Source organism: Calonectris borealis, chromosome 1 (genome assembly GCF_964195595.1).
Source record: "Calonectris borealis chromosome 1, bCalBor7.hap1.2, whole genome shotgun sequence".
Classification (NCBI taxonomy): domain Eukaryota; kingdom Metazoa; phylum Chordata; class Aves; order Procellariiformes; family Procellariidae; genus Calonectris; species Calonectris borealis.
The window spans coordinates 109,030,234-109,174,412 of NC_134312.1; the positions used below are offsets into that span (position 1 = coordinate 109,030,234).

A 144,179-nucleotide genomic window follows, 5' to 3' on the forward strand; every position below is an offset into this window, starting at 1 on the left:
TATAAAAGCACAGCCCTACTGACATTACATGTTACTTAGAGCAAGAAATGCTATAGTGTCCATTTGGCTCTTTCCCCTCTCTACTTTTTAATACAGATTATTGTCACAACAAAAACCTGGTGCACCCAAGCAATCACCAGTTAGGCAGCCTCAGCATGCATTCAGTATGCAGTACGCATTCATATACAAGTTAAAGCATGGAAAGCTCAACACCACTAAAAATGAACTGGCAATAGCCCTAGTAAAACATCTGCCAGACTTATCCAAGAGCCAATCACCTGATCTTAGAAGAAAATCTTACATATGTACCTTTGCATATACCTAATGACACTACTTGTGAATAAATAAATACTTGTTCTTTTACACACGAGTGCGGAAAAGAAAGGAAATTTTAAGTTCCCTCTTGAACTGAAAACAAATAAGCCCAGCTCACGTGTAAGTAAAGTACTGTGCTACCCATGTCAATATAACGACCCATGAAACAGTTTTAAAGCCCTCTGAAATCGGTCTCAGGAAAGGACTTCTTTACTAAATCAACGCCCAGAAAGTTTTGCGGTATGCATCACGATGTTGAACTAGTGCTTGTGAGACTCACCTCTCTGTCATAAGACAAGGGGACTTTGTTCACCAACAGTGGCACTTATGCCACTTAGAAATTCATAAATCTTAACTACGGTTACTGTTTACACTGTTGTTTCTACTGACATCCCACTGCCGGGTAAATCCTTCAAGGCGACTCTGAGTTTCAGGTACACGGTCACAAACAGATGCGAGACCCTCGAAGTTCAGGCACTGCCCATCCCGCTTCCCTGTGTATTGTTATGTCCACTGCTTTTCTCACAAGGATACATCACTTCTCGCACTGAAATTCAGTTACCCGCTCCGAAAGTGCCTTATGCAAACCAGTGGAGGATGCCTGCACTGCCTCTTCAGGACTTCGGCTGTCCCCCCCAGTGCTCAGGAGCATAACAGTAGTACCTCCTGAACGAACCCTGAGGCTTTTGGGGGAGCCCACAGTCCGCCACTATTAAAAACCCCTCAAGACTGGCCAAGTATTCAAGTTGAAAAAAAAATATATATAAAAACTTCATTTTATTACAGTACAAGACTACTATGATTTACAGGTAACAGAATGTCACTTTTACAATTCAGTTTACCCCCAAAAGTTTCTGATAAAACAACAGCTAAAAACACTACAGCATGGTTTTCAAGATTAAGATAAAATTCTTACGCAAGGCTTGGTATCTTGATCTGTGGTCACATGTAAATGTATTTCCTCTTCTAATCTTCTCTCTACCCCCAAGGGTTTTGTCATCTTGGGAAATCCCATTCTCATAATTCTCATTTTTCTTACGAATCAAGCCACTTCTCCAGAAAAACTCCTCTCTAACCGCTAGCTTAAGAGCACTCCTCCCTTTCAGGCAAGAGGAAATCACACCTGGCTTTTGCACTGCACTATGTTTAACTATGAAAAAAAGCTGTCTAAAGATTACAAAGGGAAAAACCCTGACTGGCTGGAAGAAATTTAAGACTCATTATGTATTCTACACTGAGGCTTGTAATTCCTGTAAATTGATAATCCCTTTCTAAATAGACTTGACAAGCCAGTAACTAAGCCTCCATTTGCAAATAATGGGCCTTGAGGCAAAGCACACCGTCTATGCTTGGGGGAAAAAAAAATATTTTTCACATTGCTGTCATCAGGATGACTTCTGAAAATGTGCTCCTTTGTAAAATAACACTTTAAAAACATATACTGTGTGGAGGAATCAATGTCTGAGAGTACAAGCAGTATCATAGCGTTGGTAAACAAGAAGCCATGGGAAGATGGGAGGTGAAAGAAGCCATGGGAAAAAGGGAGATAAGAGGTGGCAGTTCACGGTTCTGAGGGCGTGACAAAGATAAGGAAATTAGCGGAAGAGTGTCGAGGTGACCTTTGCTTAGGGGATGTACTAGGGAATTCTTTGAGGTGCACACGTGGCATAATGTGAGGTATAAAAAGGCGCTTGTGCTGTATAATAAAGGGATTTTTCATCTTCATCTTCATGCCCTCTCAGACGGAGTCCGTGTCCTTACTCGCCACAAATGGTGCCTGAACAGGGACCCTCTGTCTGAAGGGCCATAAAGTCGGCAATTGCCGATCCGGTGGCAAGCCCCGCTGAACTGCAAAACCGTTGAAAGGAAACGGTATAAAAGCCGTTGAAAGGAAACGGGATAAAAGCTGTTGAAAGGAAACAGGATAGCGACGTTGCCTAATCGTCTCTGCAGGACAGAGGTGAGCAGTGGGGGGCGGTAGTCATGAGTTCAAACATGACAAAGGAGGAAAAAACTGTTTGCAGGACCATGGAATTGATCCTGAAGAAATATCAAGTAACCATGGATAATGAGGACTTGAGTCGACTCCTGAAGTGAGTGGCAACCACCGTTAAGGGAGTCGATTCTACTAACATTTATGACCTAAAAATTTGGGATGAAGCAGGCACCCAGCTTTGGGATGCTGCCACTCGTTCGGACTCGGTGGCTGCGGGGCTGCTAGCGCCCTGGAGGACTCTGTATGAGACCCTAAAAAAGCATGTCAGTGCTAAAGACAAGCTGAGAGGTGAAAACTCAGGAGGGAGCGCATCTGTGGCTGAAGAGCCTTCTGCGCCCCCGGCCACTGAGGCTGGAGCGGTGGCTGCCTGGGAGGAGCAGGGTAGCGGCAGTGATGATCCCAACCCACTTGATCCGGGGCCGGTCAACCCAGAGAAAGAGCCGGACTTATATCCCCCGGATCCGCATGATGTGTGGAAGGGGATTCAAAGGGAGGCAGAGTAAGAAAGGGACTCTGACCTCGCGGTTAAGCTCCGTGAGGTCCAGGCGTTCCCGGTGATTTATGAAGCTCATCAAAGGTGCCAGTGGGAGGTTCTGAATTTCCAAGTAGTGAAGGAGTTGAGAAGGGGAGTGATTGAATTTGGCCTCAGTGCCCCCTACTCTGCGAACATGCTAGGGTCAGTCATGAGGAGTTATACGTTATATCCGCTCGATTGTAAAATGCTGGCGCAGTTGTTGCTCTCCTCTGCTCAGTTTATGCTCTGGAATGGGGAGTGGCGGCGACTCTGTGAGGCCAAAGCCCTGGACTATTTGGGGTGGCCCACGGCAGATCCACTGAGATTCTTGGGAGTTGAGGCGTTGGTAGGAGAGGGTCGATATGCCACTGCCCATGCCCAGGTACTACTCCCGATGGAAGCCCTAAATGATTCAAAGAATCTTGCCTACCTAGCATTTATGAAGGTCCCTGATGTAGGGAAGCCCCAACGCTCGTTTACTAATATTAGGCAGGGACCGCAGGAACCGTATATGAAATTTATCAAGACATTAAAAGATGCTTTGGACAAACAAGTAGAGAACGAGGAAGCGCGGAAAATATTATTACAAAAATTGGCAATTGAAAACGCTAACACGGATTGCCAGAAGGTGCTCCGTCCGTTAAAAAACCCTACAGTAGTTGAAATGATAGAGGAATGCAACCGTGTGGAGCACCAGGCTGTGGCGATGGCTACTGCTTTTGCAAACTTTAAGTTTAGCCAAAAGACGTGCTTCACCTGTGGCCGTCCTGGTCACTTTAAGAGAGAGTGCCCGCAGGCAGGCAGGCGGAGGCGGGAACCGGCTGACTCACAACTGGGAACGTGTCCAAAATGTAGGAAGGGCCGGCACGTTGCGAATCAGTGCCGGTCGCGGTATGATAAAGACGGTCAGCCTACCCAGGGAAACGGTTGCAGGAGCGCGGGGAGGGGCCCCGCGATGATACAAGTAGCCCCCCATGCGATGATGCAAACTGCCCCCAGCCCCCCCACTGGCATCCGTGCCTCCGAATTATCCGCCCGGACATGGGGACGTGCCGGCGTGGACTTGGCCCCATCCCACCCAGTGAACCTGACTTCTAGGGCTGTTCAAGCGGTGCCCGCCGGAGTGTGGGGGCCGCTAGGCGGCAGTTACAGCGCACTCTTACTGGGACCCCAATAAGAGGTTCATCCGCCGCGTTACAGGGCTTGTTCGCTCTCCCGGGGGTTATCGATGCAGGCTATATGGGAGAAATCAAAATCATGTTGTGGACGCCTACTCCGCCCTGTTACGTGCCGGCAGGAGCACGAATAGCACAGCTCGTCTCCTTTCGAGCTGCCCCTCCTGCGGCGGAGCCTCAGGAACGGGGGAGTGGAGGTTTTGGTTCCACCGGCACGCCACAACTGCGGTGGGCGCAGCCTGTCGCTGCGGGGCGACCGCAGCTGACTTGCTGCCTGTCAGGCGGTGGCCCTCAGCAGTCTGTGCGCATCAGCGGCCTTATTGATACCGGAGCTGACGTGACAGTCATTGCGCAGTCACACCGGCCAGCTCAATGGCCGACGAAACAGGTCCCGATTGCCCTTACAGGTATCGGAGGGCAAACAGCACCACTGCAGAGTGTTCAATTAATTCAAATCGAGGGACCGGAGGGTCGGTGGGCCAATGTCCGACCCTTTGTTCTTCCGGCCCCTCCCATGCTGTGGGGACGAGACTGTTTGTCACAATGGGGAATCATCCTGGGGACAAATTTATCCTAGGGGCTACTGATCGGCAGCACACCCTGAAGTTGCAATGGTCCTGTGAAAAGCCTATATGGGTGGATCAGCGGCCTCTCCCCACGGACAAGCTGCGTCACTTGCAGGACCTAGTTGCTGAGCAGCTGCATGCTGAGCACATTGTGCCATCCACGAGCCCATGGAACTCACCAGTTTTTGTCATCCAGAAGAAATCAGGAAAGTGGAGGCTCCTTCATGATCTAAGACATATAAATGAGGCTATAGAGGACATGGGAGCTCTACAGCCAGGTCTCCCTTCACCAACCATGATACCTATGAACGGGCACATCACTATAATAGACCTTAAGGACTGTTTTTTTACCATTCCGCTATACCCAGATGATGCGCCGCGGTTTGCTTTTACTGTACCCGTGACCAATGTAGCCCAGCCAAGTCAACGGTACCATTGGACGGTGCTCCCGCAAGGCATGAAAAATAGTCCCACCATATGTCAGTGGTTTGTGGCACGGGCCCTTAGTCCAGCCCGCGCCCAATTGCCTGAAGTCGTAATTTATCATTATATGGATGATATCCTTGTAGCAACCCCCTCTGAGGCCACGATACAAGGGGCCATGGAGGTTGTTGTAACGAGCCTCCAGCGTAACGGCTTGATAGCTGCCCCAGAAAAGGTGCAGCAGACCGCTCCCTGGAAATATCTAGGGTGGCGCATTACTGAGCAAACTGTGATACCGCAAGGGCTCAAGATCAGTAGTCAGGTCCATACCCTGACTGATTTGCAGAAATTATTGGGCACCACCAATTGGGTAAGGCCTCTGTTGGGAATCAACAATGAGCTGTTGAGACCTCTGTTTAATTTGCTAAAAGGTGATCCTGCGTTGGGGTCTCAACGAACGTTAACCCCCGAGACTCAGCAAGCGTTGCAGTGGATTGCTACAATGATATCGGCTCGGCAAGCACAGCGCTGTGATCCAGAGCTTCCTTTTCAGTTAGCAATGGTGAACACTGACTTCCAACCATATGGTTTGTTGTTTCAATGGAAGCCAACACCCAGCGGCGAACAGTTGTTGGTCATAGAATGGGTGTTTCTTCCCCATCAATTTGGAAAAACCACCACCACTAGAGCAGAAATGTTTGCATCCCTGGTCATGAGAGGAAGGCAACGGTTGATAGCGCTGTGCGGAAAAGAGCCACATACCATCTACATTCCTGTTGTGATGCCTATGTTAACTTGGTTGATGCAAACATCTGTACCTTTTCAAATGGCTATGGAAGGTTTTACAGGAGCGATTTCTATTCACCCTCCCAGTCATAAATGGCTGCAGTCCCCGCTACCACTGCAGCAATTGCCGAAATGTAGCGTGACCCCTTTGGATGCTCTAACGGTCCTCACGGATAGGTCTGGGCACACGGGTAAGTCTGTCCTTGTCTGGAAGGACGACCATGATCAATGGCAATCTGATATTCGGAAACAAGACGGTTCACCACAAATCGTGGAGTTGGCGGCAGTGGTACGAGTGTTTGAAAAATGGCAATGCCCCCTCAACATCGTGACTGATTCTGCATATGTTGCAGGGGTAGTGTCCTGCATGGAGTTTGCTTATTTGAAAGATGTAAATAATGCCCAGCTTTTTGCTCTGTTTAAAACCCTCAGAGAACGCATTCATCAAAGGATCCACTCTTTTTTTATATTGCATATCAGATCTCATACTGCATTGCCGGGGCCCCTGGTTGAGGGAAACCGGTTGGCTGATTCGCTTGCAGGGGCTGTTGTCCCGGGGAAATTTGAGCAAGCGAGGCATTCACATAACTTTTATCATCAGAACGCTAAGGCCTTGGCTAGAATGTTTCATTTACCACTTACGCAAGCACGCCAAATTGTCACTGCATGCCCTGAGTGCCAGTGTGCAGGCCCTCCACAGCCGGGGGGAGTCAACCCTCGTGGCTTGCAGGCACTCGAACTTTGGCAGACTGATGTTACACATCTTCCCGACTTTGGTCGACTCAAATGTGTCCACGTCTCAGTGGATACATTTTTGGGAGCAATTGCAGCCACAGCCCACACTGGGGAAAAGTCCCGGGATGTCCGAAAACATTTTCTTCTTGCTTTTTCCATTCTCGGAGTAAAATAAAAACAGATAACGGCCCTGGGTACGTTGCCCAAGCCACACGGACCTTCCTGCAAACGTGGGGAATCACTCATATCACGGGAATTCCACACAGCCCCACAGGGCAAGCCATTGTTGAGCACGCGCACCGTTAGCTCAAAGACATGTTAACAAAACAAAAAGGGGGAGTACGGGATTTAACCTCACAGGAAAGATTGGCAAAAGCCGTTTATGTTCTTAATTTTCTCAATCGGTGGGCTGAGGAAGGTGGACCCCCGATTTGCAGACATTTTGATTCTGTTGAAGGTCATGAGGCAATCATAAGGGACAAGGCGTGGGTAAAGGTGAGAAACCTGGAATCTCATGAGTGGGAAGGCCCGTTTTCATTGATAACCTGGGGTTGAGGGTATGCTTGTGTCTCCACAGATTGAGGACCAAGATGGGTACCAGCGCGGTTCATCAAGCCGTCTTTTTCGCCGTTGTCGCAGGCGTTTTGGGCCCCACCGCAGCCCAAAGAGAACGTCTGGATCGCCCTTGCGAATCAGACAGGCCAGGAGACCATTTGCCTTTCGCTCTCGTCACCTGGAGATCCTTTTTCCACCTGCTTAGTGGGACTCCCGTGGAACAACTGGACCCTAGGTCTCACAGAGCCGCATGCAACACTTTGTAGTGGCGGCCGCAATGTGACTGACAATTGGGACGGATGTTTGGTGTACCGTCCGCCCCCGAGTGTAGAGCCACAAGGGATAGAATTATTGGGGCTTGGCAAAATGGATGATGAGTTTGACTGAACTGGGAATTACACGTTTGATTGTATTCGTATGTATTCTTGTGTGTGTACTATGTTTATTGCAATGTGAGGAACGAATTGTAGAAAAGTCAGTTAGCTTAGTGTTTGTTGTAAAAGAAAAAGGGGGAGATGTGGAGGAATCAGTGTCTGAGAGTACAAGCAGTATCATAGCGTTGGTAAACAAGAAGCCATGGGAAGATGGTAAGTGAAAGAAGCCATGGGAAAAAGGGAGATAAGAGGTGGCAGTTCACGGTTCTGAGGGCGTGACAAAGATAAGGAAATTAGCGGAAGAGTGTCGAGATGACCTTTGCTTAGGGGATGTACTAGGGAATTCTTTGAAGTGCATACGTGGCATGATGTGAGGTATAAAAAGGCGCTTGTGCTGTATAATAAAGGGATTTTTCATCTTCGTCTTCATGCCCTCTCAGACGGAGTCCGTGTCCTTACTCGCCACAATACTGAATGTTAAATGTGTGTACATGCTTGAAACCTGTTTATAGCAACCATGCAACAGTGGGTTATAACGTGGGTATAACTTCAGCTATAAAGACAGCAATCATATTCCAGTTCTTTTTAAATCCTGAAAAATGTGCAACATCCAACACTTTACATGTGTATTTTATTAGTAACTATCACAACGCTTTATCATACCAATGGCTAAACCACTTGAGGGCTCTAAAGGCTTTTGAAGTGTTTGTCACCCGGCCCTACCCCAGCAGCTGCAGCATGCACCTGCTCCGCAGGGTGTGGAGGGGAGAAGGGCGCGTCCCAGGCCTGCTCTCCCATGGCTAGGCGGTCTTCTTCCTGCTCTCCACTGCTCACTTGCGGTTTCACACTGACGAGGAGGGGAAGATTATGGAGTGGTTCATCCTGAGGGCGCTCACGAGGCATGTGCAGGACAACCAGGGGATCAGGCCCAGCCAGCACGGGTTCATGGAAGTCAGGTCCTGCTTGACCAACCTGATCTCCTCCTACAACAAGGTGACCCGCCTCATGGATGAGGGAAAGGCTGTGGATGTGGTCTACCTGGACTTCAGTAAAGCCTTTGACACTGCCTCCCATGGCATTCTCCTAGAGAAGCTGGCAGCTCATGGCTTAGACAGGTGCACTCTTCGCTGGGTAAAAAACCGGCTGGACGGCCGAGCCCAGAGAGTTGTGGTGAATGGAGTTAAATCCAGTTGGCGGCCGGTCACAAGTGGTGTTCCCCAGGGCTCGGTATTGGGGCCAGTTCTGTTTACTACTTTTATCAGTGATCTGGATGAGGGGATCGAGTGCTCCCTCAGTAAGTTTGCAGACGACACCAAGCTGCTGGAGGGTAGGAAGGCTCTGCAGAGGGACCTGGACAGGCTGGATCGATGGGCTGAGGCCAACTGTATGAGGTTCAACAAGGCCAAGTGCCAGGTCCTGCACTTCGGTCACAACAACCCCAGGCAACGCTACAGGCTTGGGGAAGAGTGGCTGGAAAGCTGCCCAGAGGAAAAGGACCTGGGGGTGCTGGTTGACAGCCGGCTGAACATGAGCCGGCAGTGTGCCCAGGTAGCCAAGGCGGCCAATGGCATCCTGGCCTGTAACAGAAATAGTGTGGCCAGCAGGAGCAGGGAGGTGATCGTGCCCCTGCACTCGGCACTGGTGAGGCCGCACCTCGAATACTGTGTTCGGTTTTGGGCCCCTCACTACAAGAAGGACATGGAGGTGCTGGAGCGTGTCCAGAGAAGGGCAACGAAGCTGGTGAAGGGCCTGGAGCACAAGTCTTATGAGGAGCGGCTGAGGGAGCTGGGACTGTTTAGTCTGGAGAAGAGGAGGAGGGGAGGCTGAGGGCAGACCTCATCGCGCTCTACAACTACCTGAAAGGAGGTTGTAGCGAGGTGGGTGTTGGTCTCTTCTGCCAAGTAACTAGCGATAGGACGAGAGGAAATGGCCTCAAGTTGCACCAAGGGAGGTTTAGATTGGACATTAGGAGAAATTTCTTTACTGAAAGAGTGGTCAGGCCTTGGACCAGGCTGCCCAGGGAAGTGGTTGGGTGACCATCCCTGGAAGTATTTAAAGGACATGTAGATGAGGCGCTTAGGGACTTAGTGGGCATGGTGGTGTTGGGTTGACAGTTGGACTGGATGATCTTAGAGGTCTTTTCCAACCTTAATGATTCTATGATTCTATGATTCCAGGGGCACGCACACGCACTTCTTCCCCAGGCCATGTTTCTGTACAATACACGCTGCCACTGCTAGGTCTGACAGTAATAATCTTTTCCTCCAGCCAGCAGGGAAAACCCAGAAAAGCGAAAATGAAGTAAGCGTCTTAACGCATTGAAGTTCGCCACAGAATAATGGCACTAGCGAGCGTCTGCCCCGCCTGACACCAGCTTGCTGCACGCTTAGCGCGCTCAAAAACGCTATTACATAAAACGCCAGCCCGGCCCGGCCCCCTCACAGCTCACCCGCACGACGCCCCCTTTCTGCGCGACGCTCCTCCCCTCACACGCAGCGCTCCGGCAGCCCGCCCGCCCGCGCTCCCGCGTTGCTAGGACACCGAGCCCGCTCCCTAGCAACGCGCCCCGTCGCGCGGCGCTTTACGGCAGCGGGGGCGCTTCTCCCCTCCGCTCCCTCGGCGGTACCTGGCGGCGGCGGCGCCGCCATGTCTTCGCCGGGGCGGTCTGAGGAGGCGGACCGGACACTGTTCGTGGGGAACCTGGAGACCCGCGTGCGGGAGGAGATCCTCTACGAGCTCTTCCTGCAGGTGGAGGGCGGGCCCTCAGGGGTGGGACGGGGCCGCAGGGCGGAGGCCTCGGCGGGCCCCAGCCGGGCGCGGCGGCCGTGTTGTCCCCGGGGCCGGGCAGGGGTGAGGCGAGGCCCCGGGCTGCGGCTCACTGGGGAGCGCCCGCGGCAGCCTCCGCCGCAGGAGCGAAGCGCTGCCAGCGGGCGCAAAGCGCGAAGCCGCCGGCCGGGCAGGGCCGGGGCCTGCCGACAGCGCGCTGTGGGATGCGGCGGCCGGGGCCAGCCCTCCGCGGGCCAGCGCGCACGGCGGTCGGCGGGGGCAGGAGCCCTTATTTTCGCCTGTAGGCGACCGCCGCTGCGGCTGGGAGCCGTCCCGGTCCCGCCCGTCTGCCCCTTCTCGGTTTTGTCTCCTCCCGGCTATGAGGAAGTTCAATAATGTAAAGATGTTTTTAAAATCCCCAAGGAAAAAAATCTTGTTTACACATTTTTTAATATAGTCTGAGCAAGAAAATTTTGATCAAGAATTTGATGAAGAAAAATCAGTGTGAAACCTGAAAATGTGTTGAGCAAGGTTGAAACTATTAAGAGTGCGAAAAGCAATGGGAATGGTCTGCAGGTGGGAGTCGGGACTTCCACCTATAAATGACCTTTATATCAAAATGTTTTAAGTTTTAATGCTTGAGAAAATACTAAAAATGCCATTGGTGGGATTTTCAGGGAGGTGGTGGGAAAATACTAAGTAGCTGGACCTGTATCAAACCTGAGCTTAATTCTCTTTCTTTGGAAATAAGGTGTGCCAAGGAGGAAAGAAAACGGCAAAGAGAAAATGTTAAGACACTGACTTGGCTTCAGTTTTGATCTCACGCTGACAGCACCTCTGGCCAGGCTTATTAACCTGAAAGTAGTAAGGAAAAGAGGGGGGGATGATATGGAGAGAAGGGAGCATTACATCACTAATGCAAGCATTAAACTTCAAGACGGATTGACAATAGTTGCTGATTATGGGCTTTTCCTGAGTTTGTTTATGGTGTGTTTGGTTAGTGGTTTTTTTTTTTTTCCTCCTGGCGTGATCCAGTCAGCCTCTGTCAAGCTAAAAGGTCCCAGACTCTGACTGGACAGTTTAGCTGACAGCATGGTGATAAACTTGGTTCTACCAGTCCACTAATTTCCCCCAGTCTCAGCATGAACCTTGCTTCCTTCTGGTGAGTTTGCAAAATAAAGAGTGCAAAAAAAGATGTGGGCAGAATCATCTGTTCTCTTGCTATTTCATTTGCTAAACAGAACTATTTCTACTCACCAGTTTTATTCCATTGATTAATCTGATATTTGTCGTGTTAACTAGGCAAGACCTCAGCATGCTACCCCGTTTGCATTGAAAAGCCTTTTAGTTTGTTATATTCCAGACAGCGGTTCCCATCTCTTCCTAACTTTCAGTTTTCAGCTTTTCCCTAAAATTAGCTAAGAAACAGTTGGTTGTTTTTTTTTTCCCCCCTCCTTATTTTCTATGCAGTATTCCTACCTGTTTCCAATACTGAACAGTAGTCTGCTGTTTAACTGTAAATGTTAGGTTAAGAAAGGTTATCTTAACAGGGGACATGAGTAATACCATACAAATTCTGGTACAAAAGTGATAAGTGGATGCTCTCAGGATGCAGTTTTGCATGACTCCTCTGCATAATCTGCAGCAGTCATCCAACTGCTGACTTTTATCTAGGTCTTTAGGTCATCCCAATAACACCTACTTATCTTTTTCCTTCTCTTCATCTTGTTCTCACTCAGGTTTCTCTGTCTTTTGCTGCAACAGCATATGCTTCTCATTGCAGTATTGTCCTTTCTTGGAAAGCGTACAGTTCAATATTCCTGCTATGGCATAGTCTTAAAGATGCACTCCTGACCTGTTGCTTTTCCCCCATCAAATTATAAGCAAGTATCTATTATTACTTCTAAACTATTAATATTTTTATTTATGAACAGGAAGACTACATATTTAAAAGACTGATCTGCAAAGGACTTGAGTTTGTTGCTTCTAGTTCTTGAAGAACCAGATCCTCCTCGTTAGGCAAATAATAATCAGAAGACTGGATATATATAATTTTTTTTAAAAAAAACTGCAATGTAGTGCTGAACAACAACAAAAATGCCTTAAGGAGCCAAATCAAGCAAAAATAAGCATGTTCAGAATCTTCCTGAAATCCCTTCTTTAAAAACAAACAAACAAAACCCCCAAAAAACCAAAACAAAAACAAAAAAACAACCAACCAACCAAAAAAAAAAACACCAAACAAAAAAACCCAGCAAACTTCAAGATATTTGGAAAGACGAGATCAACATTTTGAAGATTCCCTGCACAGGACAACCTAGGTAGTATGCGTTGCTGTATAGCCTGATCACCCTCTGCACCAATAATAAAAAATGGTACATTATTTTTCATCCTTTGTGTTTGTCTACATGACTTCCCTACTTTCACCAGGGTTGGGGGGTGGGGGTGTTTCATTTTTCAGCAAAAGCATGTTATTTAATTGAGGATAGTTTATATACAGCTGGCAAGAGCATACAGCAATCAGACATTATTATCACAGATGACAATCCTTAACATCTTCAGTCTGACAACATGGAGGGTATAATAAGGGAGATGGCTCCACATCATCACTCTAAATGCTCACAGCAGACAAATTGCAGATTTGTTGTTTGACAGTAATCATTGAAAATGCAGAATAATAAAGTAGATTACTTTCTATGGCTTAGTTTCTTCATCTGAGCATATGCTGTGTGTTTATTTTCAATGTTTAACTGTTTATGCAGTTTAATTGCTGTAAAGCTGTTATGAGTTAACTTGTGTTTGCCTGTAGCTATAGATGACTTCCGAGCGACTTTTACTGAAAAGTACATGTATCATCAGTAGTAGTGGAAGCCAGTTCTACCGATGAGTGCTATTTTTTGATTCAGAGCAATGACTTCTCCGTCTACTACAGTAATTTAGACATTCAGTAATTTTTTTTACTGATGGATTTTTTTGTGACTTATGGTCACATCATTGCTCATCTGAGTATTATATCCTCCTAAACTTAAGCTGTTGCATCCTTAACGCTCCTGAGCTGTGGCAGGAGACTGCTGTTGGCCACTTTTTACTCTGCTAAATCAGCCGTACAGACGCATAGTTTGTTTTGATGAGAAACTGTTAATTTGGTGACCAATACACTGATTCATCTTGTGTAGAGAAAATTCATCATCTTTGATATCTGTTATGAAAATGATAGTTTCTTTGAAAATGGAGCCAGCATTTATGGAATATCACTCCTTTATTTTGGTTCTAGAAGTACTATGCAAGGATTAAAATGGTATGTGTAGGCAGAGATGGAACTATTCAATGAAGATATTTCAGCCAAAGGGTGTGGTTTGGGGTTTTGTTTTGTTGGTGGGGTTTTGGGGTTTTTTTGCGGGGGCAGAAACAGTATGTTATCTCTGATGAGATGACAGGGTCTCTTGATTCCTTGCCATGCAGTTGTGATGAGGGTTAAGCAGTACAGAAAAGTCTGTTTTGTGGTGGTTCCAGAAGCACTACTCTCTATTCAGGTTTGCTTTCCCACAATGTTGATGCTGCCCATTTTAGGAAATGTAAGCAAGAGCAAAATAGAAGCATATTAATGGAGTAGGTCACTTTTACATAGCTGATATTATTAATTTGCTTAGTTATGTTAGCTGTGCAAAAAACCTCTGTAATAATTGTACTAGCAACTGTACATGCATAAGAAAACTTTTGCTATGGAGTCAGTAAATTAGTCTTTCCTCTTGCAGCAGCTATCATCATTGTATTTTAAAAATAATCAAAAAATCTGACTATTAAAGACTAAACATGGACTGATGCTTGGTTCCCTTTTAACGTTTGTGGAGCTGATTTTTGTTTGTAGAAGGCTCAGAATTTGAGCTTGGGGAATGGGGAGAGACATTTTCAAAATTAAGTAGAGATTCTTATACTGAGAAACTTAGACTTTTTCTGACTATGGCAAAATATACATCATTATGAAATATTCAAAACAGAATGAAATGTCAATCTGTTAATTTCTGTGAGAAAATAATACAAATTTCTTTCAGGCTGGACCATTAACCAAAGTGACGATTTGTAAGGACAAAGAAGGAAAACCTAAGTCTTTTGGATTTGTCTGCTTTAAGCACAAAGAATCGGTGCCTTACGCAATAGCTTTGCTGAATGGAATCCGTTTGTACGGAAGACCAATTAAAGTGCAGTATCGGTTTGGTATGTTTAGTGGTCTCAATGATTAAGTCTTTGTAATTTATTTTTTATGACTATTTTTGAATCTTGAATCTTTTACAAAGATGATCATTTATAGTTGGAACAAATTACAGTCTGTTTTTTTTAAGAAACAAAACTTCTCGTGGCAATTGCATAGGGAAGGATTCAGTACTTGCCTATATGTAAGAGAATACAATAGGTTGGTTCAGCACAGCATAACTTGCAAGCCAGCTCAGATCACACTGTATAGAAAACATAGCAACACAGGTTTTCATGCCAGATTACATTTAGGAATCAGGGTGTGACTTTTATTTGCAGTCTGGCAGGTAAAGTTCATTCAGTAACTGCAGCAACTATAAGCTGTCTGATAGTTTTAATACTGAAGCCACAGAGTTATCAGAGCTGTTCTTTTAAGTGGAAGGGATTGTAGTTTGAAGAATATAGTCAAATCAGAGTCACACTCTTCATTTTATGTTTATGAAAATAAACCTTCTAGGAAGCTAATGATCAGGCAGCATTTGCAACCCAAACATTAAGGACTCACGTTCCCAGTATGCACTGTGCTACTCCTTACTTCAAGGGCTGTACAGAGCAGTTGCTAGGTTTAAGTAGAATGGCTGAGGTTCCTAAAATCAGAAGCAGCTCCTGTGTCTGTAACTGGATGGGAATTATTCTGTTCTTGATTACTTCAACAGCCCTGATTTATGCTTCTGTAAGTGAATAAATGATAAATGAACATTTTCAAGCAGTAAAATGATGCTATAGATTATCTGCCATAAAATGGCACCTTACCGTTATATACAGCATTAGATATATTAGCACACTACAGATGACACAGAACACTTTCTGTATTTTTAACTTCCTAATTGAATAGTTGTAACTGAATAGTCATTATGCTCTTGTCTTATTTACAGGGAGTTCTCACTCATCAGAACTAAACAGCCCTACACATGGTTTTGAGAACTATATTGACTTACATTCACCTTCATATAGGTAACAAAGATCATTTGTGAATGAACCGTATGATTATAATTTAAAAAAAACTTATTAAGAAAATCAGTTGATGTGGTAGAGCAATCTTTAGGCTTTTCATTAGAACAGCTGTTGCAGGCTTTAATTGCATCCTTAGTGATGACTTGCAATGGGCTGTAGTTAATTTTAACATTTGGTTGTTTAGCTTGCCAGAGGTTCAGTTAACTTGAATTTTCCATTCTTTATTTGTTTCTGCAAGATGCAGGACCATGAGAAAATATTGAAATATGATGCTTGTACTAACAATGTTTGCAGTTGTTAGGGGGAAAAAATCTGACAATGGAGATAATCTTTTTAAACCCCACTGAGTTTATATCTTTATTTTTTGTGTGTATGTACAAGCAGCTGTCATGCACATATGAATGCACAGGTATAAACCTGTTATAATGGAAGTCTGAACACCCCAGATTCAGTATTTTTCAATGTTTCAACATTTTTATTTATGAATGTGACAGAACTCTCTGTGGAAGCTAAACTCCCGTGGTGAAATCCAGAACACTCTTGCATCTGCACTTAAGTACCTGTGAGGATTACTCATTAATTGAGTCTTTGCGTGTATTTTCCTTGTTTTATCAGCTTTTTCATGGAAGTCCAGTTGTTAGTATCTCAATTCTCCTCTTGGATATTCTCATTATAGCCCAAGAGTTAAGTCTCAGCACTCTGGTAAGCTGTACGTGGTGGATGTCTAGTCTTTGTACGTTTGCTTGTTTTTCCTAGGTATCAAGAGCCTTATGGAAATCCTCCATTTCCTGTTACTCCTTTTCCAATGAACAATAGTTTACCTCATGAATACTCAGGCTTTCAAAAGATGGTGAGTTTGTGTTAAAAGTTAAAAATTTGGGAGATTTTTTATGAAGTTTAATGTATCCTGCATTTCTGCAAAGAACGGTGCTTATTTAATGTCTCAAAATGTGGTTTAGGCTGCTAACTTTGACAGTATTAGGTCTATTTATTTTAGCACTTAAGGGTACTATAATAACAGGGGACCTACCAAACCAAATTATTTTCTTACTGCAGGAATGTCTTAAAGGTATATAGCTTAGAGAGGCTAAAAACGTAGAAGTCTACAGACGGAGCTTTCCTGTACTGTGTTCCAAATCAAATCCCCTTGGTGAGACAAGCTAATCTAGTAAAATTACAACCATGCAAGCAATAGCTTTTTCATATACAGCTAATTCAGTCAGGGAACCTCGTAGCTCTTTTACTCAATTCAGAAATGCCCAGCGGAAGTTTGAAATGTCCTAAAACCAAACCTAAAACTTGCCCAACAAATGACCACTGCCCAAGTTAGGGCAATAACAGTTTGAGGGTTTCTGGCCTGAATCTTTACATGCCCCTGCAGTTCTCACATTCATGATTTATTTTCATAGCAGTAGATAGTGAGAACTTGTATTGCACTTCCCCTCTAACGGACTGTGGTGCGCAGGGCCATTCTTGTCCTCATCTCTTGTCTGAGATATTCCACAAGGCAAGGGAACTGGTTTCTTCAGATGGCAACCTGTGGGCCAAACCCTACTCAGCAAACACATCATGGAGCTTCTGGATCTGATGAGTATGGATCGGTAGGACTGAAGAAACCCAACATTTAATGTGAGGTCCACCAACTGTGGACAGTACTGCTGCCAGCCAGTTTCACTGGGGAATGCCCAGCCCTTTGTAACTGTAGAAGGAGTGAAGTCTGGATAGATTACTCTTGCTAGCTGCAATCTGAGCAGGAAAATGGAGAGAGTCTGTTCCTTGTTGCACAGATGGGATGGTGGCCTGACTCCCCTCTTCCCAGGCTGCACCCTCAGAAGAGCTGGTGCTTTCCCATCCCCTCCACTGTGGTTGGAAGGCTCGGGAGTGTACCATCTCCCCCGCTGTGCTTGCCAACGTAACAACGCAGCGTGAGTGTCCTCAGTAACAATGCAGTACGTAAACACCGAGAGACCAAACTCGGCAGACCAGCACACCCAACTGACTTCATCCCATTTTCTGCTTGCTAGAAAGGATGCTATCACAGTATGTCTCCAATGATAGTTCGTTGCAGCTTCAGTAGGAAGCCATCTCCTCACATATATGCCTTCACACATTTCTGGGTGGGCCAGGCAGGTTACTGACTTGGGGTCTGCCTGCACATACAACATACTCAGACAGGCTCCCCATCATTTTTCTGGTTACTGTCAGTCAGTAGAAAGCCGCTTTTTTCCTGACCTTTGTAATTCTGTTTCTGTATTTGGGCAGAGCGTTTTGTATGAGAGGGACTCTTGGGATACTTTAGGGACTGTAGCAATAAGCTGAGCACTTACGCGTGTTGTTCCAAGTGCTTTGATCTATGGATTCACTATACCTTGTTGGAACACCTTGTTCCACATTAACTTTAAAATTAGTTAAACCAGATTAAAAAAAATTGCAGATGTGCATGTCTTTACGTTAACAATAGACACTGCAAATACAAATGTTTATAAAGTACATAGATGAAGAAATGAAAGGAATGCCATGTTTGATTACCTTACACAAGGACTAACTGGCAGTTTAATCTTAAATCAGATTACATCTCTGTTCTAACTTTGCCATGAAAAAATTGTCTACTTTTTCCAACTATACTAGTTGATATAATAAAGTATGTAAGCTTTATTCTCAAACGTTCTGTGTTACGTTATTGTATAATTTATCAGTATTTTCATTGTATAAGCCATAATGCATGCAAAATTAAACTCTTCAGAACTTGCTCTTTACAGCATTAACAACTCAAGTTTCTATTTCTCTAGATGAACCATTTTTTAGCACAGCAGTACACAGTACAGAGTCCAACGGGTCAACAATTTCCTTTCTATCAGATGACTCCACCACTGCCTTCTAATTTATCCTTTTCGCCCTATCGGAATCAAGCTGCAAATTTTAAATCTGCACAGAGTTCTTCTGAATTGGCCCTGCCACATTCAAGTGACTCTGAAGTGCACCAGGTGGATGAAAGCACCTCTAAAAGAAAGAGAGGACAGCAAAGTTGTGACAGCGACACTAGTATTGAGGATGACAAAATGAGACAAAGAGAGCGTTACCAAAAATACAAGAAACGCAAAGGCAAGAAAAAGACGCATTAATACTGTGTAACAGGATTCATCTTTTTTTTAATTATATTTGCTATTTTTATTTGAGAGAAATTTAATTTTTCATCTTTGCACTTTATTAAAAAAGGAATGTTCAAGATTCATATTATTTTTGAAATGTGTTATGCATAAAATATACCGATACTTTATTTAATCTCAACCTTTTTAAAGAGGAAAGTTCTATTTAAGGTATAGGAAACATTTAAGAAGATAAAGTTTTCCTAATAAAGGAAAAAAACTTAGTTTGTTCTTCCCCCCACCCCCAAGAATCATGGAAGGCTACTATTTCACTAGTATAGAAACTTTATGAATATACATAATTTCAGCTACTCGTGAAGCATATGGATCACTTCCATCACTTATGGAATGTATTTTTGTGAATGGTATAAGAATTTTCTGGAGCCACTGAATTTTCTGGGCTAGAAATTCTAAGCGTCACATCAGAGATAAGCTCATCAGTGAAGTATCAACACCTATAACATTTTCTCCTTTCTGATTTAGCTCTGTTGTTACTTTCAGTTAGGATCACCTTGTATGGTTATTGGAACTGGTTTTTTGCAGTAGTAAATTTGAGGTAAAATATGGACGCTTGCACTAACTACAAGACTTACATATGTATCAATACTTGAATGTATGTACTTTATGGCTGTAGTTATGTACTGAGTAGAGCTACATGCATATATATGCATCTTTCTATAAAGTTACTTTCTAGTGTTTTATTTGCTTATTTGAGAATCTAAATGTTCATTGTAACAAATGGATGAAAAATTTTGAGTATCTTATCTAATTGATAGCACAAAAGCATGAGTCAGTGGAGTTAGTACTACCTCTAAAGAAGCAAAGTTTTTCCCTTGTTTAACAGAGGAAGAATAAACTATCTCATATCGTGATGAACCAAAGTAGTCAAATGACCTATTTTCAGTCTTTCACAACTGCCACCAACAACCTATAAACAGATACAGAGGTATTGTCTTATACAATACCAAGTACAGGTGAAATACTTTTAAGATCCTATTACATAAGAAAGCAAAACACTTAATTTACAGCTATTTAATATGGCTTAAAGTTAAGTCTTCTGTTCAGACTAGATGTAGGCTTCAAATTGAACCCAGCAGTAAAGAAGGATTTTGGTTTTATTAAACTCAGTTGTCTTGGTTGTAATGTTGGATTGCTTGAAAGGAATACTTTTCATCCTTACACCTGTATTGAGAAAGAATATCGACGTTTACTGGTTTAAAGGTGATGAGTTTCAGAAATGGAAGAATGTTTAGCTTGCAACGGTTCTCTTTTGTCTGATAAGATAAAACACAGCTAATAAAATCACTTGCTCAAGACACTGCTTTTAACTTCCCAAAGGGATTACTTCTTTAGCCTAAGAGACATTCCTATAAAGCCATAGCATGGTACCCTTGAAATGTCATTAGCAACTGAATTCAACCTTCTCTAGAAAGAACTTATGTAATGAAGGTTTGTACCTTAAATAAGATTTATGCTTTATGTTTTAAGAAATTTGCTAAGTTTGCCCAATCCCTTTCCCTTTTTCCCTCAACCCTTCCACACAAACATTTGCCCCTTTATCTTTTTGGTGGTCGTTTCCCCCCCCCCCCCCCACTAGTATCTTTAGGACTTTATCTTATCTTAGTAGATGTAATCTAATTTCTGTTGGAAGACACCGCTGACATTATACCAGTGAGTCACTGATCACAAAAGTTGCCACAATAATGGAAAAAGTTAACAAGTAAAATACACTGGATTTCTTTAAACTTGTTCCCTATGTTAAAGAAATTTAAACATAATCAAGTAGAGGAAGAATATGTTAACATTAGCTTAAGTTAGAAGTGAAGTTCATCAAACAAAAGAGAAGACAGATGGGTGCCCAAACCACAGTTAGCCTACAGAAAGAGCAGCTTAGTCAGGTCTATGCTAATGTGTCCTTATCAGACTTCCCCAGTGGATAGAGAAGATAATCTGTTCAATGCAATTATATGCTACAAAAGGAATGTCAAGGAGGATCACATTGCATATGGCTGATAAAATATCAATATAGTTCTAAAGAAATAATTTTTCTTGCCCTCTTTCTTCCCAGTCTTTTTTTTCCTGAGGGAGGTACAGATTTTAACACCTCCCAGTATCTGCTTACCTAAAACTCGTCAGTGTGTTAAAAGAAAAGCTGGGCATGTGGGAATGTGCTAAAATTACTTTGGCCATAACTAAATTTCTTCTGTACATCTGTTAGCTTAAGACATCACTTTAGTCAGGGCCCTGCTGATATTTTAATTACATTGTCACCATGTTTAGGAAATAAAATACTGGAAACAAAAAAAACACTTGAGTTTGGCCTTGACCAAATATTTCTTCAAACCCCTATCTGTTTCAGTCACTTTTTGAAATTCTTTATGAATATGAAATGAATGTTTTCCATGTTAGTTCTGATTCTAAATTATTGTTATTTTGTCCTGGTCTTTCACTTCCCATGCTACTGGCTGGCCACAAGACCTTGCTTTCCCTGCTGTCACATAAATCTTGCATTTAGACTTGTTTCTCTCTATTTTATTATATGGAATGCAGTGCATAGTTATTTCCATTACAATCTCCCAAACTTCGGACAAATCAGTATCGCTGCAGCCAGTGATGCATTCTCATTTAAGGTGGCAATGTGCCAGGTCAACAAGAGTCAAAGGGAAGGTGCCATATTAACTATAGAGTAAAATCAAGATACTGATTTTTATTAACTTTTGGAAGAACTTTATTTTCAGGAAAAAAACACAGCAATGGAAATTGCTATTATAGCTTCCTTCCTACCTACCTTTATATTTAAATACTAGTGAGCAAGCTGTATGAAGCAAAACTAGAAAGCATTGAGAAGTAACAAAGGTCAAAACGTGCTTCTCTGGTATGCAATGTGCCAGAGTTCCCAGTGCTGCAGCAGCCCGGTTCTAAAGACAGGCCGGAGTTCCAGTTGCCAGTCCCAGGTGGAGTCGTTCTGTCAAGAGCGAGCACGTGCTTTTGAAGTTTTACCCGCAAGTGCTTTAATTTGGATCTGTTCAGCAGCAACGGCACTGCGCTGCCCTGCTCTCCGCGGGAGACTGAGCTGGTGTCACCAAGCAGCTCGCGCTGCAGGCCCAACTCTAAGACGAAAAGTACCGTCGCCGTTTGTCGTTTTCTCATGCGCTAAAAATCTTCCAGCACACATCCATCTAAGAGCTAGTAAAAAAAAAAAAAGTTGTTGTTCTATAGGTTTAGTCACCATTACAAGACAGGTCGGACACTGTGTGCGCCCACCACCGCATGCCCTTCCCTCTCCTGCCCTCTCAATTTCACTTGAATGCTGCCCACTCGTACAGCACACATCGGCCTGCCATTAAATGACACCAACGAGACAAAAACCACAGGCAGACCGTGCCCTCGGCGGCTGCCGGTCGCGTTTTAGAGCACAAAGCGCACTTCACCACAACCTCTGCGGCCGTGGGGCTACCGCCCGGCCGGGGCCTGCCCTCGGGCCCAGCGGGGCGGCGGAACTGGCCGGGCCGCGCTGGATCCAAGCTGCGGGGAAGGCTGAGGCAGCACCGCCCTCGCGGCGCCTCGCCCCAGCCCGCGCCTCCTCCTCCGACGGCCGCCTCCCACGCCTCGGCCGTTAAGGGTCTCCGCCGGCTGCTCGGGGGGGAGCCATGGCCGCCTCCCGCAGGAAGCAGGGCGGCTTCTACGAGCGCCCGAGTCCCACCGGCAAGAAGGTGACAGAGCGCGGGGGGGGCCGAGCGGGGAGGAGGCGTTATAGACGGGGCCGAGGGCGGGGCACCTCCCCGCCAGGGCCTGCCGGCTGCCCCGGGAAGGGAGCCGGCGGCTGCTTTCCCGGGGCAGCCACGGGTGGCTGCCTTCAACCTGATCGGATTTCATGTAGGTTTCGTGCTAGGACTGTGTCAAAAAAGATGGAGTTAATGACCGCTGATACGTCCTGGGATGTCTCCTTTGAATTTCTAAGGAGGGGAATAATCTTTAAGCCGGGGTTGCACTCAATATTTCTTACCATTCTTTTCTTAAGGACATAGAAGCTGTGCCACGGATAGGAGCAGGATTTGAGCAGGGAACATTCGTGCCCAAGAATTCTACCGTGTTCTTCAACAGTAAAAGACAATAGTTCAAACAAACAATGCTCTTTGGATGTAAAATTCAGAAATCGTAATGGACCCTGACAAACGTTTACATCTGATAGTGAAGGGCAAGTTAGATGCACAAGAAGATGTGTTTGTTACAGAAGTTTGTTATATATGTATTTGTTTCTTGGATTATCATTTAATCATTTGGCTTTTCACTGAAAATACAAGAAAAATTGTTGTGGAAAATATACAGGATCTCAGAGCACCCGCAGCATACATTTTTCATAGGTAGGTTTTTTACACCACCTACCGAAAATAACTGTAACTGCATCTTTTGTTAGAAATGCTTTTAATACAGTAATTGCTGAGGAACAGAATTTACCACTTACGTGTGCTGAAGTCGTTCTTGGGTGTGGATACACATACCTCAAGAAGAATGGGAGAGTTCATATTCGTTTGCCTCTATTACACTTCTCTCCAGTGGCACTTGAAATTGGCAGCAGTGCACAAGCCTCATACTGTTCCCTTCCTTTATGTGTACAGTACACGTTAATAGTACTTCATTTCTTAAGGTCTGAAAGGAGATTGCTCGTCTTTAGGTATTAGCAGTTGATAACTTCCAATAGCTAGGTTTTCAAATGGGGGAAAAAAAACCTGCAGGATTTTAATTGTCAAAGGCTTAAGGAAGGTTTGCTTGTATTGGACATAGAATCATAATCTCAAGTTGGAAGGGACCCATGAGGATCATTGAGTCCAACTCCTATGTTTTACGGTTGGTGTGAGCATACTCTAGGGTATGTGTAAACAGTGTAAAATGAAGCTAAGGTGGTGGTTAATATCTTACAGCAAGTTAAGTTGTTCTAGTAAGTCACGAGACTGTAGATCTCTTTCATTCTTCATACCTTGTGTTAGAGTGTATTGATGGGAGAAGGTAACAGACAAAGAAGTGTAAGAATAGACCTTGTTATAGCTCAGAATTAAATAGCTCCTAAGAACTACATGTTTGGTAAAAGAAAAAAAAAACTTTTTCTTCAGCCTTTCAAGTAACATTGCTACTTTTCCTTTTTTCTCTTTTTAAACAGAAATGCAGCCCTGAAGAAAAAGTTTTTTTCTTCAATAAACAAATATATTCCTGGTTTAGCAGGTGAGAATTTAATAAACTGCTCGTTGATGCTCATTGATGCTCACAGAGTTACAGAGCGTGCACTTACATTCCACACCGTCATTCTAGCTCGACCCAGAGCCTCAACCCAAGATTGCTGTTAGCTTTTTTACACGAAAATCAAAGTTTACAACTTTTAGAGATTATATTCAAATATTTTGTGGAGTATTGTTTATACATAGTAACAGTCATTTTATATGTTATGTAATGGCATTATTTAAAACTAATATTTTGATAACTAAGCACAATGTTCTTGTCACAATAGAAAATAATTTCAGACAACAGGATATAAAAAGCCAAATTAGGTTATCCATTTTTTATTTATTATCTGTCTGTGTAAAGTTTGGCAGTAGACAAAATAAGGTTTCCTTTATACTCCCTATAGTGATACAACAAATATTCAGTAGTACATTTAAGGTATTTTCCAAGTAGCCAATTTATGGCAGGCTGCATGTTATTACTGTAGATCACCTGCTCATAAGCACCATTTCCCACTTCTTGGGAAATTTTCTACTCAAAAATTGGAACTGAAAGCTCAACTATAGCAAGTCATGCAGCTTCCTGTCACTTAGTATTTTGGATCTTATTTCAAACAATTTCATATGTTATGTCTTGTGACTATTACTCATTTTTAACATTTTTCTTTTTTCTTCTTTAAAAATCATTTGAGTCAGACATATAGACCTCAAAAATCTAAAAGTGAGAAAAAACATTTTAAGACTATTAAAACTGTTTCTTGCTTTATTCAATATTATTAATTTTAAGGAAAAACTGAAAATGGCATTTGCTATTAATAAGCTGAGACAAAACAATCAGGTTGTTTCAACGATTCAGAGTATTAGGTTAAACTCTGGCCCTGTTGAAGTTAGGAATTCACCATCAGTTTCAGAGTAGCTGTGGTTTTTACCAGTCCTTACATTCTACACCATAAATAGAAATTTTCAGGTTTTCTAGGAAGTTATGCAGTATACTGAGTGCAGTGCTTCTATATGACATTTATTTGTTCATTACGTCACAATGTTTACCCTAATGTTCAAGCTAGGCTATCCTTTGTATTTTTTAACCAATTCCACAACGTTTAACGAAAGAAGAGGGGAAAAAAAAGAAGGATTTCAGTTCTACTCAGTGAGAGCTGTTCACCTATGAAATAACTAACTAGATGCGATTAAGCTAATATTCTGAACATTAGATGCGTTCCCTCTTTCCAATCACAAGCAAACACAATAAATTATGGCTAATATATACTTGCCTTAATGCCTGCAATCTAAATGAGGAAGTCTCCAATTAATTGTTACATAATAAACCCATAATGCTATATTATGTTTCTTCAGAATTCCGGCAATCTGGAGATTACAGTGTGAAGGGCATTTGGTAAATCTGTTTATCCTCTGGCAGCGGTGAGTTTTAGCACTGAGATGAGTTATGCACAATTCTTAAACAACAGTTCCCACTCAAGTACCAATTGGTCTGCTTTCCTCATCTGTCTCAAAAGCTGGCTTTCTTAGTGAGACGCCGTGTTATTTTTGCCTTAACTTATCAAGCATAAGGCAAATTCACTTTGTATTAATGTTACAGCTTCAGTAGATGTTCGGGTGGCCCTTGGGGATAGTGAGGTCCACTCCCACCGGAATTTTACAACCTCCAAAAAAGTGTTTCTGAGACTTATTTTCTGTCCTGTGATAAGCACAACGGCACACACGTGAGGCCTAAGCCCAGCGCTGGCACTGACCGGCACGGGAGTGATGCACGGGAAGTGCTCACTTAGAGAAGACCGACACTGCGCTTGTGCTGCAGCCCTCAGGGAGGGAAATCCCCACCAGCTTGAAAGCATTAGAGCTGCCGCTGACAGGACGCACGCTCCAGTGTCTACACATGTGTCTCTGATTGATTCCTAGATGTTTGGGACTCCCTTTAAGTTAGAGAACATTGTCAACGTTAATCCTTTTGCATTTTCCCCACCTCAGAAATAGTATGGCATGGTTTGCTTTGAGTTGTCATAAATCTGACATGCTCATCAAAAATTCCAAATCATCTATTGTTCTTTCAGACAGACTTCCTGTAGGTTCAGTGTAATCATCAGCCCTATTTTGCCATTTTAAGACCAATTTTTGTTTTTGTTGACACTTAAGTGGGTAAAAGCACTTTGTTAAAACCAAATTTTAACAGCTGAAGATCAACTGTAAGGGAACTTCTATTGTACTTGTGCTGAAACCCAGTAGTTTAAGGTTGTTACTTTGGTTAAAGATGAGTTGCAACATAATGCAGTCCTGTGATAGAAAAGGTATTTCATTCTGGATCGCAAGAGTAAGTGGGTAATGATGCTACACATATTTGTTTATGAAATAGTGTATTTTCCTATAAAGAAATATGGGATCAGAAATGAAGACAGATTCTGAGGTACAAAGGTTCCTCAGAATTTGCTATTCAGATGTGACAGTCTGCTTGGGCTCTTCTTACTTCAGGTGAATTTCAGTGTATTTAAGGTGACTGTAAGTATGTTCCACTATTTAGTCTGCAGCCTTTATAGGATTACATACCTTATTTTGATTATAGAGTTTATTTATATATACTAAATTATATCATTAACTTTTTGAGTTGCTTGTTTTGTCTGCTGTATTTCATGCTGTCTAAACTCATTGCTTTCTTTCAGACTAGTATCTATAGGCTATAAGAAGCCATTGGAGAGGGATGTTTGAACTGAATGAAGGTGATTCACCGTACAGTGTGTGTCCTAACTTTGAAAAGCAATGGAGAAAAGAAAATGGCAAGTAACTATTGTTGATTTATAGCAGGCTTACAGCAACTTTATATTTAAGGTTGAATAACCCTTCTATTTTTTCAGAATATTTTCAGTTGTCAAGTAACTATTTTTCTCAGTTTGAGAAATTTCTCAGTTTGAATTTTCCTCTCGATTTTTTTTCTCTCTCACTTTCATCGTTGGTAGTTGCAACCTTTCTAAGTACAAATATATAATTTTTTTTTTCTTGCATGCCATTCTTCATTTGTACTCCATTGTCAGTGAAGTCAGCAATAGCACATTCATGCCTAGAATAGTATTTGAGAACTGTTTCTAAGCTAACAAATTGGAAAGCACAGATAAGGCCTGCCTTTTTTTAATATCGTATTTCTTTGTGACCTTCCACCATATCTGGATCCAAAATGGACTTATTTAAACAAGATGCTAGTATGTCAGTTTATTGAACTTTTTATTGTTGGTTGTTGACTTAATGCACAGAATTTAAAATTTATTTTCCTTCATTTTCAGAGCAATGATAATGGTCAGTGAAAATCATCCTAGTTCATATGGGTGTGGATATGGCTATGCTCTTGCCCTGGTTTTTGTACTTCTCTCACAAACTCTTCTCCGTCAGTTATACCAGTGTAACAACATGCTTACTGCAGTCAAAATCAAGACTGCAGTTATTGGCCTGATACACAAAAAGGTAATAATGTATTTTTATATTTTTCGTTCAAAACAAAAACTAAAGTAAACACTCAGTGTTAAAAGATAATACACTTACCAGCATGATCAAAACCCAGGATGTTATACACTGGTGACAGGCTAACAGATTGACTTTATATTTTTATGGTTACTAATTTATAATAATTTGGAATTTCAGCAGCATTTCTATTATAAGGCTCTAATCCTGAAATTACATACTTTTGTCAGCCACCTGTACAGACATAATATTGGAGATATATGTAGAAACTGAACTCTTCCTATTTTGATTATGGGTTAATTTCCCAAATTTACTGAATGAACTGGGAATACTTTTTAGGTTGGATGCCTAGGAAAAAGTAATGGTATACGTGATCAGTGTTTTTACTATATAGTAGTAGTGAATATGAGAAGCTGAAATTTGCCACATATTGTCTCCTTTGGAAGTTGAAATTTCCCCCCTGATTTTAATGAAACTGATTTTCTGTTGAGTTGAATATCCAGTAGGTTCATTGTTTTTCAGATGTTTAAAAGATGGCTAACTGCTGTGGAAATCTATCTATAACTTATCCCACCTTTAATAAGATATACTGAGGTGGCAGCATTATTAGCTACAAGAGATGGAAGTGCTAATAATGTAAAAATAGAAGTACCTGTCTGACCTGCAAAACATAAAAATGTTTACTATGCTGTTAATATGTAGCATATGAGATGAAGGTGGTTTCTCAGTGCTGCACCTTTAGTTTACTTTGTTATGAACATGACACATTAGTATTTTTACTGCAGTATTTAACTATTAAGCACAAGTTAAGGAACACAAAAAATAATCCAAATCTGAAATAAATTACTGTCTTTGTTAATTTAAAATACAGTCTCTTTTCTCAAGAGAGTCAAACTGATCTTTTGACATAGACTTCTCAGGTGTTTTCTGAACCAGTACACAAAATTTTACTTGTAAGTTGCAAATCAGTTAAATGAAGGAATTGATTCTCTCAAGTCGCATATCAAGGTGTGTCAGTACATCAGATCATGAGGAGAATAGAGGCTCCAGCTGGGGTGGGCATGGCTTCTGGCACGTTTCCACAGCTAGAGGGTAGAGGTACAGCTTCTTCCTCTCTCTGAGTAGAGTCGATGAGTGAATGCTGGGTCAGGTTGTGCTTTGCTCATGGGATGGGTTGTGGGGTGAGTTGCTGCAGCACTGCCCCGTTACATGCAGGAGTTGCAGGTGACACAGTAGAAAAATGTGAGGCACTAACGGAGGGTGGGGGGAAGAGGGAGAGAGAATGTATGTATGTGTTTGTCTGGGTGTCAGTCCCGAGACACCTGGGACTGGTGGTATCTGCCTGCCATGCTGATATTACACATGTGCTTGCTGTGAAGCCTGCTGTTGCTGGTTCCTGCACGGGGAGGTTCTAAGCTAGGCCAAAGCTGAGGCTTTCTGAGCCCTCTTTGCGTCATGTTGTCCTGTTCATTTACTATAAAGAGTTGCAAGTCTATTTCACTAAGTTCAGCTTTGCTCTAATCATTGTCCTTTTAGCTTCTCCTGGGCAGTTAAACCCATCAAAATCGTTGATTTTTGTGACCTCTGTATTTTCTGGTTGCAGGCCTTAACTTGAGCAAATTCCTCACGATGAAACTATACAACTGGGGAAGTTGTTAACCTGATGTCAGCAGATGCTCAGCAACTCATGGACCTAACTGTAAACATCAACCTGTTGTGGTCAGCACCTTTTCAGATCATCATGGCTGTCATCTTTCTCTGGAAAGAACCTGGCCCCTCAGTCCTAGCAGGTGTTGCAGTGCTTCTTTTGGTTATTCCTATAAATGTGCTCATTGCAGCCAAAGTAAAAAGACTGAAGGTGAGATATTTAAATAAGCATAGTAAGGAGGGGTTAAGTTGCCAAAATATGGGAATGGGGGGGGGGGGTAAATTATGCATGTATAAGAATGCTAACGGTACATCTAAATTAAACCCAAAACAAATAAACAACGCCAAGCCACAGCTCTTTTCCGTTGAGGGAGGAAGCATAACTTCAGGAAGAAAGCCATATGTTTGATAGCTAAACTAGTATTTAGGTTGGATACCTAAATTTTCATAATACTTTTGTATTAGTAAAAATTACTGTATGACTTAATTTAGGAAACAGCTATGTTTTTGCATATTACATGAGTTAATTCCGTTAAATAAGGGATTTTGTAGGATTATGGCCCTCTTCCACTTTTATTATTCAGGCTAAGCTGCTCACTCAAATTTAGCACATTCTCCTGAGACTATGGGAATTCCCATAGAGGTACTGCATGTGTTCTGTCTTCTTCTCTGCTTCTCTGATGGTACAGTTCTCTTGGCACTGTATTGCCTGTTACTATGAAAATTTCTGTGAGCTCCACTGAAAAAAAAATACTACAACCCTAAGTTTTGCATTGCTATCAAGGCAATTATTTGTCTCTGTCTTATTCTGCCTTTGATGGTGCAACATGCAGTGAAGGCTGTGGGTCTCCATTGATTCTTTTGTCAGGCTGTGACAGTTTAGAGACATTGAAAAAAAAAACAAGAAACCCTCTCACCTCTTTTGCAGGTGAGATGCAGCAGCTACATCCTACTGTGATATGAGAGATAGAGAAGAAATACAAAGGACAATAAAACAATTCTGTCTAAAAGTTTGCAACTTCTTGTTGTATTTGAATAAGACTCAAAACATTAAAGAGGCTGTTAATTAGTATTTTAGAAATGTAAGATGCAGAAGAGCCTGAGTATAGCGTAGGAGTGAGAAGAAATTCTGTGTTTCTTCGATTGGTTCTTTCAATAACAGTGTTAATCAGTAACAGAGGAAACTTTCTTCCTAAGTCCTGTATATATACATATATATACAGTGGTTTATATCCATATAATGTTACGTATATATTCACGTATGTGTGTATATAGTGTTATACTATATTGTTATTGAGTCTGTTGAGTCTGTATTTACCTGCTTAGTGATTTTGAAGATTAAAACCATATTATCATTCCTGAACACCCTGGGAACTAGAAGCCTGTTAAGATTTTAATTCAATGTGAAGAAAAATAGAAAGGACAAAAATTGAAATGCACTCTTCAGGATATTTTAGGGGAAAAAATTTTATTTTAATGTATTTAATCCTTTATCCTATCTAATGATTTTTTTTACTACATATATATCTGAAAATGGTATAACTGCAGTGCTAGTGTGTTTTTCAGCAAGGTAAAAATAGCATAAAAGGTATTTATTGCCTACAGTACACTGCATATTTTACTTTCCAAATTTTTTTGCTCATTGAAAAATGAAAACGTTGTCTTTTAATCAGAAACGCCAAATGACGTATTCGGATCAACGAGTCAAGCTACTAAGTGAAATGTTACATGAAATAAAGGTAACACCACAACTAATAAGGGTTTTGGTTTTTTTGTTAGGTTGTAAAGGTATAAAGTAAGTTATTTAAAAAACTAAGGTTTTATGAGTAATATTTCAGCTGATGATGATAGAAGTTTAAAGAGAAAACATTTTAACATAATGTGCTTGAAGTGTTTTTGGAAAATATTTACTGGTTTAATTCGGTTTGAAAAACCATGATGCATTAATTTTGCTACCACATTTTTAAGGAGAATGTAAAATATGTTAATAGATGTCTGAAAACCTTTAGCAGAGTGAAATTTTAGCGTAGAAGAAAAGCACTTTTAAAAGTTGTCTCATTTTTGTTATTTATCCTGTTTTGAAATAAAACAGCTCATCATTTATGATACATAAGGGACAAGTTGAAATCTGAAGAATTAAGAGTCACTAGAGTATATCTTCCATAAGAACAACCTAATTTTGAGTTATCTCTCGTCTTGCTTTCATTTGTAAAACATTCAAATTTTTGTAGTTTGGCATTGCTGAATATTTGAAAATGACATTTGGAGCTTAAGCTTATTTTCTGAAGCATGGTCTATGCTTTTTTGTTTTATTAAAATATGTTTGTTTGATTGTGTAGATCCTCAAACTTTATGCATGGCATCCTGCATATCAAAGGAAGGTCATGAGCATTAGAGAATGTGAAGTGGATGTTTTGAAGTAATTTGGGTCTCTGACGACTTACTCCATGCTAACATTGACAAGTATTCCTTGTATGGTTTGTTTTATAAAAATATTAATTCATGTAGGATTGTTTCTCATGTTCCCTATTGCTTTAGTAGCTGAATGGCTCACAAATGTTGCCTCACAGTATCTCAAAATATTAAATTTATCAACACAATATATTGACTTCTCAGGTTCTAGTAGTATGTATATGACTGGAGAAGAATGAGAGAGATTATCAATTGACCAAGCTTTCAAAGGCCTCTGTTAGAAAATCAGAAACCAAATCCAAAGCTCCTGAATCTCATTTCACTGTTTTAATCATACTGTTTCTATTGCATAGAAATCATCTACCTTCTTCATACTCCTCCTTTTTTAAGTTTTAAGGGAATACGTTTTCAATGTGTAATTTTTAGCTATCCCTTCTCAAACACTAAACTTCTAAATACATGAAAAAGAAAAAACCAAAAAATATGAACCAAATTCATTCTAGCCTTGTTTCAGTGGAATTCTATCAGGAATACATTCAGATCTTTGGATCTTTAAATCCCGCTGTTAAACTCCATTGGAAAGTAAATGGAGATTTCAGGGCCTTGGGACGACTGGGTAAGGGATCAGGAGCACAAGTAGTGTTCTCCTCTATCCTTCCAGTTGCAGGGAATAATGAGGGGAGAAACGGGAAGAGCCAGTAGATCAATACCTGGCTCAGAGACTGGTGTCACCAGCAGAATTTTGGGGTTTTTGATCATGGGTTGGTCTACACAACACCAGGCCTGCTGGCAACAGATGGGTACACCTGTCTCAAAGGGGGAAAAGGATCTTTGCACAGGAGTTAGCAGGGCTCATTGAAAGAGCTTTAAACCAGATTTGAAGGGGGAAGGGGATAAAACCAGGCTTGCTAGAGATAAGCCTGGGGGCAGCACGCCAATATTTGAGGGACGGCGTGCTAACAAGGTCCTTCTGTCTGCCGTCTCAGTGGAGGTAGGGGATGGAGATCCATGCGGCAGCAAAGACGCAAGGGTTATTGATGTGTTAGAAACCACAGAAGCGCCTGAGAATGGTCATGTAGGAATTAGGGCCTCACCCCCAAAAAAGGTAGTGGGATCAATACCTAACTGAAGTGCATCTACACCAGTGCACGCAGCATGGGCAACAAACAGGAGGAGCTGGAAGCCATTGTGCAGCTGGAAAACTATGATATAGTTGCAAACATGGAAACATAGTGGGATGACTCACACAATTGGAGTGCTGCAATGGATGGCTATAAACTCTTCAGAAGGGACAGGCAAGGAAGGAGGGGCGGTGGGGTAGCCCTGTATGTTAGGGAGTGTTTTGACTGTCTAGAGCTTGATGATGATGATGAAAGGGTCAAGTGTTTATGGGTAAGAATCAGGGGTAAGAATCAGGTGGAAGGCCAACAAGGCAGATAACATGGTGGGAGTCTGTTATAGACCACCCAACCAGGATGAAGAGGCAAACGAAATATTCTATAAGCAGCTGGGAGAAGTCACATGATCGCTAGTCCTTGTTCTTGTGGGCAACTTCAACTTGCCAGATGTTTGCTGGAAATACAATACAGAGGGCAGGAAACAGTCTAGGAGGTTCCTGGAGTGTGTGGAAGGTAACTTCCTGACACAGCTGGTGAGTGAGCCAACTAGGGGAGGTGCCCTGCTGGACCTGTTGTTTGTGAACAGAGAAGGACTTGCAGGTGATGTGGTGGTTGGAGGCTATCTTGGGCACAGTGATCATGAAATGATAGTTTTTGACTCTTAGAGAAGTAAGGAGTGGGGTTAGCAGAGCTGCTACCTTGGACTCCCGGAGGGCAGACTTTGGCCTGTTTAAGAGACTGGTTGATGGAGTCCCTTGAGAAGCAGTCCTGAAGGGCAAAGGAGTCCAGGAAGGCTGGACATTCTTCAAGAAGGAAATCTTCAAGGCACAGGAGCAGGCCGTCCCCATGTGCCAAAAGACGAACCGGCAAGGAATAAGACTGGCCCTGCTGAACAGAGAGCTTTCGCTGGAATTCAGGAAAAAAAGGAGTTTATGACCTTTGGAAGAAGGGGCAGGCAACTCAGGAGAACTACAAGGATGTCGTGAGGTTATGCAGCGAGAAAATTAGAAGGGCCAAAGCCCAACTAGAACTTAATCTGGCTACTGCCGTAAAAGACAATAAAAAATGTTTCTATAAATGCATTAGCAACAAAAGGAGGGCTAAGGAGAATCTCCATCCTTTATTGGATGTGGGAGGAAATCTAATGACAAAGGCTGAGGAAAAGGCTGAGGTACTTAATGCCTTCTTTGCCTCAGTCTTTAATAGTAAGACCAGTTGTTCTCCGGGTACCCAGCCCCCCTGAGCTGGAAGACAGGGACGGGGAGCAGAATGAGACCCCCATAAGCCAAGAGGAAATGGTTAGCGACCTGCTACAGCACTTAGACACGCACAAGTCTACGGGGCCAGATGGGATCCACCCAAAGGTACTGAGGGAGCTGGCGGAAGTGCTCGCCAACCCACTTTCAATCCTTTATCATCAGTCCTGGCTAACTGGGGAGGTCCCAGTTGACTGGAGGTTAGCAAATGTGACGCCCATCTACAAGAAGGGCCGGAAGGAGGATCCGGGGAACTACAGGCCTGTCAGTCTGACCTCAGTGCCAGGGAAGGTTATGGAGCAGATCATCTTGAGTGCCATCAGGCAGCACGTACGGGACAACCAGGTGATCAGGCCCAGTCAGCATGGGTTTATGAAAGGCAGTTCCTGCTTGACCAACCTGATCTCCTCCTATGACAAGGTGACCAACTTACTGGATGAGGGAAAGGCTGTGGCTGTTGTTTACCTGGACTTTAATAAAGCCTTTGATACCATTTCCGCCAGCATTCTCCTGGAGAAACTGGCTGCTCATGGCTTGGGTGGACATAGTCTTCGCTGGGTAAAAAACTGGCTGGACGGCTGGGCCCAGAGAGTTGTGGTGAATGGAGTTAAATCCAGTTGGCGGCCGGTCACGAGCGGTGTTCCCCAGGGCTCGGTATTGGGGCCAGTTCTGTGTACTACCTTTATCAATGATCTGGACGAGGGGATCGAGTGCTCCCTCAGTAAGTTTGCAGATGACACCAGGTTGGGCGGGAGTGTTGATCTGCTCGAGGGTAGGAAGGCTCTGCAGAGGGACCTGGACAGGCTGGATCGATGGGCTGAGGCCAACTGTATGAGGTTCAACAAGGCCAAGTGCCGGGTCCTGCACTTCGGCCACAACAACCCCAGGCAACGCTACAGGCTTGGGGAAGAGTGGCTGGAAAGCTGCCCAGAGGAAAAGGACCTGGGGGTGCTGGTTGACAGCCGGCTGAACATGAGCCGGCAGTGTGCCCAGGTGGCCAAGAAGGCCAATGGCATCCTGGCCTGTAACAGAAATAGTGTGGCCAGCAGGAGTAGGGAGGTGATCGTGCCCCTGCACTCGACACTGGTGAGGCCGCACCTCGAATGCTGTGTTCAGTTTTGGGCCCCTCACTACAAGAAGGACATGGAGGTGCTGGAGCGTGTCTAGAGAAGGGCAATGAAGTTTCTGTTTCTCGCTTTTCTTCCTTCAGTGGACTAGACTAACTTCTGCTCCTACTTTCTCAACTTCTCTTCTTCATAGTCTACCGAAGACAAAGTATGAACAATTTGGGCTGCACATGTTTAAATCACTCAGCCATTGTTATGTATTGGAGCCCTTAGTACCAAGTAGGGGAGACCCATTGTGCACTCTACAATACTGTTTTTCTCAAGTCCTCACTGAAGGAAGTAGAGAAAAAAGGAGTAGAGCTGCTGGGGATATCGCATCAGCAACCTTCGGTCCTAATAGTACGTCAGTAGGGTTACCATGTGAGTTGGGAACTTCTAGCTTTTAAGACTCTATTATGGGTATTTTATATGAGCTGCTCATGAATGTACTCTGTCACAGCTTGTACGCAACTCAGCTTGTTGTAAGGAAGGAGACCACTGTGAGCAGCTACTCATTCTGATTTGATTTCATTTATGGTTAGCATACTGTAAAATCAAAACCTTGTCTTTTCCTCAGGTTTACCTCTAATAGCTTAAAAATTAGCACAAGCGTAAGTTCATCTCACTTTGTCACAGCACAGTGATGGACATCTCATGATGCACTCGCAGTAAAATGTCTTTCTTCGTTATATGAAGAGAGAATTACTGTGTGCTAGTTCTTTAAAAAAAAAAAGCTAAAGTGTTTTCATCACAGGTTTATGAAAACAAACTGAGTCAGAGGAACCAGACATTCAAGGATTAACTATATCTTCTAACATTGGATATGTCAAGCATGCTCTGTTACTTTATAACTACCAAGGAGTAGATCCTCAGGAAAAAAAGACACTTATTTATGACTATAGATTGTTTAGTACTTTAAGGAAAATAATTTTTAAATACCTAAACACCTTTTGTGTCTATCTTCAAATAAGACAAAGAATATGTCTTTCCATATTATCTAGAACTTTTAAAATATTATTTAAAACATTTAGAGAGCACAGGTATGTTATAAATATTAGATATGTATGTTCATCTGGCAGACCAAAGTTTCTCTGAGCCGTTTAGAGGATTTTCTGTGTGCTGAGGATCTTAACCCTGAGGATGTCAATACAAACTACAGCGGAAGTAAGCAATAGGTATTAATTTTTAATTGCTCATGATTTTATATGGATGATCATTAAGAAACTCAACTGAAGGGGATGGTTAACAACTCTGCTCTTTTTTCTTTACTGCAACAGATCATGCAGTTGGGTTTATTGGTGCTTCTTTCCGCTGGGAAAAAAGTGGCCAAAAACGACTCTTAAAAAAGTAAGATATTTTGTACTTATCTTTATGAGCTCCTTTGGCAGAATGTGATGTCTATAGAGATTTTGTTCAGGTTTAATGTATCCTGATTCAGACTAGTTCGTGATGTTACATACCAAAAAGAACATCAATTACTGTTTCCAGAGTATCCCGTGTGATCAGTGTGCTCTGGAAAGTCAAATCTGACCTGGTCTCCCTGATGCTCCAAGAAGAACTACATAAAAGTGCATGTTCCCCAATATAGCCCTGTATAAGTGTTATGGGAAGCCAGTGCTCTCCATTCCTTCTCCATTCCTTCTCCATTCCTTCTCCATTCCTTCTCCATTCCTTCTCCATTCCTTCTCCATTCCTTCTCCATTCCTTCTCCATTCCTTCTCCATTCCTTCTCCATTCCTTCTCCATTCCTTCTCCATTCCTTCTCCATTCCTTCTCCATTCCTTCTTTCTTACCACCTCTCCCCTCAGTTTGCACAAGGGAGATTTAAGTGCAATATCAATTTTTCCTGAATTGCATTTTGGGGAGCATTAGCTGGCAAGACGCCTTGTTGTCAGTGTAGCATTTTACATTGCCTACAAGTAAGCTAGGGTAGTTTATGCAGCCTTGCATCGAATGCTGATCTTAAAATCGGGCTGTGGCTTCCTTTGGAAAGAGCAAACAAACAAAAAGTTTGCTTTTCTCACAGTGGACTCTCTTGCCTGAAAACACCCCTCTTTCTGTTTGTAGTTTCTTAAGAAGGTATTTCTTAGGTGTAAATTCAGCTATGCTTAAACTGCTACGCAATGAACACATTGGAGGGTTAGTAAGGAAATGGATTCTGGAGTGGAATGACGAACCTATTTGATAAGCTCTAACAGCTGTTAAATTTTACTGAAGAGGTTACAACCCACCCAGTTTAACCCTCTCACCACACTGTCTACTCTATTCCTCTCAGGGCTGGGGGGATCACTTGCCATAACATGGCATTGAGCGTCCACATCTCAGCCACCATAGCCTGCAATATAGTATCCAGATATAAGCTGCCTTCAGCGTCATATACAGACTTAATTAAAGTCTGGTATAGTCTCTGGGTACAGTCTTTCTCTACCTCATTTGTGCTCCAAGCTCCACTCTGAAGGGACTATGCTTATCTTAGCATAGGGCCTTCAAATCAGAACACACTTAAATCTAGATGGCATACAGTACAGATACAGCAAGTGGCTCTCCTTGTATGCTAAAGTTTATGAGTACATACTGTACTTATTTTGACAGCAAAATATGCAAATGATGAAGGGCAGCTTTTATTTACCCAAACAGTTATTTTTTTCCTTAAGAGGAATCACACATTGGCTACAGTAGATGCTACGTGAGAAGTCTGGGAGTTGGTTGTCAGAGTAAGACGGAACGTGAACCACAGCCCTGAGAAGAATACCGTAAGACCACTGGTTGACTATTGGTTAGACTCCCATTTGATTTTATTGTGACCAGATGAAAGCACAACCTCTTAACTTGCAGACCAATAAATTTATACTTAAAGTCATTATTGCAAGTTTCTGAACAGTACATAGTCAAAAGACATGCAAACTTAAGTACTAATTTCTCATCATTCTGAGGGTAAAATAGAGTATTTCTTTCTTACAGTGACCACCACCCATACATAATGGAGCATTTACAAAGAGCATAACTAATCTGTCTTCCTCAATATTTCCAGCTTGAGTGTCAGCATTCCTAAAGGCTCTTTGGTTGCTGTTGTGGGACCGGTCGGATCTGGAAAGTCATCTTTTCTTTCTGCTGTTCTTGGAGAAATGGAGAAGCTTGAAGGAACAGTTCAGAGAAGGGTAAGATTGTCCGTGTCCCCCTACCCTGCCCCACTCTTCAATACCTAAATTAAGCAGAACTGCTTTTGAAAGTGCAGTTTTTCCTCCTCAGCTATTTATGGTTGTAGAAATACTGGCAAGGGTAGCTCCAGCTTCTTAAATCTTCAAAGAAAAGTGACACTTTGTTAACAGTGTAACAATTTTTCTTTGTTTTCAACCTAAGTGATTGCAAAGCTATTTTCATTTTTTTATAATCTATATCGTTCAGTGCAAAAATCATGAGTGTTTAAGTCATATATTGAGCCTAAACATCTAATGGTTGCTGGTTTTGAACAGCTGTACAAACATGACCCATTCGGAGCAATTACAAACTGTTGCAGAAGACGATCATCTTTCTTGCAATGGCTTATGTGTAGAGAAGATACAGGATATGAAAATAGAGGGAGAAGTTGCACTTCAGGCAGAGATGGAATTAAGGTGCTAGCTCTCCTAGTGATAGGAAACCCTGTAGCTTAACTTGTCGTGCATTTACACAGAGCAATGAAAGTGCCCATCACAGAATAGAGTTTAGGCAATTTTTTTGTAGGTTATAGACATGGAGGAAGTTAACCTCTGATGACAGACTACAGTGCTTGAGCCAAAAAATACCAATGGATAAGCACGATATCAGTTAATCTGGTTGCAAGTGGATGTGGCAACATTAAAAACATGTCTCAGCCTTGAAAATAAGTTTTGAACAAAAGTCCACTCCTGTGGAAATCTAGTACAGTATCTTGTCACTTTTGGGGGATGGGGGGAGAATGTGAAGTTGAGGTGTTCTGAATCTGAGAGTAGTAGTTAATGGAAAAAAGATCAGCAGTGTGGAATCTAATAAGGAAGGCATATACCCAACCAGTGTATCTATACTATCAATTTGTTGTAAAATTAATAGATTTTCACAGGACATGTAGCTTAACATAACAAAAGATCTAGGAGCATTTCCAGTTATCATTCCTATCCTGTAATAACCTTAATTACTAATGGCTGACACATTCCACAGCATGTTATGTAAAAATACAAACAATCAAGCTGTATTTTGATATATACCTAGTACAGACCCCTTTTGCTGCACATAAATCTTACAGTGGATGCCTGTTTGAGATCTTTCCCTAAAAGACTTTGCTCAATATATGTCCCAGCTCTGTCAGTTTTATTCAAAGGATGTGCTCTTCTAGTAATTACAGGCAAGCTGTTATACAGGAATATTCAACAGATTATTTTTATTACCTGACTTAGTCAAAATTTTAACAGTTTAATAATGCTCAAGTTTTGGAAGTAATTACTGGTTTCTTTGACGTAAAGCTGGAATTTCAAATGTATTTTTAAATGCTATTTTTTATGTTCAGAAAGCCCAAGTAAAAAAATAGTTTCTTTTTAGGGTTCAGTGGCATATGTTTCTCAGCAGGATTCAAAATGACAGTTTACAGGAAAATATTCTCTTTGGTGTAAATCTAAATAGGCAATACTACAAACTTGTTTTAGTGTCTTGTGCTTTATTGCCAGATTTGGAACATGGAGACCAAACAGAGATTGGAGAAGGGGTGAGAATTTGAGATGTCAGAAATGATGCAATAAGTTATGGCTTTTATGTTTTTGTATATTATCTATTTGATAATTTACACTGATGACTAATCAGTGCTGAGCCAAGTACATCTAGCCCATCTCCTTACTTAGCTTGTTTACTTTGAACTTAACTTCTGTTCAAGCTCTGAACTCTTACTAATTTTTAAAATGGCTCTTTTCTATCCAGAAGTTTGAGTCAGCCCTGTCCTGTTTTCCAAGGGTTTCCTCTATACTGTAAAAATGCCTGTATGACTGTAAATAATAGTTACTTTTTAATTTTCCGAAGTACCTTGCATTTGCCCATTTTGGAGTGGCAATTTTATCAACAGAGCCCAAACTTTACTCTAATTAATTGAAAATCCAAATTTTTGTTTTCATATCTACTATAAAATTACTTTGATTACCTGAAAAAAATAATGACGAGACTGAGTGTGATACACTGTTGTTCTTTAATATTTCATATTTAAATGTGGATTATTTTGGCTTTCTTTTCTTAGGGTGTCAGTATAAGTGGAGGGCAGAAAGAGAGTGAATCTCGCTAGAGCTGTGTACGGCAATGCTGACTTGTATCTTCTGGATGACCCTCTGTCTGCTGTAGATGTACATGTTGGGAAACATCTTTTTGAGAAGCTAATTGGGCCTTCAGGTCTCCTAAAAAGCAAGGTAAAGCAGGGAAGCTTCCTTTCAATTTGGAGATGAGCCGCTTTGTACAATACAACAGACACAGAAAAAGTCCCAGTCATTCTGCAAAAGCTCATCTCTTACCTAGCGTGTTGATGAAAATTATTCTGAAAAAAGAGGCTAAATAAAAAGCACAGCTGATTGTGCCAATTTGAAGCCTATTGGGTAGACGTAGCACAGACCGAAAAAAAGATGGAGAGCTGGCCTGACCTGGGAGTCTGAAAGATTCATATAATATTTGCTCATTTATTCTTCACTGGCAGTTTTCGAGGAGTGCTGTGATCTGCATATAGAAGGCAGGGTAGAGCACTTTATGGTCACTCTTGGTGCGTCACTGCAGTAACAGTATAGCTTATAGAAAGAACGGCTTCTTGTTGAACAAAGAAATTCCTAGAGGAAAGTGGAGTCAGAAGGAATAGATTCTCCCATTTAAAAACTGTTTATGTGGGAAGGTAAGATAGATTGTAAAAAATCTCTCCTCAGTGTTATGAATTAGTACAGATTATTCCTGCTGGCTGATGCCTGCAAAACACACGTATTACAATGAAATACTTACTATTATGAGTACCTTACTTACTATGAAGTAAATGTCTTTCACTTTCCCTTTCTCCCTTCTCCCTTTTCTTAATTTACCTGCTCCATGGGTTATAAGTATCTGGCAGAAGCAAGAACTCTAGTAATGGTAGACTTGTAAGCAGATTTTAATATTGAGACTATCAAACTACATGTAGTATATTAAAAGCTGTAGTATCTACCTGTTCTCTTTACAACCTAATCTAAACCATTCCTGAGCAGAAGATACACATTAAGAAACAGGTAAGTACAAGTAAGAACAAGTAGCTATCAACATAAAGTTCGACGTTACAATCAGCAATTAAAAGAGTAATGTAGTAAAGTAGGCAATAAATAACAACAATAATAATAATAATAACATAGACAAATAAATGAGCAAAATCCCAGAAAAATTCCATTATATCATTCCACCTATCATAATATAATGTCTACTTTTAATATATGCTTTGTATTTATATGGTAAAATGGAAAACATTGTGTTTCAGACTCGTATATTAGTGACCCATAACCTAACACTCCTGCATCACACTGATCTTATAATATATATATAATATATGTAATGGAAGAGGGCAGAATAAGTCAAATGGGGACCTACCAAGAACTCATTTCAAAGAGAGTTAATTTTGAGCTTATTCAAGTCTTCAGTGCAGAGCATACAAGTGAAGAGACAACCCCAATGGAAAGTGAGAAAATTTGTATACTGTGTTTGCTTAGTATTTTTTCTTTTCATTCAAGCTTCTCAAAATATTCCTCCTCCCCTTCCTGGAAATGAATAGAATAATTGCTGGAAAATGTAAAGCATTCCTGTCTACATTTTGGTATAGAATTATAGGTTATAAACTGAAAAAATTTCAAGCTTTAATGTCGTGAGATCAAATGGTTTACTCTTTCAACTAATCCATTCCTGGAAGAAGAAAAGTGTTGACTCCGTTCATTAACACACAAAGAACACAGGCTCAGTTTTCCTGCCATGATGAAAGAATACTTTGAGATAAACATTGATGTTAATATTTGCAGGGATACTGATACTTTCACTAAGCAAGAATGGAATTCCAAAGAGTCTCTAGGCTCATGGAGGAGATTTACCTGCTGTCACAGTTCTAGCATTTTGTCATAAATGTGTCTGTCTTATGTCATAGCTGTCCCAAGACCAGGTTGACTTAAGGAGTTCATAATTTAAAGTATTCCCATTCATAATTTTGTCCGTTTTTTATTTCTAGCGTATTGTACTGTACCTGTCTACTCATGGTATAATACTGATAAGATTTTTCTATTTTTTTTCTGTGATAGTGAGTTCTTCAAAAGAAGAGGGCCAACTGGGCAGGAGTCTGCAACAAGGAGAACTGCTGAACATAGAGTAAGTATTTTAAAAAAAAATTAGTCATTGCTTAACTGATGGCAATGTTAGAACAACCGTTAAGTGCTGAAGGCTATGCCATTATCCTTCACTGTGTAGACATGGGTTAAGCCTGAATGCCCGTCAGCAGTTGGCTGGAGAGCGTGTATCTGGAGATCATCTTCTGGTTTCACTTTATAAAAAATAAATCCAGTTAATGTGCTGCATGAGTTCAAGAGGTCCAGTTCATGGGCTGCTTCACTGTGTGAACCAAAGCAGGAATGAAGGGGACTTTCAGAAGACCAACTGAAATCACTGATGTGGATGCACCCACAATTCCCTGGCATCAATTTGACTTCTTCGTGTATTAACAAGTTGTTTATGCTCTTTGTTTTTCCCTTGTAACATTGATTTGTCTTTTTCCACCTTTAAGAAAACTTCTGGGCTTTCGAGTAGTTGAATGACCTCCTAGATCAATTTGTAAAGCACTGTAGTGGTATATTTGCAGTGGTAGAAGATAGTGCAAAGATGAAGTAGAAGATAATCAACCTAGCAAGTTCAGACAATGCAGGACACTTAAGGTTAACCACCCTGGTCCAGAAATAGTAGAATTGGATGTGTCAAATAGTAATCCCTAATCCTAGGCCCAGACAAAGGCTGAGACCGAAGTTGCACCATACTTATATGCCTCAGAAAAGGGCGGATTTACATCTCTAACTGACACCTATACAGGGCAAGCTCAGTTTTATCTACACATAATTATACAAGAAATGAAAACGGCATACCTAGTGTTGTCTTCTCACCATAACGTTATTCTAACAACAAAAATAGAACAGCTGAGGACAGTTCGTGTCTCCATAGGAAAAATTTACAAGATTTTATAGTATCTATTTTTGTTTAGGAATAAATGGATATATTCTTTGTATGATGATTCACAAGAAGATTTGAAAGTGTTTCTTGTTTGCAGTTCTTCCTTTGATCAATGGAAAATACTCACTAACAATAAAGAAAAAGTTACCACTGGTGGCGTATCACTAATAGAAAAGACTTTGACATTTGTTTTTATAAAAATGTATTATTTCGCAGCTGCAGTTTTCTGTTTCTTGTTAAGGTTTCCTGACATCTCATTACTGAATTTAAAATAGATCTCACAGGTTTTTACCAAATTTTAAGTGTGTAGTCTGAGATTTTCTATTTGGATGATCTGCTACTGGCTGTATTTTCATATTAGATCTAGGTCCAGTCTGTTTTGCGTATTTCAGAAAGAAGATTAAAAAAGCTTTTACGTCTGTTAGGAAAACATTCTGTCTGTCTTACCTTTAGGAAGTTTAAATACTTGTGTGCTGGAGCAGAGACTAGAAATTTTGCATGATAATACTGCTGCAGCATTGTTTTATGTTAGAAGCACACTTCCTGCAGTCTCCATTAAAAAAACCTGCCAGTTGCTAGGGAGAGGGAAAAGAACAAGTGAAACAGAGTGTGGAGAAGGTCAAAACTTCCTGGGAAACGATAATTGAATTAAAGTAAAAATGGCGGGGGTGGAGAGGGGAAGAAGGTATGAGTTTCTAGCAAGGTGGTAGAAATAGGTGCTTGAAAAAAATGAGTTTGCAGAAGAGACAGAAGAACCTGTGATAACTAGAGCTCATTTCACTCCAGACCTGTAATGAAATCTAAGAATCTGTCATTATTCTGCTCCTACCAGTTCCACCTTTCAAGTGGCCTAGCTGAGTTTGGCCCCATTAGTCCTCATCTACACCAAGGATGAGAACTTCCTCCTGCAGACACTAATTTCCTTGGCTCCAGTAGCCCAGAGTGGCAGTATTAAAGTTTCTGGTTCCATTGATGAATAGAGTAAGATTTGCTTCATACAAACTGCCCAGGAATTGCACTCTTGCTTGGTTGGTTGTTTTTTTGTTTTGTTTTTGTTTGTTTGTTTGTTTTGTATAATCTACATACGTAAGATTTTCTAAGTCTGACACTGGAAAGTGTCATAAGCAACGTTGCCTATGATATGTATCACTCTTTAGAGCAGAGTGTAGTGCGAGAGGAAACCTTTTTACAGTATGATTTTATATACTTAACAGATTTAATTAAGAAATTCTTTAGATTCATTCTGAATTTAATCTATCCAATTTCCATTATTTAATGTGTATTTGCCTTCAACAATGATAATGATTTTAAGAGTAACTCCTCTTTTTTAATATGTTCTTTTTTTTGTATATTTAATGAAAATGTCAGTTGTTTTGAAATACCTTCGTCTGGCTATGGATGTGGCTAACCATAGCTGCTTATTTAGGACAAAATGCACTAACCATTGGACAAAATCTATGGCTTAGCACCTGGACTGCAGAAATAGCAAAAGTTAGTGATTTCACAGAATGGAAACAATCACAAAACTATGAATTTTGTGGCTATGGGCTGGTGGGATTTATACAAGGCAAGGATGAGCATTTATGACTGTTTTCTCACCATTTGCCAAGTTTGATCTGCCTGAATGTGTATTAGTAAAGAAATAACGCTGGTTGTTCCATAAACAGAATTGTATGCAACAGAGTATAATAGTTTAACCCGGGCAGAGGAGAAGAGATACACGGACACGTAGAAGAAAATGCTATTTAATTTTATGATGCTTCTATGAATTCTTGGAACATCCAAGTGTAACCTAATGAAGTTATGTTGGCATCTCAGTGAGGAAGGAAATCAGTGTTGATGTGTAGTGGCATGCTAGCATGAGAGACTTAACTCAAGGAAAAGCATACTTATGAATTAGTAAAATGTATCAACAAAATACAAATATGTACATTTGTAAAACTAAGATATGAATTGCGACTGTTGGATTGCTCACTATGGTAGCAAGAAACAAGCTCCATCTCCCTTCCCTCCCCAACCATTCATACTGTCTTTTAATTTATCCATTCACAAGGTCGTCTCGTTTGCTGCGGTGCTTATGTGCTCTCCAGGGGATACCTGTCTGCTTCTCGGGCATTGCATCATCAGTTGTTAGACAACGTATTGCACCTTCCTCTTCAGCATCAGATCATCAATAGATTCACAAAGGTAAAGGGAAAACTCATGCATATTTTCCATTTTATGAAAATGAAACTTGAGTGACTACAGATTGAATTCCATTTAATATTGTTGAAAAATTAAAGATACCAAAGTAAGTGAATGCAATATCTAGCAATAGAAAGCTGTTTCAGTGCATAAAAACTTGAAGAACTGTCTCAAGCTATTTTCTTACAAAATCATCAAAACATGTTATTAATAGAAGTTGTATAGAACCTATCCAAGATCATGAGGAGGCCATTCCCCAAAGACTATTCCTGCAGTGCAACAGGCTTACCAGACCTAAACCTGATCTGTTTTTAAAAAAAACTATATTTTTCTTCCATAGTATATTGCATATCAGAATCAAATGTTATTGTCAAAACCAATTAATACATTAAATTCACATTTTCAGAGGTATATAGACTTAGAGTGAATGTTATTTTCTATTTTTGTAGTGTTTTGGCTTTAATTGGAACCTCTAATACACAAACAAGTGTTATTTACTATAACTTTAATACTTCCCACTCTCATCGTAACTAGATTGTTGCAATGCGTTACGGATTACTTCAAATACAGTGACTGCTGATTGCTGTATTCTCTAGACCCAAGGGTGGCTGTGTAATACACTAAAAGGTCAATTGATTTAGGTCTCACTCAAGCCCCTAGTCTTTGGTAGCAATATATTATAAACTGGGTTTGAAAAAGCTTTACTGTGTACAGTAAGAGTTTAGTAATATTTCAGTACACTTCTAGAATTATTAACAGGAGCGTACAAGAGTTAGGATTTGAATTCCTGGCCTCCTTTTCAGTCTGATATGCTTTTCGTAGGCTAAATAGTATTGAGTAACAAAATAGCAAGAGCTGTCTCTTTTTGACTCCACACACTCTGAGCTGGTTCTCTGATGTACCATGAGTATTCTAAAGGCTATTATGTCTATTTCACTTTTAGACAAATAGTAATGATATATGAATACATTTCATTAGGATATAATCAGGGGGGATCCTACTAATTTTTTTTGAAGGTATTTTAGTTTGATTCCATTTTTAAAGGATGCTTTCTTGAAGTTTTTAGTGAAACTTACTCACAGAATCTTGATTCTTCTGTGCCTTGTTACAGGACTTCTTTATAGTGGACTTACGTTTTCATTACTACTTATGAACTTGGCTAAATTGTACACTAGTTGTTATTGGAACCATTCTAGTTATCACATCTGCCTCACCACTATTCATAGTGGTAATTATTCCCCTGGGATACTTTTATTTTACTATCCAAGTAAATTCATTAAGCTTTTATAAGGATTTCTAGATGTATGTGGATTAAATGTCCAAAACAATCAGGGATACAGGCTTAAAATATTCCTTAATGTGAAAAAAAATTATGTATATATATACAGAACACATCTGAAATTGCTTTCAGAAAAAATCTTCAGGCTTCTAAAAGAAAATTAGTACTTTTTGAATATATCCTGTAATGCTTCGGAACTTTTAACAACTTACATTTTTCTCTTTATATTTTCCTTTTTCTTAGGAAGATACAATATTGATATAGATCCTACCAAGAAATGTGATGGAGTTACCTGAAAAAATGGGATGTATATTATAGTGAAAGTTAAAAGTTGAAGCAGATGTGAATTAGAATGATACCTAAACTACCTGTGCTATTTTTTGTCTAGAGTGTCAGTTATGCTACTGAAATCAAAAAGTAATGTTTCAAAAAGACTAATGGCTGCATTCCTATTTCTTGATGCTCTAAGTGTGGTCTGTGATTAAAGAACTTAAAAGATTCTTAAAATAAAAGTATAGAGGAAGGAAAAGAGTGCCTGGATTCAGTCTCTGCTAAGGAATTTAAATACAGACATCATTACATTGAAGAAATAAAGGCTGAGAAAGAAGCAGGACATTTTAATTTGAAAGTTTACATAGAAGTTTTAATTGGTTGTTACACATCTCTTGTGGTATAGCACATTTTCTGTAAAATTTGGAAATGTTCTCTTATTTTAGCCTTGCCAGTAATTTATATATTGTAGTTATGTTATCATTACAATGTTGGTGTGTCCCAAGAGACAGGTTTTTTTTCTATACTGTTTGTGAATAGCTTTTTTTCTGTATAGACACTTCCAACTTTTTCATATTCAAAATTTACAGGAATTACTTAACAGATTACTTAACAAAATAATTATGGCAAATATTTTAAACAATGTAAAAGAAACTGTAGCGACTTAAAATGTCTGGTTTGTCTGTACTGTTTTATTAGTGATACTACATAGCAAGTTCATGACAAATTCGACAGCTAGCAGGAGCATTGCATTCTCCTGTGATTTCCCTTTTCAGTGAGGCTCTTGTAGGGCAATCAACAGTTCAAGCATTTGGCCACCAAAAGAGATTCATTAGAAAAAATAATGATGTTGTGGATGAGAACTTATTTTACTTCTACAACAGTGTCACCTCAAACATCTCAAACTGCAAACCCTGTTTGCAGTTCTGCATCTGCGACTGAGACCACCTTCTGTAGAATTCCACAACTAAGTGTTTCTCTTTAATCAGAGTAAACCCAGTGAGAAACAGAAGGACAAGAGCAATTTATCCACCAGTCTTTCTAATGAATGCATAGATTATGTCTAAGCACGAGGATTATTTCTTCTTTATGTACCAGAAACTAGCAGGTTTACCGAAAATATGCATATGCTGTCTAGGATGACAATATTTAAAAAAAAAAAAAAGAAAAAAAAGTTTACCAATACATCATGAGCATGGACTGTACTACATTTCAACTAACAGTTCCTCTTAAAAGTTTATGAACAAATCAAACTTATATTTCAGTAGTTCACTCCTGGCTAGTGGTCCCTTCACTCCTCATACTGCTTTCCTACTCTTCCTATCTGGAAAAGATTCAGGTATATGACTGAAAACCAGAACTGAGAATCTTCTTCTTGCTAATCTCTGCCTGTAACTGAACTGAATCACAAAGGAAGGAGAGGAAATGGACTTATTTCTCTCCATTCCACTCTCAAGACCTACCTGGTGCCTGTAGGTACAGACACCAGGTTACTTCCAATGCTTGAAGACAACAAATTTGGCAGACATGATAGACCAAATACATATCTCCATTGCAAGTTCTTTGTTCTGTATTGCTAGCTTACTTTACCTAGGGAATAGTGCAATAGCGTACCCACAATATGAGCCATATATGGTTTTCCTTTCAACATATCATACAATTACTGTGCACTTTCTGTTGATCCTGAAGTAGTTTCAGATTTCTGGAGCTGTTATGTTAGTGAAAATTACAATAGCCATTGGGCATTCTGAAAGCAGGCAAGAAGTGCTCAAAGGAACACTGTGATCAGTGATTTTCTAAGTGATAGTTCATTTGGTGTGCCATCATCTTCTATACACTTTTTGCCTTCTGTGATTAAGCGTCCACCTTATGAGATGATTAAATTCAGGGTAAGTTTTGAAATCAGTATACTGTATTCTAGTAGAGTCAAATTTTTACGTTCTACGATGCAACTATTTCCCCAGATAATTCAGAGTCTAAATTTTTGAGTGCGTAAAGCATGTGAAATTGAGACCAATGCACTTTCAATTGCAAGAGTTTGTGAATATGCAAAAATGGATAAAGAGGTGAGCATTCTTCTTGAAATGGTGAAAATTCTTCTTGAATATTTAATTTATGTGCATAGAAAATTACTCACGTTGACTTTAATGTTGGTGAGTGGTAATAGCAGGTTATAATTTGTTGTTAAATACTTTCTCTTTTTTTTTTTTTACATTGAGAAGGATATGTAGCTTCTTCATTACATTTATAGTCATAGCAGTTTTATTCCTATTTTGACCAGTAAATTTCTTGGCATCCTTCTTAGCAATAGATTTTGTAGTAAGACTAATGCAACTACAGCTCAAGTGAACCCTCTATGCTATGTGCAACCAAGAGGAGCATTTTAAGAGGGGAAGAGAGGCCTGTCAGACCCCTAACTGTTACTCACCTCATATCTGGAGATACATTTGTTTCAAACCGATTTGCCTTGGTTATTGTGCTTTTCTGAAAGTAATGCCCATGTCAAGTACGGAAGTGTAAGAGCCTTGGTCTGTCTCGGAAACAAGACTCTCTTCTACATCTTCATTCTCTTTTACCCTTCCCCCATGTTTATGTTTTTTAACCTTTATTCCCATCTTTCTGTTCTCTCCTGCTCCTCTTCTTAAAACAAAATGTTTCTCATAAAATATGGATTTTAAATATCTGGGAGATTAGGCATCAGGTTAAATTCAGTTCCTGTCGACTGATGGAACAGATACCAGCATGAACACAATACCAGACTATTAGCAACTACCCAGTTAAACTGAGTTTACTGTTTTAAATGAATGTATAACATGTTGTTTAAAAAAAACACAACCCAAAACCCCTAAAAAACCCAGCTGGAATGTTTCTGCCCAGTGTTCATGAAAGTAGGTTCTCCTTCCCTTATATTGCATTGGAATAATCCTAAACCTGCTGGGATTTTTAAAGATACATATAATTTTCCTAATGTTTTTATTAACTTGTAACATTTTTACCATCCTATACTGAAATACCAATGGTTTTAATTCCAGGAACAGTGGATAATGTCAAAAAGACCACCAGTGGGGTGGCCGAATAAAGCAATAATAGCGTTTGTTAACTACAAGGCTCAGTACAGAAAGGATCTTGATTTAGCCGTGAATGATGTCTCTTTTCAGACACAGAGTAAAGAGAAGGTACTGTATATAATAAGAAATAAATCAGAGGTATAGAATTCTGTTTTCCAACTTTCTACTTCAAAAAGATTTCATATGAAGACACTCCAATACCAGATACAGCAAGATGATATTAAGTGGATAAGGCATTGAAGAAAAGACAAATCAGAAAAGGAAAAGTATTTTCTCCTACTGTGAAGAAATTCTTAGCCCTGTAAGAAACTGAGATAATGTTTTATGAATTTGGCAGTTTTAAGGAAGATCCAAATTTGAAATTAAACCTCTTGTTCACTGTGCTGAATATTTATGTAGAGAAATACGCTGCCAGATGAGTGCTAATCAACTGCGTTTGGGATCAAGGAACACCAAGCGAGACCTAGTTTGGAGTCATTGGTTTGACCTGAGGAGTGCTAGACAAAAGGGAGGGGAAAAGGAAAGGATTCCCACTGAACAAGCCTTCTGAGGGAGAGCTGTGATTGTGAGTCACGTGTTGCAAAAGTGAGTTTTAAACAGTTTTATCCATCTATAGGATTGCATGTTGGTGAAAGAAACTGAAGTTTTGAACTGAAAGTTGAAACTGAATTCTCTAATCATTTTTCATATAGAATGTGTAGGATGGAAAGTTACAGTCTTCATCAGAAAACTTTCTGTTTCAGGTTGGAATTGTTGGAAGAACAGGAGCTAGTAAATCAACACTCACAAATTGCTTGTTTAGAGTTCTAGAGGGATCTGAAGGCAAAATAATTAACAATGGAATTGATATATCAACTATTGGACTCCATGACCCACGTGGAAATCTTAACATTATTCCACAGGTGAGATGTGTTTTAGAGATAACTATTATTTTTTTTGACTAACACAAGACGCTTCCTTTTTTTTGGAGAAATTATAACCCCAAAGTCCACAGGCTGCCAAGAGACAGAGCCATAAAACTCCAATAGAATTTTACTGATCTTTGAAAACAGGCTCTGTTTCGGCCTATCAGGTTTTAGAATTGAATTTCTGAGAATCTTAGCTATTTGATTAGACAGTAATCTTCAGTACTGCTGGCATAATGCTATCCTGAAAAATGTCACAACTGCGTGTTGGCAACTATACGGAAGAAGCCTCAAAACAGGGAGACCACAGGTATGACATTAGGTTTTATTATGCCAGGTTTAGTTTAACGGTCTTAGCTAGAATAACTCATGTTCTCCATAATCTATATGTGTATAGCTACATATGGTGTTTTCAAGTCCCACCTGAAGGCAAAAATATTTTAAAATAACTCTAATTATGTCTGAAGAATGTAGGGAATAAAGTGATGTATACACAAATCATGTAATATGTATTTAAATTAATCTGCTATGATCTGTCGTTAGGGACATAGTTTAGCGGGCATGGTAGTGTTGGGTTGGCGGTTGAACTCGATGATCTTAGAGGTCTTTTCCAACCTTAATGATTCTATGATTCTATAAAGCTGTCCCTGCTTACTTCAGAACAGAGCAGGAAACTCAAGATTAGTTCACATATCATTAGGATTGTGTTCATGCTGGTAAACTGATTTATGTTGAAATGCTTTAGTATAGAGTAAAACCTAGAACACAAATTTAATGGTCACCTGAAGACTTTTTGCATGTTCCCTGAATGCCATTCGTAAAACCATTTTTGTGCATGGGTGATGTTAACATCACTTATAATAAATTCATCTGACATTTTCCAAAGGAAGATCTATTTTTTTTTCTAGCTTTTCTGGAGCTTTAACCCTGTAATATTTCCTGTGTGTCTCTACCATAGCCTGTGCATGGAGGTGAGGCTAATATTTAAACCAAAATAGCTTGGGTCTTTCCAAGAATGAGCTGAATAGAAAAAAATATGTATATATTCCTTCAAATCATAGAATCATAGAATAGTTTCTGTTGGAAGGGACCTTTAAAGGTCATCTAGTCCAACCCCCCTGCCGTGGGCAGGGACATCTTCAACTAGATCAGGTTGCTCAGAGCCCCGTCCAACCTGACCTTGAATATTTCCAGGGATGGGGCATCTACCATCTCTCTGGGCAACTTGTTCCAGTGTTTCACCACCCTCATTGTAAAAAATTTCTTCCTTATATCTAGTCTAAACCTACCCTCTTTTAGTTTAAAACCATTACCCCTTGTCCTGTTGCAGCGGGCCCTGCTAAAAAGCTTGTCCCCATCTTTCTTATAACCCCCCCTTTAAGTACTGAAAGGCTGCAGTAAGGTCTCCCCGAAGCCTTCTCTTCTCCAGGCTGAATAACCCCAACTCTCTCAGCCTTTCTTCATAGGAGAGGTGTTCCATCCCCCTGATCATTTTTGTGGCCCTCCTCTGGACCCGCTCCAACAGGTCCATGTCTTTCCTGTGCTGAGGGCTCCAGAGCTGGACGCAGTACTCCAGGTGGGGTCTCACCAGAGCAGAGTAGGGGGGCAGAATCACCTCCCTCGACCTGCTGGCCACGCTTCTTTTGATGCAGCCCAGGATACGGTTGGCCTGGGCTGCGAGTGCACATTGTCGGCTCATGTCCAGCTTTTCGCCCACCAGTACCCCCAAGTCCTTCTCGGCAGGGCTGCTCTCAATCCCTTCATCCCCCCAGCCTGTTGATACGGGGGGTTACCCCGACCCAGGTGCAGGACCCTGCACTTGGCCTTGTGAGGTTCACAGGGGCCCACTTCTCGAGCTTGTCCAGGTCCCTCTGGATGGCATCCCGTCCCTCAGGTGTGTCAACTGCACCACTCAGCTTGGTGTCATCTGCACACTTGCTGAGGGTGCACTCGATCCCACTGTCTATGTCATTGACGAAGATATTAAACAGTACCGGTCCCAATACGGACCCCTGCGGGACACCAGTTGTCACCGATCTCCATCTGGACATTGAGCCGTTGACCACTACCCTCTGGATGCGTCCATCCAACCAACTCCTCATCCACCCGACAGTCCACCCATCAAATCCATACCTCTGCAGTTTAGAGAGAAGGATGTTGTGGGGGACCGTGTCAAAGGCCTTACAGAGGTCCAGATAGACGACATCGGTAGTCCTTCCCATGTCCACTGATGTAGTCACTCCATCATAGAAGGCCATTAGGTTGGTCAGGCAGGACGTGCCCTTGGTGAAGCCATGCTGGCGGTCTCAAATCACCTCCCTATCCTCCATGTGCCTCAACATAGCTTCCAGGAGGATCTGTTCCATGATCTTCCCAGGCACAGAGGTGAGACTGACTGGCCTGTAGTTCCCCGGGTCTTCCTTTTTTCCCTTTTTATGTTTCCCCTTTTCCAGTCAGTGGGAACTTCACTGGACTGCCATGACTTCTCAAATATGGTAGATAGTGGCTTAGCAACTTCATTCGCCAGTTCCTCAGGACCCGCGGGTGGATCTCGTTGGGTCCCATGGACTTGTGCACCTTCAGGTTCCTTAGATGGTCTCGAACCTGAGACCATGGTCTCCTACAGTGGGCAGCTCTTCATTCTCCCAGTCCCTGCCTTCTGCGGCTTGGGCGGTGAAGCTCGAGCATTTGCTGGTGAAGACCGAGGCAAAAAAGTCATTGAGTACCGCCGCCTTCTCCGTATCCAGGGTAACCAGGTCTCCCATTTCGTTCTGGAGGGGGCCCACATTTTCCCTAGTCTTCCTTTTATCCCTGACATACCAATAGATGTTGCCCTTGATGTCTCTGTCCAGATTTAAATCTATCAGGGCTTTAGCTTTCCTAATGTGATCCCTGGCTGCTTGGACAATTTCTCTGTATTCCTCCCATGCTACCTGTCCTTGCTTCCACCCTCTGTAGGCTTCCTTTTTGTGTTTGAGTGTGTCCAGGAGCTCCTTGTTCATCCATGCAGGCCTCCTGGCGTTTTTGCCTGATTTCCTCTTTGTTGGGATGCATCACTCCTGAGCTTGGAGGAGGCGATCCTTGAATATTAACCAGCTTTCTTGGGCCCCTCTTCCCTCCAGGGCTGTGTCCCGTGGCACTCTACCAAGCAGGTCGCTGAAGAGGCCAAAGTCTGCTCTCCTGAAGTCCAGGGTAGTGAGCTTGCTGTGCGCCCTCCTCGGTGCCCTAAGGATCTTGAACTCCACCATTTCATGGTCACTGCAGCCAAGGCTGCCCTTGAGCTTCACATTCCCCAGCAGCCCCTCCTTGTTGGTGAGAACAAGGTCCAGCATAGCACCTCTCCTCGTTCTACCACTTGGGGAAGGAAGTTATCATTGATGCATTCCAGGAACCTCCCGGATTGCTTATGCCCTGCTGTGTTGGCCCTCCAACAGATATCGGGGTGGTTTTGAAGTCCCCCATGAGGACCAGAAGTCCCCCATAAAGACCAGATCCATCCTTGGCCGCTTTTCCTTTGAGAAATGTATTTGTTCAGGGGAATGATAAAGTTACAGTTTTTGATATAACTTCAGGGTCAGAAATGACAATACTGAACCAAATTTGATTATGCCGCAGGACTTCAAAACACAACAATTCATACATGCTCGATTGTAACATTTTTCTTGTTTTAAGCAATTAATACTCTACGAATCTGCACAATATCTGACATTTGTAAATTACACAGTATTTTCTCAACTGCAATTGCAGGTCTGATTTACTGTGGATGGAGTATATTGGATCCACATCAAGGCAAGTAAGTTGAGAGAGGTACAGGAAAGTTCAGTAAACTAACAAGCTGGGATCAGACAAGGAAACTAGAACTGGAAGGGTGGAAAAATGGAGGCTGGAGCTTGTGGAGAGTAGGTGAAGTCTGGAGTGAAGATAAAAGTCTGGGACAGAAAAAAGGGCATGGCAAGATAGCAAAGCTTTCAATGTGCACACTTTCAGATCAGTCAAATATATCTCATACAAACAGTTTTTAACAATCATCATAAAGTACAGATTTGCAAATTACTTTAAGGATGTTCTAGTGCAAGCAACATGAAGTTTAAATGAAGAATATACACAAGATCTCATACCATTTTAACAGTCCTTTTTGGTCACCTAGCTCCCTCAAAATTATCAGTGTTCCACTTGCATGCAACTTGCTAGTGAATGTCGTTGGCTGTTGGATCCTACTGGCTATGGACCATATAGGCTATGGGCCTATTGGATCATAGCCACTGTGACTGCACTTAGTCAATGTGTCTGTTCACTGCCTCTAAAAACATCGGTTCTGTTTATAAATCTGTGCAGGTATTCATATGTTGTCAAGTACCGACTTCTTAAATGTGCCTTTTTAAGAAAAAGGCTTTTATGTACATCCTAAAAAGGTGTTCAGACTTAACTACTGAAATGCTTGTTTCTACAGTCGTAAGTGTTGGTTGTGGCCCATATGCATCCTGGCATCTACTAGTCTACGTGTACTTTTCCAGACATTCCCTGCTGTATTCAGTGCACAGAAGCTAGTGATGCTCATTGAATAAACATTTATGCAACAAATGCTTTTTTTTGTTCTTATTGCTGAATATGTCACCTTTCCTGTAGGAAATTAAGAAAATTTGACTTACAATCATAGCCTTCTATTTTTTCTTAGCAGTGCTCATGAATGTAATATCCAGTGCTTCACAAACTTGACAATAGTAATAATTCATATGTTGTTGCAGTTGCCAGATGCTGGGCAGGTCTTTAGTCAGCCATAGAACCAGTAGCACAGAGAACGCATAAGAAATCTTTTGCTCTTTACGTTTCACATTAATGAAGAACTGAGCACACTGAGACCCCGCGTGATCTTGTCTTTTCATCCACCAGCTTCAAAATGTTACAATTTCCCTTGCAAAGCTTAATTTCCAAAATTATTTGTCCCAGTTCCCTATGTTAATGTAAGGATTTTTGGGAGACTTTTTTAGGTTTGTGTTGGAATTGCGCACTCACACTCTGCTGTTATTTAGGACTCCGTCTTGGTTTCTGGGACACTGCAGTCAAATTTGGATCCTCCCACTCTGATCTTGAATTGTGGGAGGTACTGGAACTGTGTGACTTAAAGGATTTTGTCCAGTCACTCCCAAAGAAGCTCCTTCATGAGATTTCAGAAGGTGGTGAAAATCTCAGGTATATAAATAAGAAGTGCTATTGCAGTTATTTTTCTGGTAGTGTAAAACTGTTTCTTCCAGAGAATTTACTTCAGAAAGTATCGGTATAAAAATGACACTTCTGTCATTCTAGGTAGAATTATTCTGGTAGTATGAGTTTCCTTGAGGTGGCCAACTGGTCACAACTGTATAAAGTCCTATGGCCTGTTCTGTATGGGAAGCCAAGGAAGTAGACTATTTTCAGCTCAGAATATGAGTAGGTGTAAAGGAGTGGGGGGGAAGAAGGGGCATTTCATGCACCCCCTATTTAGATTTGGATAGAAAAGTGCTCATTTATCTAAATTTAAAAAACAAAACAAAACAAAACAAAACAACCTCAAAACCCACAAACCTGGAAGGAAGGCAGAACTGCAGAGCGCTTGTGCCTTTGCTTTATTTGCTTAGGCAAAGCAACTCATTTTTTCTTTGTAAAACATTAACTCATTGTTATGTAAGGAAGGTGATGCTTGAAATAAAAGGACTCTAACCTCTAGGAGACAAATACTGAAGCTTCCAGCAGCCAAAGGGCCAGGTCTTAAATGGAGTGTACTGAACATCAACTCGAATTTTTTTGACAGATCATTTTCAGGAGGACGTTCCTAGAAGGCATACACCACAGCTAACATACAGGAGTATCCAAACTTTTACACTGAACATTATTAAAAAGTGGTTTAGCACTCAATTTGGCTTATTCAGAGTCCCCATTATAATGTGAATATATAAGTTGAAGGCAAGACTAGGTTTACACTTCAAAGTTCAGCCACAGGTGTTAAAAAGTCACACCTTAACTATTATTGGTATGCTGAGCAAGAAGAAATCAAAACTTCCAAAATGAGGTGAACATATTTCACTAGTCTTTTTAGAAGTATACAGTGTTGTTAAGAAAGATAGAAGAGATAGGCTCCGCAGTAATCTCAACTTTATATTGTTCTCCCCTTCCTCAATGTGCCTGACCTGACCTTCTCAAATGTATTTTAACAATATTGGGCAGAGACAGCTGGTCTGTCTGGCCTGTGTTTTGCTACGAAAGACAAAAACCCTGATCCTAGATGAGGCGACAGCTTCTGTTGACATGGAAACAGATAACTGGGTACAGTCCAGCATCAAAAGAGAGTTTTACAACTGCACAATATTAACTATAGCCCTCAAGGTACATAGAGTCATGGATTCAGGGAGGTAAGTGAGTTTTGGTAAGCCATTTTTAAAATAAATGGCTTCCTTTAAATGCATCAGTTTTCAGACTGACTTACTAAAATTTACACTCCAACACTTTTTACCTTAGTGTCTTTGTATCTGTACAATCCAAGGTATCACAAAAGACTTGAGCATCAGTATTAATTAAATATTGATAGCCTGTGTTCTGTTTCCCCCTTCTAATTACAGATTTAATATTTTTCCTGCTAAGGTACAGGGATAAGCTACTATTAAGACCACTTAATTCTCTACAGTAAATGGACTATACTGTAGCATTGTTACCAATTAAGCAAAAAGGCTTTTTTTCATATAGGCTTTTCAAAAGGCTTTTTTTAATATAGGAGTTCCTAGCTTTAGAAACCGATGAATTACCTAGTGCAATGATATTTCTTCTAAATAAGAGTACCCATTATCCAGAGATATCTGTATTAGGACTGGAAAATATGGTTGAAGAGCTGGTTTTTCTTTTCCTGTAACCCTTCTGCTTTTGCATTGTAGAGTGCTTGTTCTGGATGCAGGAAGGATTCTAGAATAAGATACACCTCATAATTTGCTACAATGAAAAGGTGCCTTTTCTGAAATGGTTGCAGAGACTGGGGTAAGAAGATAAAGAAAACTAATGAATGAATTCTTAATGAAGACGAGAATTCCTTACTCCAGTAAACACTGGAGGGATATGTGGCATTCCTGATGTTATAAAATGACTAGCTTATTCAAAAGCTGCTCACAACATTGCTGTTTACTACAACTACAATCTGTATATATTGATCAGGTTTCTCAAAATAACTTTCTGATTTTATACAAATCACTTATTTTGATCATATTGGCACTGGAACAACACAATGAAGCAGTAATTTTCATGGCTTATTTTAACTGTTGCAGTAGTAAAGATGGATTGAAAAATAAATCTTGCTGTTCACACGCTGTTTTTAATTAAAAAGTAGTGCTTAATTAATTTGCTCTCACATTATGCCCTTTTAGTTAATACATTCTTATTATGATTGCAAATTCATTAAAAACCCAAACTGCTCATTGTGTGGACATACAGGCAGATGTCACTTGGTGCTGATTTTTGGGACATGCGTATTTGCATGTATACTTAGGTAATTCTTGAGGTAATAAACTTGCCACATTACGTTAATTTTCTTTTTGATCTTGTGATTTCTGAATAACTGAAAAATTATTTCAAATAACTGAAAACCACTTCTTATGTATCTAATTGAGCATTACAAAATCACATTGTGAAAGAATCCCAGAAAAATGGAGTTAGGTGCGGCTATCTCTTTGCTAGTAGTTTTTAATGCAAACCTCAATACTAATTACAGCAGCAGGACAGGTTATGTACATTTACTGAAAGTGTCAGTTAACCATGCCTATGCTTCTGTAGGCCACATAAATATTAATTTTCATTTTATTACAGTCCCTAAAACTCTTAAATTCAATACCAACTCAATCTTCAAACACTAAGAGAAGATCCCCATCAACTGCTTGAAAAAAAAATTTAAAAAATCAAAGTACATTAATAAAGTTTCAGTCTACAGCCCTGTTATATTACTTTAACATTGACACCTAGTTAATGTCAAGTAGGATCTTAATTTCTTGCCTGATAGCAAGCAAACCGTATTTGCTGTTTTAGAAAGGTGGGGAGAAGTGATGGAGGCTCTTTGAAGAGAGTTCCTCAAAGATGTGACTCTATTACAGTGAAGGTGAATGGTTTCTCTATCCTGAAGGTAAAAAAGAAAGCCTGTCTTCCTTCATTACAGAGTACTATCTATCTAGTTTAGTTGGCTACAAAACACAATTAAATGTAGTATCACTTGCACGGAACTATTAGAAGCATGTAATGATTTTAGACTAGGAACAACACTGCCCAAGTACGATTATCTTCTGACAGTGCTGGAGACACTGGTGTGACAGAATGTTTCTCAGGAGAGAGAACAGCTTCCTGCTCTTCATCTCTGTTTTCCTCTTCTTTCCCCCAAGGGAGGCCAACAGTACCTTCCCAACAGAGCAGAACCTTCTCATACCAACATTTAACTTCCCCGCAACATTCAAAGTGTCACAGGCAGGCTCTTCTGGGGCTCTGCTTCCCCCAACCTTGTCCCCATCCCTCACCCACCTCATGCTCCCTTCCAAACCCACCCTTACCTGCAAGGATCACAGAAGGAACTGGAAAGGACTGAAGTGAGGGCCATTCCTAAACTGATTAATAAGTTTTAGGCGTAAAGCTAGGGGAGGTTGACTTCCGTATCTCAGAGACCAACCCCTTTTGCAGGTCCAGAGAAAATAATCTGAGGACTGGCATCAGTGCATGGTATTTTTTACTTTTTTTTTTTTTTTTTATGTGGAGCAGGGGGTTCTGTGCTTACTGGTGGGCTGACATAGCCTTAGAGCTTCAGACTACCTTCAGACCACAGCTGGGAAAAGCTGCAGACTGAGTAATTGCAAAGTCTGAGAGAAAAGAAAATGGTGGACTAGTGTCAGCAAAAGCCAAATAGCCATTCCTTCTCTTTCAGCTGTACTTTGAAAAAGGAGATGCAGTGGGCAGAAGTAGCATGATAGGCTCCTGCTATGTTTTCATGCAGCAATAGCTTACCAAAGTAAACCAGCTAACAGGCTTAGGGTAGGCAGGAAAAGGCAATTTTGCAGTAGGAATATCACTCAGGGTCTGCAGCCTCTACTCTCCTCACGTGCCTGATGCGAAAGAGACTCACTCTAAGAAACAAAGAGGGACCACAAGTTCAATATTAATTCAGACTTTGCAGTACCCAACACAACCCCACCCAGCACAAGGTCACCAGCTAACTCCCTTGACAGTGCAGACAAAGCCATGTCATAGCCCTGCAGGCCAGCTCATTGCATACCTCGCCTCTCCTGCACTTTCTCCTCCCAACAGCAGTTCTCCCATGCCTCCGGGGCATTTGGGGATCAGGTCGCAGCCCCATCCTGTGGGGCTACTCATAGGCACCCACCACCTGTGAAAGGCTCTGCCCCATATGGGCCACTAACTGCTGAGACTCCTGAGAACGTGCTAGGCTGAGGAAAGGCAAGGGTGGAAAAACCCAGCTTGGGGCTGTTCTTAAAGGGCCTTCTGACTCCGCAGGTTACCATCACTTGGTTGGAGACAAGATGAGGCACCCAACTGTTCATCCCTTTGAGAAGCTCCTGCGTGGCTTCCTTTTCCAGCTAGGTTGCTTGGGTTAGGGAAAGGAAGGGTGGGACAGCCAGGGTATCAGGGCAGAGTCTAAAGTGAGGATGAGGCTCAGAAGGGCACCATGACTCTGTTTTGCCTTTTCACAGGGAGAAGAATGGGGCAGAACCTGCTCATGCTCTGCTTCAACTTCCCCACAGCATTCAAAAATCCCATAGGCAGTATCTTCTCAGGCACCGCATCCCTCAGCCCTGCTTCTAGCTCTTGCTCTACACTTTCCTGGCAGTATCACAGGAGAAACTGGAAAGAAGGCGAGGGGAAACCCTCCTTTCCCTCCCAGGAAGGTACACATTCCTGCCTTTTGCCAGCCATAGTTGATTGCTATCTGTTGGGAGAAGGTTGGACTAGGCTTAGGGTTATCATCACGGCTTTTGTATTGGGGAGGCAAGAAGCTTACAAATGCTCTGTAGCATTTTCTCTGGCTGTGTTTCTGGGCAGAAGTAGTCCATGAAAATTCTGGATTGGGTTTAACCTGCAGGCTGAAAGATTCATTTATGAAACACCATCATCATTCAGGCTCTCTAGAGCTTACATTTCCCAGCCTGCATCCCAAGTTGACATACATGTAGAAGCCCTCTCACAGCTGGAAATGCCAAATGACAATTTGGAACCTACTGGAGCAAGCTTCCCTACCTGCAACTTTCAAAGATCACATTTGCTCATATTCTGCATGAACATGTGCCCAGCCTTCACTCTGCACGTGCTGGGAGCCATTCCTCACGTCCATCCTGCAGCTCTTGCCCAACACAAGGAAGGGTCTGTTCCTGCCCCACATCCTGTGATCCAGCAGGCAGGGCACACGGAGCATAAACATACGAGGGGTGGGAACTGCTCTTACTCCCAACAGGAGCAGGGAGCTGACACCCCCTTTGACCAGGGTTTCCCTCCCTGGTGGTGCTTCCTCCCTCCTCCCAGCCATTCCTTGCTTTCCCTTGTACCAACCTGCACTTCCATTCTCAGTTCCATTCTTCCACCCCAAAATGCAGCTTGAGGAGAAAGGGTTTTTTTCCCCTCCCACCCCAGTTCCTAACACACCTCCCTCCCACTTCCCAGAGAAAATCTGTTACTCAGGGTATAGCAACCCCTTGGCAAGTTGAGGAATTACCACCTCATCCTATAACCTCCAAATGAATTCAAGGAGGACAGAGAAATAGTGCTGTTACAGTATTTCCCTGAGAAACTGAAACAAGACATGTCCAAGGGACAGAAATTCCTTTTATTAAAAACATTCTAAAAGGTTATTTATAAAATGCATTTCATCATCTGCACTTGGAAACAATTCATGAACATACAGTTGGTGAGGCATCTTATACTTTCAGAAGTTCAATTCACAAAACAAGCTTTAGCTCTATAACTTTGTTACACACCTAACACCACAGGCAACCATACTCAGATTTCAAGGATTGTTTGTAGAAAGATTTCAGCCTTAAAATACCAATTTGTTTAAAGAGAGACTTTTGGTAAGCAGTACATGTGCATACCTGGAAATATCCACATAGTACAGTGGACTCATCTTTAAAATTCAATGGTTTGTGCCAAAATACAGTACTAAAATCAAGACACAAAATAAATAGCTTGAATGCAGAACTCACAAAACAGTTATTTAATAAATAAGGATGCATTGCGAGATATCCAATGTACAGTAACTTCTCTACTAAAAAATCTGTATAGAAATCTGAATAAATACCCTTTTGTGAATTTTTTTAAAACAAGTAAACAACTCACCCTTCCTTTACAATTCCCAGATTAACACTGAAGGAGATTCAACTCCTCCAGAGTGAAGGACTATGCGAAAGAAAAAGAAAGTAGTACTTCATTTATTTGCATCGAGACTTCAACAGTTTAAAGTGACTCCCACACTCCTACCTAACTTGTCCTATTAAAAGCTTTTTGCAATTTTAGTTTAACTTCACTGTGGTTTTATTTTTATACAGGTCTGCTCATTTTACACAGTGCATTAAAAAAAAAAATGAAGACTAAAGACCTACTGTAACTCCAGTAGACTTTGAGATGAATTTCCAGCAGGGCAGAAGGAAAGGCCACAATGACTCCAAAGACATTGGAGTATGTGTTGAATTACATAAATTTTTATCCGCAAAGCAAAGGCCCCAAATAGCAACTGTGTACGAGAGCTGTACTGTACATCGGCATTCATACATGATTTCACTGAAGAGGCACTTCCTTCAATGCAGGAGTTACCACAGGACTTACCACTCACTCTTTACAACTGTGCAACATTTTCTTTTGAACACATTACCACATGTTACTGGAAGTTCCGCACAGACTTAGAGACAGGGTCGCTTTCAAAGAGGTACAAAGGAAAAAATCCTCAAATTAAAAAATCACTTTGGTTTTCAACTCAGGGAAATTAAACAGATGTTAGCAGTATTTTGGGAATCCTCTGTGAAGTTAAACAATGCTGATGGGATGGTTGTGCAACTATGATTCCATTTAAGAGGATTTTAATTGGATTACTTCAAAGATACATTTAGACAATAGCTATGCAAACAGCTGAATCAGCACAACTGATTTATGGCAGTGCCATAAGTCAGGCCTACCGCCAGGAGAATAATAAGCCTATTTTAATACAGTCATAGGTTAAACAATAAATCTAAGCCCCACGCTTTATCTTGGCAAGCTTAGTACAAACAAAATTATGGTGGAGCATACAAGAAGATGCTTAGAACCACCTGTTACTAGAGCTTACCCAATTAAGACTGGGTTGATGGATGTTAAAGCCAGTCTTCGCTGAGTGAAGTGTTTTCATCAAAGAAAGTTCTACACAGATAAAAGAATTCAGCTGGCCTTTAAGTACTGATTTAACCCTCTGAAGAGAGCAGAACTGTCACCAATTTTTTTTTTTCAGACCATTAATTTTTTTTTTCTCCTCATGCATCTGCTAGATAGCTGGGTAGCAAACTATTTGCCTAAAATGAAGTCCTAAGAAGCGCTACCTCAGATCCTGAGTTACACACACTGCTTCCTTCCCAAAAGAACAGCTACAATCTCTGATCTCTGTTCAGAGCGGGGATATGACAAAACTTAAACCAGAGGTAGAGCTAAGAAGTACAAAATAGTTGAGTAAATTTTCATTTACTAGGACTACAGGAACTAGATTGCATCCAGGCAGTCCGTTCTGTCCCACACTTTCTCCCTGAAAACAGTTCGGCTTGGGGTACTCAAGGGGAAAGAAGTCTCTTGTAGTTGTGCAACAATGAAATTCATGTTGGTCAAATTCAAGGGAAGATACACAGATGTGGCTTTAAGATACATAAAATCACTGCAGTTTTCAAATGAGGCGGGGGGAGGTATAAACAGTTGGCGATATGCCCTTGTTCTCTGCGGAGAACAGCAGTGGTATGACAGCAGCACCTGTATGTTAACCATCAAAGCCAGATCAGGAAGTAAGCCCTTGGAGACACACTAAGTAACTCCACATGTGCAAGAGCCAAGTTCCTTAATACAGTTCGGCTGAAACATGAGACAATTTGCCATATAGCCTCAGTAATACCATTATGCTGTTATGAACAGCAGAAGAATCAAGTGAATTCCTAAGTCTCATTCAAGCTGCAACATGCCTTTTAGAAAGGTGCTTAAATGCTCAAATGACTCAGTTTAATAAATAAATTTAAGCTCAACACTGCTAGTACTATGTGCATTAACACTGCTTCACATTTTCAAAGTAAATACATTGGACCTGGAAATACCTACAGTACCCTATCACATTCCCTCTAACCTTTGGTCACACTCCCTTTATATTTTAAACATACACCTCTTCAGGATTTGCTAACAAAATTTAGCAAGAAAATGTGAGTGTGTCATCACTAGCATTTTCATCCAATATTCAATCTACAAGCAAGTACAGGACAGTCCAGAACTTCAAAAACCACTCGTACCTTTAAAGTAACATCTAGCTTTGACACAGTTAGGCATCCAGTAACACCTAACGGGAATAGATAAAAAGTGAATATAATATGGCTAAGATTAGGCTCCACTGGCAGTCAGATAAGTATGCACCATCAGAGTACACTTTTGGAGAGGTGGAATGCAATGGGGAAGAGTTTACATTCAGTTAAAATTAGTCTTCTGTAAATGCTTATTAGGTATTTCTATAGCGCTGACTTGGAGAGGCCAGGACCCACCAACAATTCCTGCTTGGATAGCTACGCCCGTTACAACTGCTAGATCAGGATCTACAGAGGTGTTAGGTTCCTTTCCAAAGAAATCCCGAATAACTTTGCGTATTTGAGGAATCCGGGTGGAGCCTCCAACTAACACGATTTCATCCACTTCTGCTTTGTGTAGGTGGCCTTCCTTCAACACCTGTTCAATGGGCACAAGAATCTTCTCAAAAAGGTCCTCATTTAACATCTCAAATAGCTTCCTAGAGATTTCTGTTTCAAACACAACTTTCACAAAGTTGTTCTCTACTTCTGAAGTGTCTCCAAGATTTTTCAGATCTTTTGCTTTTTGTGAAGGCTTGCCTTTTAGCCCAGTGTTTGGTTTTACCTCACTTCCTGGAAGTTCCTTTGTAAGCTTCCTTTCTGGCATAGTCAACGACACCCTGAGCGTAGCTGCCTCATGAACAGTCAGATTTAACTTAACTGCTTCCACAGCCTGTCTCAGGCGATGTATTTCTTCTTTTCTTGTTGGCAGAGAACCATACATTTGATGGAGCTGATCATATAAATACAGCATCAACCTCTGATTAAAATCCTGTCCTCCGAGTTTGTTGTTACCTGAAACATCAGAATAGAAGGCATCAGACACATCACCTTCAAAGCTTCAGAAAGCAGCACGCATCTTATCTTTTACTGGGAGATGGTTCTCAAGGGCCAGAACAATGATACTAGGACTGTAAGCATAGAGCAAGAGATCACAGAGCTAGGAAAATAGACATAATTGTCGTCGACTGAAGAACACATGATCAATAGTAATTTCCAGATTTTTATTTAGGAACTATTTTAGAATTTATCCCCCTCAATGTTTTTCCCCTGGAACTGCTCTGCTACACTGTAACAGAAAAAAAAACACAGTGGTTGTTAACTCAGAGGTATTCTCTATAGAAGAAAATACATAACGATTAATTTCTAGCTGGAACCCCGTAACTGAAGTGCAATCTCTCACAGCAAATTGTTTTTTTCCAGCGAAAATTCCCAGTTTCAAATTTCTCTGCCCAGAATGGATTTTTGTCTTGGCACTTCCACAGTACAGCTTTATAGGGATTATTGTTTTAACAGTTTCAAGTTATTCCACGTCTTTATATACCCACACGAAAAATTACATGCTACTGAAGTATACGTATATATTCTGCCGAAAGCGGAAGAAAGTGATAAAATGCAAGCAGTGAACTTCAAGCTGTATTAACAGGCGTATCTTATATTAGCCTTCAGAGAGAGAGGGGAAAGAAAAGTGTTACATATAACCAATTTCTTCTGAAAGATTATTCTTGCACCATGTTTCCAAAAGCTTTCAAACAATTGTTCATGCTTTCCATTCAACAGTTAAAAAATGGCCCACAGATTTTCATCTGTGTTGAGCAATACTCTCAAAGTTCCCACTGTTTTGTTTTGACTGAAAACAGGAATTCACTTTGTAGACTTCCGTCTAAATGAATCAGAATGAAGCTGCTGAATATTTCTTGCTGTTCCACTCCTACTGGACTGAGCAGCAGCTCACATCAAAACTTGTTCATTCAAGGCAAGGCAGACAGTTCACATCACATCTCAGACCTGTCTGAATCCAGGTCATCTGAAAAGCAGTTGTGTATTCACTACAGTTTTACTAAACGCTGCTGCCAGAACTCTTTTCCAAGTGATGAATCACTTTGGCGTATACATATCACAAAACTTACTTCTGGGTTAACAGCATGCGTGTTCCCAAACCCTGCCCAACTGAGCTGGAGCCAAACACAAGGCAAGGATGCTCTAATGCACTGGTTAATGATTTGGCAAATATTTCTGACTTGGACAAAGGTAATAGAAAGATTCGTAAAACCCCCAGCCCCCAGAAGTCCAGTCAAAGTAATTGTAATATGCACCAGCACTTTTACCAGCGGGCACAAAAGCTAACAGCCATGGATAAAATGAAACCACAACTTACTCCTTTGAGTCAGTCAAAACCTGTCAGTTTATCTTAATTGTGGAAACCAGTCACAAACTTCGTTTTGCATGAAAGGCAGCTGAGAACACTTTCGGAGAACACTTCATGACAAGGCTAGTATGTTTTAAAAAGCCACTCTAACAGTGACTTTAGGGGCACCTTTCCTTTCCCCCCACTCCTTGAGAAAGTAAAGCATTTTTCTCACCTGCCATGGCTCGTGTGAGGAACATCCCTCCCTGCTTATTCAACAGAGACACATCCAAAGTTCCTCCACCCAAATCCACCACGAGAACATTAAATACATCAGCTTTGTGGAGTCCATAAGCCATAGCTGCAGCTGTGGGTTCATTGATTACTCGCAAAATTTCTAGCCCTACAAAGAGAAAAGATACCAACCAACACTCAGGTACACTTCAGAAAACCGCAGTTCTCGCATCATGATGACATTTACCATTAGTGGTTTGTTTTGGGTTTTTTGTTTTTGTTTTTAACCAAACTTATCTTAAGTAAAATGTCAAATCTAAAGGAAATAGTTTTCTAAGCAATAATACTCAATGAACTCTTTTCCTTATTTAAGCCTAAAGTAATACTACTTCAGCATCAGGGTGAAGTCATAAACCATGATTTGCCCAAACACATTTCTGCCAGAGAAATCTTTCTAAGGAGATTTATTTCACGTGTTCTATTTCTGTTTAAATTATTGTCCAAGGGTACTCTGTATAGTCTCTCTGTTTGGAGATTACCAAAAAGACTATTTTCCCTGAAGTAAAACTTACTACTTCTAGCTACTTATGTCTGCATTAGTCAGCTGCGCCTGTTGGTACCCAAGAGTTCTCTGCTGTTCCTCACAATTGATAATGGTCTGTAAAAAAAAAAAAAAATCCATTCTAAGGTTCTCTATCACTGATTCACTGTTTCTGTATCCTCCCCAAAGACTTTACTGTTAGTGAAATAAACCTAAAGATAATTTTAAGGCTTCATAGAAAAACACTAGAATAAAGAGACATCACCTGCAAGGTTAGCTGCCTTAATGGTAGAATTCCGTTGCCTTTCATCAAACTCTGCTGGCACAGAGATCACCGCCTTCGAAATGGGCATGCCAAGATAGTCTTCTGCCATCCTCTTCAATTTCAGTAGCAGCTGAGAGCCAATTTGCTCTGGAGTGATGTGAAAAGTTTCATTAGTTGTCACAGAAAATTCAGCTGATCCGTTGTTGTTGAAAATCTAGGAGAAAAAAGCAACACAACCCACAGGTGAGAAGTCTTTTTCTTATGTTCTTCCACCCTGCTCCCGCCACATTTTATTCACATATAGTCTGTTTATTCTGGAAAAATATGAATGTGCTTTTGCCACTTCCGGAATCACGTTTATTCCTTGACTATGAGTATTATGCAAACATGCAACTTAAGGGGTCAGAGTATATCCAGAGTAGCAACACCCACTGTGCCCAGGTAAGACATATTAAAAAAAAACATTAAGACCTAGCAACTGCATAATCAATTTCAACACATTCAAAGACAAAAGTAATGCTTTTTAATCACTAGGTTTACCCTACTGATAAAGCTTCCTACAGGTTCTTCTTTCTGAAAGGAAGCAAACAGATTGGTACTGGAACAGCTTCTCTTAACAAGCAAAGAATTCAAAGACTGTTTGCAGTACTTGAAAATTTGTCTCTTTTCAGCAAATACTGCACCATGCTAAATTAATGCAATACTTTTTTTATTTTTAAAAAGCAGCTTTCAAGATCTGCTGCTGGTAAGTAGAAAAGCGCTAGGGGAAAAAAATGCAGTGGGACAGAGAAGACGTGACTTTTACACTTTTTTTTTTTTAAAAATGTCAGGAAAAAGTGACATTTCAGCAAAGCACAGTTAGAATTTCAAGTAGAAATTTATACTTTAAAAGAAGGGGCTGGAGGTTACCCAGAAACACATTTACACATTTCACAGTAGAGGACAGGGTTCTCTGGAAAATCGCTATCGGCTCTCACGCAGAGGTACGCGCCTTCCACAACCGTTTCCTCCTCCCCTCTCTGGATACCTCTTACGGTTTTCAGGCATATCAGATTTAGCCAAATGACTCAAGGTCAGACAAGCTGATCACCTACTACATGTTTCAAGCGTTCTATGGCCTACTGCTTGGAGAGAACTGAAGAAGATGGCTACTTACCTTAAAAGGATACCTGCTACTTTCACTTTTCAATTCTTCTGAAGTGAAGATTTTCCCAATGAATCTTTTTGCATCATATATGGTGTTCTGAGGATTTGAATCGGCCAGTTCTAGGCCATCATATCCTACATAGACATCTCTGTCTGTGAAAGAGACTATACTTGGTATGCTGTTGTGCCCATTTTCATCTGCAATAACCTTCACCTGCCCTGTTCCAGGAAGAAAGACACCAACAGAGCAGTAAGTCGTGCCAAGGTCAATCCCAATTACTTTCGGTGTAGGCATCGGTAAATATTGCTGTGCCAGATAGCCAGCTAACAAGAGAGCCAAAATAGCTGAACCTGAAACACAATTTTTTTTAAAAATAGGGTTAGAGTATCTACTACTGCAAACTTAGAAGTCAATGCAAATTACACAGCATTATACATTACACCTCATGCAGTTTTATTTCATGCTCTGAAGCCTGTTCAGCTACCTAATTAGCTTTCAATTTCTTCAAAGGTCACCAGCAAGTTCAGGTCTCTTAATTCAACAAAAAGTGCTTAGAAGAGTAAGAAGTCTTAGGCACTAAACACTAAACTGGTTAAAAGAAGCCCAAGAGGTACAGCAAAGCAAAAAATAGCACCACTCTGTAATAATTCTTTTTCTCTCTGCAAGGTACTTCAAAAATATAGGTTAATTAGTATTTTGGGGGGAATTGCCTATGAATTACCCCTAAGGGACATCTAGTTAATAAGGCTGCACAAAATCACAGTGAAATGAAAAACTCCCGATTCAAACATCTCCTCCAACTTCACTGGAAGTCGAAAAATAAGGAGGTGCAAAGCCATGCTAACTCCTCCTATTTCAGTCATAGCTTCCAAAGAGCATCTTCCCACACCTCTGGATTCCTTCCATGCCTTGAAAACAAGGGGTAGACTAGTTTAAGGGCAGAGTAGGTTTGGGGTTTTTTTTAATTTTCCATATAATCAACAGACAAAGCAAGAATCCCAAAAATGTAATATAAAGCAATGCCTCAGAGAAGGAAAAAGAGCACCAGCAAACAAACAAAATCTCAAGAAGAAATCTAAATGGCTTAAATTACAAAGAGCGGATAAGCTCTTTTCCCCAGCAGGGAAGGGCTGTCACAGCTGTCCTTCAAACAGACCAGTGAGAAAGAACAGGTTTAGTTTTGGCCGCGAACCTCCCAAGGCATTTCTGAGCAACACGCCACGGAGCACTCCGGCTTTGCAAACAGAGGAGCACCCGCACACGCCGCAGGAAGCCGTGCCGTCCTGGAAAGCCAGTCCGGGCGATAACGCTGGCGGAGCCCCAGCAAAACCACACAGCCGCGGCCAGCGGCCAACGCCTGAGGCGGGGTGACAAGGCGCGCCTGGGCCCTGCCAGGCGGAGGCCGCCACAGGCGGGGCGGGGGCTTCCCAACGCTCCGCCGGTCCCACCACCGCCCGCCCCCCGGGCACCGTCCCCCCAGCAGCCCGAGGGACGGACCGGGCCCCTGGGCCCCCGCCCGCGCTCACCCAGCACCGCCATCTGCCCGGCCATCGCTGCCCGCCGGCCCCGGCAGCGCCCGCCAACGCCGACTATTGACGGCTCCTTCCGGGCCGCGCCACGCGGCACGCCGGGACTGGTGGTACGCGCGTCCCGCCCGCCCCAGTGGCGCTCGCCTGCTGCAGAGGGCGAGAAAACCACTTCTCCCAGGAGGCACAGGGGCGCGGCTATTTCCGTCGGACACCAGCCAATGGGCTGAGAGAAGAGTCGTTCGGCAGCAGCGGAGGGGAGGAACAGGTAGCGAGGGAAGATGCTCGTCACCCCTCCGGGCGCATGCGCAAATCAGGGCTGCCCGGGTCGCGGTGCCTGCTGGGAGCGGTAGTTCGGTTGGTGGCGGCGCAGCACCCCCCCAGGCCGTGGCCGCCATCTCTGTGGGGAGGGTGCGCTGGGCGCCAGGGCAGCGGCTGGGTGTCTGGGGCGGTAAGGACGCCCAGCTTCCCGCCCGTCCCGAGCGTCATCCTCCCATGGGGGCAAGGGCAGACGGCACGCCGCGGTGCCGGGCAGGGACGTGGGGCGGGGGCCCGGCCCCGGCAGCCGCCGCTGCTGTGGCCGCACCCCGAGCACTGGCCTGCCGGTGTGAGGCGTTAGAGACCGTAGATCCGGCACTGCCACATCAGCACGCGTTAAAACTATTAGGCCTTTAAAAATAATTATAACATGTATTATTTCTTTTTATTTTAATATATTATTACTGGCGTTCGTACTTCACAGGCTTTCGCGAAGGCGAGGCGGGCAGCTGCCCTGCCAGCCCCGGGGCAGACGCTGACAGTAAAGCGAAGCCACAGGTGCGGGTATCGCACAGCGCGGGGCCACTGCGGCCGCGGCGTTCTGGAAAAGCGCTGGCTGCTGTGGTGAAGAGGACTTAGCCGTGGAAGCCCCCTGCTCAGGGGCCTGACGCTTACTGCCGGTGCCTGTCCTGGCGACAGACCGAGACCATCCGGGACCTGGGAAGGGGTTTTGATCCGACACACTAAGCTGAAGCAGAGTACTCGTGTTTCATCTTCTCTCTCATGCTATCTCGAGAGAGCACCAGGGTCTCCTGCGCTCAGGTTACACTTTCCCTTTTAAAAACATTTCATCTCCTGTCCCTGAAGTGCTCTGATGCGGTTTTGCAGCTTAACAGCGTTCTTTGAATGTAATGGTTCAACAGTGAGACGGCCATGGCAGCTTTTACCTCTTCATATCAATGGTGAGGGGAGATTTCCTTCTTGCCCATCTGACATTTAACCAAGTAAGGAGAATTCTGCAGACGAAACCTGCCTCTCAAATGCATCCTGGAGGAGCAGAAGTAGTAATTAATCCAAGAAATACAACATGAGGTACAATGTGGGTTTTGCTTCTTGTCAGCTGTCCCTCTGCTAAGTTCTGCTCTTATAAGGAGTAACAGATTTTCAGGTTGTTGCAAATCAGGTTTCTGTTTCAGGCAGAAATTAATTGTGAGAATCTGGTGTTTTCTTGATGCTGCTTAAGTTAGATGTTTTTTAATAGAAAATATTCATAAATGAGTAGCTAGTAACAAATAGCACAGTGGAAGAAAAGTTTGGCTAAGTTCTATTGCAGTTACCATCTCTAGCACCTCTATTTCTAATTGATGGAAAGACACATAACCCAGAAGTAATTCCCAGGAGCTTACTTCTTACAAGCTTCTTTTTCATACAAAAAGCAGCACCACTTTAAGAGTAAAAAATTTATGCATCCTCCACTTATTGTTAACATAGTGATGTGGTTTATTCTCTGTATGAGAAGGTGGAAACTCCTTGGTAAGGGAAGAGAAGGTTAAACCATTCAGCCTCCTTAATGACTCATGATCTGACTGTTTTCTAATTCCGTATCTAACTAATTTCTTTTCCATACAGCAGAGTTCAATACTTTAATTCATGTTTCTTGAAGTGACACCATTGTAATTGTGGTCATTCTTAAGTTATTTAAGTGCGGGAAAACTTGTCATCATTGTTTACAGTATTGCTTCACTTCTGTTACTCAAGCACAGGCACTTTGTATTTTATGCAACTGTCAGTGGATGGTGAGCAGAAAAAGATTTAGTGAAAACAGGGCATACAATTAAATTGGGTTTCGTTCATAATTTTGATATGTGATAGCAACCAGATGTTTTAATACATAGCATCTGAAATGTCACACTGCAGAATGCAGATATGTAGGGATGTTTTTTAAAAATACCGATACAAAACCTAATTTCAGAGAATTCATCCTTTTCTAAAGCATAGGTCAGGCTCTGCTTTTCATCCTGGAGGTTAAAACTCTGAAAGACATTGGGATCACTTGATAACATACCTGCTGAAGGACAGAATTCAGATGCCCTTTCCTATATAGCTTCCGTTCTATTTCTTCAAAACAAAGCTGCTTAATGAATTCTGCGTATCAGTCAAGGCCTCCCCACCTGACTCTGCCTCCCCTGGAGGCCGGCCTGTTCCCTGCAGAATTACACAGCACAGGCCACCTGCCTGGGAGTCAAATCAAGGAGAGCATCTCAGCAGGCTTTCTGCCCTGCAGCAAAGGTAGATCATGCCAAAAACTCCTTCAGAAGCCACCTTCCTCCCTGTAGCTGTTTTTGCTTTTTCTGTAATTTGAAGGCTGGATCCACCCTACATACTCTGTAGTCCCTTGAAGGCAACATTTGATCTTCAGCACCCATGCTCAGATGAAGTCCAGAAGAGCCTGATTTTTTTCCCACATCTTCTCTATGACCTATCAGGACCTGCTCATGGATACTCCTGGACGCTGCACAGAGATGCCTGACTTCTCTTGCATCTGCAAAATTGGTAGAACTAATCCTTGTGAGTTTGTCCTTGTTTTTTGGGGCATTACCAGAGTGTCTTCTGGATCAGCTTCTTTTACCTACCCTCACAGAGCTCTCGTCCAGGAGGGTGAGACCTGTTTCCATTTTCTTCCTTTATCTGAAGGGGTGCTACACCCAGGAGTGGGTTGTTCAGAAGCAGAAGGGAACATTCAGTGTTTCTGGAGAAAATTGCTTGGTTTTGCACAGAATAATGAAATATTCATTGGTCAATAGAGGGAGAGGCTTGTTTGGCTGGGAGGGGAAAGCTATGAGTAGCCCCTGCCCCATAGACTGCCTTGTGGGGAATACATAAACGTGATTAGGGGCAGACACTGGAAGGCAGACCTTTTGTTCCTGAAACATCGTGCTTTAGCCACTTCCCTGTAATGGCAGGCAAGGCGCGTACTGCCATGTTTAACATCCTCACCTGAGAGTGTGCAACGCAAGTTCAGACTCATACAACTGCTTTTAAAAAGCCCATTGCTGTGATAAAGCTTCACTGGCTGTAGCTGAATTAAGGTAAGCGAGGTGCTGTGGTGACATGGGCTACTAGGACTGAACAGCTTCTGGTATCTGCTGGTTTGGATACCAGCAGATGGCTGGGCAGCATCAACCGGCCCTCAGCGACCGCCCACTGGGCCCTCAACGCTCGCCTGCCGCTGACCTGAGTGGAAGGTGGGCATGCAGCTAACTCCCTCCGAGGGTCTGGGCCAAGTGCTTGTTTATCCTTATTAGTGCATCTATTCACTCTGGTAGTAAGCTGTTTATAACATTTCAAAAGCTTTTCAGGGATTAATTTCCTTCAAGGGGCTGTTTTTTTCCCCCGGTGCTTTGATAGGTGGAGGTAAACACGTTTTTGTCTGCAAGTAGCTTGAGGGAGAGAGTTGTTCTTAAAATGTAAGAGCAGAGGCTGGTTTTAAAACGATCTCCCATCAGATGTGAACTGGTGTCTGCAGGAAAAAAACCTGCTACACTGGGGATTATCGCTCAAACCGTAGACCTGTGATGTGCTAAACATACTTCAAGCATTCGGTGTGTGTGGAATCAAATACAGCTCATTTTCATTTGTAGGATGCTTTGCATCAGCTGTATCCCTGCACTTGGAGAAAAGGGAATTGAATTTGCAAAGCATCCTCTTCTCTGCCGTCGTACAAAACAGGGCTTCCTCTTTCTAGGGTTTACTCAGTGAGTGCTTTCCGCACTGTCTTAAAAATTTTCAAGCCAGTGTCCAAAACCAAAACACAGGTGGCCAGGGTATAGTCAAAACATGGTTTGATCCCAGCAACCCAGTATGATCAAACTGTGTTTTCCCACTGTGAAGGAGGAAGGGGGAGAGGGATTTGGATCCACTTCTTAGATGGAGAGTGTAATCAATGTCTCTGTGAGAAGGAAGGCAATTTATTTAGATGCTAGAATCTGAAACCTCATTTTCAGTTTTTAATGTAGGTAAAAGTAGGTTCTTAGCCTTAGTGCAATCACATCATCAAAATTACCGAGAACCTCACTGATAGTTCCTTTCCCTAATTAAAACATTGATCTTCTCCTGCTGTATACGGTTGGGAAAGGGAAGGATTTCACCAGTGCCCAGTCTTCCTCTGACAGACAGTTCAATGTCAGGCAGCTGGAAGAGAAGTATAACCTTCAATTTAGATGCAAAAGTTTCCATTTAAATTCCAGCATATAGCTTAAAGATTTCTGGCTCCCATTGAGTGGCTGACTGGCCATCTCCAGGCAGGTGTGCGCTGAATTCTTCATTCGCTGGAAACCCGCTCCCCAGCCAGAGGCAGCAGGAACTGCTTCGAGCTGCTGGGGGGATTCGTAGCCCCAGAGAGCGGAACCACGAGGCATGAGACGAGTGTGAGAAGCTTCCAGCAGATGTCTCTGCCATGCAGTGCTGCTTCCCCACGCCGCTTTCCATGTTTGACAGATACCTGCAGATTCATGTAAAGCGTATTAACCTTTTGCAATCGTTATCCAAATTCTTGGAAAGGCATAAGTCATGAAAATGGTGCCTCATTTTTCATTACAGTTTATTTAATTGCCTTAACATACCCATTTCACTGAACCCTTGTGAAATCATTTTGAGGTTAACAATGAAATTACTATTTCCCCTTTCATGAATACAGTTGCAGTGATAACCCAGTAGATGTCCCGGAAAAACAGTCTGGAAGAGAAATGAAATTTTCACAGGTCTCTCTCCACTTCTCTACTTGAATTTCAGATGGTCTGCATGCTGATACAGCTTGCTGTGGTGTGGAAAAAAAAAAAAGAGACCTTTTATTGAAGAGACAAAGCAGGTTTGGCACTTACTGATCTGGTAACTGAGAGTTTCTCTTCCTGCTTCACCAGAGTGCCATTTTGGGTAGGTGTTTCAAGGCCAACGGCTGAGCGGCAGCTGTGGGATTGGCCGAATCCTCCCCAGCCACCGGCAGCCTGGGTTAGTGGGGCTGGATCGTGTCTTGGCTTGGATTCCTGCTGCTGTCTGGAGCACATCATCCACCTTCTGTTCAGCTCGGGTGTCCGGTGTGGACGCAGGGGGAACGATACCGCAGTAACGCCAGGGGCGACAGGAAAACTGATGGCTTGTACAACTGTTCGGTGACAACAAGGTGCTGCAAAGTGCAACCTAGAGCACAAGGAGGAGGATATGGCTGGGACTGTCGTCATCTGCACGAATAGTGATAGTGATAATGATAATGAACAAGAGTCCTAGCAGTCTCCCAGGAGGCCATTTTCTCATTCACATTGTTGCTTTGTATATGAAATCCATACAGATGTCAGTCAGGCGTGTCGATTTTGTCTATTATAAATGACAACAAAAGGATAAACAGAGGAATGCACTCAGATATAGCTGCCTTAACAGCGAGCTCCCCAGGCAAAAGAGAAGAGGTTTTGCAGTATGTGTGGATAGAGACAACTTCTGCTTTTCTTTTTGTGGGGTACTAAGGCTAAAGTATCAGAATATCTATTTTACACTTGTTGTTTTCCTGAAGGTATTACCTACAGTATCTCAGTGGGTTTGTACACTGGATGAGAACTTTTGGGCCTTTACGGTGAATCTTTCCACTGGCACAGAAGATCTATTTCAGTTATCACTTACAAGTAGTGTTACGGTATCCAGGAGCAACTATGCTATGCCTGTTTTCATAGAAGAGCTAGTCCCTGGCCCAAATTATTTCTAATCCAAGTATACAGGAGAAATAATAGGTAAGAGCATGTATTCCTCTTTACCCAGTGTGAAGCGGAGGAACGCAAAAATTCAGTGGCTCAGCTACTCAAGGATAGACAACAAGCCTGGAGGGCAAATACAGTTTGAAGCAAGACGTCTCAAACATTGTTCCAGGGAGTTCACCACAACATCAGCCTTCTTCCATTCTTTTAAGGAAAGAAATCTATATTAAGGAGGGTCAGCAAAGGTCTGATGGGAGAGAAGTGTCCTCATTTACAGTTGCTATTTGGAAAAAGTGGTAGTGGCATTTCCTAATGATTTTTATAGTACATATCTGTCCTGCAGGAGACAGAGTTGTCATTATTGTATAAATATGTAGCATACTTCAGTTTAATGGATACGTAGTTCGAATACAACTAAAATGTGAGCAAGTTCATCCAGCATTATATAAACTCAGTTTGGTTTTATTTCTGCATGCGATATGTGAAACCAATAGCACTTGACAGCATATCCCACAATGCCTCTTCCATACTCTAGTCCGTCTGAAATAGGGAAAGAAATGTTGAGAACACAGAAGAAGAAAACTCAGTGTCATCAGCCTAAGTCAAGGTCCTTAGTGTTGCTTCGTACCTTCCCAGAACCTCTGGTCAATTGGCATCCACTTCGCATTAGTCGTTGCCTGTGCCAAGGCTTGCAACGTACCTGGAGGGCTCTTAAACCTATTTCTGACAATATTGATGGAATCATTCCGACATTAGTCAGATTACTCTTACAAGACAAGCAAAGATGTTAGCCGCAGCGTGTCTTCTTTTCTCAGCATCACTCCCCCATGCACTGTCATGTGAGTAGCAAGTGTCTGTTTAGCCTGGAGAGTAGTTTGTTGGAAGCAGATACTGTAAAGTAAGAGCCATTCTAGAAGAAGTGTGCACTGCTCCGGAAAATGATCCAACCACAGAAGCAGAAATGAGTCTTTCTGTGCAATCACAATAAAATAAAACTCCCATGCCAGCTTTCTCTCTCTTTCTTGAATGATTGTGCTGTGTATAGGTCTGCTGGACTGCCTCAATATCTTTCTTGCAGCCAGTAATTCATTGCCATGTTTTTGGCTCAGTCCTGCTGCTCAGATACGCAAGTGCATGCTTTTGCCTATTTGAAAAATCAGCTATTGCATTTGCACACACCAGCACAGTAGTAGACTTTACAAGATATGTGAAATCTGCGTGCCAGCATATTTGTGGGCACCGAGCCCTTAAGCTTCAGAATATTTTTACTGAATACAAAATACTGATAAAAATGCAACAGCATGTTTATGTCGTTGTCCTAAGAAACATTTCTGACTATATGCAAACAGTCTCATTGGGCAGGACTGCTTTTTTTTTTGCTTAGCACATAGCACAAAGGGGGCTGGGGCTGTCGGCCTGCTGAGGTGCTCCTACAGTGCCAATAATTACAATTAAAAAGCAGCGTGAGGGAGGGATTTTGCAATCTCAGAAAGATGTAATGGAAGTATATTAATTTCTGCTGAATTGTTGGGACAGAGAATGCATCTCTTCATATGTTCTGGAGAAGCCCTAAATGTTTCCCATCTCAGTATAATAGCTCTTTTCTTGCTGTCAGTCAGTCCCAAAGTGAGCAGAGCTGACAGATGTCGATTCTTTCAGATTTTCCGTTTCCTAAGGACCTTGACAGCTTCAGCTGCAGGAACAACAAACTTACTCCTTTTTTTTCCATACCTGTTTACTCCCACCGTAGCTGTCCTCTCTCTCACAAGGAGATGTAGATTCAGTTCATATCATGCAACATCAATACTTCACCCTCACTTTGCTGAAAAGGATCCAAGGAACAATACAACGTGCTACCTGTCCTTCTCTGTCTGCCGTATACTTCCGTACTTTCATTTCAGAAGCAGTTAGGTATGACAGAAGAACTGTAGGATAGATATAGATATATAATGATGTGCTACTCAAAAAGAATATAATTAGGCAACTGCTACACATCTACAATACCTACAATATGCATATCAGCAAAATAAAACAAAAACAAATGGAAGAAAGGTTTTGCAATTTCAGTGGTAATAAATAATCTGATTTGAAAGATCTGTGCCTGCATCCTTGTTGCTATTATATTAATTTAAAGCAAAACAGTAGTTGTATATCATGCTGTTTATGGACACAGTTAGTAATATGCAGCTTTTTGAAGTTGGATTACACATTCTGTCTCAAATATGGCATGTCCGGATCGTTCCAAAGGGTGTGTGATTGGGAGCCAAACAGTTAAACCTCTTTGGTAATTGGCTTTCGTACAGCAGATCTCCCGTAAAATCACATTGAGTTGACTGTTACCTGCAGTCACCGGGGGCTAGTAATTCATTGCCATTTTGTTTCTTCGTTCTGGTTTCTGTGTGTGGGTAAGAATGTTATGGATAAGCCTGTTTCTGTGTGACTGGTTTATATATTTTAGTTTTGAATTGCGTGGACCTAAAATCTGATCAGGACAAGCAAAGCCTATTTATTTTTTTCTAGAAAGTTCATTAGACAAAAAGCTTCACTAGCTGAAGCCTTTCCCCGGTTCTCAGAAGAACTCTTTAATTTTTTTAGTGCAGATGGATAGATTTTAGCTCAAATGTGTGATAAACAGTTAGGAGCAGAGCTCTTCCTGTAAAAGGCAGTCCTAAGAAAAATGTGGTTTAGTTTGCAACCTACGATAATCTTAATGAGATATTTTATCGAGGCCCTGTCAGGAAAATCAGCGTGCAATCTCTATGCCACTTTTAAACAAGGTATATTATCTATCTTTTTTCCCTCCTCACTTGACCGGAACATGAAGCTTTCTCTATCCTATACCAAAAGACAGCAAAAGAAATGGAGAAAAAAAGCAATTTTCTTTTTAAACACAAACATTTTAAATGACCTGGGGGAAGTGATCGCTGCTGGGAAACTGATCCACCTCTCTGCTCCTCCTGCTGCTGATCTCCATCCGGCTGGGTGCTTTGCAACCTCCCTCGCACCCGCGCTGTGTGGCACTGCCAGCTTTTCCAGCTCGCAGAGCATCGGGAGAGCCCTACACACAAAACTTGGTGAATCCCGTGCCTGCCCCTCTGGGTGGAGCGCACAGTCCAATAATGCCATCCGGTAGCATAGTCTTGGCTCATTTTCAGCAGTTAAGCAAAAAGTCCATTGCAAACCCATCTATGCAACAATATTTAGAGCTAAACAAAATTGAGAAAGTCAGGATCGGGGAGAAAACAGTTCATGATGAAAGAAAAAGGCCGCATTTGTTGGATAGTCTGGTTCAACCTGCTCTCACCACCGTTGTGCCTTTCCATATCTATTTTCCAGCTCTTACTTTTTTAATACAGAATAAATGTTCTGTCTGCCATTACATTTAAGTTATTCTGTGTGACTATAACATTCTGCTTTTCTATCTGAGCAGGCTCTGTTCCGTCTGAATGGCAAAATGGATAGAGGATTGCAGTAGTTAGAGAAGGAAAAGCCGTATTAGACTGGAGTCCATCATCCTGTAAGGGTATGATATAATACCGTGACAGAGGCCATATCAGATATTAAATTGATATAATACAGAAGTGGTTTACACTGTCTGAAATTATAATGAGAGAGAGCAGCCCAGGAGTGGATTTCTTGTTGCTGCAATAGCCGGGTTACCCTAGGAGCAAGAGGTAATGCCCAGAGTATCACAAGAAACACGCTGCCGGGTTAGTTCATGCAGTTAAGTCTTCTCTAGCATCAGCCCTGCGCTTTCGGGACAGTAAGGTCCCGAGCGACATGCTCTTGCACCACCGGCGGCATGCTGTGATCCCGTCGGATCTCGCTAGCCAAGTGGGAAGGGCCTGATGCAGTCCTTTGGGCTTGAGCCAAAATCCATCAAAGCCAAGGGGAGTTTTACCTGTGATTTTGGAGCAAACTGATGCCAAGCTCTGCACAGCCCCGGAGGGAAGGACAGGGCTCGGTGCCGCGGTAGGTGGCACTCTGTCCCCAGTCAGCCCAACCTCCGTCCCCGCACCCTCGCAGGACCTGGGCAATTGGAGGTGGTAGATTTTTGCTTAGCATCTAAAGGCAACCCTGATGTCTTGCCGGGAGGATGAAAAATCCCATGGCATGTTTGCAGAAGTAGGGATATAAACCTTTTGGTATCCTGGCTGAACCCAAAATTAAATGGATCTGTTCTATCTAGTTTCTCCTGCATTTTAATTGATGCAGCTGTAACTGATGCCATGCTTCTCTCAGACTAAAGCAGGCTTTGAAACAGCTCTTTAAATATCTATTCCCTCACTTCCCCCACCCCCGAAATGTCAGGTAAAACAGCATTTAACAGTGCTTGTTAAATTTGTACTGCACATTAATACAGTTGTGGAAACTGGCACTGAAATATCCTCTTTCATAACTATTTTTTGTATATTTTTTCATCAGAATATGAAACCATGGAATAGAAATGCTTTTACACTCCTCTGCTGCTGGAGATATAATTGTGAGATAAGGAATATCTTTAGTGCAGTGCTTTAAACTCTCACAACAGTTTTTTCTCTCAAAATACTTGTAACAAAAATACATTGCACCAGGTGCCCTGGTTTCATTTCTGCATGCTGTCTTCTCAGAGGTTTCACATAGCTCAGAAATGGAAAGTCAAACTACACAGCATGCATTTGCTGCTGATGGGCATATACATAGGGGTAGACGAATAAAAATACCACATTTCTTCTCAATATAGTGTACATTTCCAGTGCTGAGTAAATACTAAACACAATGGCTGAAATGTCCTGTTACTAAGGCAACCAACTCCCATGTTATCTTTATATATATATACACATACTCCCTATGCTACTTAAAAAAAAAAAGTTCTTGTCAAGATTTGGTGAACTGAATTCTTGATGAGATCTATCTTATAAAAAGCTAAATGTTTTGGGTGCCTCAGACTGGACTTTTGGGTTGACAATAAGAGTGAGAACAGAAGCTGATAAAAGGATAATGATTTTCAAGTTGGAGAGTATTGGCCAACTTGTACAAAATAGGCGTTAGGACAAAACTTTTCTAAGGCTTATGTATGCCATAAGTGTCTTCACAGAATTCATATATGCAAGTATTTCATAGCGCCTCCTTCTGAGACAGCTCTTTTCGCTTGCTATGTTAGGCAGACCAATGTATTTCTCTAGTATGGTAATTCTTGTTACCAATGAGCCTAAGCAAGGGAATGCCCAGCGGCATGGATTATGGTATATAGTCTCTACATCTTGCTGTTAGTATTTATTTCCATATACATATTTTCAATATTAGAACATGTCATGTACTATAGCAAGCGTGTATAACTCAGTGCTGCTCCAAAAGAGTGAAGAGTGTAATTGAGCCACTACTTACAGTAGTTCTCGTCCGGCTGTCTTGACCATGACTGACTGTTTTTTTGCCATAAATGTTTATTTTGAGGATCACTCAGCTGTACTTTATACCCAATGAAAAAAGAAGAGTTCCCTCAGTGGGGGTTTAGTGCTCATGCTTATGCTGGTGCAGTGTCTGTCTGAAAATTAACTCAGCAACACCCCCCCAGCAGGGAGGGTGTCTGAAAGCCCAGAACTTCATGGGCTGACCTAAACCATCCTTGGAGGCTATCTTTGGTTTCATCCATGTGGCCTGGGGAGTACATACTCTTGAGTGGATCTTGGACTGGACAAGTTTGCAGCTTCTTATAACTCGCCATGCTTTCAGCAAAGCACTACAGGTAATATTAGGGTCTATATTCAAGTTTTTAGGAGTTACTTTTTTTTTTTTTTGAAGAATACTTAAATAACTCCAGCTTAGTGCCCTATCCCAGCAGCTTCAGATACTAAATGAAGTTATCTCTGAAGGTGTTATTCAGCCCCATATATTCACTGGCAGTGTCTCTGAAGAGCCCCTTAACAGCAGGTATAAAAGGGGTCAGAGAATAAGCTTGAGAAACAGTGAAATGGTATTAGGTGAGAGTTCCTCCTCCAAGTGAAGTCTTAATCTCAGTCTGTCTCTCACAGCCATAAGTACTGAGGCAATTCGCAAATACTTTTTCCATCTTCTCTGTTATGTCGAAAAATTTATTGTCCGGAACTGGAGAAATGCACCTGTGGGGCACAAAGATCTATCACTGCTTTTTTTTTTTTTTAACCCCAAGAGAAGTGTCTGTCCCTTCTTTCAGATCATGCAATAAGGCCAGGAGGTCCTTATCCATGTCCCTCAAGTTAGGTTGCTCTCTCTCCATGGCTTGAGTCCAAGTACTTTCAGCTCTTTTCGACATCTCAGAAGTGACACCATTCTCTTCCCATTTTTAGAAAATACCAGTGATGATACACTGAGGCTGAGAAAAATCCTTGCTCCTAAATAAGCTGTTCTGGAAGAAACTGTTCTTGTCTCATTTCTTCCCCAGCCTTTTCAGAGGTTTGCCTTGTGTGGTCGTAAAGGTGGTGCTTGTGATTAGGGAAACTCTTCGTTCCAAGCACAATTGATACAGTCCTTTTGCCAGTTATCCCTCAACAGGGTTAGTAGTATTTTATTATCCTTAAATCCAAAAGTTAAATGCGTTTTAAGTAAAGTGCCCGAACCCAACACTTAAGTGCAATGTAAATGAGGTCTGTCCCATACAGTCAGTTATTTTCCTGGCTCACCAGCAGATGCTCGAGGAACACACCCTCCCCTTGGAGGGTCCATCTGGAGTTCCCAAGCAGCCCTTAGGCTGTGCTTCTCCCTTTTCATCAACAATAGGCTCCTTGCTCTCAAAACCTTCAGGGAACGTGGATTACACATGCATGGAAATGGGATTTTTAGTAACAAGTGGCCAAATGTTCAGACGTCTCTCTAAAGACATTTGTGCTTCTAGTGACAAAAAAGAGCCTGATCCCAATAAGGAATCTATTTCTAAATTAATAATAATTTAAAAAAGCCCTCAAGTCTGAGATACATTAAAATACAAGGTGACATTTGAATATGTACTGTGGGTCAGACTCTGATGCTCTAAGGCACGTTGAGTAATGTTTTACTTGCAAGTAGTTCCATTAATTTCAGTGACCCAGTTATGGAGTAAGACACCACTCAGCAAGAGAAAAGATGTTAAAAATCTGCCCACAGTATTTGAGCATAATTTGATTTCTGTGCTGCCTCCCAGACCCAGTCACCGTGTTCTGCTTTCACCACAGTGCAGCATTTCTTTCATAGATGCTGACATCTCTGGACGGCTGTCAGCCTTTGTGATGAAGAATATTAGAATAACATTGTAGCTGTGTCAATAGAGCGGATATGCACCCATTCATGAGGAGGATTTTTTTTTTAGTCATCCTTGTAAAATTCCTTGGATTTTTTTCTTTTAAGTTTGGTATTCAGGTTTCTGTGACTATGGTAACTTCTATGCATTTGCATATTGTAGGCTGTGCAGCCACAAAACTGCATTGGAGATAATTGATTTTCTCCCCGAAGTAATTTGGTGCTCTTCACTTGAGAGATCATCCTTTGGATTATCGACTCCTTATTATTAGTCATTTGCGAAATTATTGCTATGGCTATGAGGTTCACAGCCCTGTCAGACTTTTGGCTTAGTTTCCTCAGGGTTTGCTTCCTGACCAGGAAGGTTTTAATCCTCTTGTACTTGTTAAAAAAAAAAAAAAAAAAAAAAAAAAAAAAAAGGAGACAGCTAGCTCTGCTGGCACCTTCTCCCATAAGGCTGACATTTCAAATCAGTTCTTTATCAACACATGCTTCTTGCTTGCCTTTACGATAGCCTCAAAAAATGTTACAAAGAGCTTGGTCAGTGATGATAACCTCTGCAAAGCACTGACCTACAGCAAGGAGAGGAGTGTTTCCAAATGTCTACAGTATATTAGCAAATAAGTAGTTTGTCCTTGCACTTGACTACACTGTCACCCTTTTCAGTGTTTCACAGTTGGGCTAACGCTTTGTTTGTCATAGCTCCACCCTGGATTTTTTTTTTCTGTTTCAAATGAATTTATAACTTCAGCATAAAACCTCACTCTAGGCTAAATGGTATATAAACTGCCTGCCAGCAATTAATTGTATTATTTAGTCCAAAATTTCAAATTATCAGAATAGCCTTTAAAGATTCAGAGTGGGCCAAGTGTACGAGTCTTTTTGGTTTGGACTGGACGTTCTTTTAGTGACAAAAGGTGAAATTCATGTTTTAGAAAAATTTCACCAAACTATTAAGCTATTAAACTTCTAAAGCTCAGCGGTTGCTTAGTTGATTTTCAAAGCATTTAGGACTTCTCAGAAGTGGTAGTGATCATCTAAATGTAAGAGAAAGTTTGCATTTCAGAAACTCTATTTCTCTGTTCGCACTCTATTTTCATAGCAAGAAAGTGGTATTTATCAGTGCAGGCTCTACAGTGTTCAAACAGTGCAGGAGGTAGTAGGAGTGACTCAGTGCTTCCATTAACATCTGTGGTTTCCCGCTTGCACCTTTGATGATTTCTGGCTTGCAGTTAAGGTAATCATTGAGTAGGAAGGACCTGGTTTTAGTTGTGCCGTTATATCTGAACTAGTGTCATGGTTTAACCCTAGCCAGCAACTAAACGCCATGCGGCCGCTTGCTCACTCCCCCCACCTACGGTGGGATGGGGGAGAGAATCAGGAGAGTAAAAGTGAGAAAACTCGTGGGTTGAGATAAGAATAGTTTAATAATTGAAATAAGATAAGTAAAATAGTGATGATGATGATGATGATGATGAATGATGATAATAATAATAATAGAATATACAAAGCAAACTGATGCACAATGCAATTGCTCACCACCCGCCAACCGATGCCCAGCCAGTCCCCGAGCAGTGATCGCTGCCCCCCGGGCAACTTCCCCCAGCTTATATACTGAGTATGATGTCATATGGTATGGAATACCCCGTTGGCCACTTTGGGTCAGCTGTCCTGGCTATTCTCCCTCTCAGCTCACTGGCAGAGCATGGGAAGCTGAAAAGTCCTTGACTTGTGTAAGCACTACTTAGCAACAACTAAAACATCAGTGTTATCAACATTATTCTCATACTAAATCCAAAACACAGCACTAAATCAGCTACTAGGAAGAAAATTAACTCTATCCCAGCTGAAACCGGGACAACTAGGCATAGGGTGAAAATGATGGAGCTATCGCAGTAGCATCCATGGCAGTAGCCCGGTAACTTCCACATTGCATGTTCTTTTGGTTGTAAATAGAGCTCCGTGAGCTTACTACCGAGCTCATCATCCTGTGGGAAAACAACTGCAGAATTGGGACCCAAAAATGTATATACAGTTTTACTGATGTCCCAGTCATGGTTTCTATAGTGCAGGAGGAAGACTGATGTGGAGGCATGGCATTTTGGGACAAAACATGGAGAAGCAATAAGGGCTGTGAATACCGAGAACATTTCTTTCGTTGCATAGTGTTAATTTCAGCAGTATTCATATATATACACATGCATGTGCATATACACAAACCTCTCATTTTCCTCTGAATTGATAGCTTTCTGTTTATTGTGAGCCCTCGTCGTCTGCCTGTGAGGGTCTCAGGAACACCCCCGTGCCTAGCCCTGACAGAGTCTCTAATCTCAGCCACATATTTCTCTGGTAATGGCAAGTCTGCAATCTTCCCTGTAAACTTGTTCCGTTGCCTAACTTTTCCAATAGTTATAACATTTGCCTAATATTAAATCTAAATTCCCCCTTGCTGCATCTTAAACCCATTACTTCTTGTTCTGTCCTTGTTCTCTAATGAGAATAATTGGTCTATGTCCTCTCCATAACAGCCCTTTGCATATTTGTAGACAGTAATGCTTCCCCTCAGTCCTCTTTCCTCCAGACCGAGCAGGCCCTGCTCTCGTAACCTTTTCTCAGAGGTCTTATTTACTAACTCTTTAATCATTTTTGTTGCTCTCATCTGAACTCTCTCCAGTTGCGCTGTCTGTTTTAAAATGCAGTGCCCCAAAATGAATGCCGTTCTCCAAACGAGGCCTAGCCAATGCTAAGTAGAGCAGAATAATTATCCTGCTTGTTTAACATGAGGTATTCCTCAGCGTGGCTCTCGCCTCGTCTGCCAGAGCTTGGTCCTCTCGCCTCTCCGTCCATTTGTCATCCTTTATAACGCCACAGAAAACGAGCTTTCTAATCCAACATTTTTAGGGCAAAGACAAATAAATTAAGTCCCGACATCTTAATTACCCCCTTTCCAAAGGAGAGGCACTCCCCTCCCCATCTGCTTACAACATCTGGAGCATCTGGCAGCCAAGCTGTCAGGTCTCGGGGAGGTCCAGGAGGCTCTGAGGCCTCTCACCCCACCCCACAGGTGCTCCTCGCCACAAGCCATCGCGCTACGGCCTCGCGCTCCCCTTCCCCGCGCCTGCCCAGGGGCTGTGACCTCCCACGCCTTCCGCTCGCGGGGGCCCCTGCAGCCGGGACGCTTTCCCCGAGTGCCGTTAGCGGAGACCAGCGCTGCCGTGAGCTGGGGCTGCGAGAGCCCCCAGCCCCCAGGAGGTTTTGCTTGGCGAGGAGGTTCCAGCTGGGATGTCCTTCTCATGCAGGCGTGAGGCTGGCAATGTCACCGCTGTCTCCCCACACCACCACGCAGTTCCATGTTACTTCTCGGGTAAAACCAAGTGCCGAGCCCAGGATGGTGGCTGCAAGCCCACGTCACGGGGCGGTGTGTGGGCAGTGCTGCCGAGGGCCCACCTTTGGGTGAGATGCACCCCACCATTTTTAGTGAGGATTCACGACTGTCCACCCTTTTGGCCTGCCAGGAGTCAAGCCTTGCGGCTTGGCCATTGGGTTTCCCCAGTCCGTTGCGGCTCTGGAGACCTGCACAGGGAGCCTCGCACGGACGGGAAGGACGGGTCTGGGGAGGGGGGGATGGCTGCCACCAGCATGCTGGTGACAGAAGTAGCAGGGTCAGAGGAGGAAGAGCACATTAATTTTTTCAGGCACACCCAGTGAGTGAAGGATGTATTTATCCTAATTCAGAAACAGTTATCAAGGCAAAGGTGTTTATTTTGTTTTCATGACCATCCCGTGAATGGTTTGCTCGAGCATCATTCCCGATACCTGTTTGGGCTCTTGGTGCGGAAGATTTGAGGGGTGAGGCCGCTTTGCAAGGGCTGCCCGGCAGCATGGGAACTGCGCAGGCAGCACGGCCTCACAGCTGGCGGCTCAATGCCCCTGGCAGGCAGGCACTGTTTCGAAGCTCCCTCACAGACAGCAGCTGAGAGGTTATTTCCAAATTCCGTGCCAGCTCACACCAGCAAGAGCTGAGGTGCTGATACCCTTAGAGGTACGTGATCCGGGGAGAACACAGAGAAACACAGGATATCCCTCATAACAGCAGCCACCACCATTTTGCGTAGGATCCGTTAGCAAAACTTTGGTCTCTTTACGTTACAATTTATGCCCATAATACAGGGACAGCAATATTTTCCAAGGAGTGCCATGTGGCATACTTAAAATGTTTGACAGGCTTTGGAGCTGGATCCAGAGCCCTCTCTTTCAAACATCCCCTTTGACTTTGCAGAGCTTGGAGTCGGCCCTGGAGACCCTGCGACTGGAAGGGCTGCTGAAGATGATTACTTCTTTCAGAGAGCAAGACAATACCTGCTGACACACCATTTTGCCTGCAAAGAATTAAAAACTCAGCGAATGTATTCTGTGTAAATGTTCCAGTCTCAGACTTTGAGGGAGAATGCAAGTGGTAAAAATACACCCGCGCCCCAGGCTCCGTATTCAGCAAAGGTGCTGGGCCAGAGCTTCAGCTTTGCTGAGTCCACGTTTGTTGAAGCAGGGTGAGGAACTGGTCATGGCTTCCAAACTCCTTGCCTGGCTGCCAGCCCACAGCCAGGTTGGAGCAGCCAGGGAGCTGCTCTGACATGTTGTATCTAGGGGCATCTCCAAGGTCTTAGCCACAATGAATGTGGACGGACAGTGGTGTAACCTGGGTGCATCCCCTGCGCCCTTCTTTCTCCTCATCTCTGCCTCCCCTGCTGACATGCCCCTTGGAGCAGAGATAGCAAAGAAGCAGCAGCGTGGTCTGAGGGAATGTTTCAGTGCTGGCAATCAATCATGCATGCAGGTAGCACAGCTTCTCTCTTTTACCTCAGCACCTCTTAAGCAATGCAGAGAACGTGCCCACAATTTACGAGGCTTGTGCTGAATGCAGCCAGCATCATTGACTGCTACATTTTTCCAGATCGGTGCACCAGTATGCTGCTTAATAGACCTCTGGCATAATGTGCAGCAGTACCGAGCTGTATACCTTAGAGCTAAAAACGAGGAGACAGGAAGAGATGAACAGCATAGTTGTTTTTCATGCCGCACAAAGTGAAGTTACACAGGAAGTAAGTCACCTCCTAAAGAGACTAGACACAAGAGGAGCTATCTTTCTCAGTTAAATTAAAAAGAATGATTAAGTGCCAGATAGAGCACGTATGGCAGATACTGCACAAGTGCTTTTCTTGCTGAGGAAGTGACCACATAAGTTACCAACTGACTTTAAAACAACTGAGAAAGTGTAGCTGTAAAAATTGTTACTGCTAATTTACCTTCTGGCAGAAGTAGGAGAAAGCAGCTTCGGCTGGGCGTATTACTTCATACAGTATTAAAATACCGCAGCTTGTAAAGAGCGCCTGAACATGTGAGGACATGGTGTCTGGGTTGCTCCATGCTTGACTAATGAACTTGCATGGCCCTCACAAAAGCTTCACATATTGAGCAAAGAACTGTGAAATCCAAACCCAGCTGACTGCATAGTCTGTCGTCTCTTTTGGCTTTGCAAAGGTATGGGACACTGGATTCACATAAGCTGACTGAAGGTCTCCTCAAATCTCTTCTCAAATCCAGCACCTCTTTGGCATTTCTTGTTAGCCAGGGTCAATACACCTATCAGAGGAAATCCTTTTCCCAGGGAATTTCTCTTGCTGTCCCAACACTAACCCTGTTCTGCCTCAATCGCAGCGGGTAAGCAGGACCAGAATGGTTCCTCCAAAGCGTTTTCAGCACAGCCCACATAGCAAATATCTCTGTATCAGAACTTGTATCCAAGGAAAGATTTTTTTTTCACCTTTCTGATTTCATCCCTTCCATTTCTCACCAGCTAGCACATTACTCATATTTAAAGGAAAAGTACAATTCATTTTAAAGACTGTCCCACTCTGATCAAAAGCTTTCCATTCATCTCAGGAAATGTTGGCAAGTTGTAAACCTAACTACTAAGGGACAGTCCGGTAGAGAGAGGGACTCATCCCATCTCTAAGCTCTGATTCTGGAGCAATTTTCTCTTTGTGAAGATTTGCCTCCAAGAAGTATGTGCATGAGTATTGTAATTGTTTGGGGCTTAATTGGAACTGATCCCCTGTACAAAACCTTCCCCCACAACCTAGTTTCTTCATAAAGGGGAAAGAACTGCTGTATTACAGCAGAATAAAATTGTTTGCACAGAGACCTGGTGCAGTATTACTGCCCCATATGGGCTATTTCACACAATGAAGCCTTACGTTAGGACCTAACGCCTACGGGCCTTTCAGCTCCCCAGTCAGTGGGAAGTTTGGGGGAATTTCTTCATAGGCTCCTGCTCTTTCAAACTCCCAGCATTACCACAGATTCTCTGACTCAGTGGAATAGTAATTAAAAATAAAGGAGGGGGGTGTGTACTTATCCGTCTGGTGTCCTAGGCCGGAGAGAGAAGCGGAAAAACTTTATTATTCAGATCAGCAGCGTATAAACTCAGTTCTTCCCTGCTTGTCTCTGATTGCTGTCTGAGGGCAATAGCGGAAGGAGAACACCACAGCCTAACATTTTCAGTTTGTATCAAAAGCTAACCAAGCCAACTTAGCCTTTTTCTCCCCCACCCTTACAAATGATAGCAATAACCTTTATAGGATAGGATAGGAAGGGATCGAGCAGTTGTTATTATACCTTGCTCCTTTGAAATATGTACTTCCAGTTGTCCATATCTACTTTGCTACTGAGCTCCTAACAATGTGATAGGCTACCTATAACTTTTTTTTAAAATAATCTTTTAGAGTGGGACAGGAAGCCCCTCTAACCTTTAGAGACCAACCCTAAAAGCAGATTCCTTCTAAATCTAGCTATTCCAGTTAATAGGACTTGGCACAGCCACTATGTCTACTATCCCAGATCTTAAAAGATAATTTATAACAGAACTTTGAATGTTTCCTGGCTCAATGCATTTTTTAATATACTGGATCATTTGCATCAGTGTCTCTGTTCATCCTATATTTCATAGATAAGTAAATTGTGAAAGGTTAACCTTTTCTATAAAAAAATAGGACTTTATGTGGAAGTCAATATTGGCACAGTCTGTAGAAGAACTGTGTGTCAGCTGTCTGGGTGAATGTTTTGTCTGGCCTTCCTTGCAATTCTTTTGGTTTTACTCAGTCTGTCTTTCTTTCTTTCTTTCTTTCTTTCTTTCTTTTTCTCTCTCTCTCTTTCTTTCTTTCTCTCACTCTCTTTCTTTCTTTCTTTCTCTCTCTCTTTCTCTCTCTCTCTCTTTCTTTCTCTCTCTCTCTCTTTCTCTCTCTCTCTCTTTCTTTCTCTCTCTCTCTCTCTTTTTTCCCCTAAAGCTAAAAAAAGAAATTTAATAAACTAGCATTAGTATCAAATTCTTTAAATTGTCAAGTCATACTCTGGCTAGCTTTCCCCCCTATATAGTACAGTGCTTTGCGCCATGGTGAACATTTATGCTTACGGCACATCCCTTCTTGAGTAATTTATAGCATTTAGAAGCTTGGATGATCTTGTGGGCTTCTTGGTTCCTTGGTGCTTAAGTGGACTCTTGGCTCTGTAGCAGTGATTCCAGATCTAGCAAGGCAGCAGGGTGCCACCGCAGTGCTTGATTGCTACCATACTCATCCAAGGACATAACTAGCAGTATGAAAGATTTCTCCAAAGACTGATGCACGCAATTAACTGAATTACTTCAACAGGGTATAGATAGGATACATTTAAAGTGGAACCTGTTACTGTGCCAGTGGCTGGATGAGGATCCTGCTGTGCCAGTCGAGGGGGAAGAAAATCCTTCTCTGCCAGTTCTCAATGAAGAAGTTCTTGCTGTGACAGCAGATCTAGCTCACACGCTTGATTTAATGCCCTCAATTACCATATCTTTGTAATTATCGTCCATGTCTGATAAGTCTTGTGGAAACTATCAGGTCTTGAGTAGAGGATCTAGGAGTCTTGTAAGAATATGATGTCTTGAATTGATCTTTCTGTTTAATGTTTCATCACTCTGCTACCGATTGATCATTCTTCAGAATAAAATGATAGCATAGCTGTATGCCAACACTTGTGATTCATTTTCACTTAGCTAATCAAAATGTTGTTTCACAAGACCCTGATGATGTTCAGGATGCCTTTTAGGAGGTATTACCTTACTCCAAGCTGGCTGACTCAGATGGTCTATTTTTTATAACGTTACCAGACCAAACCCCATGATTTATGAGGCACGTTTTCCTCTAGCAAGTTGTTTTTACAGAACTGTTGTTTGTACAGAACTGTTTCATTGCAAAGTTTTTCAACGAGTGAAAAATCACAGTAAATATCTTTTTCAGTTGAAGGAACTGCAGCATCTTAGCATATCCTGGATCAATAACTGCACATTTTCTCTTTTTACATAGAACTTAGGGATTAGCAGATTTCTAGCCTGATCCATACAGATCAAATATTCATCATTAGCTAGCCAAGCCAAGCATCTGTTTTCGCTCTATCTCATGCTGAAACCATAACGCTAAGATTCAGACACCAATTTGTTTTTAGGAGGGCTTCTTTTAGCAATGTGAACAAATTAAAAGAAAATTTTTCTCCTCTTCAGTATTCACGAACCATGTTCATATTTGTAGCTGAATTTTGAAAGTGCATACCCATCAGCCAGGGATGTGACTCTTACTTTTTGATGAAGAATTGTTGCTCTTTTTACTGATGTAATCCTAGTAAGTTAAACAGTGTAATGGAGTTTGATGTTTGCTGTAGCAATGAAGTGATAAGTAAAGATCACCTTTAGGAAGGCTTAAGCACTGAAGTAGGAAGAGCAGCGAGTCAGGATACTCTAATGTAGTTAAGAGACTGTAGTTCTCAGGCTGCAATAGTAAGCAAGTGTTTCATAGGCCTTAGGGACACAGGTGAATTTTACCCAGAAAACTAAGCATTTTCCTACAATTTTATGTCCAGTATAATTATATTCTCAGGTTTTAGCATATTTTTTATATTCTGTGAGCCTCAGTAGCAGTAGCATTGGGAAAATTACACTGTAGCACAGAACGCGGTCTGCCTACAGCAAAGACGAAGTTCATAAAGGACAAAGAAAACACAGAGCCCCTGTAACCTTCTGTGAATGAAGTTTTGTTAGTACACTCCGAGAAAGCAATCTTTTTTCCCCCTAGGTCTGTGTACAGTCTCATATGTTTTCTTTGCTAAAGAGAGAAGACATCACTGTAGTCATTTTATAACTATCAGCAGCAGCTTCAGAAAGGCTGTAGAAGCATCTGGTAGGGCCAGAATTGTGGTTCATGATGTCAGCCACCGCCTTTCACGTTATTTTTTAAGTAGTGAGTTAAACTGCCTTTCAAACACTGACAGGTTAAGAAAAGTCTGAGAAAACAAGCCTTTCTCTAAGTCCAGTGATTCACCTGTATTTTCCTGAGTGTGACTACAAGTATTCTCATTTAAAGTGTCGTGCCTATTCCTCCTTCACAGATCAATATGTCAGACTTCTAACCACTTGCTTTTGCTTTCTACAACATTGATGATCCTTTGAGTTAGTGATGCTTGTGCAATTCCAGATGAGAGCTCCCAGTGCTCACGTGGTACCATTTCTTTCTGATTAAGCAGAACAAGTGAGCACCTGATTGACTTTTGCCATAAATGCTGACATTCTGCAGCCAAAGGGGACAGGGGGAAAAAAACTTTGATAGTGGTTAAAGCACACAGGCCATTTTCAGCAAGGATTTCCATTTCAAGAGATTTGTTAGTGTAGTCTTGGATTACTGTATGCATCAAAAGCTTTTCTTAGGAAGATTTTCATCCTTTGAGGCACACATATGCCAAAGCTCTTTGTTGTTCCGAATCCGTATGATTATATGCTGAATAATGAATACTGTTTAAAAGCTTTATGCAGCCACACTGTGACACCTCACCAATTTCAGCCAATCTCATTCTATCTTTTTTTATTTTTTGACATTTCCTAAAATAAAACTTCTAGCAAAGACTTTTAGCAATTTAGAAGTTCTTCAGTGCCAGGCAACTGAATTGCTGAGATGCTGATTTTAAAAAAAAAAGGTATCTTATGCTGATTTTGTTTTAGAAATAGCTGACTAGCTGCAATTGAGGTTAATTGACCTTTATAATGGATACACAGGACAGTACTAAAGCTGTATACGTAAACTCCAAGTTTATTTGAAAGCAAATTGTGTTAATTGACATTCATTGTGCATCTTTCTGTTGTTTATTGCTAGTTGCTCATGTGAATAGTTTGTTGATATTATAGATAGGACAAACATTTGTTTCAGATAAATAGGATTTTCAGTTGAATAGGTTTTAATTAAATGATCCCCTGTACTCAATTTTGAAACTGTGAAGTACTGTACAGTATGTAGCTAATCCTGTTATCTAGGATCTTAAGTTGTTGAATCACGTCTCACACAAATTTGTTTATTTTTGGCAAATAATGTCTAAATGCTCTGCCAGGTGTGCAAGATTTAGGTCTTCCTCCAGAGTAAAACATGAAATTATGGTGCTGCAGAGGCTGTTTAAGCAAGAGTTATAGATGGTTGGTTTGCCTCACAGGGTAAACCAGAGTTATATTAAACACACATTCACTGCTATATTAAAAGCATAAGTCAGAGTATATACAGCTTCTCTCATACACGGGTCCTGTTCTCCTAGACATTCAGACATTGTCTTTCATAGACCTCACTAACCACCTGTAGGGCCTGGCAAATATAGCCATAGTCTTAATGCTTTTCACGACATACAGTATTTTTGATCCCTTAACTAAGTTCTACGTATGTCTGCAAATTCAGTCCAAACCAGTCAATTTTCCCATTTTTTTCCTCTAATGAAGGGAGCCCATAGCTGACAAAGTCACTGGTCACACAACCACTTCCACTAATGATGGATTTCCCTTCACTCTGGAAGGAAAATGAGAAAGCAATCCCTCCAAAGCCCCAGATGGAAGCCTTTTCTAGGTTACAAAGCACGTTTTGCTTAACAAAGTTAAAATGAGCAAAGATTGCTAATACATTTTGTCTAAAAATAAAGCAGAACTAAGAAGACAGGTAGATGTCCTGTAGGCATGTTCATAGCATTAATTGAGTGGTGCAGAGCTATCAGTTACGCTAATAATCTTCTAGCTCCTTCTGATACTTCATCGCTGTCTTTAAATAGCCGTGTAGCTAGACAGATAGGCAAGGAAGTAAAATAAGTATTTACTGTATATTTTTACCAAAAAGGTATTTAGAAATTTTATTTTAATGTGCCGGCGAAAAGAATGATGCTAGTCATTCACCTCTTATGTTAGAGATGAGAGCAAACTTAGGAGGCAAAGTAGTAAGGTAATATACAGAGAGATTTCTTTGAAAGCATGCAAGTTCCTCGGTTTTGCTGTATTCATTTTTCTCTGAAGTGTATTTTCCCCACATGAATGGCTTTCGTTTTCCATTTCTTTTACATGAATGGCTTTCGTTTTCCATTTCTTTTACATTTGCACTCTGTAAGTGTAAGGTTATTGCCAATTGTATTTTAAGAAGTGCTTTCCCTGGAGGATGTTTTTTTGAGAGCCGGCAAGGGATTGCTCTCCAATATGACGGTGAACATTTTAGAGAGATTTGTGATGTAATGTGTGCCACAGACACAACTTACAAGTACCTTGTTTCTTTTCACAGAGAAGTGGCAAAAGGCTGGGTATGTTAGTTTGCACTCAAGGTAGCTATGATTCACACAGTTTGGCTCCTTCTGCAGGAAAGCTAAGGCTTGGGTATGATTCAGGTTGAAGTCCTCCCACTTTCTCCCTTGGCAAAATGGACGTGACTAGTAGCCAAACAGCTTGCCCACAGTCTGTCAAAACTGCCCCACAGCCCCACACGCTCTTGACCTGTGTCCACGTCTTAATGCTGAGTTGCACAACATGTCTACGCCTTTGTTGTTCCACCCTAAAAACCCGTGTATGGTGCACAAGAGAGCCCTTCTGTGTGTGGAGAACACCTCCAGAAACCATGACTGCGGGAGGGAGACAGGTATTCTGGAAAACCTGGGTTGTACAGCTTCTCTGATAGGAAAGTAATGGGACAGTAGGAAGGGTGCTCTAACCCTCACTCACTGCGAGTATGGAGGAGCCATGGAGAAGCAAACTTCGAAATCTGAGATCTCTGAACATGGACTGTTTGAGAAAGCCCGGGGTTTGCCACAGCCCCACATCAGAGCACCAGTGAGTAGGAGGGCATTAATGTAGTTGGTTGGCATGGGGAATGGGCCTTAGGAGGTGAGGACATGTGGGCTCTGCCCAGGGAACACACGCATTGTGGGACACTGTCTAGGTTTAAATTAATCAGCCAAGGTATGTGAACTGGTAAAGAACACCACTTGCTCTCTAGCCTTCTTGTCCCTCATTTGTGCATGACTTATTAGCACAGGCAGATTTTCTATGTTCTTGCTGTCAGCAGACAGATCTCATGCCTAGCAGAGATAACTAGGTGTGTCAGACCAAATTCTGCCTAGCCACAAAAAATGAAATGACCATCTCAGATCCCCCTAGCCTATCATGGTCCCCCTCCCACCTATTTCCTCCTTCTAGAGAATACATATTTCCCAAGAAATTCAAGTTCATTGCAATGACTGCTGTTTATTATGCATACATGTGACTCTCTGGATTTAACAGCTGTGTTTCCCTGAATGTATTACTATCCCCCATTCACTTTTGCCATGTGCTTGTAGTGGCATTTCTTGGCCTTTCCGAGACAGGAATAAATAGAAGATTTTGTTGGTCTTCCAGTGAACAGACAAGCCCTTTTTCCAGGGCCAGATAAAATACAGAGCTTGACAGAATCACGGGCTGGTTGTCAGTCTGCGGCAAAGATGCTAGCTAGTGCCAGCCCTCTCGCCAGCCCTCAGGACTTTAGAGTCAGACAAGGAGCTACGGGCTGATGGGTTCATTCAGTAAGACAAACACGAGACGTACAAACTGAATGCTCTACACAGTCATTTTACAGCCTCTTCCACATTCTCCCCTGAGTTGTAGGGAAAAATCTGCTCATTGCCTACCAGGAACCAAAGATCAGGGACGCAAGTGAACACCTCATGCAGGAACTCTTAGACCAAAAGAAGATGCTTATACCATCCTATGTAACATATTCCTGGAACTGACCAAAGAGCGTCATTGCACAAAGCAGTAGTACAACATAGACAGCCAGCAGACGTCAGTGTGATGCAAATAGCCTCTTCAGTGGCTAACGTAACACAAAACCTCAGCGTCGAGCTGTGAAAAGAGGCAGAGGGTTTGCCATGCTGTTACTAGATGTGATGGAACTACTTCCCTCTGACATGGAAGAAGGCTCAGCCATCTATGAGCACATGTGACTCAGTTGCAAAACTGCCATCGAGGCTGTCTTAGGACAGACATCAAGCTGCTAATGTGACCCAAGGCACTGAAAGAGCCTATGGCATGTCTTCCTTTACATGTTGACACCACAGATTTGTGTGTGTACGTATGTGTGTATCTGTGGGCAGAAAGAACTGTACTGACCTTGGCTTGATGGAACAACTAATTTCCAGGGAAAGGGGCAGGTTGTACTCATCCTCTGAACTTACTGGCATCTAGAAACAGGCCTGTCTGGTTGCCAGCACCCGCAGTATCCTTTTTTTCTTTCAATATTGCCTTGTGCTCTCTGCACCAGCCTTCTTTTCTAATGGCTCCACCAGTGTGATGCAGATCCCCTGACAATGCCAGAAATTATTTTAATTGCCACTATCTGGGAGCAAGCGCTGTGGTATAAAGACCCCTTTTGTATCACAGCTAGTGAGCTGTGGGCTTCCTCACATCACAGGAGAGACTGGCCACTCAGTGGTAGGATTGGTGAAGTATGGGATGGATAACTGGGCAGTAAGGTGGGTGGAAAATTGGCTGGACTGCTGGGCTCAGAGGGTTGTGCGAGCGCTGCAAAGTCCAGCTGGCAGCCAGTAATTAGCTGAGTCCCTCGGAGATCAGTCTTCTCCAGAATTTCCAGAGGTATGCCCACGTTCTGCCTTACACTTCATGTGCTCATTCACACCTCAGCAAAATGAATGCAAACCTTGCTGCTAGCTTCTACACTGATGCATCCATGCCCACTGACTTTCAGAACTTTTGTTACAAACCCTGGAGAGCAGGATGCTGACTCCTGGGATCTGCAGGCCAGTCTGCGTGGATCGCAGGGCTGTCGTCTGGCGCTCTGCTACCCTGTTTTACAGTAGAGCAGCCCTCCTTTAATGTGATGCCAGCTGTGAACAGCAGTCAAACATTCACAGCTGAGGCTGAGCATGAGGCAACACTGCTAAAAACGTTAACTTTGACCAGAGTTGGTTCTTCCCTGGGGACAAGGGTACCCGCCACCACTTGAATTTTTCTGTGGGTCACCTAAGTCTGAGTTACTGGCTTTCTGCCATGGGCAGGTGGCAGCACACGTGCCAGCAGCCAGCCCAGTGCCGCAGCCCCAGGGGGAAGTCTGCTGCACCTGCACCGCGGCCCTCTGCGACAGGGGAAATCCCCACTGGCTAAAGTCTAGTAGGGCTAGCCCTGTTAGCTTCGCCTCTACTATTACTGACTGATTTTGCATCTTTTTGTACGCTTTGTAGCTGCAGGGAACAGTGGACTCTCGGTTATCTCCAAATAAAAGTCTTACAAACCTTATAGTCCTCCTTAATCATAGGGGAAGGTTAATAAAAATGAAAAGGGACATGACACCATTGAGCAAGTGACAGAGAGGAACAAAACCTCTGCTGCTTGCTTCTCTTCCCTGTCTCTGGGACATTTTAAAGATTCCTCACAAGTCTCCACCAGACTTTCTCCAACAGTTCCTAGAGTTATCTTTTATTCAGATTACCCAGCACTGAAGCCGGTCGGAGAACTGTTTGTGATATTATAAACAGTTTAATCCATGATCAGTGTGATTAATGAGACCAATGAGAGACGAAAGAAGGTTGGGTATGCTTCTTGTAGGAAACACGCATTTTTTTTCTTTGTGGTATGAAATTTCCTCATTCTTTTTCTCGGAACAGCTCGAGAGAACGGAAGTTTCTCAGTTTGAGATCTAATCTGCTCTGCCTTCGCAGGAAGTTACAAATGTCTGAAACAATCATAGAATCATAGAATCATAGAATGGTTTGGGTTGGAAAGGACCTTGAAGATCATCTAGTTCCAACCCCTCTGCCATGGGCAGGGACACCTTCCACTAGACCGGGTTGCTCAAAGCCCCATCCAATCTGGCCTTGAACACTTCCAGGGATGGGGCATCCACAGCTTCTCTGGGCAACCTGTTCCAGTGCCTCACCACGCTCATAGTGAAGAATTTCTTCCTTATATCTAATCTAAATCTACTCTCTTTCAGTTTAAAGCCATTACCCCTTGTCCTATCACTACATGCCCTTGTAAAAAGTCCCTCTCCAGCTTTCTTGTAGGCCCCCTTCAGGTACTGGAAGGCTGCTATAAGGTCTCCCCGGAGCCTTCTCTTCTCCCAGCTGAACAACGCAACTCTCTCAGCCTGTCTTCATAAGAGAGGTGCTCCAGCCCTCTGATCATTTTCGTGGCCCTCCTCGCACCAACAGGTCCATGTCCTCGTTATGTTGGGGGCCCCAGAGCTGGACACAGTACTCCAGGTGGGGTCTCACAGGAGCGGAGTAGAGGGAGAAAATCACCTCCCTCGACCTGCTGGTCCTGCTTCTTTTGATGCAGCCCAGGATACGGTTGGCTTTCTGGGCTGCAAGTACACATTGCTGGGTCATGTTGAGCTTCTCATCAACCAACACCCCCAAGTCCTTCTCCTCAGGGCTGCTCTCAATCCAGTCTCCGCCCAGCCTGTATTTGTGCTTGGGATTGCTCTGACCCATGTGCAGGACCTTGTATTTGGCCTTGTTGAACTTCATGAGGTTCACATGGGCCCATCTCTCAAGCCTGTCAAGGTCCCTCTGGATGGCATCCCTTCCCTCTAGTGTGTCGACTGCACCACACAGCTTGGTGTCGTCGACAAACTTGCTGAGGGTGCACTCAATCCCACTGTCCATGTTGCCGACAAAGATGTTAAACAGCGCTGATCCCAATACCAACCCCTGAGGAACGCCACTCATCACTGGTCTCCACTTGGAGACTGAGCCATTGACCGCAACTCTTTGAGTGTGACCATCCAGCCAATTCCTTATCCACTGAGTGGTCCATCTGTCAAATCCATGTCTCTCCCATTTAGAGACAAGGATGTCGTGCGGGACAGTGTCAAACGCTTTGCACAAGTCCAAATAGATGACGTCAGTTGCTCTTCCCTTATCCACCAATGCTGTAACCTAGAAGGCCACCAAATTTGTCAGGCATGATTTGCCCTTAGTGAAGCCATGTTTGCTGTCACCAATCACATCGTTATTTTCCATGTTCCTTAGCATAGTTTCCGGGAGGATCCATTCCGTGATCTTGCCGGGCATAGAGTGAGACTGACTGGCTTGTAGATCCCCGGGTCTTCCTTTTTTCCCTTTTTAAAAATCCCCTTTTCCAGTCAGTGGGAACTTCACCAGACTGCCACGAGTTTTCAAATATGATGGATAGTGGCTTAGCAACCTCATCCACCAATTCCCACAATGCATCTCATCAGGTCCCATGGACTTGTACACCTTCAGGTTCCTTAGATGGTCTCAAACCTGATCTTCTCCTACAGTGGGTGGCTCTTCATTCTCCCAGTCTCTGCCTTTGCATTCTGTGACTTGGGCAGTGTGGCTTTCAGTTGGCACATTTTTCTACACAAGAAGCCCTTTGGACAAAGCCTTACTGATTAGAGACAGGAGTGGTTAAACGACAGCTCATGCCCATAGTTACCAACTAGTTAACCTTACACCTTTATCCTCTTGCCATTAGCCCAAGTTATGCAGGGTTTGATTCCTGTAAAATAATAGCTGTTGCGTATTTTGCTCTGTTGAAAGCCTTGCCTGTCTCACTGTAACTAGTTAGGGAGGCCTATTTTAATTTGCAAACCTATGCAAATAAACATTTCTCAGAGTATTTGTATCATGGTACATCTCTGGTCTCTGTGGTTGTTAGTCCTTGACCCAGCTAACTCAGCTGTTTCTTGACAGTCATAATCATATTTAAACTCACCTCAATGTACTTTTACAAGTTCAGCAATTTTACAGATATCTAGATAGAAGCAACCTGAAGACTAAGCGCCTCTGCTGCAAAAGCCAAAAGGTAAGTCCCTCTTAGAGGAATTCAGGCGGACTTTAGTCCTTCTCTAGAATGAGGAGATGATAGAAGCCAATCCAAATACACTATTTCAGAAGTCATTAAAGTCATATTGAGTAAAGTCAGTACTGTGTGTCACGACACACTACTAGTCAGAAAAGCATTAAGAAACAAATATAGCTGCTTGATACAAGCTCTCACATACTTCATCCCGTCAAGGGACTCTGCATCCTCACCATGCCTGACAATATGGGGTCATTGCTGCTAAATGATGACAATTGTTGCCAGCGTCAAAAGTAAGTTAAAACCAGAAACAAATCTTAGCATCTTCCATTCCTGTTTATTTTTCTAAACAGAGTTTATTTACTCCAAATCTTTGAAATCTACTTAATCCAATTTTCCAAAACCACCATTTTTATACTATAGCCTTCAAAGTAGATCTATGTATTAGGAGTCTGACAGCAGTAGCCATTTGAGGGGTCATGAAACATACAGAAAGCATTTCCACTGGAAAAAAAAAAAAGGGAGAAAAGCTTTCCATTTGTTTATAGATTCTTCAGAAATACTCTTTTTGGGGTGGAACTTTCCATGTTTCATCTCTTCTGAAGGTGATTTTCTTTTAAGCTGCCAGCAATATGTGGAAACTTTTTAACATAAATGCAAAATGCCTTAAATAATGAAAATTGTGTGACTAATTAGTGAGCAAAAAGTTTCTCTGTTGATTTGATACACGGATTATTATGCATGATAAAAATGCGCAGTGGAGTTGCTATTTACAGTGTTAGTCTTAGAACAGAGCAGTCTTTGAAATGTAATGACCGTATTAAAAATCAAGTGGATTTTAAAGGGCTCAAACACATGATTCTGTTTATTATTGCAGGAAGTACTCTCAAAGAAGACAGGCAGTTAAAATGTGTATTCCAGTGGAAAATATACTGGGAAATGACAATAAAATCTCATATGAAAAACAACAGTGCACAATAACCATATTAGCTTCCGAGTTTTGTATACAAATACTCTATTAACAAACTTCACATCACGCACAAAAGGCAAGAGCTTCACAAAAAATGATCATAAAAGCATGGCATTGATACTGATTTTTTTTTGCTCCAAGCTTGCATTCTCCGTATAATGCTTGGGAAGAATGAGAACAGGTGTGAAAATACCAATAAAGAAATTGCCAGTGCATAAGCCATTCAAATGGCTATGTTCTCTAAAAGATAATGAACACAGAGAGCTTGATTCAGATTCACACTACAGTTCTTTTGTACCTCCAGGATAAACTGTAGGAGATGATAGTCTACTTTAGAGCCTGTTTTGGAGAAGAATAGCATGAAACATCTTTAATATTAATGAGAATTAGCTTGGTACTTTTCAAAGTAGGATGTGAATGTATCCACCATTTTATTATAATGATATATCAATGAAAATACATTCTGTACAAATATCAGCAGAACACATCTGAAAATAGAGACAGTGTGTTTAATCTGTATCTTTTTAAAATAAATATGTACAATATTTACATTTTGGACAGTTCCAGAAATGAACATGTCCAGATTATGTACCACTACCTAAAACAATTATTATAGAAAATGCATTTACAAACATTTATAAATACATATGTATAAACTTTTTCAGTGAAATGTCTGTGGCTTCATTGAAAAGAAAATAATGAGATATTCTTATTATCAGCTAACATTTAGCTATCAAGTATCCACATATTAAACAGTCTAGAGCATCATACATCAGACAGAAGTAGATTTTCGGTGTTGAGAGTATTTTGTGTTCTGCTTCTGTGCCATCATACCAGCAAATCTGATTGTCTTTTCTGAAAATCTGCAGAAAAGCAGCAGGACTGAATCAGTTTGACTCAGTGATTGTTATTGACTGCACCATGTCAGACAGGGTTTCTGGGTCTACTTCTTCTTTACCATTATCTGAATTTTCTGATGAGATGTAACAGCCAGAATCTCTTGGGCAGTCATTTAACTGTGATTTGTCAAAGCTGTGGCGAGGGCTTAAGCTCCGTGTCTCCTGAGCACCCTCACTTTTCTGCTGTTGTTCAACTAGAAAGAACAGAAAAAGAAAGAAAAAAATTGTCAGAATAAGTATCCTTGGAAAGAGTTTGAGATAGCAACATGACTGTTCTTGAAGAACTGTAGAAACAGAGCTGGTAATATACACGTGACTGGATCAATATCTTTTGTCTATCAGAAATCAGAATCAGGTTGGTTTTGATCCTGTAGGATGTTGCTCAGAGGTGAATGCTGGAGACTTTGGCCTCATCCTTTAGACTGAGGTCCTTTAGGCTGTCCATAGGTGCAACAGTCACCATGTGTGGTCACCGTGCCCACAGTAGAGGTGGCAGATTTTCCCCTCCCACATTCATGTATTCCAGAGCCTGCTCATGCAATTAATCATGTAGCCGCTGTGCCTTGTTTATAACACATTGCATTATAGATGCTGTGTCTTTTGAATGTAACCCCCACCATTTTACCTACTCTGTGCACTGTATAGATACAATGCACTGGTCTTCAGAAGTGCTCAGCATAAAGATGTGGTAATCAGGTTTTCTAAAGCACTGGACTTTTCAGTGGGAGTGGGTGGCTGGAAACTTCCTAAACTTAGCTTGATATCCAAAAGATTATTTTCCAAAACACAAAGGCCTCAGAGAAAGCTAAGATGCCTAACTCCTGCTGTATGGTTTTTGTACACTGTTCCAAAACTAAGCAGAAGCAAATCATCTTGCAAATAATTTGTATGACTAATGCTGTATGACTAATCTGTTAAAACTCAAAACTGTGCAACTCGGCGAGAGTATCGACAGACCTCTCAAAAAAAGCTCAACAAGCTGGTGCCTTGCAGACAGGATATACCTGTATATCTTGTGGTTAAAGTTTGTGTTCGTATTTTCTGGCTGTGAAATACATGATGTTTACTCACAGTAAATTTCTTGAGAAAGCAAGCTATAAAATATAAAATCTTTCTCTTTCTTACTTTTTTTTTGGTATCGCCCTCCTGTAACTGTATTTTTACTTCAAACTGTGGCTTGCTTTCCAAAGAAAGTATAAGGAACAAATCTTACAGGACACAGATGGTTTTACCCCAGATTTTCGCCCTTCAGAAAAATGGTACTTTCTTGCTTTTGCAAAGAAAGTTCCCTTGTTTCACTTGACTTGTTACCTCATGGTTAAATAGTTAGCTTCTTATCTTTAGTGAGATTTAAGCTGTCTCAATTCAAGTCTAGGCAGAATGGAAGTCCTAATACATGAAGGATTTTATCCTTTGTCAAAATCTAAATCTAGTTTGTCTCCCAGAATTATAGAATTTCTACAAGGAAAATTCATACTGACATGTGTTTCAATTGTTGGAAGTTATAAGATTTGGTAAGATTGGAAAGATTTTAAATTTGGATTTTTTTTTTTTTAAATCTTGTGTTGTATGGTATAACAAAGAATAAATTAGAAATTAAAAATTGAAATGTTTCACTCTAAAAGTATTGAAACGGAACAGCAGGAGAGTCAGTACCTTTCTTCATTGTGTGAGATTTCAACGAACTTATTTCACAAAGCGTTTTGATAAATTGAGAAACATTTTTAGGTCTTGATGGAGGTCTTGTAGATTTGTTTGGACTGATTAATTCTGTTTAATATTTTCTAACTTTCAATTGCCTAATTAAGTTAATAAACTAATCTGATTTTTGAAGAAAAGAATCCCAAGTCTCAACTTAGTCATTTTTGCATTAAGCCTGAGGTTATAGGCATAACCTGATGTATTTAAAAAAAAAAAAAAAAACCAACCAAAACCCAAAGCAAAACCAAAAACTGTAAATACTTGCCAAGGAATAGAAGTCCCACCTTGTTCCCGAATAAATTAATGGTTAATTGCACTTGCGTGAAAGAGTACACCTTTCAGCAGATTTAATTGATATTTGTAACTGTTTGATCTCCTCCTCACTTTACAGAACACAGTTTGTCATGTCGAATGTTATCTCTCTTTGCAGGGAAAATATTTGGTCAGGTAGGGTCCGATTGATTTCTGATTTAAGTCAGGAAGGAATTACAAAAGGCATTACACCAGCGAAGGTATTACTGCTGCTATTAGTAGCAGCAGCAGTAGTTTAGCACAAATAACAGCAGATGCCCCAGTAAAGCCTTGTCTGAACTGTGTCATTAGCTCCTCGCACCCATCCCACCCACGCCAAGACGAGCCAGGTCGTGGTCGCTGTGGGCTGACAGAGCCCAGCCCACAGGCTGGGTGAAGTCCTCCTGCGCGGCTGCGGGCAGGGCTCCCCTGCCCTCCGCTGTAATCCCCTCGTCAGCCTAATGCTGCCTGCTGCTACTTTTATTAGCTTCTCTAGCATCAGCTGCTGCCCTGGCAAGCAGTGACTTAAAAAGTGTTAATCCTGTTTACATTTTCAAGGTCAAATAGGAACCTCCATCCACTTTGTTTGTTTTACAGTGGAAAGAAGACCATGTAACTCGTGGATTAAAAAGAAAATGCAGTTACAGTCAGTGTATTAGTGCCCTGTAACTAGTTGTGGTAATAGTTGTCACTCACTAGTTGTGAGTAGCTCCGATGTGAAAAACAGATCCTAAATTCTTTTGTAGCGATGTCTTTCCCTTGTGTGTTTCAAGGGAAAAGACACAGACAAGCCTGGAACTGAGGTTTTTTTAAAATCTGAAATTACGTCAGTTAGGAGAATAAGAAATTTCTATTTAGAAAACATACAGAAATGTAAAACTTCTGTCTCTTCCCATAACAGAAGAATTTTTTACATGAAAAACTAAAAACCAAAAATCTTCAGGTGTTTGAGACAGTAAAAATATTGTATTTTCTATCTTTCATTGTGAGCAGAAAAAGTTGAAGAATTTTGAAGAAGTTGAAGAATATTTAAGAAAAGACTGAAAGCAAACTTTGGTGCTTTTTTTTTTTTTCTCTCTTTAAAGCAGCCTTAAATATTATGCAGTAACTACTAAACCACTTGAACAGGATACTGAGTATTATAAATATATGTAGCATACAACTTGAGATGTTGCTTCACGAGAAAAGAAACTACGCTTTTTTTTTCTTTTTTCTTTTTAGCTTTTGGCTCTTACATTCAGTTCTACTTAATTCCTTCCTCACGTACATGTTCACGTTCTACATTAGTAAAGGTAAGTTTGCTGTCTGAATCTTTTGGACATCAGAAGAAAGATACAATGCACAGGAAACAGGAATTGATAAAATTAAACTGCCGTTAGATGTTGCAGAGTCATCAGAAATAACTATCTTATCAACAAATGGAGGTCCTATCATTTTTCTACAGTAAAGCAGTTTCATATAAGATAAATAGCTTTCAGTCACTGTTGTCTATGATATGGCCAGAAGAGTCCAAGATATGCATCATTTTGACACATACATTCTAATACTACTTTAGACGGTAGGATTATGTTCAGACTTCTGAAAAAAATGTGAGGCCTTTAGCCTTGGTAATAGATGTGTGATGCATACTCATCTTCCTCGCTATTTAGATCTTTGAAATGAATATTTGTTATTCAATGCCATAGATGCGCATGACACATGCAGGGATAGATGTCTTGTTTCTTTCACCAGCTTTTTTCCCTTTTTTAATGAGTTTAAAGTCCTGATTAGGAAAGGGCTTTAAGCTTAGGTTTAAGGCAATTCAGCTCAAGAATGTACAGAGGTCACACTAACTCCTGTGCGGTTATGTCAGTTTAAACCAGATGAGTGGCAGGAGGCTTGGATTTTGTCTTGGAAAAAGAGAAGGTCACCCAGCAGCAAGCCGTACTTCACGAGTGTGCCCTCTGAGAGTTTGCCTTCATGAGTTCTGCCCAGAAGGAGAACTGGGCTGGGAGCACGATGCTTTAGGCTGAGTCACTGGCGTGCCTTCTGGAAGGTGCAGCAGTGACATACTGAGCAGCACCATACAATAACTAAATAGAACAAAGTGTGTCTTCAAGGCTGACGTTAGACCTCCTAGGGACGTAGGAAGGCCATGTATCAGCCTGTAGTGCCTGTATCAGTTAGACCACCTAAGTGTTAAAATGAAATGAAAACTCACAGAGCATCAAACTCAGAAAGGATCATTTTGAAGCAGTAAATGGCGATACTTCTTGAAAAAGAAGCAGAGAAACATGAAGTGGTTCTGTACACACATGCAACACTTCGGGGACTCAAAGGAGTAAACCTTTTGTGGATATTTACAGACATGCAACTTAAAAAATTGCACTCACTGAAGTCAGTGGCATAGCTTTTCTGGGAGGGATACTGAACTGATGGGAGAGGAGAGTCTATGATGAAAACAGAAATGAAAAGCTTCTTTTTTCTCTAAAATCTGGAAGTAAGCAGATGTGCCTGAAAAAAGGTGAAAAATGCGAATACTCATGCAAGGATGAGCTTCCTTGGGAGATCTGGAAATATTATGTCCAGATCAATGAGTTGTACCACAGTACAGAAGGGGAGATAGTCTTTGAGCACTGTTTGACCTTGAGATGAAATTGTGTAATCCCACGTACTTAAAGGGACTGCCCAGTGTAAACTGGTACTCTTGATGCTAGGTCCTCATGTAAGGAATGCAGCTGAGTACTGAAAGTCATGTCCTCAGCTATCTACTATCTTGCTGTCCAAGTACAATAAATAAGGAACAAACCTTATCTGGTACTGGCAGTGGGATTTAGAGGATGATCTGGCACTTAAATATGAAAAGTAAGCTAAGAAAGTGGATTTGGGGAGATAAGCGTAAAATATTACCCCGAAATTGCACATATGCACCTTTTTTTTCTATGAAATGAACTGTATGCACATATCCAATGAAGTCTAATTCTTCTTTAACTCAGAATAACTTTGGACTAATGTAACCCACTGGACTTCAGGAATGAACTTCTTGACTTACATCATCTAAGTGAGAAGAGAATCAAGGCTATTTTGCACGCACAAAAACCTGTGTCCTGGGAAGCGGTCAAGAAAAAAGTTCCAAACTTCTTTTATTACTTTATTCATTAACCATCCAGCAACTGCTTCACTTTAAAAATAGCATCTTACAAAAGCACAGACATCCATCTCCTGTCCAGAAGCCATCTGGGAGAAGAATGGAAAGCTATTAAGAAATACTTTGTGAAAAAGAGCTTTTTTTTCCTCCCCAGCCTTGAATTCATGGAAACCAATCATTTTGTACCAAATATATAGGTCTGATCAACTTACAGAAAATCTAAAAAGAGATCTGGGAAGGGGAGGAAGGTCATGAGGAGCTTACAAGACCTTGCAGTTCTAGGATAGTCTTGCTACGTGAAGTACTTGAAGATGGTGAGTTTGGGCCTGGACTCCCAGGAGAGGTAGAAAGGAGATAGTGCAGTACCAGGAAGCAAAATCTGCTTAAAAAACACTATGTGGTAGCATTTGCTAAATAAAACTTACTTTTTCATTCCTGGTATCAGCTGGGTAAAGTTTTTCCTTTGAGATTCATTCACGTCTAAATCAAATGTAAGGTGAAAAAATTCTGACTGCCAGAAGTCCTACATTTTGGACGGTTTTAAGAAGCATATAATGTGGAAACTATTGCTGCAGGTCTTTTGGTTAGAAAACTCAATAACTCTTTATTCTGTAACATGAATTATATAGTCATAAGTATGCGGCATGAGGAAATCACTTAGTGTAACATACAATAAACGTCAAGAAAAAGCCAAGGAGAGAAAAAGAAATTAAAAGCCCTGTAAAAAAATCTGGACATTTCACAATATCAGATATCACATTAAAGAAATAGTAAATCTTGGTTTACTACATTTATAGTAGAATCTAGTAAAATGAGGCTATGTTCCAGCATGCTTGGCTGTTCTGAATAATAGCAGAGTCACAAAAACTCAGAAACTCTTGCATTTCAACTCTGGACCATACCTGAGACTCCATCCATTAATCAAACACGTGCTTTATGGAAACACATATGTAATGCAAAGACATGGAAGTCTTCGAAGCTCTGTGAGAAAGATGAGCTTAGAACAGTAAATACGGTCCATGGCCCTAGTATGTTTTTTCACAAAGCTTATAAAAAGAGTGAACTTTTATCTGGAAAAGTGCTGAACTTCTGTCTCGAATACTCTTGGCCAGTAAACAGATTACCTTGTAGCTGTGGGTAATTATGCTGCTCACTTCTAAGCAATGCAGAAAATCAATTTTAATTAAAAAATCATTTATGCTGGACTGAGTCATGCCCATTTAGGAAAAAAAAAAGTATTGACCAAGGAAAGTTCAGTTCAGATGCAGAATTCACTTTCACAGTAGCACCCAGCTCTTTCAACCCAATTTTCCAGTGGGATTGACAGAAGGACAAAGAGGTCAAATGATTCGGACAAAGTCAGACTCATGCTGAGCTTATCCCCAAGATGATCTTGACTCCCCGTCTTTGATTATAACGACTTAACAGGTAGCTTCTATCAATTTTAGTCTTTAGTATCTTCCTTTTTAGAGCAGGTTGTTAAATTCTGTTCTGTCCCTACCAGTCATGTGACAAATGCTATGAACCTTTGGCAACCAGACAAGGCAAGGATTTGATTCAGTCCTGATTCAAGACAGTATCCCAAACCAGGAAAGTATTTATGTGTGGCTTACTTTAAAATATACATGAGTTTTATGAAACTCAGCTAGCCTTAAATGAATGCTTATATTGGGCATGGTATATAAAGATGTCTTGGTTCTGGTCCCTGAGAGTATTCATAAATTCTGGGAATATTTTTTTATTGAATTTGAATCCTGGACATATTGGCTATACCTACCTAAAGTGGGTGTAACCAAATATTCATTTCATCTCTTGATCTGAGACTACAGTGTCATCACTGATTTTGAAACATGGTCCACTTTATAAGATTTACTGTTATTATTTCCAGAACCATTACAAGAATTTAAACTATTAGACTACCATACAGATAACATCAGGGACACTGTTTTGCCTGGAGAAGTGACTTAATCTCATGCTGCCAATTAGGAAGAACCCTATTTAGATAATTAAGGTAAATTTATTAATTTTCAGTCTTAGGTTTGGTCCTTGCACAGGTGTATGTAAAATATTAAGTGTTAAGACACGCTCAGAAAAAGAAAAACTTGGTGTCATCATCTAAAAAGGTTGCTATGCTTTTTGTTACACAATGAATATCAATAGTAAACCATATCCTCATTACTCCAGAATAGTTTGACACTTGCGAGGCCTGTTAAAAACCATTATGTTTTGATTTTGTTTTTCACAATGATGCAAAACTGCAAAATTACAATCTAGCGGGTTTTTTTGTGTTAAATATTGATATAGAAACACATACATAATAAAAGGTGCCGAAAGTGCAGCAAGGCTAGTTACCAAGAAGTGTACACAAATATACGTATATCAGTTTAAGGGCAAACTAGGGAAACAAATGTATTTTGAGACAATTGCAGCTAGATCCCTGCAATACAATCCTTGAAAAATGTAACCCTTTTTTTCCTGGATTCACTCTTTCGATCACTACTTCTACAGAGACAGCCCTTCAAGAGTCCTTTTCTAGCCTGTCATCTCACAAAGGTATAGACCAGAAAGAACTACTGAAGCTGGTGGGCAAAGAAAACCCTTTGAATGCCTCTCCAATGTGTTTGCAAGAACCTTACCTTTCCCTGGAAGCTAAGAACAGACTGCACCTACAAATGGGGTCCCGAAAAAGCCCAAGCGTACAGTAAAAAACAAGGTCAGCAACGACACGAAGAGGGAGATTAGAGAACATCTGCAGGGAAAGCTGAATGGCTGAGGTAGCCAAAGACATGCTTAGAGATCCAGAGAGATTTATGTTCTGAAGCACAGAGGGTATGTATGTGCATGCAGGTATGTGCGTACATATGTACGTGTGCTGGAGTGAGAACTGGAAAGCTACCTACCTACTGAGGAGATAAAAAGTGGACACCTGACAAGAATTGATATTAAAATATCCCAGGAGGACATTGCTTTTCCAGGTCTCCTTTTCTTTCTTTCAGATGCTTCTCAACTGCGAGTGCACATTTGATGAAATGGCTGCTCAGTATAGAGGTGAGTATACATGAATATTAATGAAGAGGAAAACATCTCCTGTTTTAGCTAAATATCTAATTAAGTAGATGCTTAGCGGTAGTTTCTAGGAATTTGACATAAATTATTGAAAATTCGGAGTCAGGCTGGACATATTAAAATATTATGAGAACAGTATTTTCTGTTCTGTATCCTAGCTTTTCCACTCCCAATGAAAGGAACAAGTGAAGAAAACATAATGGTGATCAATACACATACAAAGAGACACACTGTATGATCAGCTTTTGGAAACTCACCGGAAACTTGAGTCAAATTCATTTTGAGAAAGGAATACAAACCAGCTATTAGTATATATATTTTTTTTTTTTTTTTTACAAAACCTTCCTACAAACGAAACTCATTTGGATAAGAATTTAAGTGTGGGATGAAGTGAGGGAAGGAAAAACTGTATTCTTCTGCAGAATGTTGTTTAAAAAAATTTAAAGAAAATTCTTTACTGTAGCTATTTGAAATAAGCTCTCTTTTAGTTAAGATACTAGCACAAAGTTTGGGAGGTTTTATTTTCTGCTCTGCACAGACCTTGTGAATTTGGGGGAGTCACTTAATCTCTCTGGGGGTTGGGTGCCCAACCATAAATAGGGTTGTTCTTAAGCAATAGTTGCTACCAATCTCTAGTGTAGGACCTATAAATAAGAAATTTTAAATCATTCATGTGTAACTAGTATAGTAATCATACGTATCTAGAAGAGATGTACTGTTTGCTATCTGAACAAATAAGAAAACCATCTGGCTCCATGTTTCATATTTAAAAGAAAAATCATTTAACAGAGCAGTGTGAGAATCACTATTTCTTTAAATGTGTTTCTTCAGTTAAAACTTGCACATGACTCTTAACAAAACTTAAACACTTACTGTCATAGTCCTGTAGATTTTCAATTGCTGATAACAATCTTGCCCTGTCTTCTGGATTTGAAATATTTAATTCGATCAGATGGCTCTCCTGTAGGTCCTTTAAATCCTCTAGATTTTCATAGCCATTTAGCAAGAGGGTTGAGGCATATTCCTACAAAAAGAAACAAGCAAATCCTCTCATGTAAACGAGCACTATGTTTAGCAGAAGAGTAGGAACAATTTCTCTTTTACTTTTTTGTCAGATTGGAAATGGGCTCCATTCTCCAGTCTGATTGACCCGCCTTTGGCGTAAAACCAGAGCTGGAGAGCAAGAGACGACAGAGGCAGAGATGCCTGGGGGTCCTCCTGGCCATCCCAGCATCTGTGCCTGAGTTGTCTAACAGAGTCTGGCAGCAAATTGGAGCAGGACAGAGCTTTGCCAGAAATTATTTAATCTGCCGAGCATCTGGACGTTTGTGGGTCACCCCATGAGTGCATCCCATGCTGGGTCCGGGAGGGCCCTGAGGTAGGGTGTGCTCTGCCTTTGCACAGAAGGAGCCCTTTGATATAAGCGAGGGTGAGAAGCTGAGGGAGCCCTCAGCCATGCTGTGTCACACATGGTCCCCCTTGAGCTGTGTGTTGACACAGTATGAAAATCTGCACGTACTCCGGGGAAAGGAGTGTTTGCATCAGCACCAAAGCAATAGCCGTTATTAAAAATGTTACCTGTAAATCATGACCTAATTACGCTTTGACACTCAGTCAAGAGCTAGGGTTGCAGAGAAGGAGAGAGGCGCAACATGAGCATAGTGCAAAAAGACTATTGCGCCCTGAAGATCACGAGAAATTAGAAACCCGAGTTCTAAATGTTGGCACTGGGATCAGACTGCAGTTCTGTCCCTGAGGTGTCCACCATCACACACCTCCTACACTGAGGCACACAAGTGCAGTCAGGTTACGGTGACTTGACAAATCACCACCGTGCCTCTTTGTGTGGAGTCTCTTAGCCTAACCAAATGACATGGTAAAATGCAGTTCTATAAGCCACTCGCATCAGATGAAAGACAGACACGAAGCTGCTTTGCTTTGCTGACATCAAAACTGCTGAAACCTGCCTTTCTACTTCTGCCTGTAAATGACATCCAAACCCGAGCGCACAGAAATGAAACGTTTGAAATGCAGCTGGGAAACGCGTTGGCTGACCTGCAGGTGGACACAGTCCAGGAGCTCTTGCAATGTTTTGGGCTTGGTCTTTTTGCTTCCTCTGTGTGGCTTTATCTTTCTGGGTGCAGCTTCCTCTTCCAAGATAATATCCACGTAAATGAACTTGAAGTTCCCTACTTTGTTGTTCAGCATGCCTGTCCATATGCCCATGGGGGTTTTACAGATGATATCTATAATGTCTCCTTTCTAGAACAATAAAAAAAAGCACACCACTGCTTGCACATCTGGTTTGTTACACGTAGCTTTTCCTCTATGGACCAAAACCAGCACAGACAGCACAGAATCTTAGCAGTCAGTGCAAAGTAACTTTTTAAGATTACCTAGATTTAGCTCCTTTGCTTTTATAAAATCCCAGCAAAATAATTACAGAAAATTGAGTTAGTCCTTATTTCCAAACCTTTGCAAAGGAGAGGTGAGCATAAGCATCCCCTGTCACCATTTTTGTGCTCCACTTGGTCCTTGAAAAGGGATAGGGTGGCATCAGCAATCAACTTTTGCCATGGATAGTGGGCATAGCTTTGGCAAAAAGCAAGGGAACACTGTGAGGTTATTTTCCAAATATGTGCCAAACCATTTTCACAATAATCTTATTATCCAGCATCTCAAGGGTCTTCAAAAACTAATAGCTGAGCTATGTGAAAGGTGGATTCTTACCCATTTTACAGTAAAAAACACTGGCTACATTTCTCAAAGGCAATAAAGAACATTTAACTCCCTTAATATCTTCCTGTCTGTCCTTCCCAAAGGACTGACAAATTTTCCCACTATTATTAACACAATTGATTGAGAAAATAGTGGAAGGTGCCTTAGCAGACAGATGTAAAGGCTTCAGCTCTCTACACTCACAAACTGAGTGCAAAAAAGAGTGACCACACAGCTTCTTCAAGAGGGCTTTTTGGTAAAGGTGTTCACAGCCACGCTGTGGGAACCAAGGTCTCAGCTCAGCAAAAGAGTCACTCTGAGTAATTCTTGTAGTAAAAAGGCTCCCTTGTAAGTCATACCCCCTACACAACTTGCTCCCCTGACCTCAGAATTGAGTCCTCTCTTCTGGGCAGGTACCACAGAACTTACAATAACGTTGAAAGTCTTTAAAGAGTTATCCAACAAATCCCCACGTACACACTTCATTTGGCATTCTGTTACAAAGTTAAAAATCAAACTCAGTTTGGTAAAATACCTGTTAACAGCTCCAAGACTTTCAAATCTTTTCTGGTCTGGTCAAGAGACTGCAAGTAAAGCAGTCACCCTAGTTTTGGTACAAACCCAAGTATGAAATTGACTGTGTTCCAGTGACCTGGTTTTGTTGGAATATGGAGCTCAGAGCTATGAGCACGTTTGAAATGGAAACTAAACAAACATTTGTTTAAAGGTCTATAAGCACACATATTATTCTACACACTCATGGAGGCTCAGGAACTTCAGACGTGGATGCAGATCAGGATTAGGTAGTGGCTCTAAGCCAAGCTGCAGGCACGTTTTGAATTCAGATTCAGGGTACTGAAATTTTGTGAGATAAATTTAGGGGATTTCAACCCTAAGTATTAGTTTATAATTCTAAAATACACCACCCCAGTGACTAAAAAGGAACCTAGGTGAGCCAGCAGACATTTGCCGTTTCGTGACCAATTAACTGTTTGGAAAGAAATGCCCTAGGTGTGGGTGGAAGTGGAGGGCAAGTGGTGAAGACTGCAAGTACTGGCAGAGCAATGGCTGTAATGTAGGCCAGAGAGGAGGAGAGGGAGGTTGCAGTGAGATACTGTCCTGGTTCCAGCTGGGACAGGGTTAACTTTCTTCCCAGTAGCTTGGGGGGTGTGCTGTGTTTTGGGTTCGGTGTGAAAGGAGCGTTGATGGCCCATTGATGCTTTGGCTGTTGCTGGGTGATGCTTGCACCGGGAGGGGGGAGCACAGCCGGGGTGGTGGACCCAGCTGGCCGATGGGGTATTCTATACCATGTGACATCATGCTCAGTATAAAAACCAGGTGTGTGGGGGGGGCTCGCCCCCCGTTCGTGACACGCGGTCGGCGGTCGGTGAGTGGTTGTGTTGTGCATTGCCTGCTTTGTGTATTCTGTTATTGTTGTTGTTCTCATTGTTATTATTACTGTTCTACTTAGTTTTATTTCAATTATTAAACTGTTTTTATCTCAACCCGGGAGCTTTCCTACTTGTGCCCTCCCAATTCTCTTCCCAATCCCACCGGGGGGGGGGGTGATCGAGCGGCTGCGTGGCGTTTATTTTTGCTGGCTGGGGTTAAACCACGACAGATACAGATGAGGATTTTGACAAAAAGAAGAGGCTGTGAAGAAGAAGAAAAGATGCTGAAGTGTGAATATAATCTGGATATGAAGGTGTTTACAAAGAGGGGAAAGAAAGAAGTCCAGATTACAGACATGAGTAGTCTGAAGGATGATGATATTGAATGTATCTGTGCATGCAAGGAGAAGAAAAGGGCTGGGCTTTTTTAGTAATGTTCAACTGGACTCAGGTCTGGAGCCCCTTTTTCTCACTCACGCAGCCTGGACACCCCTGCCCTGTTGTCAGGGCTAGAGAAAATTCATGGTTCAAAGGTATGCTTAAAGAAAAGCTTAATGGAAAGGCGAACTGTTTTCATTAAAGACAATGGGTGCCACTGAGCTTTTGATATATCCTAGTTGTGACTGAAAAAGCTGGAGAGGCAACTTCACATCCCCTGGGACTCAAGTTTTTCTTACTCCAGACCTAGTATGTGGGAAGCAACCTGTATTTTACTCTGAGGAAAGCTGTGGTATCCAGGTAGATACCACGATGAGGTACCTACCTGGAGTCTATGCCTTAAAAAGCCTTTAGCAGCAGTTGGCTTTGCATCATTGTCTGAACTAAGTCCTTATTGAAGCATTGCAGTTGCACCAAGCATTGAAGTTGCACCAAGGGAGGTTTAGATTGGACATTAGGAGAAATTTCTTTACTGAAAGAGTGGTCAGGCCTTGGAACAGGCTGCCCAGGGAAGTGGTGGAGTCACCATCCCTGGAGGTATTTAAAAGACGTGTAGATGAGGCCCTTAGGGACATGGTGTAGTGGGCATGGTGGTGTTGGGTTGACGGTTGGACTCGATGATCTTAGAGGTCTTTTCCAACCTGTATGATTCTATGATTCTATGATTGCAAAACCAGATTGGTCTTGCTTTTGGAGGGTTACACATGCTTAACCGTTAAAAATGCATTAGTAAACATATTCTTGACATGTAAGAAATGCCCCCCCGGCAGAAAAGAAGAAATCCTGGTGGTTGTCTTACCTTGATTTTCAGAGAGTCAGTGTCATAAGGACTTGGTGTGAAGTCGGTGTGAACTTTGGCTCGACCGCAGAAGGGCCCACTGTAAGGGACTTCGTCATCAAACCGGAGGCTGTCCCTGTTGCTCGTTCCATCTGAGCAGCTGGTCACCCCACCTTAAAGAGAGTCAAGTTGAGAGATCTCCTGCACCAAATGCCCAGACATGCAATTCTGCACAGCAGCCGAGAGGAAAGTGTGCAAAAGCACAGAACTAGAGAAGGAGTGTACTCTGTGTGCTTTTGACACATTCCAGGAAAAATACATTCAATAAAAAGCATACTACAACAGACTGAAGCAAATAGGTAGGAGATCTTTCATTAACATCTTCCCTACAATAATCTTTTTCTGATGGTGATACTAATAGACTACACATTTTACTTACAGACTTATTGAAATATTACTTCGGCAGATTAATAAAATGTACTCTTAAAAGTGCAATTTAGGGAATTAATTCTGCTGAACTTCTCCTGTTTATTCAGAGAAATGAAAACAAGTACTGTAGAAGTTATTTTATTTCATTACAGAGCTAGCTAAACATCAAAGGAACCTGCATTGCAGAGGGCAATTTTAATCTTATCAACATTTCTGCCTGTCATTTTATCCAAGTTGAGCAATAAAATATCGGCAGAGTAATTCAAGCAAATTTGAGCAAGCTCTGCAATATCCCATCCAAATATGTTTTTAGATAAGAGCAGCAGTGTGTTGGAAGTAAACTCCCATATACAATTTTCACAAATCACATCATAGAAAATGATCATAAAAATGGTTTTGTTTGAGGTGATTGCTTAAGTGCGCAGCTCCGTCTCCGGGCCAGATTAACTACTAAGTGCAAATGGTCTGGACTGCAGCTCGAGTCCCCACTTAGGGCTCACGTGGTGCCTGCGGTGGTGGCACAGCAACATCATCATGGACAACTGTGGCCTGCTGCCCAGCAAATGCCCACAGCACAGCAGCGGATAGAGAAGTGGATAAAAAGCAGAGATTCATCTGCCCTCTGACTGAGACTACCCTGTTGGGAGAGGGTTTTCGGTGGGTTTGTGGAGAAGCAGACTGTGTTTCTCTTCATCGTGATCTGAAGCCGCCAGGTCAAGCCACATCACCCATCATCTCAGAGAGACCTTTCACTTTGTCTGCCTCACATCTGCAGGGCGAAGGATGAACTCACAGCCACTACCCTCAGAGAGGATGTTTGTGTCTGCATCCAGCGATTGCAACCCTATGGGTGCCAGGACCGTAGCAGCGGTAACCCCAAAAAACATTTATAGCATATATGCCAGCAACATCCCCTATAATCCACGTTATTTTTTTACTTCAGTTAATATTTCCACTCTTAAAAACACTCGGCTTATTTCTGGAGAGAGGTAATCTACCCTAGCTGCCACCCGTTTAATCAAATTACACTTTTGTCTGCCAGACTGAAGAGCTCTCTACTATCATGTTTTTGATCACCAGCTCTGATACCTCAGACTTAAACAATAACAATATTGATCCAGTGACTGAATAAGAAGTATGGATATCTTGTACTTACTAGATGAGCTCTGGCCACTGTTCAGACTATAGAGACTTTCCATAGAGTCACTGGCTTTTAGGGAGACCTTCTCAGTGTGTATTCCACCACCAGGATCACTGTCATCTTTTCCTTCTTCATTCTTTAACACAAAAATCAGATGTTAACCACCAAGAGATGTACTTTAGACAAACATTTTTTTTTTTTTAAATCATCATTGGAGATTAACTCATCATTACACTTTATTAAGAACCACTGTATGAGAGAAAGCGTTTTAGAAGTTGACGCCTGGTACTAGGGATGCCCAGCACCACCCCTAGCACCTTACAATCTTGGAGAAATCCTCTGTCTCCTCTCTGCCCCACTCGCTTCATTCCACTCCCGGTCAAGCAGCTAAACTGATTCTCCACCTCAGAAGACTGCAATATACCACAGCAGCGACAAAGGCTTGTAACGGGAAATTCACGGGTAGCCAGATAAGGTGTTTTTTCTGATTGTCTCAGAGGAGGAAATATAAAGTTTAATTCTGAAAGCACATGGTGAAGAGCTGATGCAGCTGTGTTTGCGTTGAACTTCTGAAAATCATGGGTGCTTGGCGGCAGGCTGGCACCCAAGCCAGGGCGTTCTGGAGACAGCTTGCACACACGTACGGCATCGGTGTGTTCTAGCACCGTGCTCACCACATTGCCCGACCTACACATTGGCCTCAAAATCCAGTGCATTTCAGAATTAAGATGCGTGTTTCTCTCACAAAATCTAATGGTGTATGAAATTAGCCCCTTGAGTTTATAACATTGAATCACACCTCAGGAATCACAGCCTATTCAAAACAATAAGATCCATATTTCAATCACAGGTAAGTTAGGGACAATGTAACAACTAAATGAAATAACGACGAGCTTTCAAAGGAAGGAATTTCTTCGGTAGATTTCATCACGTTGTCAAGGTACGTGATATTCCGATGCAACTGAAACATCCTGCAGTACTTAGGATGTTACGTTATATTTGGGGAAATATTAATTATTCATCAGTTGACTGATGAAGTCAAGCAAAGATGACAATGCATGTATGAAGTAGAGACCTATACGGGTATGTATAATGCATAGCATGGAAATGAAATATTATATTGGTTTTCAACAAGCACAGTGCTTGTTACACCAGGCAGCAGCATAACCCATAGATTAATCAGTGGGCCAGTATTGATTGTCATAATCTCCTGCAGGAACGAAGATTGTGGTACCTGTGTGTCCAACCAGATAATTCATTGAGTTTCTGTCATGTGAATCATTGCTGTAAACGTGCAGAAGTGTGCACATGTGTTGAAATTCTGATTTTTCTTTCTTACAATACAAAAATCATGGATTGCAACCTCTTGAATTTTAGCAAAAAATGCAAACTAAACTAATGACATAGGAATCCTTGTCTTTGATGTCCAAAAACCATCTAAAGGTATCCTGTGAAACACTATTTTCTACTTGTGAAGTTTCTTGCTTATTTTCCCTACTTATTTGATATTGACACATGTGTGGGATAGGATGCAGACTAGCTAGATTTTTGAGGATGATTAAGTATGAGAAGTCCTTTTTCCTTACGTTTTTTAAAATTTGGGACTCACTGACACAACATACTGAGAAAACGGTTTGCAGTGAGTGAAACATTATATGTTTTTATGTTTCTTAGGTTTGCTAAGATTAGATAAGGTAAAAGCAGGTAAGGCATATGAGTTGTCATGCTCTAGGATGCTGGCTGACCTCTACAAAATGGATTTTGGAAATAATTATTGTATTGAAGGACAAATTCTTCTAATGAAGCATTTTGTACAGGTTGGGTATCAGACTGCCGATGGGGTTCATCTGAGACTCCCTAGTGTCCACTTCAGGAGATTTTTTTGTGATGCTTATACAAATGCTCCTTGATGACAAAGCAAAATTCAATGCTGTAAAACTCCTATGTCTATCTTGGGCCTTTACTGTGTGATGCTTTAATTGTATATATGCATGTGTGTGTACATTAACATGCATGTGAAAAAAAGGGTACATACTAAAAGCTGTTTTAATTCAGTATGTGTTATCATGTTTTTATGGCTTGTCATAACTAATGACAATTGAAACATGAACAGGAAAAATGCACATAACACTTTTACTTCACATGTATTATCATCAAACACGAGATTCTTAAGTTGTATTTACCATCTCCTCAGAGAGTGCCTTGATGTACTTTTTACCCATCTTTTTCTTCATGGTAAGGGAAATGGCTCTCATCTTCTTACCCAAACTTCCTCCATTATTTGCTGCTTTAGTTTGTACTGCATCTCCAATGTCACTTATAGTCTCCAACTCAGATATCTGATTCGAAATAAAAAAGTAAGCAACAACTCACCATGAAAATGAAATTCATAGTAGTGGAATAGGAATTACAGAAAAATATTAAGGACACCAATGCAGTTAGGATGACAAAAGTTAGTCACAGCCATTTTCCTGGGGAATTGTGTACCTAAACAGATTTGCAGCACAACCACTGTATGTGTGAATGACAGAAGGAAAATATATTTTATGATAGAAAAAGTTGTTTCACATTGTTTATTGTCCTTAATCCAAACAAGATTTGAGGGGATTTATGGAGGTTCTTGAAAACAAAAATGACACATCTATGGGTTGCATACACGTGCTGGTTACTTTGAGCATGCACCAACCTGAAGTGCACTTTTGTCTTTTTGAAAAATTGTTTCTAATCTTCCCATCAAAGTACCGAAGTTTAGGTGTGATTCTCTTGTTCATTTTGGCAAGGGCTTAATCACCCAGACGGACCCAGGTACACAAGCAAAGTTCTCGCCAGTGTAAAATTTGCACAATAGTCTCCCAATGTTTTTGCATAACTGTTGTGGGAAAGTGAAGCGAAGAAAGTAAAACGCTGTGTTATACAGACCTCAGCTGAATCATCTGTCTTTGATATCGAGTGATGCCTGAAACGGTCAAAGCTTCCAAAGCTGCTTGTACGCTGTAAAAAAAGAGAAGAAAAATCTTGACTCACTGATGGTGTTTTGTTCTGTTATTAAGACACAAATACAACTGTCAAGTCACCTGTTTGAGTTAAAAATTCCTCCCAGATCAGTGGACCATGAACTGCTACATCCAGCTAGAAACAAACTAGGAGGTGACTATAGGGAAAAAAATTGTGACTGTACAGCCAGAAGCAGAAAAATGAATAAGAGAACCAATACTGCTTCAAATACTGACTAGATCATGGATATGACTGAGTTCTTCTACATCAGTTTCACATTAATTATACAGAGATATCTATGCCATACTTCTAGGTAAGATTGCTGTCTGTAAGCTTAGAAAAAAGGTGTTTCCGTAAATATTATACGAGCTATAGAGTCGGTTATGGTGGTGTCAACCGTGGCAATTTATACAGTTTACTTTTGCAGCTGAGGAGACTGTTTACAGTTCTTTACCAACAAGAATCAGCAAAGATCGCTGAGGATTATGAATACATTTTTTCCAAAATGCATATGTTGTGGAGGGAGTAAGTAATAGAATAATCAGGTGGGCCCCGTGTTTTTCTTCCCAGTCCCCCAATTGGAAAATCTGATTTTTAAATGTACACAGGTACAATTTTTCCCTGTGCCACAGCACATAAGAAATGCCGCATCACCTGAGCTGTGCATTAAGAGACCGTGAACGGATTGCTTTTACTTCCTTCTAATTTTCACCCTTTCTGTGTGTGGATTATTGACATGGTAAGGAGGGAAGTGGCACAGCAAGTCTTTGCAAGAGAGATCACACAGAAATAGCTGCCAGACATACCCAGGCAAAATTATCTGACACTGCTGCCCATGGTGGCAAGTTGCACAAAATTGGCATTGATGACAAGCCAGAAGTCCCTGTAAGCGTGACCCTAATAACAGCCAGAATTCGGACATTTATCAACTCTACAGTGTATTTAAGAGCTTGGTTTTATATCTTCACCAAAACTCAAAGCTAAATCCAGAATTACTCCTTTTTTAAAAGTTCTTCACTCTTCCATACTAAATGAAAGCCTTTTAATGCAGTATCAGATTTCTTGAAGCAGTGTTTACTATTATATCTAATTATTACCATTACTCTATCCCAGCCAAAACTAGGACAACTATGCAATATCATGTCAGTATATTTCTGAGTATTCAAAATCCCCTCTGGAGGGAAAAAACACATAAGTGATTTCAGACTACCTGGTTACAGCTTTTCCTGTATTTATTAATTCATTTACCATGCCCACATAATTTCAGCCAAACCAGTTTCTTGCTCCATTGCTTTCTTCCCCCCAAGCCACATGAGCCATCTTTTCATCTCCCCGCAGGTTTCTAGAGCACCCATCGTGCCCCCTTCCCCTGGCATCTCCAGCTACCTCCTTTTGCTCTCCATCCCGGAACACCACAAGCCTCAAAAGGGCCTGCGAGCTTCTGGCTCTGCTCTACCATTACAGCTTTCCGATCTTCTCTACCAGGTAAGAGTTTTCACGAGATAGCCTCAGAGGCAATTGAGGTAGACCATCCTTTGGGCAACAAAAGAGGAGAAAAGGACTGGTTTAATAGCCGGTCCCATTGCCTGCCTTCACGTTGCAGACAACGCCGGCATGAACCTGCTTCCAGAGAAGCTAAGGAGAAATCTCTCGGTGATGGTAAGAGGAGCAGAACTGCCCAAACACCGAGCGCAGCAGGGAACACCGCCCTTGCTGCGCCCGTCCTCCAATTCCCTACTCGGGCGGCAGGGTTAGTAGCGCTGCGGGAGTCCCGTCCTCTGGAAAGCTGGAAAACCAAAGACCTGTTTGAGCCGAGACCCAAGTAACGATTTCAGCTGCTGGCAAGCTTCTGAGCGCTGGTACAGCCCTGTACCTGTTCTGCCCACAGCTACCGAGCTGCTGTGTGCTGCTCTGTCTCCGTACGCTCTCCTCTCCTGGCAGCAGCTGGTCCTCTCCGGGACTCATCCGTGACAGCATCAGGCTCCTGATGCCGCACGGGGGGGGAGGTGGCATTCGGGCTTCGCAGCTGTGATCTTAAGGAAAGAGTTCATCACAACGATACCAGCCACGCGGAGCACACACACACCTCCCCTGGGTGTTTCCGTCCAGGAAGGACCCAATCTTATTCTGTCCCTGCTCATAAATCACAGGGTTACCATCCGTATTAGCTCCTTTATCTCTTACACACAGTCACTTTTACACTAAAAATAGTTTGCAGAGGGAAAAAAAATATGATGAAGAAAAGATAGGGGAAACCATGCGCAAATACTTTGTCTTAAAGTCTTCATTTGGGAAGAAGAAAATCAGCATCCCCTGGAATACAACTGAAAATAAAAGCTCCTTGCTGTTTCATTTCCCCGTTTTCCCACACTTATTTTTTAACCAGCTCCCCCCCTCCAAAAAAAAACAAAACAAAACAAAAAATGTGGACACAGCAGTGGGAGAGGCCTGAGCAGAGCCAGATGGAAGAGGAAAGTGTACCCACATTTTGGATCCATGTTCTGACCACTACAGCTTAAGAGAAAAAGAAGTAACATCCTTTTTTCTACTACATTTCTGGGCACATCTAACCTGAAAAATATTTCCAGCCAAAGGTTATTTGAAGAAGCTGACCCAGATTTGTGAATATTTTTGGACAGGTAAAATGGCATTTAATGTTCACTGAGGGGAAAAAAAAAGAAAGAAAAAAATCACACAGCTCTCCTCTTAATTGAATCTAATCTCTCAGAAAATCTCTGTTTGTTAAACATTGTGGTTTATTTTTTTGTTTTTACCCTGTGAAATTGGAAAGGACAATTTGGATTGTACACTTTTTAATTTTATCTAAAATTCCCATCAAGAACTTTGCTATTAAGTAGATGAACAATATCCTGTGACAAGGGGTTAGCTCAATAGTATGATATAAAAACACAGCCCCAAGGATTATGGTTCTATTAGACAGGATTAACACCTTTCACTGGCTTGTGAACCCAGCCAAATGTGCCCTGCAGCATGGAGCGGGAGGGAGGGAAAGAGGGAGGCTGGGATTCACAGCAATATTGGGAAAGTATGAAATAGTCTCACACAGCGATCTCTAAACATACACTGACCTTTCTGTTGCATTCAATCACTTCAAGATGTCTAGCAGGAATAACTGTATACTAAAGTGCAGATGTGCTGCAAATACTTTAAAAGGAACAAGGGGGAAAACATTGTTTATTGTTGGTCTTACCTATAAACAGCTTGAGCACAGGGAAATCAGTTATTCTTTTTCGACCCTTGAAACAACCTTATATCCTACATGTGCAGAAGCCTTGGGCTATTTTGTAGTGTACTTCAATGTTGCTTCATCCCTATTAAAGATTAATAAGGGTTACAGGATGAGTTCCACTATTCTAGATAATGGTCTTGTTGCACTGGAGAGCACTAAATAGGGCTGCTTCAGCAATTCTCTAAACTAACTTTTTCCATTAAGTAATCAATAGCTACCACCTTTTAAAAATGTATTCAACCCCATTATACTGATAACAAAAAGCAGATTTAGGAGCTCTGGGCTGCAAAGGGAACAGGACTATTACTTTCAGTAGTGTCAGTCACTGCATTAGTGTCAGGCAACACCTACTTTGCGAAGATACGGAGAGCCCTTATTTCCAGGTGAAGGGAAGCTTTTAAAGTAAATGCAAAGCTACTAGAAGAAAATATGCTATTGACTTTTGATACCAGGATTCAGCATCCTATAGTTAAGTGATTTTTCTGGCTGGATTCATGCAAGAGCTACCAATAGATACGTTAAGCAAATATGAATTTGCGCAGTAAAATTTAATGGAGGCATGGGCAGGGGAGAAACACTTTTATTTTCCCACACAAAGACCAGTAAATAATTTCTACAAATCAATGCATTAACTTTCATCCCTTCCCCTTCGGTATACCAAATTAGCATAACAGAAAACAGCAAAGATATTTTTCAGTATTTTAAATACTTCTTCCATCTTTTCCTCTCTCTTCAATTCCCTGAAATCCAGGAACTTTAAGTAATCATTTTGAAGGGATAAGTGCTATGTAATTGCTGTTTATTTTAATTTGGACAGTCTGCAGTTGGTGATCTGGTTTGTCTGTAAATAGCCTATCCTTTTCCCCAGAAAATGGTATGGTATACAAATAGAAAAACAATAACAAAAAGAGGTTCTGCAATCCGTGTCTTTCTGTTGTAAATCATCCTTCCCTTGTAGAGCATATCATAGGTGAAGTCAGTTAGTTCTTATGATAAACTAGTCAGAGCTTCTCCGTGTCTAAAGACAACCTTTGAGCCAAAACTGGCAGCAGTTATCCTGCTAAATAATCATTATGGGTGATACTCATCTCAATTTCCCTTTGGACAATTGACACTGCTCAGAGATCTGGTTCTCTGCTGTGAGAAATTCTGGACCATTATGTTTTGCTTCAAGTGCTATTCAAAATAGCTTTTAAGGCCAGCATGATGCAATGGCTTTGTACTGACCCTCTCGCACAAGTAAATCTCTTCAAATTCCTCCATCCGTTTTCATTTTTAGCTTCCATTCATCCTTAGACTACCCGGCCCGTGTAAGCTGCAGAGGGGCAAATGCGGTCACTGGGAGTAACAAAAAGGGAGCTCAGCACGATGCCCAATTTCCTCGCCTGCCACAGACACTTGTATTCTGCCTCTCTCCTCGGAAGAAGCCACAGCAGCTCCCAAGAGGATAGTCTGTGCTTGCTGCTTTGATCGATAGAGATAAGTGGAGCTCAGGATTTGATTCATTTCTTCTATTCTCTGATGCTCCTAGTCCCTTCTGAAGGAGGAGACTACTCTGAGAATGAAATTGAGAGTTACCAAAGTAGGGATGAATATTGCTACTCTGGTAGCTTATCTTCTTGCGTAGATAATCAAAGAAATTGTCTCCTGCTTTCCCAGAAGGCAAGATAGCAATTTTTAGCTTTTGGGGTGTTCTGTGGGAAAAAACCAACAACAACAAAAGCCCCTCACTTCTGTATAAAGAATGAGAATTTGCATACAAGATTCAGTGACTCTCCAAAGAATAATAGAGAAGCAAAAAAAGAGAAGACATCATGACCTCCCTGCCTCAGGGATTTTTTCCTATTTACACATTAGTTGCACATACAGAACTTCTGACCACTAACCAAGCTATTAATATAACTTTATAGCCCACACGAAACATGGCCTAAACCTTGTAGTTCGCCAGTCAAAAGCAATAAAAAAGATACAGCTTGTTCTTGCTAACTCAAATAGGGCAATCTACTGAAATGGCATTTTTAACTGGCTTAAAAATGACTCTATAAAAGACTGGTTGTTATCGTGGTCTGGTATTCAGTAACTGCATGGAGGTGGGGAGAGAAGGGAGCAAAGTGGTCTTTGAACGAAACTGCCACCATGAAGCCTCAGAGCAAACACCCTAATTTTAGTGACTGAAAATGACTGGAAAAGAAAAGCTGTATAAAATAATGAGTTATTCGTACTTAACACTCCTCCAGGTCAACAAACTTCGCTCTCCAAAGTAAACACTGCGCGGCTGTTTTATCAGTACCGCTATCTGGTACCAGCCTCGGTCTCTCAAGCCTGAACCAACGCTGACACGAAGCACATAGTGCCCGATAACCCAGCCCGCACGTCAGAGTTTCCACTAGAAACTCGGTTCTCGAGTGCTTTCAAAGGGCACCTCGCGCAGGGCAGGCGAAGTTAAACAGGGGCGAGATGGTTTGCGAGGTCTGTACGTCTTCCTCAGGAAGAGGCAAGCCACGTAGGAAGTCTGAGCAAAAAGGCAATTTCATCTGGCAAAAAGCGTGCTGTGTTGATTAAACATGTTTGTGAGGAACTAAATAAGGAAGCAATTTAAGAAACATCGATCTTAACACTAAGGAAGTTTTTTGCAACTGAGTGTTGCAAAATGTGCAAGGGGGGAGGGATCTGACTCCTCTTCCTCTAAATGCACATTGACCCTGAATTTTGAGCATGTGGTTCTGCCCAGTTGCTGCAGAGCACTCTCAGTTCCCGGTGAGAAAAGTCACTCCAAGTGCTCTTCTGGCAGTCTGTCCAATTCTGGGAGTGTGCACACAGGTATTTGCAATAATTATGTAATTAAGACTTTATTATTTATATGACATTTAATTAAAAGTGACTTTCAGTGGCACACAAAACCATGAAAAGAAAATGACTTTAAAAGAAAGTTAAGGATGTGTGACAAACTCAGAGGAGCTATGAAAATGACAGTTAAGGACTTGGCATGATGTGCACTTCTACCTCCCTGCTATCCTTTTTTACCCTTCATTTACACGTGGGCAGAAACACCGAGGGACAAGCCTGGAAATCTACCCTCCACAGAACCGTGACTGCAGTAGAGGGGAGCGCTGTCTGAGTAAAGACTGGTTAAACACTACGTAAGCACTGCAGGCTTTGATCTTTAATCCCTTAAATACCAACACCTTTCCTCTCCTGAAACTTTCTCCTCTCCGAACCACATGAATTCACAGACGAATTCTTATATTTTAAAAGTGAAACACCTGTGAATCAATTAAAATCCTTTCCCTGCTTATTTATACAGCATGATTTTATTAATGCTGCGTGTTACCTAGGTCCTGACTTTGCAGGCTTCAGCTGGATTTCTCGTGCGAGAGAAATTACTCACGTGCGTGTTTGCAGAATGGCCTTTAAGTGAAGATGAAAATATATATGCCCAAAGACGAGCCAAGAAGCACGTAGCCCCCAAGGGCTCGGTTTTAAAGGGAGCCCCATGCCTGTCCAGCACACACGGAGCGGGGCAGCCGGCGTGCTCCCCCAGCGGAGGTGGGAATCTCCCGCATGCAGCTACCGTCAATGCTCCCACGCCAGAGCAGAAGCGGCGATAAGGAGCCTACCGCCTCGTCGTGCTATACGTAGACCGCATGCAGAATAGCGCGGGGAGACCCGGCATGTCCGAGGGCTTTGCTGTTCCTTTCGGCAAGCCTGAGAAGCAGCCACAGCTGCCGACTGCAGCGTGCTTGCCTGCCAGCCCCGGAGCGGAGCGGCAGGGCATAGGCAGAAAATACTCCTGCCTGGTGTGACAGTGTTTTGGTCAGAGCCTCTGCGACTCAACCCTTGTACCACAGCCATACAAGGTCCTTCACAGGGGTTATTTTGATGGCAGCGAGAGTCTCCTTGCCTATCTTATGCTTCGTTCGTGCATGACATGGGAGCTGGTCCTGCTCCCAGGGAGTGACCAAGAATGAAAGGCAGCTTCTGCATTCCTTGCCAGGGAGAGGCACGTTTTCAGCGGAAGGTGTTCCTTCAAATGACCTTCCAGAGGGAAATAAGATTAAAAAATAACCTCTAAGTCACGGTTAAAAGCGTCCCAAAAGCTCATTTGTTTTTTCTGAAGAGTAAGCAAACTTTAGAAAACCCTTATACCAGTTTTACTGCTGTCCTGCAGTCTTATCCTTGACAACAGGTAATGACCAACAATAAGCTAATTCTAAGGAACTTGGGGGAGGGGGGAGAAAAAGAGTTAGTTTTTATTACTTTTAAATGAGCGTTTGATACATCATGTTGGTTCCCCTGATTAATGTTCACAGCAAACTCAGCCATTGGAGTTGTAATGTTTCTGCAAGCTTCCCTACAGCAAAGCTCAGCCATTAATTCAGTGGCATATGTCAGCTCTGCAGAGCAAGGTCACTCTTCTCTTTCAAGGGGAACCTTTTTAGAAATAATAAAACTGACAGAAAGTTCTTTTTTGCATGCTTTATGTCACCTGAGGTTGAGTGCTGCAGTTAATATCACAGAGCTTATAAACATTCCCATCTTCAGCAGCCTCCAACATCACTGAGCTCTTGGAACCTCAATGTTTTGTGGGTTTTTTTAAAGTAATATCGTGACAGCTTTATGTGGGGCAGATATACAATATGTAGTCCTAAATGAGTAAAAAATGAGTAAAAAATGAACAAATCTTTTCTTAGGCTCTTTAGAGGAGAAATTTTGGAAGGCACTAAGAGACTGCTGATACTGCAGTCTGCATTTAGGATGTTAGAGCTTAGAGAAAAAGATGTAGGATTAAGGACTTTATCTCCATGGATGCTTGCACCTTTGGCTAAAAAGAAAATCTTAAAATCTTACTGGTCCACCTTGTTTCCATTTCACTGTTAACTGATACTGCAGGCTGGAAGTCTGTATAGGCATGTGATATAAAGAGAACACAAAGTTAATTGATCTATTTATGGAATAATTTTGAACTTCTAAGTAGGTAAAGATGTGTTAGTCATCTGTTATAATAACTAATTGCGACTGGAACTTATTTATCGGGATACAAATATTATGGAGCATGATAAACAAACTAATTAGTTGAAGAATAAGATCCAAACAACAGGCCAATTTTTTCCCCCTCATTATCTCCCTTCAGACATCCTGACTACACTTGATTAATGAATCCATAGTGAGATTAGCTGAAATTGCCTTAATGGAGATGCACTACAGTAGAGAAGCAAAATTCAGTGCAGTATAGATCATCAGTCACTGTGAATTTTAGTGTTTCATCAAACCTATGTGTCCATTTATTTACATTATTTTTATCTTAGAAAACAAAAAAACTAAAAAAAAGACTATACTCATTACAGTGGGTTAACATTTGACTCCTTTAAAATGATGACCAGTGGCACCATTTTTTTCCCCTTCATGTATCCTCTCTTGTCAGAAGGCTGAGTTTCAGTGTTGGCTTATTGCCATCAATGGGCCAAAGTTATCCTTATTGTCCAGTTGTAGAAAGCACACGTGGCACTTCATTGCAGCCTCGCAGGCTTCAAAAACTGGACATGCTTGCACAACATAAGCCTGGGAATCTAAAACATGCTCCTTGGAAATTTGAACTCATAAAATAAATTCAATAAGCTTTTGGTTTTGGACCAGAACGGAACCTTCAGGGAAAAGCTCAGGGTTTCCCAGTGCTTTAGCACTGCATAAGAATACTTCTCAGTGCAGAAGTTATGATGTGTTAAATTCTAGGCTTTCTTTGTAGCATATGTTCTATAACTGCAATCCCAGGAAAAAAATGTAGTAATCTGAAGGCAAGATAGCATCCTGATTCTGTTCAGGTCACTCTTACACCAGAAAGGAATGAGTACAATCAACAGCTCACTGTGAGTACCGGGTACAGCAAACGGTACTAGTCTAGTAGGGGCACGTCAATTCTCCTCTCTCCGTTCAGTTATCTCTGTGGCATGGGGTTATTGCGATCACAGCTCAGCGGAAAACTACAGTTTCATCTCATGAAAAACAAATGTACCAGACGTTTGAAGTGTGTTTTCATTCTGACGCACAACAAAATTGAGACTAAGCTTTTCTCCCCTCCCCTGTGACCTCCATGAAAACCACACGTAGTTGAGAGATGCTTACCAATGAGATGGTGCTACCGAGGCACAGACAGCAGTGAGGGCTTTGAGGTGTTATGTGAAGCCCAAATTCGAGGCCATACTCCAAATGCTACTCAAATCTGGCCTTTCATTGCAAAGGGAATTGTGCCAGCTGCAAGGTTTCAAGCTTTCATGAACAGGTAAGAACATGTCTGCTTCCCATTCCATCAGACACTAACCAAAATCCCAAACACACAGTTTTCAAATATTTTATCCACGTAGACACAATTACCGAGAGACATTAATCAAGCTAATATAAACTCCATTATAGAGACAGAAAGAAAATCATGGAAACACCCCAATAGACAATATCAGAAGAGCCTTGCCATGTACTTGTTACTAGAGCTGACTACCTGCTCTACCATCATCAGTCATTTCATGCACCCTCTACACAGGCTCTGAGCTGCTCATCCATCAGTGAACCATGTCCCCTTTCCAGTTCTATGAAGCGGTTTTTGGACTTAACATCTGACCTTAAAAAGGAGGCAGAAGAAGTATAGGAGAAAAACAACGCAGTTGTGGTGAGCGAAAGCAATTCATGAGTAGTAAAGCTCAGCATCCGCTTTGCACAGGTGAAGGCAGCAGAGAGTCAAGCTGCGTGAGCTCATTCAGCTGTCTCAGCCACTTTGTCATCTCATCTTCACACATCTGCTTTTGGCTGTGCTGTTGCTAAGTGAAGCCGATTTCTTTATCTCGTGGCTGCAGGCTGTCAGTGACAAAGCTCCATCTCTATCTCAAACATAAGGGTAAAGGGAAGACATGAAACTGCACCATAGCTTTTCCATGCTTTCTGGTTGAACAGCACTCCTATACTGCTTCTCCTCTCCCTGAAGAAGCCATGAGAAACCCTGCAGAAAAACCTAAAACCAAGTACTCAAGTATTCCAGTAGCCCCATATCTCACTTGCCTTTCAACATACCTGCAAGAGCAGCAAACCTATGACACCTTTTGAATGAGGTCAGCATGACCAAGTAGAGGAACTCACGAATTCCTACAGTTCTCAAGAAAATAACCATTCAACATCCCATGGAAATCAAGGACAGGAGTGTGAGGTTACTTGGTTGTTCTTGTAAAGATTATAAAAGAGATGAAGACATAAAAGAGTAGGAAAGGGACTAAAACTCCATCCAGAAGACATAATGGTGCAAAACATTAGGTGGATCACTAGATCTTTTTCCCAGAGAAAGCTTCTTGCTTGTGATTACAGAGGCCCAGAAGACTTTTTATCTTCCTTCTCTGCAGTGGGTATTGCCGGGGGCTTCTGCTCACACATCGAGGGGTTGAGTCTTCTGGCTAAAGTGTTTGTAGCCACCCACAAATTGCTTATACCAGCTGGCCAGCGATGGCTTATAATGACTTCAGTCTGGTTTATGCTATGACACAGATTACTAGAAGGGTGTTGAAACCTGCAGAAATCTGTAGGCCACATCCTCTGCCTGTCCTGCCTGTACACAGTTACTGCTTTTTTCCAGCAATGACAGGTATCCTGGCCAATGTTTAATTCGGGGTTTTTGGGGTTTCCTAGAAACACAATATTGAAGTCAACTGCTCTATAAAGCTAATTAAAGAATTAGAAGGCAAGTAATGCTGATTTATGTCACCTTGGTAGTTGTGCTACTGTATTTATCAGAAAGGAGTTATAAATTATGTGGTTGATAGTCCAGTTTCTAAAAATGGCCGGAGAGGGTGTTCAGGTATCTTGAAATGCTCTTGCTTGCTTAGGAAAACAAACAAAGAATCAAACTGGGTTTGTTACTCTAAGCAAAATTAATATTAATGTGAAAATATTCTCTCCAGGAAATTTGCTCTCACTTATTTTAAAATATTCTGCTATTAAGGAGTTAAGCCTGGCTAGTGAAGGAAAACCAAGACAGGGAAGAAATAAGAAATGACCTGAATTTTGCACAAAGTTGGACAAAATTTAAAAGGTGCTGTAATCAAGGGAACACACAAAAGAGGCCAGGACTGGACCAGGCCACAGATGTCATTTTTTCCTTTCGCACACGAGCTAGTCTAGAGTTGTGTGTGAACCTGTGTGTTGATCTGAGCATCAAAATGTGGAGTCTGGACATCCTAATCAGCCTCCTGAGAGAGAGACAGCTGTTCTTTCCCCACAAAGACCCCGGACTCTTACTTTCTGGTGAGAAAACAGAATTCCTCAAATTTCAAGACCTTACTAGAAGAGATATGCTAACATATAGTTAAGACACAAACAACTTCCTGAAACTGCTGTCTGAAAAAAAATAAAAAGTGGCTGATGATCAAGAAGCAAGATGATAATATAAATTAAGAAAAAATACCAAAGATAAGAGGACCAGTAATATGATTGTAGACCCTTCCACTCACACAAGAAAAAGAATGCAAGGTTAACTCTAACCTTGCTCTAGTTTTTTATGAAGCCTGAGGGAGACAGGAAACACCTTCTGAGGTGTCACCTGCAATCCCTTTTTTCCCCATCTACACATACGTGATTATTACAAGTATCATTTTTTTCTTTCTCTGAACCATCCCTGATAAAGGCCCACAGGTATTTCCACTATAAACCAGGTTCTTAAAACTACTTCCCAGATGTTGTCATCCATTTCTGCTTATTTAACAGAGTTCAAATGGATTTTGACAAACAGTCTTTCTTCAAGAGGCAATGCAGTAAAGACCTTTAATGACAGAACTATGTGTCATCTTTGCCTATAAGCATAAATTTGCACAGCAGGCAGTACGGTGAAAACAGCTTATCATCAACTCATCACCTCTCATCATTGTTAGAATGAAATGCAAATGGAAACGAACATCACTTCAGTCATGGCTGTGAAAATTAGCATCTGTGACATTAACAGTGGCTCATTTATTATGTACTCAAAAAATTCAGGGGGAAAGAAAAGAATATAAAATTTGCTGTTTTCAGAACTCTACCAGTCTTTACCTTTCAAATAAAATTAAAACCCTCAGCTTCCCCACTCAAGGATAAATCCTAGTTAATATTCATTAACACTGAGCAATCTCTTCACTGCAGATCTTGTCCTACAGAAGATCTAATTATGTCTTGAATTATTTTTGGTGTTTAAATTTGCTGTACCTATTTTCTAATTTTTTTTCCCCATTGGAAAGTCATAAGCCACTGTCTTAAGAAAAAAGCAGCACCAAAAAACTTGCTTATAGCATCTATAAGAAGGGGAAATCCTGGCCTCAATCTATGGCAAAAAGTGTGCATTGATTTCTGTGGAGGCAGGGTTTCATTTAAAGATTATAAAAAGGAAAAATATTGGTATGAAATAGTACTAGGGAACAAAGTTGCACATTAAAATATTTACTCCCATTGGATTTGCCACTATTTTCTCATAACCTTGAAAATAAATAATAGTTTATCACCTAAATAAGTGAATATTGATTTAATTAGAAGCTTGGACATATTTTTGCCTAAACAAAATGCACAAGCATTGACCCTGAATTGTCTTACATACCAGAAGTAAGCTGAGTTTCAAGCATCAAGCACATTTGGAAGCAGAATAAGGAAACAAAAATGTCTCAAACCTTTAGCATAAACATAGATCAACTGTCATGTAGAATAATGACACAAGACTTTCTTCAGTCAAGCCAGAAAAAATGGCACAAAGTAGTCTTTGCTTCAGCTTGAAGTAAAGCCAAGAATCATCTGGCAGTTCTCAAGTTTGCTATGTCCATAAGAATTTGAAAGAGAGAGAGAAAAAAATAGGCTCTACCCAGCACATATTACATCCTGTGAAGTGGGCAAGACAACGCGGGGATGTTTTACAGATTATTTGCATCTTCCGTTGTCATTTGCACCTGGTCAAATGTGTAAAACAGTGTAAAACGGAATGCAGAGTAGCTGCAAAATGCTTTAATGGTGTTTTATTTGTATGGTGCCAGGATATGGTGCTGTCTGAAGCATATGAAAAAGAGAAGACTAGTTACCTTACAATTTCTTAGAATGTTTTTTCTTACCATCTTTCTGAATCTGCTTCATGCCACTCCCCAGATACGCTGACATCTGTAACGTCATAAGGGCCAAAGAGGCTAAAATCCAGGTGATTTTAGGGTTCTTTGTTTCATCTTCTAAGTCAACTGCTCTCCTCCTCCCCAGCTCTCTCAGGGGTGTTGGGACAGACGGCACAAACTCACAGCTAAAAGACATCTAGTAAAAGCATCCTCCCCCCACTTGCTACCGTACTTTCCTGCTCTGCGACTAAAACCCCAGCAATGGAGGAGACACATGCTCTCTCTGCCGTGAGCTGCCAAAGCTGGGCTGACTCTGGCCATCAGCATGACCACGAACCTCAGGGCTAGGTGCAAGACCCTGTTTGTTTGACCTCACCTGCCCACAAATAATACTGCAGCTCAGAACAGCTATGCCCTATAAACCAAGCCATGTCTCGTCTGACAGAAAAGGAAGAGGGGCAGGTGGGGACTGAAAGGAAGCGCTGAGAGAGAGCTGCCTCTTGGTGGGCACCTGATGGGAGGTGCACAGGCTCTGTTGTGATAGAAAGTCATTTAAGGTCCTGGATAGACAGATAGGTTAGATTAGACAGGCTTGAAATAGATAGCTTAGCCCTTCAATTGGTTGAATTTCTTCAATATTAAGCAGGATATTTTTAAGCCTTAGGACTTTTCCTTTATAGTTCAACTACCTGGGTCCTCAGCTGATGTACAAGGTATAAATGTACAGTTCCATGGCAGTATGTGCAGTACAACAATAAACATTGGCAAAGAATCAGAATCCTTCCCAGTATGTCTTTTGAAAATGTTTCTCTCACATTTCTCTCCCTATTTTCTCTGGGATGACACCAGGAGTAAATTTTTTTTGCCTAGCAATGAATGTTTATTTAGTTTACATACAAAGCATACAGTAGTTATATGCATATCCATGCATATGCAAAAGCCTCCAGCTATGCAAAGAAGTTATTAGCATGACTGCAGCACTACAGAAATCCTGCTGTGTAATGAAACAAACGGCAACACTATTTCATGGCGATGGACAAATATCAACCCTTTCATAGCAGACACTGAGAGTTGTAAAATGCTACTTTTTGTCTATGTAGCACCAAACGCATCTGCAGAAGTCCCTTAAGCACCACAGTAATCAATAAAGTAAATGCACTGAACTGGCAGTTAGATACTGAAAATCTGTATTAGTCCTGCATTGGTCATTGACTTGCTCACCACTACTAGAAGCTTTATACAAGGACAGCGAATTGCCTCGAGAGGGATTTTAACACCAGCCTTGCATGGTATTCCTTCATCTTTATCAAAAGACATAACTGGATGCTGATATTCTTCACATTAGAAAGTAATAAAAGCAAAAGGATTAAAAAGAATATCCTGGTGAAACACTTGAATTAATGCACAGAAGTTCATCCAATTGTGATAAAGACAACTGGTCACTATGGGTAAGATTCAGTTAGTTACCTAAAAAGATCTTTTTGGTGTTGTCTTTGAGGGCCTAAGGTAGCAAACCTGATTTTCACTTAACACTCCAGACCTTATGGCTCTCCCATAAGGAGAGTCTTGTGTCAGCTCTGTGTGGATGTGTTGGAGACACTGGGACATCTAAGCTGCCTTAAGGTGAGGTGAGGTAGCCCAAGACCTCCACAATGACAGTGGCATCCTGCCCTGTGAGTATGAGGAGGTACCAGATGTTGCCTGCGCAGAGCAGGGGCAGCCAGGAAGTGATCTAGGGAAGTTGCTTGTGAAATCCTGTAATGTCTGTCGGGAGGTAAGGACCTGCGCCCCATGTTACCCAATTCAGTATTAAGTAACTTAAGTATTTGCGTTGCTTCCACGGGGCATGTTTCGAAACATGCTACAATAAGCTAAGATTTCCATTCCGTGCGACGTGGGGCTGTCTCCTCCCATGCCCTTTTTGTGAATAGCACACTCAGCAAAAACATTCCCATCGTGGAAAGTTTACACAATTCTGTGCAAAAGTGGGACTACAGTAGGTGAAGTGTTTCAAAGCACACTACTGAGGCAGAAAGACATCCTGAGCCACTTCACCAAGACCTTTCCATTTTTGTAAACATTTACAATAAGACAAAGTCAGCACAGCAAAGTCAGCAGGTTTGACACTCAGTCAGGTGGTTAGACTCTTTTTATCCCTGCTTTACATATACGGTGAATCAAATCCATGACCATGAGATAGATAGATAGATCATAGAATCATAGAATCATAGAATCATTAAGGTTGGAAAAGACCTCTAAGACCTCTAAAAGACCAACCGTCAACCCAACACCACCATGCCCACTACACCATGTCCCTAAGTGCCTCATCTACACGTCTTTTAAATACTTCCAGGGATGGTGACTCAACCACTTCCCTGGGCAGCCTGGTCCAAGGCCTGACCACTCTTTCAGTAAAGAAATTTCTCCTAATGTCCAATTTAAACCTCCCCTGGCACAACTTGAGGCCATTTCCTCTCGTCCTATCGCTAGTTACTTGGGAGAAGAGACCAACACCCACCTCGCTACAACCTCCCTTCAGGTAGTTGTAGAGCGTGATGAGGTCTCTCCTCAGCCTCCTCTTCTCCAGGCTAAACAGTCCCAGTTCCCTCAGCCGCTCCTCATAAGACTTGTGCTCCAGGCCCTTCACCAGCTTCGTTGCCCTCCTCTGGACACGCTCCAGCACCTCCATGTCCTTCTTGTAGTGAGGGGCCCAAAACTGAACACAGTATTCGAGGTGCGGCCTCACCAGTGCCGAGTACAGGGGCACGATCACCTCCCTGCTCCTGCTGACCCCACTGTTTCTGATACAGGCCAGGATGCCATTGGCCTTCTTGGCCACCTGGGCACACTGCCAGCTCATGTTCAGCCGGCTGTCAACCAGCACCCCCAGGTCCTTTTCCTCTGGGCAGCTTTCCAGCCACTCTTCCCCAAGCCTGTAGCGTTGCTTGGGGTTGTTGTGACCCAAGTGCAGGACGCAGCACTTGGCCTTGTTGAACCTCATACAGTTGGCCTCAGCCCATCGATCCAGCCTGTCCAGGTCCCTCTGCAGAGCCTTCCTACCCTCGAGCAGATCAACACTCCCGCCCAGCTTGGTGTCGTCTGCAAACTTACTGAGGGAGCACTCGATCCCCTCATCCAGATCGTTGATAAAGATATTGAACAGGACTGGCCCCAAAACTGAGCCTTGGGGAACACCGCTCATGACCGGCCGCCAACTGGATTTAACTCCGTTGACCACAACTCTCTGGGCCCGGCCATCCAGCCGGTTTTTTACCCAGCGAAGAGTGTACCTGTCTAAGCCGTGAGCCGCCAGTTTCTCTAGGAGAATGCCGTGGGAGACAGTGTCAAAGGCTTTACTGAAGTCCAGGTAGACCACATCCACAGCCTTTCCCTCATCCACTAGGCGGGTCACCTGGTCATAGAAGGAGATCAGGTTGGTCAAGCAGGACCTGCCTTCCATGAACCCGTGCTGGCTGGGCCTGATCCCCTGGTTGTCCCGGACATGGCTCGTGAGCACCCTCAAAATGAACTGCTCCATAATCTTCCCCGGCACCGAGGTCAGGCTGACCGGCCTGTAGTTCCCCAGATCCTCCTTCTGGCCCTTCTTGTAGATGGGCGTCACATTGGCAAGCCTCCAGTCGTCCGGGACCTCCCCAGTTAACCAGGACTGCTGGTAAATGATGGAGAGTGGCTTGACAAACTCCTCCACCAGCTCCCTCAGTACCCTCGGGTGGTTCCCATCCGGCCCCATAGACTTGTGAACGTCCAGGTGGCGTAGCAGGTCATTAACTGCTTCCTCTTGGATTATGGGGGGGTTTATCCTGCTTGCTGTCCCTGTCTTCCAGCTCAGGGGGCTGAGTACCCTGAGGATAACTGCTCTGACTATTAAAGACTGAGGCAAAGAAGGCGTTGAGTACCTCAGCCTTATCCTCATCCTTGGTGGCCACGTTCCCCCCCGCATCCAATAGAGGATGGAGATTCTCCTTGGCTCTCCTTCTGTCATTAATATACTTGTAAAAGCATTTTTTGTTGTCTTTCACAACAGTGGCCAGGTTGAGTTCTAGCTGGGCTTTTGCCTTTCTAATTTCCTCTCTGCACGACCTAACGAGATCCCTGTACTCTTCTTCAGTTGCCTGCCCCTTCTTCCAAAGGTGATAAACTCCTTTTTTTCCTGAGTCCCAGCCAGAGCTCCCTGTTCAGCCAGGCTGGTCGTCTTCCCCACCCGTTCTTCTTACGGCACATGGGGACAGCCCGCTCCTGCGCCTTTAAGACTTCCTTCTTGAAGAACGTCCAGCCTTCCTGGACCCCTTTGGCCTTCAGGACTGTCTCTCAAGGGACCCTCTCGACCAGTGTCCTGAGCAGGCCAAAGTCCGTCCTTCGGAAGTCCATGGTAGCGGTTTTGCTGGCCCCCCTCCTTACTTCACTAAGTATTGAGTATTCTGTCATTTCATGGTCGCTAAGCCCAAGCTGGCCTCCAACCACCACATCTCCCACCAGTCCTTCTCTGTTTGTGAACAGATATATATTTGAGAAACCACAATGCCAGCATTTTAATAGCATGGAGTGCATTCATGAATGAATAACTAACTGTGGGGGGGGAAAAAAAGAAATCAGACTGTTGTTAAGGAATGTATTATTCTGGAAGAAGAGAGTAACCAAACTTGTTTTTGAAGTTATTTAAGAGACAGTAAAACAAAGCCCATCCACAGAGTCTCTCATGGTCATTTCCTGCTTAACCTATAGTGTAATTAGATATTAATTATACTTCTGCTCTATCTTTAAAAAAAGTATGATGATTCAACAGAAGAAAATACATACCATAACAACCAGTGAAACACTTAAAAAAACTATTCAAATCCATAGGAAAATGGATTCAGAATTGTTTCAAACCCACGGAAAAAAACATTAATTTTAATTGCTAATGAGTCATAGTCTGAAACTGCAAGTGCAATACGCAGAAGCCAATGTTGAGTAAAACCAAAAGACATTCCTGCTGAAATTGTGTCTGCAATAATATTTAGGACCCAGAAATCACAAAGTGAGGTGTATTCCCAAATACTGAGAAGATAGGTCTGTAAACTAGGAGATGGTGAGTTACTGAGAGCAGAGATATACTAAAAGGCTTTTCTAATCTCTTATTTCAATTTTCAGCACTGGCAAATTGAAATAGAAATGGATACTGATGCGCTCAGATGTAGCAGTAGCCTTTTCTCTTCAGGCTTACAACACACTTGCAAAGGTCATTCTGCACCCAGTCCGGGGACTGGAAATAAATTTCTAGCACAGGACACATCCTTATGCATCTTGCAAAACTCTCACTTTCTTTCTTGCAGTTCCAGATTGTGGAAAGTGTCCAGTGTAGCCTAATATCAATTTATTCAGAGTATTTATTTCAGGCTGAAAGTATAATAATTCCCAGAAAAGTGGAGATGACAAACACTGATTTCCAAGTATCCTCTTCTCCTTTGGTTATGATGATGCAGAAGCAAATTTATTAAAATAAGGAACAAATTTAATAGCTTTTCTAATTCTTCACTGATTCTCACACTCTCTTGTGGGACATCATCTGTTTATCATAGATGAAAGGGAGAGAGGGGATTTTGGTAAACAAGCCCCTCTGTTAAAGACTGATGCAGAGCATATAACAATAGGCAAAGTCCAGTACCAGGACTCTTTAGCACAGCTATAGCAGCTTCACAATGATGATTTCTTGAATTGTATCATTACTTTTATAAAGTAGGTATATACAACTAGATTCCTGAGATTATACCACTGAGGCACTTGCTAGCACATTAGGAAATCCTGAAGCTAGAATTTAAAAGGAAATCCTCCTTTTAAAAATTGTTAAGATTCCTGTTATTATTCATTGACAATAAAAATTAAACATTCTTACCTTTGGCTTTTGACTTTTCTCCTTATCAGACACATTAGATGGTTTTCTCTTCAACATTTTTAATTCCGGTTTATCCAGCTGATGTGCAACTGCTACTAGCTTGTAACCAAACTAAGTACAATGAAGTGTACTGCACAAGCGTACATCAGTTACACAGTTTCTTGTTCTATCAGGATGTGGCTTCATGCAGCTGCTTTGCGGCATGGGTGAGCAAGCTGAAATCTTTGTTTGGGGAGGGAGTGAGGAAAGAGGGTAGGAAGTGACGGCGAAAGGAGAGAGGTGCACTAAGGAGATGAGTTGAAAATGAAGAAAGGGACCAGAGTGAGAAATGCTTTAAGACTTATCTCCTTCTATGTCACCATCAGGCCTCAGTAAGACAACCTCAAGAAAATCATCCTCTTTTCCTCTCTCATTTTTCCCCACTCAGCCTTGTGACACTAACTGCACCCTTCATTTCAACTTCTGCTGGCACTCGAATGTGAAGAAGGCATGCTGCTGTTCAGAGGACCAAGGAATATTATCCCCCAGCAGATTCACCCTGGTCTAGCTGGCCCCTAATGCCTTCCTTTCTTTCTTAGCTCTACAGTCATGCAATAAAAGCAATGAGATTGAAGGTCACTGTTTGGCAGAGAAGGGAAGTTTTCTAAAGCCATCTTTTTCTTTTGCATGGTGGAATAATTTTTTGCCATTCATCACAGAATTTGGACTCCCTGAAATAGCACTTTTCAGTCCTCTGTTGTCCTTGATTTGGTGACAAGGTCACAGGGAGAAAAAGCAAGTCTAACAGAAGGCTTACAACAAAACCACAGAGGAGAACAACAAAGGTCCTTTACCCTCTTGAAAAACAGCCCAGAGGCTAAATGAAAGTGGAGATATTAAGACAGCTTTGAATTTCTGCTTCATTTTGCTTGATATTATTTGCCAAACAAACAAAAGTCTTGAATATCCTAAGTAAAACTTATTTGTTGTGAATCATAGGCCACAAAACCTGAAACCATGAAAAATTCCAACTTTTTGCTGAAAGATGGAGGCAAATTCTCTATTTCAACCCCCAAACTTTCAGGCCACCCACAGAGCTTCAATTAAATCTTACTACAAAAATTACTAGAAATGAAAAATAAGTCTATTTCTAAGTAAGTTGCAAGAAAAATGTTCCAGAATAAGTGGCAAGAAAAAACTTTGGTAAAAATGCTCTTTTTTTCCCCAAAATTTTGATAACATTTTTTCAAAATTTTTTTCAAGCAAATCTATTCTAAGCAACTTTTACTCTGAAGTTTTGCATAGATAAAAGCTCTTTTAAAAAAGCAAGTCACTGTGGAGGTCTCTTGCACCAAATAAAAATTCAGAAGTCCTTGTCAATCCAAATATCAGTGCACAGACCTTTCTTTCTCTGTGTCATTCTTTTAATATAGTTGAACTCAAATTTCAAGGAAAGCTAAACCAAGAAACCATCCAAACTGAAAACCAAAAGAACTCATGGCTGAAAGCTGGTAAGAAATGCACAGGTCTTATTTCTTAGAATTGCCTTTCCCAGTCCCATAAACACTTCTAACTTTTTGAAGTATCTATGAGGAGACAATGCTAGATAGGTAGGTAGTCTCTTGGGTGAATTGCTCTCTTCTTCCTCTGTCATATGAATACTCCAGGGAGGGATAAGACACTGCTCATCACATGAATTCCCATTTCAGTTTGCTATTTGGACTTCTATTTAAATGTTTAAGAAAAGTTTTGGAGCCCTTCTTGGATTCTGGTGGACGGGCAACTGAATGGACTGAGACTGATTGATGCAAGAATAATTATTATATGCTGATGGTATAATGAGGTTTTCCTTTCCAGAACCGGGTTGGTAAGAAGAGGAGGAGGAACTGGGGTTAAGGTGCTGAAATTCTGCCGAATATAATGCAAGATTTTTCTCTAGGTTATCAGATTGCAGTGGAGTACGTGTTGAACCTCAACCCATTAACCAAGATGTTTCATTTCACATTTTAATCAGAACTACACTTATCTAGAACAGAGTTGAATTTATTATTATTATTAATAATAACATATACATCAGAGTTCATAACCATTGTTATTATTAATAATCAATAATTAATTAATAATAATGATGAACTCTGAGAGGTATGTTTTTTTCATCTGATAACAACACCTGAAAAGTCCATTTAAGTTTCTAACCATAAGGAGGTTTTACCATGGATATTTAATCAGCCTTAGTAATTCAGTAGGGCCATATGTTGTTATAAAAGCTGTTTGTATGTTTAATACTAATTAAACCTGATTATTTATCTACATAGATGTACATTGCAGAACATTGTTTTTAATCTGATCCAAACGTGAGGATTAAATCAGACTCTGCTGATCATTAGACTGTGATTTCCTGTCTCAGGCCCCTGTTAAAATCTTCATGATTAATAAAATGGGAACTCATCTGAAGAGTAATATATGAGCTTCCTTTCTGTAGAATATTTATTGTTAAACAGGAAGAAAGAGGCCATTTCAGGAGATATAGTACCCACCCATATCTATTTCCTTTCCTCATCCACATATCAGAAAAATTATAGCAGCTTGAAAGCTGACCTGATTATGTTCTTGCCCTTGGAAGGTTGACCCACACTAGTTGTAAAAAGTAACAAAGTGAAGAAAATCAAACAGAAATAACATTAAGTTAATTTAATTTAGTTGACCAATACATTTCAAAAGGAGCTCCTTTGAATTAAAAATTAATAATAAGCTTGGTGCTTATATCCTCTGTATTTGAAGCTAATTTTTCAAAGGGGAATGAATATCTATGTAAAATTGAAAGAAAAATTCTCATGCTTAGTTTTCTGTTGGACATGACTGCAGGTAACTTATTCCATTTCCTTGCTGGTCTTTGAACATGATCCAAACCCCAATGAAATCAATAGAATTTTTTCAGGTGAATTTTATGGGGCTTGGATTGACTCCTCCATCCTGAAATACCCAGGCAATGTCACTCCTCTCTGGGAAGTCCTGTGGGGAAAAAGGCTAACCACTTAAAAATAATTAAGATGACCCCATGAGAATGATTCCCACTGACATTATATTTATAAAAGGCAACATACCTTATAGCTTATTATTATCATTATTCAGTTTTAATGAATGGACCATGATGAATGGTCCTGGATATTCAAGTGCTTTATGTGCCTCCCTCCCACACGATATCAAGTGCCGCAACAGTGCCATATCCCCTCAGTGGGTCCATCCACTTACCTTGCCCTGAAAGGAGAGATCACTTCCAGTCTAAACTGCAAGTGTAAACTTATCCTTTCAATACTTGATTATTCTGATAAAACTAAAAAGTAGAGTGCAAAGTAGATTGAAGGGTTTAGCATACTGGCCACCTGTCAAAAAGCAAATGAAATGAGACTTTTTTCATATTAGCAACTCGTTTTTCATTGTCCATCAGACAAATCTGGTCCAAGTTTAACCAGAGACTGAGAGATACCTCGGGGCTGTACATTGCTTTCCCTAATGCTAAGCAACCCCAGTCTGTTTATTTTAATTAAAATAAGACTTGTATTTTGTACAAGAAAGGAATCATGCCTTTGGCCTCTGCTTTTTATGGCCATGCCTCTCCCTGTATGATCTAGATCCCTTAGATATTGCGGAAATCTCAGAATAGCAAGTGGAGCAGAGTGAATAATTTGCAGTGAATAATTTACTTAACAAATTTAATCTTTATTTCCTCAAGGAACATTCATGAGCAGAACACAATTTCCTCATATGTATTAATTACGGGCCAGTACATAGCTAGATACTTCCCTCTCCCGGTTTAATCTGAGCAAGGACCAGCCACAGTTACAGTCACTGCTACTCCTCAGCAGACCTCTCCCCATAAACTACCATGGCAAAGACTCTGCGGAAACTAAAAGTGAAGTTAAGCCCTCCCTCCCCTGCCAACAACCCATGAAAGAAGCCAGATGTTGCAGGCTGTCTTTATAACTATTTAAACTAAACACTCACTTTTAATTTTAACTCCAAAGGTTGAGGCTGCAATTTTCCATTGGGATGCTGGGGAATGGAGCTGGATACTTAAGGTCCCATCTTTGAAACTCTCACACTCACTGCAAACACATCACTGCGAGCATCCAGAACAGAGTACTGAAAATTTGTCCAAAATGGTTAGGGCTTCATGCAACAGGATGTGTAATTTCCTACTGAATAGGCTCCTATGTGCTTTTCATCAGGAATAAAAAATAAAGAAGCTACAGAAACTTGGACTCTTCGAGAGACAAGACAGGATTAAAAAATATTTTAAGCTTATACCCTTGTTTTGGCAGAGGGTTGACACTATATCAAGAAGACTCCTATCCCGTACAAAGTATAATTCTTATGAAGCCTGCAGAAACTGGCTATTCAGCAAAGCTAGTAACTAACATCTGAAGTTAGCTTCAAAAACTTGATCTTTACTAAGTAATTTATATTGGGGGGATTTTTAATGCCACACATCCACTGAAACAGCATGAAGGAACAATGACAGAGCAGA

The 144,179-nt window shown here is 41.6% G+C and overlaps 3 protein-coding genes and 1 pseudogene across 8 annotated transcripts; 2 read left to right on the forward strand and 2 right to left on the reverse strand.

Moving 5' to 3' along the window:
• The first annotated feature begins 10,014 nt into the window (after window positions 1-10,014).
• On the forward strand, window positions 10,015-19,872 carry RBM11 (RNA binding motif protein 11). Of its 6 annotated transcripts, none has more exons than XM_075170372.1 (6): window positions 10,068-10,187; window positions 12,140-12,580; window positions 14,258-14,420; window positions 15,332-15,410; window positions 16,167-16,260; window positions 18,200-19,872. In XM_075170372.1, the coding sequence occupies exons 2-6, from the start codon at window positions 12,578-12,580 to the stop codon at window positions 18,530-18,532; spliced, it is 672 nt and encodes a 223-aa protein (XP_075026473.1). In that variant the 5' UTR covers window positions 10,068-10,187; window positions 12,140-12,577; the 3' UTR covers window positions 18,533-19,872. The 6 variants fall into 6 exon arrangements, 5 of the variants coding, with proteins under 5 accessions (XP_075026438.1, XP_075026473.1, XP_075026465.1 ...); XM_075170364.1 differs by having other exon boundaries at window positions 10,105-10,187; window positions 11,241-12,580; XM_075170345.1 differs by having other exon boundaries at window positions 10,107-10,187; window positions 10,957-12,580.
• A 2,334-nt stretch (window positions 19,873-22,206) lies between these two features.
• Window positions 22,207-57,692, forward strand: LOC142073520 (multidrug resistance-associated protein 1-like; annotated as a pseudogene).
• A 3,798-nt stretch (window positions 57,693-61,490) lies between these two features.
• On the reverse strand, window positions 61,491-70,222 carry HSPA13 (heat shock protein family A (Hsp70) member 13). The gene is made up of 5 exons (XM_075170389.1): window positions 70,079-70,222; window positions 68,562-68,902; window positions 67,406-67,619; window positions 66,601-66,768; window positions 61,491-65,032 (listed from the first exon to the last, which is right to left on the reverse strand). The coding sequence occupies exons 1-5, from the start codon at window positions 70,101-70,103 to the stop codon at window positions 64,362-64,364; spliced, it is 1,419 nt and encodes a 472-aa protein (XP_075026490.1). The 5' UTR covers window positions 70,104-70,222; the 3' UTR covers window positions 61,491-64,361.
• Window positions 70,223-101,873: 31,651 nt separating this feature from the next.
• SAMSN1 (SAM domain, SH3 domain and nuclear localization signals 1) lies at window positions 101,874-139,872 on the reverse strand. The gene is made up of 8 exons (XM_075170402.1): window positions 139,673-139,872; window positions 120,364-120,435; window positions 119,628-119,783; window positions 117,460-117,580; window positions 115,896-116,047; window positions 112,605-112,811; window positions 111,423-111,573; window positions 101,874-102,558 (listed from the first exon to the last, which is right to left on the reverse strand). The coding sequence occupies exons 1-8, from the start codon at window positions 139,727-139,729 to the stop codon at window positions 102,353-102,355; spliced, it is 1,122 nt and encodes a 373-aa protein (XP_075026503.1). The 5' UTR covers window positions 139,730-139,872; the 3' UTR covers window positions 101,874-102,352.
• Window positions 139,873-144,179: the final 4,307 nt, after the last annotated feature.

Excerpts from the sequence above, each read along its gene's own strand:
- SAMSN1 (XM_075170402.1), bottom strand. The coding sequence starts at position 139,729 with ATGTTGAAGAGAAAACCATCTAATGTGTCTGATAAGGAGAAAAGTCAA. Across the intron at positions 117,581-119,627 it reads AGGCACTCTCTGAGGAGATG|AATGAAGAAGGAAAAGATGA; the intron begins GTAAATACAACT and ends TTTGTGTTAAAG. Across the intron at positions 116,048-117,459 it reads CAGTGGCCAGAGCTCATCTA|GTGGGGTGACCAGCTGCTCA; the intron begins GTAAGTACAAGA and ends ACTCTCTTTAAG.
- HSPA13 (XM_075170389.1), bottom strand. The coding sequence starts at position 70,103 with ATGGCCGGGCAGATGGCGGTGCTGG. Across the intron at positions 68,903-70,078 it reads CGGGCAGATGGCGGTGCTGG|GTTCAGCTATTTTGGCTCTC; the intron begins GTGAGCGCGGGC and ends ATTGTGTTTCAG. Across the intron at positions 66,769-67,405 it reads TAAGGCAGCTAACCTTGCAG|GGCTAGAAATTTTGCGAGTA; the intron begins GTGATGTCTCTT and ends TTCTCTTTGTAG.
- RBM11 (XM_075170337.1), top strand. The coding sequence starts at position 10,086 with ATGTCTTCGCCGGGGCGGTCTGAGGAGGCGGACCGGACACTGTTCGTG. Across the intron at positions 14,421-15,331 it reads TAAAGTGCAGTATCGGTTTG|GGAGTTCTCACTCATCAGAA; the intron begins GTATGTTTAGTG and ends TCTTATTTACAG. Across the intron at positions 15,411-16,166 it reads TTACATTCACCTTCATATAG|GTATCAAGAGCCTTATGGAA; the intron begins GTAACAAAGATC and ends TGTTTTTCCTAG.